Here is a 143,614-nt window from a genome sequence, read left to right on the forward strand (position 1 = left end):
CATCTCTTAAATTCTGGCTTCCTGCTGAGTGCTTTATTAAATAACCTAAAAAGCAACCCAAAAACCAGCTCCTGGCTTTCGAGCCAAGAGACTCCCTGAGCGTGGAAGATTTCACAGATAAAACAGAAGGTTACAAGGAAAACGACTTTCTCGACGTGGGGAGGCTGCAGAAGTGCTGCCACAACCCCCCTGCCTTTGCCAGGAACCCACTGCTGATCCCTCTTGAAGGCACCATGTCCAACTCTGGCCCCGGAATCCCAAGTTTCTCATGGCTCTGCAGGGTAGAAACAAAGAACAGGAGATCAGAGCCAGTTTAGAGACAGATATTTTTGTCTGTGTGAAACTTCTCCTTGCCCTGCAAGGTGAGCAGAGGCTCAGGAGTGGGGATGTCCCACCCTGTGGGGCAGTTCTATTTTATTCCATGCCATGGAACCAAGGTGGGGACAGCACAATTAAATCTGTCTCGGCCTGATCTCCAAACACCCACCTCCAGCTCGCCCTGAATACAGAGCTTGGCCTTTCCTGCTCTGGGTGGATCATCAGGATCAAACCTGCAGCAGCCTCGGTTGGTGTGGGCAGTTTTTCTCCCTCCCTGGAGCTGCATTTTCCCACCTGGCATTTCCCACCCACCCACCCAGCACAGCAGCTCGTCAGGGCCCTTGTCCCTGCCCAGGGTTACAGCCACAGCCTCTCATCCTGGCTCCTCTGATGCAGGTTTGCCTCCACTGAACTTGCCCAATAACCTCCCTGCAGGAGGATTTTTAGCTCCTTGGGGTGTTCAGGTCAACTCTTCCTGCATCCTGAACCTCTCTGCACTATTCCTCCCGTGAAAGGAGGGGGTGAGTGACTGGGGTGTGTCATCTAAAGCCTCTGTGCCACCTCTGTCTCACCTCTGATCCCACCTCCACCTCCAGGCTCATCCTCCAGGAGCTGTTCAATCCCCAAGCAAGGAATGTTGTGCTGTTCTCCCTGACTGCCTGCACGCTCAGGAGAGCTCCCAGACAGGATCACATCAATGTCTGGTCCCTCAAACCCTCCCTGCAAGCTCACCTTTTCCTGCAGCACCTGCAAAACCCCTCTGCCTCTGTTGGGTGGTCGATAGAGCTGCCCAGCCGTGGTGACTCGTGGTGGTTCATCACCTGATGAATGCCTTGGTCTCTCTGGGATGGGTTTTCTCTTCTATTTCAATTGCAAAAGCTTTGGTTCACCCTTCAGACACCATGGAATCACAGGCTGGGTTGGGTTGGAAGGGACATCGAAGATCATCTCATTCCATCTCCCTGCCGTGGCCAGGGACACCTTCCACTAGTCCAGGTTGCTCCAAGCCCCGTCCAACCTGGCCTTGGACACTTCCAGGGATCCAGGGGCAGCCACAGCTTCTCTGGGCAATCTGTGCCAGGGCCTCCCCACCCTCACAGCCAAAAAATTCCTTCCTGGTTTCTAATCTAAACCTCTCCACTTTTAGTCATCCAGCAAAAGAGTTGCTCAGCAAGGACAGTGACAACTTCCTGCATATCAGAGATCAAAGTCCACCCTCAGCTGGTTCCTTGGTGAGCATGGATGAGCCACATCATGGAATCACAGATTGTTTGGGTTGGAAAAGCCCTCTAAGCCCATCAACTCCAACCGTTCCCCCGGCACTGCCAAGGCCCCAAGTGCCACATCCACAGGGCTTTGAAATCCCTCCAGGGATGGGGACTCCACCCTTGCCCTGGGCAGCTGTGCCAGGGCTTGACAGCCCTTTCCATACAGACATTTTCCCTTATATCCAACCTAAACCTCCCCTGGTGCAGTTTGAACCTGTTTCCTCTTGTCCTTTCCTCTTGACCTTGACTCCAAAGCTGCCTCAGCCAGGGGAGTGTAAATCCCACCAGAGCCTTCTGCAGTGTTCCCAGAGCTCTCTGGGTTGGGCAGAGACCAACACAGGATCACTAATTCCAAACCAGACCCATTATTTGCCACAGATAACTGGAAACCTCTCTGGGCTGTGGAATCTCATTCTCTCTCTCCCCAAAATCCAGGCCCTTCCTTTGCCAACCTCCCGCTGCCAAAACCCGCTCGCTGTGAAAATTTCATTTTGAAACCATTTTCTGCAAATTAGAAAAGGTCTCAGAGCTGGTACCCTGATGACACAGCAGCTGCTAAATCCCAAAACAGAGCCAGCCCTGCACTGAGAGGGGTCAGAGAGACCCTGAAGGATCAGGAACCCGTGGATTCCAAACCCCAGGTAGAGGGAGTGACCCCTGGAGGGGTGAGATCTGGAGGGAGTTTAAATGAAATGTTTCTCTTCTTTCCCAAAGTAATCTTTTTCTTCTTTTTTTTTTTTTTCCCCCAGCCAAAAAAAAGTGGGAAAAAAATTCTTCCAAAAATACATTTCCCTTCAACTGGCAAATATTTTTCCTCCCTTATTATTTCCTGTCTGCTTGATAAAGAAAATTCTCAATATTTGGAGACAGAGTTAAGATGAGTGAACAGAAACAAGGGATATGATGCCACTTAGTGGATCACAGATAATAATAAAGAACAATATTCCAACATCCATGTTTCCAATTTTTTGGTCACCTCTGTGAGACAGTGTCCTTAATCCTGATGTGCAGGGGGGACTTCCCAGGGCGCCACCCCGAGTACAAGGGTTGCAAAGCAAAATAAAAGGGTTACAAATCCAGAATAAAAATTCTTCCAGTCCTACAGATGGAGGGAATTTTGCAGAAGAGTGGGAAAATTGGGGCTGCAGTGAGTTCAGGGTGGATGCAGATGGTTGCAAAGGTGTGAATTGCTCCACGAGCATCTCTCAAGACACTGAAGCGATGCTAAGGAGAGAGGGAAAAAGGACAACTCCACCAGCTTCTGGCTTTCCCCAGATCCCTATCAGAGCAAATCCAGGATGGTGACATTCAAATAACTGTAAGAAAGCAGTGAAAAGATGCCCAGAAATAAAACCAAGGCGGGAGATACCCAGGATCACCCAGAAAACACCCAAACCGGCTGCACTTCCCACCTTGAGCAGCTCCCCTGCCCAGAGAGGGGACAAGGACACGAGCCAGCCACGCTGCCCTGCCAAACCCTGGCCACTGGTAAGGGAAAGCCTCTTATCTCCCCCTCTATCCCTCCTGCAAACATTCCCTGAGCTCGGCAGCAGTGCCAGGGCTGCGGGGGCTCTGCTTGGCAGCGGCGCCGTTGGCACGTTCCTCGGTGCTCGGAGGTATTTTTAGCCCTCCTGGCATTTGCAGGGTGCAAAAAAAAAAAAAAGTAAGAAAAAAAAAAAGGAAGCCAGGCTTGGTTTGGCACGTGGATAAAAGGGACGAGGCTGGTGGGAGCCACCTGCCTCTTGCAGAAGTCGTGGAGCCGTGGCTGTGTCGGGAGCAGGGTGAGTAGGAACGTCCCCCTTTTCCAAAGGCTTTCCCGACTCGCTTTTAGCCCCACATGTGCTGCTCTGGATCTCTCCAGGGACTCCAGCCACCACGCAGACCCACTGGGGGTCTTCTCTCAGGGTTTTTTAATTTATTCTGCATTTATTAATTTTCTGCTTATTCTGCATTTCTTCGTTTATTCTGAGTTTCTTCATTTTTTTTCACTTAGCATTTATTCCCTTGGCTCCATCCCTGTACCACAGCAGGAAAATGTGCCACATCCCCATGTGGAATGGCCAGAGTCCAATGTGGCTCTGCTTTGGTGGCCTCTTTATCATGGAATCACAGAATGGTTTGGGTTGGAAGAGACCTTAAGGATCATCTCATTCCAACCCCTGCCGTGGGAGACTTCCCCCCGTCTCCTGACCATCTCCACCTTCCTCACCCCAAACCCTCTGCACCCCAACAGCCCTTTTAGGAGCTCAGCCTTTTCCAAGTCCTTTCCCTTCCCTTGCCAGGCTGGTTCCCACGACAGGGGCACTGCAGGGATATCAGATGGTCTCTTCCTGCTCATCTCATGGAGGGTTTTCCCCTGGATCCATTTTACCTCGGAGCTCCTGCCACTACAGCTCATAAAGGCGAAGCAATTCCTGGACTCCCAGAAAACTGCCAGAAATAATGTCGCCCAGGGTGCTTTAAAATAGTATTTATGGGCTCAGGGCAGAGCAAAATGCCTGTCTGGGAATGTGAGCCAAGAGCCTGCTGATGGCACAACTGTCCCTGGGATGGGACCCATCCTCTCCAAACATGGATTACATTTGTGGGGGAAGTAAGGAAGCAGCAGTGCCCTGTTATCCTCTTCTTCAACCCCTGGCAAGCAGGGATTTAGGGATTTCTCAGCTCGAGGTTGTGTATGAGGCATCATGTTAAGGCACGAGGATGGAAAGGGTTTAGGTTGATATCAAAGTGGTGCTTTTGCCTACATTTCTTTTGGAGCCATAAATACAGAAGCAACGTGGAACTGAATTAAAACACGAGATCAAACCCAACAAAAAGTGCTCAGAATAAAAGTGGGCAAGTGAGGATTTTCACATTTTCAGTCACCTGGAGAGAACACAGACGAGAGAGAGAGTTTTCCCAGTATTTCTGAGATGGGCTCAGTGCTGTGGGGGGATCTTCTGCCCTGGTCCCAAACTATTTCTCTCCCAAATGCCCCATGGGGAGCCAGGACAGGGACTTGTGCTCAGAAAGCACAGCTGGGGAAAAAATCAGGCTTAGATTCCCCCAAATTCCTCAAACACAGAGTACACTCTGCAGAAGCAAGTGGAGAAAGGTTGGGGCTCTGGGCTCTGTTTGGGGTTTTTGAGTTGCCAAGTCCCAGTTGAGGTCAGGGAATGACCATGAAGGATTCAGAAGTGGCCTCTTGTTGCTCACTCGGGTGAAATCCCTGTCAGCCTGTGACAGGGGTGTCTGAGCCCAGGAGCTGCCAGGAACAAGGACAACTTGGATGTGCCAACAGCTGGGCAGGAACAATTCGGCTCTTTGAGCTCAGATGTGGTCCAGGAGTAAATGGAGAACCTGAAACCCCCCCGTGGCACGTGGTTGGCTGGGCTTTGGTGTGACTGTCGCACAAAGAAAATCATCCTGTGCACTCAGGACGAACCCAGGGGACATGCCCCGTGTGGAATCAGAGAATCAGGTTGGAAAAGACTTCTGAGATCAAGTCCAACCTTCAACAAATCACCCCCATGCCCTCTAAACCCCACCCCAAAGTGAATCCGAGCATCCAGTGTGGATTGAATCCTCTCAGTGTTTGTGTGTGTGTGTGTGTATGTTAATAAGACAAAAAAATTGGCAAGTCTGGAGCGGTCCCAACCTCTTATCCCGCCTGGACAAGGCTGTTCTGCCTCTGGGATCCTCAATCCTGAAACCAAGAAGGACAGAAAACCAGGCTAGTGAAGAGAGGGATGGGTGACATCCAACGTTCCTGGAAGAGCCAGGCCAGTACCCCAGTGCAGCTGTTGAAATCCCAGCATGGGAGAGGCCGGATGAATACGGAGAGTGACATTTCTGGGCTGTGCTAAGTGGCTCACAGCAGGCTCTGCTGTTTGCATGGCACAAATAGTCATTTTATGATTAAAAACAACAACAGCAAATAGAAGCTAAACCAAGATAAAACCAGCGAGCGCCGTGCAGATGTCGAGGGAGCACAAGAGCTGCCTCTGCCCACAGCTTTAACCCCCCAAAACTCAGCCATTCCTGGACTGAACCTTTCCTTCTGCTTTTTTTTATCACATGTTTCCTCCTGCAAACTTCTCCCCCAGCACACCCACGTTTCAAGTGCGAAGCAATAACGCCAAAAAATGACTTTTTTTTTTTTTCCTGCAGAACCTGAAGGGGCAGAAGTGAATCTGAGCAAAACAAAAACGTACTGGGTGGGAGATGGGGGTGCTCCTGAAGGAAAGATTTTCGCAGAATCACAGAATCATTTGGTTTGGAAAAGACCTCCAGGGTCATCGAGTCCAAGCTTTGACTGATCCCCCAGCCCAGAGCACTGAGTACCACGTCCAGTCCTTCCTTGGACACCTCCAGGGATGGGGATCCACCCCCTCCCTGGGCAGCCCCTTCCAAGGCCTGACCACCCTTTCCATGATGAAATTCCTCCTGATGTCCAACCTGAACCTCCCCTGGCACAACTTGAGGCCGTTTCCTCTCGTCCTGTCATTTTCTGGCAGATTTACCTCTCGGGAGCACTGATTCTATTAATTCTACAAAGAACTAGTGTTCTAGGAGAATCCTTGAATCCTGGCTCTGGGGGCAAGGAGGAATATTCCATGATTAGTCTTAGTTTCATGTAGGGAAACTGAAGCACCCACTCATTCCCTGCACCCACCTGCAGGCCCTTCCAACACATGGAAATGCTTCTTGGAGAAGGGAATTACCCTGATTTTCCTGCTCCATCCAAGTGCAGAGGTGTAGCTGCCAATAGGCCACCATTGATTCTCCAACTGTCCTAAAACCAGAATTATTTGCACTTGGAGATAGGATTCTCCATGGCATTGTCATCCCACTCTACCTCTGGAATAGGGAAAACATCAGTACTTTCGGTTAAACCTGAATGACCAAATCCTGATTTGCTGTAATTAACCACAGGGACAGGCAGGCTCTGAAGCAATTGGTGTAGAGCACGTTTTTCCCTTGGAAAAAAAAGTGATCTGTCTGTCCATCCACAGATCTCTGGGGTTTCTTCACCCCCTTTCCCACTGCACGGAGGAAGGCCAGCTATGGCAGAGGCAACTCATCCAAATTCCACATTATCAAAGCAAATCAGAGGCTTCCCTTGTGTCACTCCAGCAATGACAACCACCTTGGAAAATAAACAAACCCAAGGATTCCCCCTCCAAGGTGGTTTTCACGTTTTGGGCCAACAAAGTTAACAACAGCAGCAAAACAAGTACCTTCCAAAGGCCACCTCAGAAGTCATCCGTGACCTTGGGAAGCTGCTCTCCAGCCCTCCCTCACCATGGAAGGACTTGGCAGTTTGGAAGAAGAGAAGCAGGCTAAAAATCCCTGAGAAAGACCAGGAGGGATTTCTTCTCTGACTTGAAGGTTTTCAGCCACAGGTCCTACCCAAGAGACAGAGGTGAGTCCTGAGGCACAGGTGGTGCCACCAGCAGATAGAGCCAGAGAATCATTAAAATTGGAAAAGTCCTCCAAGATCATCCAGTGCAACCATCCCCCAGCACTGCCAAGGCCACCACTAACCCATGTCCCCAAGTGCCACATCCATATGGCTTTGAAATCCCTCCAGGGGTGGAGACTCCACCACTGCCCTGGGCAGCTCCTTCCAATGCCTGACAACCCTTTCAGAGAAGAAACTTTCCCCAATATCCAATCTGACCCTCCCCTGGCACAGCTTGAGGCTGTTCCCTCTCCTCCTGTCCCTTGTTCCCTGGGAGCAGAGCCTGACCCCCCCAGCTCCCCCTTCCTGTCAGGGAGTTGCAGAGCCAGAAGGTCCCCCCTGAGCCTCCTTTTCTTCAGGCTGAGCCCCCCCCTCCCCGGTTCACATGGAGGGCTGGTTTCATCATGGGACAGGAATTTTTCAGGATCTCGAACAGGATTGCAGAGGGATCCTGGAAAACCTCCCAGAAAGGGTGTAAGGGGGAGAGGAAGTGTCTTGGAGCACAGGACACCCTGAGGCAGCACAGGCTGTGTTTGTCCTGGGAGCTGGTGATTCCAGTGTCCTTCCTGCATAAAAAACACATGGATCCAGCAACAGCCACAGTCTGACCATGTCCACCAACCCCTTCATACCTGTGGCAGCCCAAATCCTGCTTTTCCTCAGGCAGGAGGAATCAGCTGTGTCCTCCTTTCAGGCTGCCTGTCGTTATGTGATGCTCCCACTTTCCGCATCCTCTGGAGCCCAGAAGGACAGCATGGAATTTTGTAATTCCTCCCCATTCCCTCGGCCCTGATGGTGTAATTCCTCCCCCGGGGTCAGCACAGTTTCCTCAGCAGCAAATGCTGACCCAGTGCAGGGTCTGCAGCTCTCATGTGTCGAGAGCAAAGAGGCACAAGCAATAATTGTGCTCTCCGTTGTTGTTGAAACCCGTAATTTGTACCTGGCCTGGGGCTAATCTGCCTCAGGAAGAGGGATGCTTGAGGATTTCAGAGTCTACCTAGTCTATTAAAAAGAGAGGAGAGGAGGAGGGAGTTGGAAGGTAGGAATAAGAGGGTAACAAACAACCAAAAATACCTCCAAGGCAGTGGGGAGTCAGGGGAACAAGTTGTTTCCCTGTTTAGTCAAAGCTCCAGCTGCACTGAAACCCAGTGCACTCGGTCTCTTCCAAGAGGAAGGAATTACTGGTGCCAGGAGCAGCAGCAGAGCAGTTTGCTGACCACCTCTGAGCAGGGGTTTGCACCTCTGGGGGTGGCTGTGGAGCCGTGGGTGCAGGATTGTCCCCTTTCCCCGTGCACCAAGCCCTGCTGCCCTTCCCCAGGGAGGAGGAGGTGATGGGAGAGCCCCAGGAACTGCAGGTGCAAAGCTGGACCTGTTTCTTGGCCATTTAGGAGTAGCCTGAAGGTTGCTTGTGTCCATCCATCCATCCTTCCATCCATCCTTCCATCCTAACCACGGGAAAAAGTCCTGGCGGGATCATTCCCTGGGTGGTTTTAGGGAAAGCAGCTCCACCCTTCCACTCCGAACACTGGAACCGGCAACACAAGATGCTCTGAGCCATTTCCTCAGGGCCTTCAGGCACAGCCCACCTTGGAGTGGAAGGTGTCCCTGCCCCGGGCAGGGAGTTGGAACTGGATGGTCTTTAAGGTCCCTTCCAACCCAAACCATTCCGTGATTCCCTGATAGTCAAGACCAGGATTATTTGGGAACTTTGCAGCTCTCAGTCAGGACCTATTTCTTTCCATCTCTGAAACAAAGCACAGCACAGCCTTGGGAGGAATTGGAGTCGTTCAAACGGGTACTTAGATATTTGATGGGGGAGTATTTTTGGTTTTCCTTGGGAATAACTGATATTATTTTCCTGCCTTGCAGCTGCACACCCGGAACAGCCCCACGGCAGAGACGTGAGGGAGCAGCAGGAGCACCATCATTCAGACATAGGTGCTCTCCTGGCTGCATTATCCCTTTCCAAACCCACACCCCGAGGAAAATCTGCAGCCATTACAGCAGCAGCATCTCCCACAGGCAAAAAAAAGAGAGGAATTTCCATCTGTGTGAAACTGTCTCACAGATGGCTGAGGCAGGAAAGTCTTTGAGGAATAAAAGAGCAGGGGCAGGACACTGAGGGGAACGAGCTGGACTAAATTTAGCCAGGGAAAGAAAAGCCTGCTGCTCAAAATGCTCCTGCACAAAGGAGGGAAGAGCCCGGAAACGGGAATGTTTGAATGGGAGGAAGGGGCAGGAAGGGCTCAGGTGGGGATTTAAAAAGTGAAATTTTAGCGGTAGGGCAAAAAAAAACTTTCCACTCATTTTGGTGCCCGGGTTTGATGGAGCTTCACAGCACCTCGAGGGCCACGAGTCTGGTTTTATTCTGTGTAAACACACTGAGATGTGAACTGGGGCAGGACTGGAAACCTGCTGTCCACAGCTGAGTGTTGCAAAGTGGCACCACTGGAGAGACCCATCCCGGGGTCAGAGGACACGTTGAAGTGGACAGAGAGAGATCCCAAGAGCAAGGACACTTCACATCCCAACTGGCAGCTCCGAAGGAATGGGAAATTCCACCTTCCTTTCCTCCAGCCTGCAACTCCAGCCCTCAGGCTTTTACAGACCCGTGCCTAGGAAAATGGGGACAACACCTCGTTTTGCCACAAACAGTGTTTTTTTTCATTCTAAATTAGAAGTAGTGAGGGGGGGGCAAAAACACAGCTCTGGGGGGTTTTTGTGGTGCACATTTTCTTTCCAGCAAACCCAACATGTGGAGCACTCACCCACCCACCCAGTTCCCTTTAACTCATCCATCCTCTCCACCCCAGAGGAAGTCTGGGCATCCCAGGTTATCCATCCAGGCCATCCCCCCCCAGCCACTGCCAAAAATCCCACAGCAAGCTGGAGAAGGTGTGGGCAGTGTGGTTCTGGCTCTGCCACAACATCTGGAAGTCTGGTCCCGTGGTTTCAGAGACATGAAAAGCCCTCTGTTCATAAGCCACCTCCTGGATTCAGGCTCAGAATCATTCAGGTTGGAACAGACCTTTAAGATCAAGTCTAAACAGACAGAGCAGAACAGACTCCACAGTCCTGAACTGAAATGTCCCGCTCTGGAATTCAGGAAAGTGCCTGGAGTGGGGATTGATTCCCACCACCCTGGAAGTGACACCTGAACTCAGGTGAGCCCCAGAGACACCAGCAAAGCCCACCTGGCTCTGGTGCTCCAGCACATTGGAGGCTCTTTCCCTGACAGTGTGAATCCAATGGATCTGAGGAGTGCTGGGAGCGGTCGTCTGGGGACACGGGAATCCCAGCACAATGCAGTGGCTTCGTGGTCCTTTTCCCTACGACATCCATGTGTGTGAGACAATACCAGTGTCCCTGTACCTCGCCTGAGCGGGGCAGTGGCTGTTTCCACGCTCTGGGAATGGCCCCAGGGCCTTGGCAGTTCTTCCCTCGCATGGGGAACTGTCAAACTCCTGAATAAAGCTGGATAGAAGAGCTGTCGTGGCTTTCCAGGGTGGGTGGGCAGAGAAATTGGGCTGGGCAGGAGGAGGAATGGGGTCATTTTGGAAATAATAAGCCTTCATGTTCGCCTCACATTGCGTGGTATTTTCCCTTTCCTAGAACATGGTGTGGTTGGATTCTTGGGTCTCTCCCAGAAGATCCAGATGCCAGAGAAGGTCCTGGAAATGGGAAGAGCTGTGTGTTCTGGTTATGCCCATTTATGCCCGGAAAAGGGCAGGTAAAACTCACCTTGGGCCTTCTTCTTCTTCCCCCTTAAAGATCTGAGGTGGGGATGGACACCTGGCATGGGGTTTGCCACACAACCAGAGTCATTTACACTGCCAGAGGGCAGGGATAGATGGGATACTGGGAAGGAATTCCTGGCTGTGAGGGGGGTGAGGCCCTGGAACAGGTTGCCCAGAGAAGCTGTGGCTGCCCCATCCCTGGAAGTGTTCAAGGCCAGGTTGGAGCAACCTGGGCTAGTGGAAGGTGTCCCTGCCCAGGGCAGGGGGTGGAACTGGATGAGTTTTAAGGTCCTTTCCAATCCAAAGGTTTCTAAGATTCTGTGATTGTATGCACCCTCCCTGTCCCTGGGCACAGCAGTTGCCTCCCTCCTCCTCCTCCTCCTGTGCTTGGATGGAGGAGCATTTCTGGCTGTGCCAGATTAACCAGAACCAGGGATATGAGGGATGAGGGTTGGGAGCCGCTGTGGGGAAAGAAAGGAGCTGGAGAAAAGCTGAATTTGGCCAACAGTGGGGCCTGGCTTTGAGGAGAGGAGGTTGTACTTACCATGGAGGTTGGGTTGCTCTCCAGGACAGCAAGTCCAAAGCGGTGTTTGCTCTGCATTTCTCTCCCCTGCTGACTCTTCCCGGACTCTTCTTGGGCTGTGTGGGGATCCTGGGGTTTGGCTGGATCCCAGGCTCCAGCAGCAAAAACATGTGGAACACCACAGAGCTGGGAGGACAGTGGTGCCTCCTGGATGCTTGCTGGGGTGCAGGGAGTGGGTGCAGGGGGCAGGTTGTCCCTGTGCCCAGGTAAGACACATCCTCGTGTCCTGCAAGGAATCATTAGGGTTGGAAAAATACTTTGAGATGATCAAGTCCAAACACAAAGAGCAGAACAGAGGCTCCACAGTATTCCTGTGGCAATCCTGAATTGGAATGTGTCCCTCTTGAATTCAGGGGAGTGTCCCCCCTGCCATCACTGGTTCCCAAACACAAGGCTCATGCTGACTTTGGATACACCCCCAACCCTTCCAATGTGCTCCCAAAAGTCTGGGTTCACCAGGCCTGGAGCCCCTGTTTTCAGGCACATCCCCAGGAGCTGCTGGCAGAAGATCCATGGAATTATTCTGCTCACCCTCAGCCCTGGTGGGGGCTCAGGGATCCCAAGCAAACAGGGACCATCTCCATGTGAACATCCACATTATGTTCCTCATTCCCTGGGCTGGGGCAGGAACCTTCCAGACAATGACCTTCCCCTTGCAGCTTGTTTTGAATCTGCCATAAGTGTCACTTACAAAGTGACAAACCCTCCTTTTCACAGCAGCTCTGCTCTTATGTGGCTCCACATGTAATTACTTGGGATTTCTCAGCAAATAATGACTCTCATGAAAGTTATTTGTTGAACTCCATAATTTCCATTAACTGCATGATGGGATTGGGTTTTTAATTTTTTTTTTTAAGGTCTGTAATAATGCATAATGAAATAATTGTGGAATTTCTAGTAGGTAATTATCTTGCTGAGAACAGTTTAAAACACCAGTGAGTGCGGGTTGTTTTTAGCTGAGCATGGGGAAAAGAGGAGAATGAAACATCACCTGGAGCAAGAGGCAGGGATATGGGATGTCAGCTCCTTGTGGGGCCAACACACTGTCCTCAAACCTTCAGCTCAACAGGACTGCACAGGATGAATCACAGAGCTGTTAAGGGTGGAAAAGATCTCCAAGATCATCCAGTCCAACCTGTGCCCCATCCCCACCCTGTCCCCCAGCCCAGAGCACTGAGTGCCACATCCTGTCATTCCTTGGACACCTCCAGGGATGGGGACTCCAAACCACCCTGGCCAGCCTCTTCCAGTGCTTAACAACCCTTTCCAGGAAAAAATTCCTCCTGATGTTCAATTTGAACCTCCCCTGGCACAGCTGGAGGCCGTTCCCTCTCCTCCTGTCCTTTGTTCCCTGGGAGCAGGGCTCGACCCCCTCACTCCCCCCCTCCTGTCAGGGAGTTGCAGAGCCAAAAGGTTCCCCCCTGAGCCTCCTTTTCTCCAGGATGACCCCAATACATGTCAGGTTGACCCTCTCAGCAAACTCCTAAGCAGGGGTGATGTTGGAAAGTCCAGGTGGGCACAAACTGGAACCAAGAGGTGTTTCGTGCATTAAATCACACACAAACCCTTGGAAGAGCTTTTGAACCAAGATCAGGAGTCATATTGGAATGTATCCCCGAGTGACAGGCCTGGGTAGAGGATTCACGGGGTAAAATCATCTCTGCAGGTCACAGGGGCATTTGAACAGGTTTGCTGGGAGAGGTCTGTGGCAGGGCTGGGAGCTGCAGTTCCCAGCTGGGCACCTCTGCAGGAAAACCAGAGAGAAAAACGAGGGCAGGAGAAAATGAAAAGCCAAATGTGAGCTCAGTCCTCCCTTACTGAAGCTGGTGAAGCTCTGATGGTGTGGAGGAAGCTCCTTTCCCTTCTCATCCATCCCATCATGATCCTACAGCTTTCCTTGCTCTTCCCATGGTTCCTCTCCTCCCACCTTGCAGGCAGGAGGATGTTTTTTCTCCCTTACTGACCCTGAGCACTTCACTGAGACCCACTGGCCCAGAGAACCCCATGGGCAGCTCCTGCATCCCCTCCATCTGTCTGGAAGAGTAGAGAGTTTTTAAAACACCAGAGGTTTTTTTCCAGACTTCCCCCTCCTTTCTCTGAACCCTTCCCTCCTCAAAACAGGCAAATGCAAAGCGAGGGCTCAGTTTTGGTGATATAAAAGTCAGTTTTTGCTCTTAAGAAATTAAGTTTGGCTTGAGGAAAACATTCCCCCTTTCAAAATGGCCCATCTGTCTATTTTTATGCACACGTTTAACATCAAGCAGAGCAGAGGCACATATTTAAGCCATTTCTGAAATCAGGGCCCATTGTGTGATGCTGTGATTAGTAAACTGGGAATTAGGGCCCATAAATTACACTTAATTGAGCCAAATCACTTAAGCCCTTTTGTGCCTGACTTTTCCCATCCAAACTCACCAACAGTAGCAAAATAGCTCCGACATACCTGAGACACAATCCCCATTGTGTCCCTGAGCTGGGCAGGGAGACTCCCAGATAAACCCCCTGAAATGCTCATGCTCCAGTTTTTAAAAAAGAAGGGAGGGGGGATGGAGCTACTTTTCCTTGGCTGTGGTTTCATAATGATTTTTTTCAGAGGGAATGGACACAATATTCGTTTTCCCTGGACACCCCCTGTACACCCATTCTCCCGAGAGTAGATGGATTTTTTTCCTGCAGTTTATTTTAGTGAGAGATAAACTGGGAGACAAAGCAACCTCAGACTGGGGGGAGTCATCAGCCTCACAGAAAACGAGTGGGCAGCAGACAAAGCACCCTGGAAAGCTTTTGGCTGAGGGAGGTTATTACTTACCCAGAAATCAAACTCCTCCAGGGTTTCCAGGGTGCTTTGCTGAGGTGGGTTATCAAGGACCTTTGGAGCAGAGAGTGGCCTGTGCAAATCACAATAAATTGGGAAGAGATGAAAGGTTGATTCTGACTGAAATAAAGCTCCTGTGGTGCTTCTCCTCTGCAGAACCTCAGGGCATCCAGGGGAGGGAATTTTACCTCCACTCCAGGTCACACAACACCCATAGGGCAAAAGCAGGAGCCTTGGGAGAAACTCCTTCCTGGATTTCTCCTCTTGTGGAGGGAAAGAACCCTATTCCTGGGCTTGACCTGAACAGCTTAACCACTGCAAGGAGCCTCAACAGCCAGCCCTGTATCAAAAATGTGCTTTAAACACCACACTGGAAACCCAGATTGGGGAAAAAAGAATTCCCAGATGTCTAAACCAAAGCAGATCTTGATGCAAAATTGTGGATGTATCCATCCAGGCTGCTGGAAGCAAGACATCACCTCACAGGGCACATCTGAGGCAATCTCAGTTTGAAAATGCTCAAGGTCTCACTGCAAAATCAGTCTAATTTTCCTCTTTGACTCCTGTGGATCAGTTCCTGATCTGTCAAATCCGAGCAGCTCCCATTTCCCTCGAATGCTTCAAAACTTTTAGCCAAGATTCCTCCCACAGATCACTCTCTGATGAGAGCTGGAGGTGGGACACCTTGCAAAGGGACCTGATTTTCAGGGAATACCTGGCACCCATTCTCTGAACACCCAACCCTTTTAATTCCTAACATGGCCCAGGCCAGTAGGGTTGGGAAGGGCAGCAATGAGGGCATCACTCATGGAATTTAGGCTCTATAAAGCATTTTTTTTGTGTGTAGAAAGGCTGTCATCAATGTTGTGCTGTCCATACAATAGCTGGGAATGGGAAAAGGGAAGAGTTTAAACAAGGCTTTGAGAAATTAGAACCATGCCTGTGCTTTATGGTGGTTTTTCCCCCCAAAACAATTAATGCAACATCCACTTCCCCCCCTGCAGCCCTGAGCGTGCTGACATGGGAACACACCCCCCCAGCCCCACCTGGCCTGCCTGGAAACCAGGAATCTCCAAGGCACGGCTTGGGTTAACTCAATAAACCAAACAAATGTTTGTTTTAAACGCAGCAATTAATTATCTCCTCGGGTCTCCCTCCCCGAGCAAAAGGCATCGCTGGCTTCCCTCTCTCATCATCGCTGGCTCCGCTGCATGAAATGTTCTGTTCTTTCCTTTCTTCCTAAAGATCCCAACACGGCACATCCAGCCAGGCCAGCAGCTTCAGGAACCAGCCCAGAGCGAATTTAATCACAGGCAAACCTGCACTTAATAAAGTCTGTCATCAGCAATGTCTCCACTGAACACTTGCCAGGAGAGAATTGTTTGCACTTACTGTGTGAGCCAAGTCACAGCTTTAACAGGCGAGGCACAAATAGAACCCAGCCTTTCCCATGCTTTTCACATCTCTGTTTCAAACCTACCAACAGAAACTCCGGGGCAAACACAATGAAAAAAAATCCAGATTCGAACAGCAAAAAAAAAAAAAAAAAGAATCATGTGTCGTGTCTCTTCCCCCCGCCCCCCCAGCCCCCCATTATTCATTACATTATGAAACACATTTCATAATCTAATAATTAGCAAGGGGACAGTTTTGTTCAGCGTGACTCTGGAGTCCTTTGTCACTCCGTGTTAGCACCCCAAACAAATGGACATTGTGCGCGGCGGGTGCCGAGCCCAGCCCGCGGCTCCCGCGGCTCCGGCCGAGCCTCTCTCCAGCAAATCCGCGGTGAGGACGGGAGGATGCAGAGCAGCCACACGCTGGACGTGACACAACCCGTCCCTGGGCACTCGGGGAGCCCCGGGAATGAGGAGCAGCTTCGTTTGCACGGCCCTGGAGGGCGCTAGGTTGGAGCACGCACCTCACCCCTGTACCAGGGATGGGCTCTCTCGAGGGCAAAAGGACTCCAAGTCTTGCTCTCTGTGGCCGTTTTCCCCCGTGTTTTCATCTAAACCTGGAGAAAAAAAGGTAGAAAACATCATTAAATAGGTGTTTTCTAGCCGGGCTGCCCCATACTTGTATCTTCACGTGGGGCAACGATGAGTTTAGACAGTCCCATCTTCAGGGCTTGTAAAACCTTTCCCTGTCTCCACCGCAAAATCCAGCCATCCCCGCTGCCCAGGAGCAGGGGGAATTCCCTTGGGAAGCGCCAGGATCTGCTCCCTCGGGCTGCAGGGTGGATTTGCAGGGAGCAGGACGTGGAACGTGGAGGGTGGGGGTGAATCCAAGGCAAGCACGGCTCTTCCCTTCCTCGGTGACCTCCCTGGAGCTGCTCCATTCCCGGGAGTGAAGATGGATCCAGGTTGGCTTCAAAGCCTGGGGGAGAAGGTTTGGTGGCTGCTGGGGAGGCCTTGGGTGATCCATGGTGACCCTGAGCAGGAGGTTTCTTATGTCCATCCAAGGAACAAAAATCCTTGGGAAGGAGTCCCAGCACCTGTCCATCCCCAGCTACCCTTCCCAAAGGATGTCCTGCTCCTTGGTTAGCACACGCTTTGAGCCAGAAGCTTGTGAGCTGGGGAGGCAAAAATTTAGACAAAAATATTTTAATCATATTACTACTACTACTACTAATGGTAAAATTCAATTAATTCCTAAAATGTGTCAGTGATTTGGGATCTCCTGCAAGCCAGGCTGGGATATTTTGATCCTCCCAGTTTGTGTGTTGGTTTGACCCCACAGTATAAAACCTGCAGCTTCGAGGAATGACTCCAGCTCAAGAAGCCAGGCAAGAATTTCCCCATATGGGACATCATGAGCTTTGTTTTGGGTGTCTCAGGACCCAAAGGACAACTGTGCCTGTCCCCTTCATCTCCAGATCTAGTGATATCTTAATTCTCTTTCAAGAAGAGGAGGAAAAAGGTGAGGGGTGAAGAAGGGTCTCGCTAAGGTCCTTCAGCAGATTGAGGCCACTGAAGCCACAAAATGGAGAGAAACCACCCAAAAACCCCTTTAATTTTGGGGGTCTTCACCAAAAGGTGAGAGATTTTGGCGCCAAGGAGAGCAGCCATAAAGAGGAGCTGCTTGTGGCTCCACGGGGACCTTTGCTCCTGGCTCCCCAGAGACATCCCAACCCTTGCTGGCCACGTAGGAACAGGTTAATCAGGATTTAGAGCAAGAACCACCCAGCTGCTCCAGCTAAGGAGGGGACACTGAGCTGCCTCATGCTCTGCCCTTTCCAGGGTCACTACAGCTCTCTGTGTTTGTGGAGGATTTGGGAGGCATCCCACTCAGGAATGGGGCCAATTTCCTCATGGGTTGTTTGAGACCCATGAACCAGAATGAGCTTTTCCCCGCGGGGCTGAGCGGGAGCTGTGGGAGCGGGATCGGCTCCAGCGGCCACGGCCTCTCCGAGCCCAGACACTGCCCCCGGATCACCACCACGCTGGGGAAGGGCCACATCGCCTTCCACGCCTCTGCTGAGGCCGAGCAGGGCACCAGCTGGAGCAAGGACAAAGCCACCAGCACCAGGTACCCCCTGGAGAGAGCAAATCCTGGTGGTGGTTTGTGGGAGAAGGAAGGACCCGCAAGGAGTTCGTCCATATTTGTGACCACATTATCCGTGGCCTCTCAGATCCCGGATGGAATCCCTTCCCCATGATGTACAGCCCGTGGAGGAGAGGGGCTGTTCCAGGAGCGGAGCCCAGGATCAAAGAGCCAAAAGCTTTCCAAGCTGTCGCCCTTGGGAAAGAGAAGACAGTGCTGGAGCAGCTCCCAAAAATGGTCTGGGAAGGGGATGTGTTCACTGAGACTGCAGGGACACGGGTCAGACAGGCAGCTCAGCTCCTCCCTGGAATTCATCCTGGAGTCTGAGGTGGGGGTGGCTCACCTGCCTCCCTGGGCTGTTCCGGCTGAGCCTGGATGTGCCGGGAATGACCAAAAAACCCAGGGAAGGAAGCAAACGCTCTCAGAGCTCTGAGGATGTTGAGGAGACGTGGACAAAACTCCTAGAATTTTATGGCATGTCGAGACGAGTGTGGGTGTTCCCCACAGAGCTTTTCTTCCCTCAGGATATCCAGATACTCGCTGGGGCCTCCTGTCCCTCTCGGAGACGTTGCCGCCGCTCGAATCAGCACCAACACATGGAAGGCTCCTAATATTTTGCTTCTGTCAGAGGAAACCATTGTTCAGCTTCTCTACAGGAAGGATGTCTCACTGCTTATTACCAGCTTGAATAATTGCCTGGAATGTTTTATTTGACATTTATTCAAGGGCTTGGAAACCCCGCGTTGTTTCTTTCTCTCCAGAGGATAACGACAACAAAACAACAAACAGACAAAAAAATAAAATAAAAAAGAAAAAAAGACCCCAAGAAAGCCCAGACTGGAGCCAAGAGCTTCAGATGGCAGCAAGATTTTGAAAATGTAAATATATAGTAAAGCATGTAAGACCTCCTTGCAGAGAAACTCTGGGCTCAGGCACAGGAGAGGGGAAAGAAAGTAAAGAGCTGCTGTGTTTTGTCGTCTGTGTCTTTAAAATCTCTTCCAGGCCTTCATTATCAGGGAGGACACATAGATATCCACTTCAGAGGGTTGAGGGCTGGAAACAAGGAGAGGGAACAGGCAAGGAAGCAGCTCTGCAGCCAAAACATGTCATCACTGAGGAGAAAGCAGAGGCAGCTCCGCTCTTCAACTCTGGCACGGGCTGGAAGGCACCACAAACACCAAAAGCAAACTGAAATGCTGAAAGCAAACCCCTTGTTCATACCTAGGTGGGCTAAAAGAAAAATATGGAAATGATTCTCAATGCTGGCACCGGATTGATGCTTGAAAGGAGGATTCTGGTCCTCCTTTCCAGTAACTTTGGGTTATTTTTGGATGCTGCACAGAAGATGGTGGGGGAACACGGTTTGCTTTCTTCGGGTGTGGCAACTTAAATTTGACTTGTAGCAGAAGTTCAAGTGGGTTTGAACCTTTTCTGGGCTGAAAATCAGTCACTGCACATGATGTGTCAGGGTTCACAGTTCACACCAAGCTTGCTGGAGCCACACTTGGGTGTTGGAAGGTTCCCCTGAAGAATAAAGTAGAAGGGCTGCTCTGAACTAAGGGAATTGCTTGCAGTGATAGACACAGGCTGAACTCTTGCCTGTGGTGCCAGAGAAGAGTTTAAGAAGTACAGACCCTCAGATCTTCGTCTTCTGATCCAGGTTCTGGCCGGTCCATATTCCATCCACTCGGATGGATAAGGGAAAGAGGAGCACTGGGTGATTCCGAGTTCTTGTGTGTCTTTCAGAATTGTAGAAACACAGAATCACAGAATCATTTGGGTTGGAAAAGTCCTCTGAGATTGAGTCCAACCATCCCCCAGCACTACCAAGGCCACCACTGACCCCTGTCCCCAAGTGCCACATCCACAGGGATTTTAAATCCTTCCAGAGATGGGGACTCCAACACTGCCCTGGAGAGCTGTGCCAGGGCTGGACAGCCCTTTCCAAGAAGGAATTTTCCCCAATATCCAAACTAAATCTCCCCTGGCACAACTTGAGGCTGTTCCCTCTCCTCCTGTCCCTTGTTCCCTGGGAGCAGAGCCCGACCCCCCCCTCCCCCGGTCCCCCCCTCCTGTCAGGGAGTTCCAGAGCCAGAAGGTCCCCCCTGAGCCTCCTTTTCTCCAGGCTGAGCCCCCCCAGCTCCCTCAGCTGCTCCTGCTGCTCCAGCCCCTTCCCAGCTCCGTTCCCTTCCCTGCACATGCTCCAGCCCCTCCATGTCTCTCCTGTCTGAGGGTACCAGAAGTGCCCCCAGGGCTGGAGGTGCCCCAGCAGTTGCCAGCACAGGGACGGGCACTGCCCTGGGGCTGGGACACACCAGGGCTGGCACAGACCAGGGGCCATTGGTCTTCTTGGCACCCTTGGGCTCGTGTTGAGCCCCTGTCAACCAGCACCACCAGGTCCTTTCCCAGCTTTCCAGCCCCTCTGCCCCAGCCTGGAGCTGCAGGGGAATGTTGTGACCCAAGTTCAGGACCTGACGTGTGGCCCTGTTGGACGTCACACACCTGGCCATGGCTCAATAACCATGGAGAAATAACCACATACAAGATGGATAATTATAAAATTAAACAAAATAAAACCCCCCTCTGCTCCCCCATGAGACTGAGCAGACAATCCTGGGCCCAGCCCTAAAAGCCATAGCGTGGAAAACTGCTGGTAGTCACTGTTGTCCCCCAAGCTCCCCCCAGCAGCTGAGCACCAAAACTGGCTGGCAAGTGAAATGGCTGGCACAGGTTGGGCAGAGAAGCTGTGGCTGCCCCTGGATCCCTGGAAGAGTCCAAGGCCAGGTTGGAGCAACCTGGGCTAGTGGAAGGTGTCCCTGCCCATGGCAGGGGTTGGAATGAGATGGGCTTTAAGGTCCCTTCCCACCCAAACCACTCTGTGATTCTGGCATTCCATGACTCTTCGTTCCCAGTTCCATCCTCCTCTCCGTGTCCTTTTCCCTCCCAGTCAGTTTTGCTGTTAACTTTTGTGAGCTGTGCCCCCCAACCCCCTTGACCACCCTTGGTATCTGAGTGTTCACACCCGTTGTCAGCTGGAACTGTCCCATCCCTGCCCGAATTCCAGCAGGCAGGTCACGATCAGGAGCCTGCGGGGAAAACCCGGCTTCCAGCTCGGTGATTAATTCCTCCTTATCCATCATAACGAGCTCCAGATTAGAGTTACCTTGAACTGTGGTCCAAACAGCTTATGTCAGAATGTAATTACCTGGAGGTGCTGAGAACTTTAATGACACTCCCACGGGGGATTTTTCGCCTCAAGGCTCTGAAGTCAGCCCGCTCCTATTTCCTCCCCGCGTGCTCGGGTACAGCCCGTAACCTGTTTGAAATGTCATCCTTGTTTAGATTTACGTCCCTCAAATCCCGAGCCCAGGGCTCAAGGAGCCTCTGCAATAAACAGGAGCCCCGAGTCTCCAAAAATAACAGCCCTGGGGTGAGAATCACTCATGGAAAAACAACGATAAGCGAGAGGACAAACCCACGTGTCTCTCTCCTCCGCTTGCCCCCTCTGCCCAGCAGGATTAAATTAGGCAAAGCTGGATCACAGCACGTGCCTGCAGCTGGAAAACACACCTAGTTCGGAGCAAACTCGGGTCAGAAAGTCAGGAGGAGGATTCCAGGTGTGCAGGGGGCTGTGGATGGCCGGAATATGAACATGGGAGCGGGGTGGGGTGGCCCTGGATGGGCTCCCACTGTCCCTGCTGGGCTCAGCCTTGGCTCTGGCTTGGATGGCACTGGCTCCATGGACATGGGGGAGCATTCCAGCAGCTTCACAGAAGCCACCCATGCAGCCCATGGCTACACAAGGAGGCTGCACCCAATCCTAAAGTTCATCTCAGATGAGAGACTCCCTCACACCCAAAATCAAAGCAGGTGAGCCCGGGAAGGGCTGAACCAGATCCCTGCACACCACAAGCCTGTGCCTGGCCAAAGTCTGGCCAAAGAAGTGTCACCAACCTCTGATCTTCCTCCATGGATCCACAGGGGATGTCCAAAAATACTGAGCCCAAACACTCCTTGGATTTACACATTTCCCTCTGCTGGGCCTGCCTGTTTATCTTGCCTTTAGTGTAATTAATGTTAATTACACTAACGTGTAATTCATGTTAATTGCATTAAAATGTTAATTACATTAACGTGCTTAGGCTGAACTTATCCAGCGAGGCTGCACCACTGAGTTTACCATGGAAATTGTGTTTTCATCACCTTCTTGTTGTGCTTCTGCACTTCAGCGCTATCAAAACGTGAGATGCCCATCCTTTGCCACCTGTACTTGCACTTCCTTGAGCATCTTTGGTGGGAAATGAGGATGTTTGAGTTATCAGGAACAACCAGGACACCAGGACAGGAAGGCATGGAGTCAAGTCTTCCCACTGGGATGAACTTTAGGCTCAGAGTCCACATGGCAGGGCCAGGTTGGACTGGGCTTGGAGCAACCTTGGCTAGTGGAAGGTTGTCCCTGCCCATGGCAGGGGGTTGGAATGGGATGATCTTTAAGGTAGGATACAGCCAAACCCGTATCTGCCCTGGGGTAGGATTCATGACTTTAAAAGACCAAATAAATGCCTGCACATCATCAAATAAACCCCACAATGAGCATGAGAACAACACAAAACCTTTGGTCAGTCAGGGCAGAGAACACACCAGGAAAAACAGTTCTTACATGGCTCAAATTGCTACGAAATTTCGTACAAAATTTTGTACAAAATACAGAAAGATGTGACAAAAAAAATAGTCTACTTCAAGTTAAAACTCAAGTAGGTTTCGAACTTTCCCTCTCTGGCCTGACAGCTGGGATTTCATGCAAAAATGCCAGAAAAAAAAATGGGTACAGACAAGAAAAACACGTGTAAGGGGTTTATTTCTGCAGGCAGAGCTGTTTGGTGCAGTCACAGGAGACGTGTGAGTGAGAACAGACTTGTTCAGCAGGTCCCCGGGGATCTGGCTGGGAAGACAAGTGGGAGGGAGCAAGGGTTAAAAATATTTCTCAGGGAAAACTTGGCCGTGGGATGTGTCTCCAGAGGGGCTGGAGCACCAGAGGGACTGGAGATAAACAGACATCTGGAGGTACCATCCTCCTCTCCAGGCTGGAGACACAATATTGATAACACGGGGCCGGGAGGAAAAGATGAGCCCAGAAAATCCCCAGGGAGGAGCAGGAGGATGTAGCACAACTAAAACTGGTTGTGGAAGTCCCACTTTCCAGAGAAAAAAGGGAGGAGATGATAAGCACAGGCAGCAGAGACCTTCCAGAGCCAAGGGATGGTGGGAAAGCCTCAAAGGGCATTTCTATAACAACAGAACCCAGAGATTATGTCCTGGGTAGGCAAACACGCCTCCCAAATCCCCCATGATTAAGGGTTTGAGGTACAGTCCCCTTTCACCAGAGCTGCCCAACCATGGACACCCCATGAGGGGTTCCATGGCAGCAGCCAAGGATCTTTCATCCCCAGGAGCTGCAAAAACAAATCTCCACGGGATGTAAGTTGGGCGAGAACAAAAGAGAAGGAACAACTTCTCCCTGTGTCAGGGAGCAGAGTTCCTCAGGAGAGGCTTACCAAGAGCACTGGAGTGAGGAGAAACCTGTGGCATCACATTTACAGCGTTTTTGTTGCCTCACCAGAGCCCTCCTTGCCCTGGCTCTGGCTGTTTCCCATCCCTGGGGACACTGTGTGCTCCAAACATCCGTTAAAAAAAAAGGACTTCTGCTATCAGCCCCTCAGGAATAAAAGCCTGGTAGCCTGGGTGGCTCGGGTTCTGCTCCCGTGGGTTTTGTTCCCAGGGACAGCAACATCCCCCTTCCCTCTTTGGGTGGTGGCAGAATCTCCCTGGATGAAACAGGGCTCCTTCCTCTGTACGGAATCCTGAGGGCAGGAAGACAAGGCCACCCCAAAAACAGACCTTGCAGCCAAGAAATCACAGAGTCATGGAACGGTTGGGGTTGGAAGGGATCTAAAAGACCATCTCATTCCACCCTGTGCCATGAGCAGGGACACCTTCCACTAGCCCAAGTTGCTCCAAGCCCCATCCAGCCTGGCCTGGGACACTTCCAAGGATCCAGGGGCAGCCACGGCTTCTCTGGGAAACCTAAGCCAGGGCCTCCCCACCCTCACAGCCAGGAATTCCTTCCCAATATCCCATCTATCCCTGCCCTCTGGCACTGGGAAGCCATTCCCTGTGTCCTGTCCCTCCCTGCCTTGTCCCCAGTCCCTCTCCAGCTCTCCTGGAGCCCCTTCAGGCCCTGCCAGGGGCTCTCAGCTCTCCCTGGAGCCTTCTCTTCTCCAGGGGAACCCCCCCAGCTCTCCCAGCCGGTCTCCATCTTTCCTGAAGGATTTTCTTTTTTTAAAAGTGACTTTTGCTGCTTCTCCTGCCCCGGCACTGACGGATCCACGGCACTCCTGAGCCTCTGGATGAAGGAGAGCAGGTTGTGTTCTCATTTCTCAGCATGAGCACGAGCTGGGCTCTGCCCAGCCCAGCAACAACCAAACCCCTCTGACCCTCCTGGGCTCCACAGCTCAAGCAGCACCAGGGGAGCCAGTGGGGAACAAACCTCCTTGGGAGGCTCCTTAACCCTGATGGACTTTTCTAACCTCAGACTCCGAGCTGGTGTTTGGTTTTCCCTTTCCAAGAGATGAGAGAGGACATGAGGGAACATCCCACTTCTGTACCCAGACCTTTTTTTTCACCGGTGCTTTATAAACACAAAACAATGGATTTTTTTTTTTAGCTCTTTTTTTGGTTGTAGTTCTTTTTTGTTTAGTTAGATTTGGTTTTTTTTGTCTCCAGAAACGCTTCTTTCCTTGGAGAACTTGGTCTCCTGTAGTCAAGGCGGCACCACAAGGTGGGACAGCCAGGCTGGAAGGCTGTTTTCAGGTCATAATACATATAATAATAATAAATTATTATTATAAATATATATTATAATTTATATATAATATATTATATATATTATATATAATTTTCTATATTATATAATTATATATGATATAATTATATATTATATATATTTATTATTTTATTATTTATATTATATTATTTATTATGTATAATAGATATTATAGATAGTTAGATATAATTAGATATATAATTTCTATATATTATATGTAATATATATTATATAATTTTCTATATTATATAATTATATACATTATATATTTATTATTTTATTATTTATATTATATTATTTATTATTTATGATAGATATTATATATAGTTAGATATAATTGTATATATAATTTCTATATCTTATATGTAATATATATTATATAATTATATATATAATATATTTATATATTATGTAATTATATCTATTATATATTTATTATTTTATTATTTATATTTTATTGTTTATTATATAATATATGTATTATATATATTTATATATTATTTTATATATTATATAATATATATGTATTTATAATATATTATAAATATATAAAAATAATAAATATATAATTATATAATAAACATATATTTAATAATATATAAGTTCAGGTTTTGCTCCAGTATCTCTACTAGAAATGTGCTGAATCCCTTCTTTTTTTTTTTCTTCCCTAAGCCTTCCCCAGAGACATCCTGAATTGAACATTTCAGATGCCTCCAAATGGGGACAAAACACAGCTCAGATCCCAAAATATCCCCCATCAGAGGCACCACAGGACCAGCTGTGAGCTCAGTTTTCCTTCTCCAGCTCCTTTTCATCTCCACTGGGGAGGAGGACGGAGCAACCTCTGCTCCTTGCCTTGAAACATTCCCCTAATTTGGGGACCTTCAGACCTTCAGACCCACCCTGGGCTCTCCCAAGTGCTCTGACCTGGATTTTTCACCCGAATCAAAGGTTGTCCCCTCCTTACATCACCTGCAGGGTCAACTGGAAAGCAGGATCAGGCAGAAAGATTTTGGTGCTCTGAGTCTCCTTTAAGCTGAGCTTTTCCTCCCAAGCCAGAGAGGAGATTCACTCACTTTTCCCCGTTGTTTTGCTTTTTTTCCCCCCTGCTTTTCTGTTTGAAAACAGCACCGAGGCTGAGAGTGGGTTTAATACAGCAGGAGAATTCAAAAACACCTCTGTGGAAAGGAGGGGGAGTCTCCAAGTGCAAGGGGGAAGGAGGAACCCAGGGGTGCCAAGCAGGAGGGACAGAGCAGCAAAGAGCTGGGGCTGAAGCAAAGGCACAAATAACTCAGCACCAGGGCTGTGCTTTCCATCAGAAACCACCCTCTCACCCCCCAAACCCCAGCAGCTTTTCTTTCTGAACAGGCTTCCCCAGCTCCCTTTTCTTCCACTGGAAATGGAAGAGGAAATCTGGCTTCACGTGATACGGGAAGGACTGAAAGGCTCTGACACACAGGCAAAAGAAAGGGGAAAAAAAGAGAGAAAAAGAGGCAATTTAATTAAGTTACAAAAGTGAATCTGTCCTGGTTGACAGGTTGAGATCAGTTTTCCATAAACTTTAGGCTTGTACAGGTGTCAGAACTCTCCAAGGATGACTGACAGCCTCAAGGATGGCTCCAAACCTTTAAGGAATGCATTCCTGAGGAAAAGGTCAGAGCATCCTTTACCAAGCTTCCCTTTTGCCTTGGAATCCCCGAAAGATTTGGGTTGGAAGGGACTTTAAAGATCATCCAGTTCCACCCTCCTGCAAAGAGCAGGAATGTCTTCCACCATCCCAGGTTGCTCCAAGCCCTGTCCAACCTGGCCTTGGACACTTCCAGGGATGGCAACTTCCAGTAATGGCAATTTCCAGCATCCTCGTCCCCTCATGGCAGGGGACTTTGGGGAAAAAAAGGACAGAAAACATGGGTAGGGACAACATTGCATGGACAACTGCACACCCAGAGCAGCAAAACAGGGATTGAAGTTATTACAAAACCTCTTCCATGTCCAGATCCCAAAGAAAATGTTGATTTGTTCCTCACTGTCCTGTGGGTGGGATGGGAGTGTGGATTGCTGGCCTGGACAGGGACAGGGGAAGACCACGAGTCCCAAAAGCAGCATCTTCACAGCTCAGCTTCTGAAGCCTGTGTGCACCAGTGCACAGACTGTGCTGGAAGTGCTGGATGGGCAGGATTCCCAAAGGCAGGAAAGAGATGGGAACAACTCCTTGGAGAGCAGGAGATGCTTGACCACGGCAGAGTGGCTGCAGACAGTCAGGAATGTCCCCTCCCAACTAAAGAGTGACCCAGGACGGGGGGAAGCGCTTCCCTGGCCCATTCCAGCAGCTGCATTCCCTGTGGGAGGCTGTGCCAAAGGAATCCTCGGAGCTGCTCTTTGCACACATGAAACTTTGACTGGAAAGGATTGTTTTCCTCCCCTCCCTGGCTGCCAAGAGAGCGGCACACGGGCGAGCTCAGCACTGTTCCTGAGCCAGGGGCAGCGGGGAATCCCTGGGAAGTGACTGCTCCTGATCCCAGAGGGAATAGAGAGGGCAGGATAGAGTTTAATGGATCCTGGATGATCTTGTCCCTCCTCTGTCACCATGTCCCACAGCAGGGGGGAGTGGGGCTGCCTCTAGAACTGATATTGGGAAGGAATTCCTGGCTGTGAGGGTGGGGAGGCCCCGGCACAGGTTGGGCAGAGAAGCTGTGGCTGCCCCTGGATCCCTGGAAGTGTCCAAGGCCAGGTTGGATGGGGCTTGGAGCAACCTGGGCTAGTGGAAGGTGTCCCTGCCCATGGCAGGGGGTTGGAATGAGGTGATCCCTCACCTCCCTTCCAACCCAAACCATTCTGGGATTTGCTGATTACAACTGTAAGGAAGGAAACTTGTGGTTTGATCCGGGATGAAATGGGAAGAAAGAAACCCCATAAAAAGGTGTTCCCTCTGCTTCCCAGTGCCACAATCGCTCCCTGGATATGAACACCCTGGGCTGGGAGATCATCCAGCTTAAAGATCATCCAGTCCCACTTCCTGCCATGGGCAGGGACACCTTCCACTAGCCCAGGTTGCTCCAAGCCCGTCCAACTTGGCCTTGGACACTTCCAGGGATGGGGCAGCCACAGCCTCTCTCCCTCCCTTCTCCTCTCCCTCCACGCTGCTTTAAGCCCTGTAAGGATCACTTCCCTTGGGAGAAGAGGCTCAAAGGACTCAGGAGCCACAGTGATGCCCATCAGAGCCTGCAGGATGGATCAGAGACTGGCACAGCCAGGTTGGGGTGAGGGGCACCCCCCCCCTCTGTTTGTGCCCACTCCATCCCCCGCAGAGTCCCATCCCCTGCCTGGGGCCACTTTGTTCTCTCTCTCTGACCTTTCTGAGAGCCATCATGTTCCCAGGAAAGGTTATTATTAGAGCCTGCACCCACCTCACCTTCCCAAACAAACAGCCAGCGGAAGGGACACCCTTCCCAAACCAAACCCAGAACTTTTGTGTTTCGTTTGCTTTGCAGCCACGATTTTAATCTGCAGCACAAACCAAGCCCAGGCCTTGGCTTGGAGAAGTCTCTTATCAGCCCCACTGTGTCCTGACCACATCCCACTGCCAGGGAGCAGCTCCTGGGGCAGGGGGACAGCAGGGATTTGGAATTTATTTTAGGGGGGGAAAGAAAACATAATTCAAGGAAGTTTTTTAACCCCATCTCCAGAAGAAAGGAAGCTGCAGGGAATCACAGAATCACGGAATGGTTGTGGTTGGAAGGGACCTTAAAGATGACGTTTTTCCACCCCCTTGCCATGGGCAGGGACACCTTCCACTAGCCCAGGTTGCTCCAAGCCCCATCCAACCTGGCCTTGGACACTTCCAGGGATCCAGGGGCAGCCACAGCTTCTCTGTCCAACCTGTGCCAGGGCCTCCCCACCCTCCCAGCCAGGAATTCCTTCCCAATATCCCATCTAACCCTGCCCTCTGGTACTTTGAAGCCCTTCCCCCTTATCCTGTGATCCTGGCTGTCCGTTCAGGGTGGAACACACCGAGTGGGGCAGGTCAGCTCTGACAGCTCAAGTCATAAAAGAGGCACCACAATTTGTAATTCTGTCTCTGTGCTCTTCTTCGTGCCAGCACAGGCAGAAGGGCTGTGTCTGCTGCTACAGGATGAACTTCAGCCTTATCTCAAGAGGTTCCACAGGGAAATACAACAGAATTCCCTATTGTTGCACAGGAAACACGTCTTTCAACAGTCTTCGGTATCAAACCTGACTTTGGGACCTTCCCTGAGTGCTGGTGACATCCCTCCTGCCCTGGAGCAGGGCACTTCCTCCCCATTTCCCTGGGATGGGGCGAGGGCTGCAAAAACCTCGGAGCATGGGGAGGGCAGTGATCCCAATCCAGCACCTCAGATGGGAGGGTGAGTGAAACCTCCACAGCCTGGAGAAGAAAAGGCTGTGGAGAGACCCTGGAGCCCCTTGCAGGGCCTAAAGGGGCTCCAGGAGAGCTGGAGAGGACTTTGGACAAGGGCCTGGAGGGACAGGACACAGGGAATGGCTTCCCACTGCCAAAGGGCAGGGATAGATGGGATATTGGGAAGGAATTCCTGGCTGGGAGGGTGGGGAGGCCCTGGCACAGGGTGCCCAGAGAAGCCGTGGCTGCCCCATCCCTGGAAGTGTCCAAGGCCAGGTTGGGGCAATGTTGGATAGTGGAAAGTGTCCCTGCCCATGGCAAAGGGGTGGAATGAGGTGATCCCTCATCTCCCCTCCCACCCAAACCATTCCATGATTTTATGATCCCAAGCTGGGTTTTAGGAAAGAGGAGGTTGATGTAGAGGGTGAGCATATGGAACTAGGATCCACTTTTCCTTCCCGTGCTTGTTCATCCAAGCTCCAGCAGCAGGACACTGAGCTTGGAATCAGAGACAACCTGGACAAACCTACCCACTCGAGCACCTCAGATATTCCACAGCTCTCTCTCCTGAAGACCCTGTGACCCTTCCTTCCATCCCTGCCAGCTCCTCACTTATCCTTTCTCCAGGGCTCCAGGGAAGGAGGAGAGGAGAAGGAAAGCCCTTGGCCAAACCCTCGTCTGGGGCTGACAAGATAAAGAGTTAAAGCAGCGCAGCCAAAGCTTTGGGAGCAGCACAAGGGCTCGACAATAAATCAGATTTTTGGAGGCAGGAAGGTGAGTGTGTGGGGGAATCAAAGTCAGGAACAGGATGTATATAAAGCAAATATTGAACTAACTTTGATAAAGCAGAAAAATGGCAAGGTTTTGGTGGGGTTGAGCTCCATTGGAACTATTAGAAATTTCCTGTTTCGCTCGCGTGGGGCGGTTTTACACTGACCCACACAATGCATTGTGTGACTTCCTAGCCATGAATGGGGCACCCAGATTTTCCTTTCCATGCTTTTTTTTTTTTTTTCCCCTCTGTCTGTCCTGGAGCAATAAAGCCATTGAAACCCTCCAGGCCTTGCCCATTGGGTGTTTTCTTTCCTACCGAGACATCAAACTGCCCCGAAGGTTTATTTTAAGCCAATTCAATAGGAGGGATCACAGGAGCACCTTGTTGAACGTGGACAATGGGAGCCAAGCCCAGGGCTATTCAATTAACAAGTGCTCCATTTTCCAGGCAATTCCTGCTGGGAATTCATTCCTTTAATTAGGCTGCAGAATTATGAAGATTAAAGAGGAACCGTTTGTTGGCGGACACGTAGGCAGAGAAATTCCAGACGAATTCACAGGGAAGGCAGAGGAGCTCGTGGAAAGCCAAGCAGAGCTTGAAACCTCTCCAGATACAACCAGAGTCACCAAAATGAGACAACTGAGAGCAAGAAACAGGACTAAAACCCCTGACTCAAGGGATATGTTTGGATTCATCCAGGAAAATCAAGCTCATCGCTCTCAGGAAATCAAACTCTGGTAGTTTCCCGTTATCCCCATTATCCAGTCCCTCTCAGAGCATTTTAAACTTCATATTTCTCCATGGAAAGGGGTGTCCAGCCCTGGCACAGCTGCCCAGGGGTGGAGTCCCCATCCCTGGAGGGATTTAAAATCCCTGTGGATGTGGCACTTGGGGACATGGGTCAGTGGTGGCCTTGGCAGTGCTGGAATCCATGGTTGGATTCCATGATCTCAGAGGGCTTTTCCAACCCCAACATTCTCCGATTCTATGATTAGTTGAGGGGTTTGCTCTTCACTGACTCCTTTTTAAGGAGTTTCAAGAGAGCAGGATGCTCCCATCATTCCAGACCTGCCTCCCAGCATCCAAGCTGTGTTTATCTTTGGCCACTGCTCCAAAAACTTCGGGTTTGGAATGTTTCATACCCGAGCACAAGGGACCAGAAAAGCAAAGGTTATCCCAGTGACCCACAAGTGGGGCTTGGAGCAACCTGGGACAGTGGAAGGTGGCCCTGCCCATGGCAAGGGGTTGGAACAGGATGAGCTTTAAGGTCTTTTCCATCCCAAACAATTCCATGATTCTGTGATATTCCAACTTTCATTTCCCTAGAAAAGGAGTTATGGAAGGAGAAACTCCAGTTCACAGGGAACACTTTGGATGATAAGGGGGACAAACCAGCCAACCCCCTGAGGTGCTTCCCCACAGGGAGCTTTCCAGCTCCTAGGACACCCTTCCATCCGTGCTCCTTATTGTAGGCAATAAGAAGTTGTTTTGGATCAAAAAAGATCCAAACCCAGCTAAATTTTAAGATTTTTTTTTTCTTTTAAGGCAGAAAAGATCCCTGAGGATCTCAGCTTGTTCTTGCCTGACCTGTTGGAACAGAGACTTCACCTGTTCCGTTCCCCATGTCAGCACTGGAATGTGGGAATAGGACACAGCACACAAAGTAACCACTTAAAAAAAGGATGGACCTGTAGAGCCCCTCACAGGAGCTGGATCAAAAAGGAGACCTTCTGGGACCTTTATGGTTTGCTCCTGAAAGAGAAGATCACGGAAATGACAAGTTTTTAAACGTGCTCATGGTGTTTCAAACACGTCACACACACACAAAACTTCCCCCTCTGAGGTTTTGGCTGCTTTAAAAATAAATGGACACTTAACAGCCCCAGTCTGGAGGAGAGGGATGGAGGTCAGGGCCCCACACGAGGTCATGGGGTGAGCAGAGGGTGGAAACTGCAGCGGGTGAGATCCAGCCTTGAGGGGAACTGCCAGTTCCACCGGAGGATGGGCAAGGGTTTGAAACTGGGAGCAGATAAAACCACCACACCTTGGGTGTTCTACTCAGAGCTCCTGAATAGTCCCTCTGATCCTGCAACACAGGGATTGCCCCCAAACACTGTTTTCTTGAGGCCACCAAGAGCAGAGTCAACCTTGATCCCCTGTGAGGAAGCACTGCTGGTGGTTCAAAGCTTGCTGATTATCCCACTGCTCCGGGAAAGGTTTTGGTGTCCTTGGGATGGATCCTGTTTATTGATCCAATGCTGAAGCAATGACTGGTGGCTTCCATCCCCATGGAATCACAGCGTTGTCCAGGCTGGAAAAGCCCTCTGAGATCATCCAGTCCAACTGTTCCCTAGCACTGCCAAGGCCACCATTAATCCATGTCCCCAAGTGCCACATCCACAGGGATTTGAAATCCCCCCAGGGATGGGGACTCCACCCCTGCCCTGGGCAGCTGTGCCAGGGCTGGACAGCCCTTTCCAGGGAGAAATTTCCCCAATATCCATCCTAAACCTCCCCTGGCACAGCCTGAGGCCGTTCCCTCTCCTCCTGTCCCTTGTTCCCTGGGAGCAGAGCCTGACCCCACCCCTGCCTCTCCCCTCCTGTCAGGGAGTTGCAGAGCCAGAAGGTCCCCCCTGAGCCTCCTTTTCTCCAGGTTGAGCCCCCCCAGCTCCCTCAGCTGCTCCTGCTGCTCCAGACCCTTCCCAGCTCCGTTCCCTTCCCTGCACACGCTCCAGCCCCTCCATGTCTCTCCTGTCTGAGGGTCCCAGAGCTGCCCCCAGGGCTGGAGGTGCCCCAGCAGTGCCAGCACAGGGATGGGCACTGCCCTGGGGCTGGGACACAAATTCCTGATTTACAAGTGGAAGCTGCTTTCCCAACCCAGCTGCACAGCAAGGGACACTCCTGGACTGCAGGAATGCCCAAGAAGCTGCTGTTTCTTGTGTGCACACCTGGAACATGCAAACCAGGCTGGGTTTACATAAACCCTTCACAAAAATCAAACTGAGCACAAAACCTTCCTACAAGAAATCCAGAAGTGATGCCAAAGGAGACAGCAAATCACCTGCAGGTTGAATTTAATCAGCAGAACTGATCTGACTCAGCTCAGCCACCGAGGCAGGGAAAGGAGGGTAAGGTGGGATTGGCCTCTCTGTGGCAGCCTGATGTCAGATCCATGGGAGCTGAGCCTGGAGCTGCATCCTCATTTTCATCAGGCTGCCCCTGCATTTGTGTGTCTGCAGTGATCAACTCATGCTCATGTGCAGCTGTTGGAAGACAGAGACAGCAGCACAAAGCAGGTTAATAATCCTTCCTCCTACAATTACATTTAAATTTTACCCCCCTAAAAGCACAAGCAGGGAGGTCTAAACTAAAAGCAGCAGCTAAAAAACCCCATAGACCCTTACATCTTTGTATTTTAATTCAAATATAAACTACTCACCTTTCTGCCTGTTTCAAAAAAATGAACGAATTTTAACTGAAAGTTTAAAAATCCCAGTTTAGGAAGCAGTGAGTCAATCAAAGGAGTCAAGGCCAGGCACTGGATGGATACTGTTTATTGGTTCTTTCCATCACATCTGAGTTACAGGTGTAAAAGTCACACAAACTGCAAGGTATAAACATGTAAAACAATACAAAAATAAATGGAAAGGTCAAGTTTTATCTCTTACTGACTCGAAGTTGTGTAATAAATAGGAGAGGCAAAAAGCTTCAATCACACCATTCAGCTGAACTGAAGTTACAGTAGTGTTGGTAAAGAACACGTGGGGGTTTTTGTTTTTTTTTCTTTTTAACTTAAAATTGCAAAGATTAAAGCATTGAGAACTAGTATAAAAGTGAATTTTGGCACGTTGTCAAGTGAGAAGTGTTACATCTGAGTGCTGTGGAAAAAAACCAAAGAGCTTTCTGAGGTACATCTTGAACAATCTACGATTAGATCGACCACGTGGTTCTACCAACTCACAGTTTACACAATTCACTATACTAGCCACAACTTTTTTTTTTTTCTTTTCCCTTTTTCAGAAATACCAAAGTATTCCAGAGCTTAAATTTTCTGTGCAAATTCAGACAAGTTTTCCGTTAAAAAATAACGATAATTAAAAAAAAACCAAGCAAAACAAAACAAAACAAAAAAACAACTTATGAGGGAACTTAACACGCAACTCAACTCCCCCCTGCAACCCGTTGTGTTAATGCAAAGTGTAAAAAAAAGTGGATTAAATACCAAATTGCACGGATTAATATGGAATACTCCCGGATTGCAGAGCAGCTCAAGCTGCAAAGGTTCCTCTCCTAAGTTTCTCACATTTTTATTTATTTTTAGGTTTTTTTTTTTCTCCCTATAACTTCAGTAACTTCTGATCACACTCATTCCTGGTGAGGAGAAAGAAATAAAAAAACACCACCACAAGCTGCTCACGTGGAGATCAGCGAAGCGTGGAAACCCCTTGAGGACTCTCAGCACTTTTTTTTTTTTCCCCAGGATCACAAAAAAAATGCCTGGACACAAATTTTCCCGACACATTAAAAGAGAAAGGAAGTGTAATGGCACTTTTGCTGTATCCAAACATTGGTGGGTTCAAATGGTGCTTTTTTTGTTGTTGTTGTTTGGTTTTTTTAAGTCGTACAGTAGCTAAAAATATTCAAAAATTAGATCCTTGGGAGTTGCTCCATCCTCACCTCCACTTCCAGAGAGGGAGGAATCAGATTCCCCCTTGGCTGGGGGTCGATACAGTACAAACAGCTCTGACCAGAGTACAAAAGTTACACTTTTCTATAAAAAAAACACAAAAGCTCTGCTGATTGTTCAGAAATAACTCCCCAACAACCAGCAGCCGCTCTCAAATATCAGCAGCATCAGGCATTGACACATTTTTAGTCCTCAAAGAGTTTTCTTTTCAACAGTTTAACCAGTTGTGCTATATATCTGTCACTAGGTTAAATTGGTTAAGTCCTTTCACCAAAACTGTTTTTCCTTTAAAAAAAAAAATAGGGGGGGATTCGACCCCTTCCCCCCCCGACACTCATTTATTTGGGGAATAAATGGTGTCACTCCAAGGCACTACAACGTTTTTCAAGGATACCAACTGTCACAGTTTCACTATTTCGGTATTTTTTTTTTGTTTGTTTGAAATTCTGGTTGAAAAGTCACAGTTCAAAAATAAAATAAAAAGTAAAAATTGAGGTAATTTCTTTCAATACCAAAAATACAGGAATTGAGCCATTTCCCAGTCTGGTGAAAGGTCTTTTTTTTTTTTTTTTGTAAATACACAGCTATGACCATGAACATGCAGCACAGCAGAGAAGGATACTAGGCCTTTATTCCGAGCTCTCCTGCTCCAGTTTTTAAGGAACAGCTCAATTTGCACAGTAAAACCACCCAATTTTCAATATTTATTTCCTTTTCTTCTTTTTTTTTTTTGTTCACAGGGCTTTGGAATCCCAGCTTGGATCAGCCCCATCAGCATGGATTTGAGAGCTTGCACAAATTGGAGTTCTTAAAAAGAGTTCAGCAGAGCCCCAGCAGCTACAGCATCTTCATCTATTTTTCAAACAATTGCACTTAAATCTACTCTTTTTTTTTCACTCAGGAGTCGAGACAAAGCCTCCACCACAAAGTCCCAACCTCTGGAATTTCTTCTGACATTACACAGTCATCCCACTAACTCTAGAAATATGGCTTTGCAGATGAGACAACCGGGGCTGGAAAGGAGCAGGTCGATGAGTTTTATCGGCGACACAAACTCTTCATTTGATTTGGATTCCCTAATGCCCCCTTTTTTATTGCAGCCAGGACTGGATAACTCCAGGAATTCTGGAATCAGTCATTCCATCTGTTTTAGCTGTGAACACCTGCCAGCCTCCCCCCTCCCCCCCTAAATCCACTGCTTTGCTACCTTTGCTCTACAGGCACTACAGGATATTAAGACTATAAAGTTGAGCCATGCATAGATAAACTCACGAGCCTTCTCAGGATGCTCCACCCCTGGGATCCAGGGAATATCCCGGGAAGCCTAAAACACAAACTAATTGCTGGCTTTTACTGGCCTCTAACAGGACACAAGGAGTTTATATAAAGTCTCGTGGTGTGCAAAAAAAACCTTAAAATAATAAAGTCCTAAATTCGGCTTTTTAAATTTAGGGAGGGAAAACTGGGAATGAAACCTTAGCAACGTCTCCATCCCAGCCTGCAGCACCTGGAATTCCAGGGTGAAACCACCTAAAAGGGCTGAAACCACCTGAAAGGTGTTTCAGGTTATTGAAATTTCAGCCATCTCGTATTCCAAAGGTAAAAAAATCCATCTCCAGTTTATTCCAGGCATAAACTGGAATCAGCCTTAGGTTGGATGCTTAAATCTCATTTTCCTGCCACGGAACGAGATTGTGCAGACACTTTGTAAGTATTTTAAACACTTTAAGAGATTTTTTTCAGTCTGTTTCTCACTGTTTTACACAGATCTGACCGAAAAAAATAAAAGTTACAGTTGTATTAAAAGACTGAACTGTCCCTCAGGGGCAGGACTATGAAAATAAAAAACCCTTCCTGGGCTCTTCCCACCTAAATTCTGACCACACCATCTGCTTATTCCAATAAGCTCCACTAATTAATACCTGTAATTAAGTAGCTGCTGAGGTACTTTATAAACCTTCAGTCAGTGTTTTACAAAGGCCTGACTTAAAATTAAACTAAGTTAGGACAAGCTGCCAACATTCCTGTCGTAGCATTTAGGAACTATAAAACTTGATTTACATCAAATCCTTCTGGAAGCCCCACGAAAAACTTCCTCCCTGTTTCAAGTCCATCCTTTCCTATTTTTTACCTTTGGAAATCAGTGTTTTCCAGGAAAAGGAATCCTTCAGCTAAAGGATCTCCCTCTTCCCTCGCCTTGCTTATAAGGACTGGAATAAGCAACAGCGAGGTGTGGATGCAGCCCAGCCATGGAATATTTCCTGGAACCCCAAAAAGAGCACTGGGAAGAAATTGGGATTTCTCCACCCATTTCCCCCCTGAAATGTATAAAACCCTTTCCTTTAGAAAAGTCGGAATTTCGAGTGCAGATCAAACTGTGCAGAGGGTGAGACCTCCGAGGGCTGGGCAGGGCTGGAGTGTTCCTTCACTTCTCGCTTTGGGAACAACCTAAAAACTGTGGGACTGGGGGCTTTTCTGAGTGAGTGTTCCCCAGTCTCTCACTTTGGGAACATCCCCACAGCTGTAGGTTTAGGAATTTTTAAAATGTTCCCCCATTTCTCGCTTTGGGAACATCCTGACAGCTGTGGGATTGGGGACTCGTCTATATTTTTCCCAGTGTTCCCTCATTTCTTGTTTTGGGAACATCCCACAGCTGTGGGATTGGGGACTTTTCTGAGCAAGTGTTCCCCCATTTCTCGCTTTGGGAACATCCCAACAGCTGTAGGACTGGGGACTCAGCTGAGTAAGTGTTCACCCCACAGCTCTGGGATCAGGGACTCTTCTGGGTTTTTCCCACTGTTCCCCCATTTCTCATTTTGGGAACAACCTAAAAACCATGGGACTGGGGACTCTTCCGAGTTCTTCCCATTGTTCCCCTATTTCCTGCTTTGGGAACACCCTGACAGCTGTGGGATTGGGGACTCTTCCACGTTTTTCCCACTGTTCCCCCATTTCTCGCTTTGGGAACATCCCCACAGCTGTGGGATTAGGAATTCTGAGTTTTCAAATGTTCCCCCATCTCTCGCTTTGGGAACACCCCAACAGCTGTAGGCTTAGGAATTTTTAAAACATTCCCCCATTTCTCACTTTGGGAACACCCTGACAGCTGTGGGATTGGGGACTCTTCTGTCTTTTTCCCACTGTTCCCCCATTTCTAGCTTTGGGAACATCCTGACAGCTGTAGATTTAGGGTTTCTAAGTTTTTGAATCATTCCCCCATTTCTTGCTTTGGGAACATCCCACAGATGCAGATTTAGGGTTCCTAAGTTTTTGAATTGTTCCTTCATTTCTTGCTTTAGGAACAACCTAAAAACTGTGGGATTAGGGATTCTTCTGAGTAACTGTTCCCTCATTTCCCACTTTGGGAACACCCTGACAGCTGTGGGATTAGGAATTCTGAGGTTTTAAATGTTCCCCCATCTCTCACTTTGGGAACAACCCCAACAGCTGTGGGATTAGTTATTCTTCTAAATTTTTTAGTTATTCCCCCATTTCTCCCCCTGACAGCTGTGGGACTGGGGACTCTGCAGAGTCCTTCCCATTGTTCCCCCATTTCTCGCTTTGGGAACACCCCGACAGCTGCAGGTTTAGGGACTCTTTTATAGGAATGTTTCAACTGTTCCCCAATCTCTTGCTCTGGGAACACCCTGACACCTGTGGGATTAGGAATTCTGAGTTTTCAAACGTTCCCCCATTTCTCGCTTTGGGAACATCCTGCCAGCTGTGGGATTGGGGACTCTTCTGTGTCTTCCCACTGTTCCCCCATTTCTCACTTTGGGAACAACCTAAAAGCTGTGGGATCAGGGACTCTTCTGCATTTTTCCCATTGCTCTCCCATTTCTCATTTTGGGAACATTCCAATAGCTGTGGGATTGGGGACTCTTCAGAGTTCTTCCCCATGTTCCCCCATTTCTCGCTTTGGGAACACCCCACAGCTGTGGGACAAGGAGATCCTTCCAAGGAAGTGTTCCCCAATTTCCCACTTTGGGAACACCCTGACAGCTGTGGGACTGGGGACTCTTCTGTCTTTTTCCCACTGTTCCCCCATTTCTCACTTTGGGAACATCCCCACAGCTGCAGATTTAGGGAGTCCAAGTTTTTGAATCACTCCCCCATTTCTCGTTTTGGGAACACCCTAAAACCTGCAGGATTAGGGACTTTTTCAAGTAACTGTTCCCCCATTTCTCGCTTTGGGAACACCCTGACACACCTGCAGATTTAGGGATTCTAAATTTTTGACTTATTCCCCCATTTCTCGCTTTGGGAACACCCCAACAGCTGCAGGTTTAGGAATTCTGAGTTTTTGAAATGTTCCCCCATTTCTCGCTTTGGGAACACTCCAAGAGCAGTGGGATTGGGGACTCTTCAGAGTTCTTCCCATTGTTCCCCCATTTCTCACTTTGGGAACACTCAACAGCAGTGGGATTAGTTATTCTTCTAAATTCTTTAATTATTCCCCCATTTTTCCCTTTGGGAACACCCTGACAGCTGTGGGATTAGGGTCTTTTTTGAGTAACTGTTCCCTCTTTTCTCACTTTGGGAATATCCTGGCAGCTGCAGATTGACAGATCCTAAGTTTTTGAATCGTTCCCCCATTTCTCACTTTGGGAACATCCTAAAAGCTGTGGGACTGGGGACTCTTCAGAGTTCTTCCCAGTGTTCCCCCATTTCTCGCTTTGGGAACACCCCACAGCTGTGGGATTAGGGACTTTTCTGAGTAAATGTTCCCCCATTTCTGGCTTTGGGAACACCCCCAATCCCACATCCTGATATCCAGCACTGCTCATCGATGCTCCTGTGCCACAAATTCCAAGGGACACCCAGAGCAGTTTGATTCTCTGCACAAAGCCCAATTCCACGATTACATTCCCAACTACAGGAAATAAATAAAGTTTTGCTTCTTTTTCTTTTTCTTCTTCTTCTTCTTCTCGTTCTTCTTTTGAACAAGTCCCCACAACCCCCCCAGAGATTCCAGGTGATGCTTTGGACAGTCTGGAATTAAGGTGAAGTGGAAGCAAACCTGACAGGACACACAGCTAAGCAGATCCCGTGTTAAACGCCAACCTTACAGGAATGATCTCTTAGTTTGGAAAGGAGTGCTGAACAAACAGACAATTCCCTCAATTTCTAGTGACCCAGCAAGGACAAAAGAGCATTTTGGGTGGTTTGGAAACCCCCAGGACCCACGTGCTTTATGTCTTCTGCTCAAAGAGGTCGTGGTACTCCTGCTCCTCCAGCTCCCTGTTGTACTTCTCGATCTCCCTGTTGGCTTCCTCCAGGTAATCGTTCATGAACTGGTCCATTACTTGGGAAAAATTAAGGGAAAACATCAGTGCAAATGGCATTTAGTAAAAAAAACATCCAGGTTTGAAGGATGTGGCAGGTCAGGGATGCTCAGGGAAAGCAGGAATTCAATACATGACCTTCTGGAGTCGTGCAGTCAGAGCTGAGCACGACTACTGTGGGACCAGGGAAAAAAAAGGGGCTGCACAAGGGATACTTCCCAGGCAGGAGGAAGGATATAAGAACTACAGCAGAGTTAGATGGGATATTGGGAAGGAATTCCTGGCTGGGAGGGTGGGGAGGCCCTGGCACAGGTTTCCCAGAGAAGCTGTGGCTGCCCCTGGATCCCTGGAAGTGTCCAAGGCCAGGTTGGAGCAACCTGGGCTAGTGGAAGATGTCCCTGCTCCTGGCAGGGGGTGGGACTGGATGGTCCATAAAGTCCCTTCCAACCCAAACCACCCCATGACTCTGTGAATGTATTTACAGGTATTCTGGTGATACAGAAGTCCAAACATTTCTGCCTAAAATTCAAATCCCGCTGAAAGGATTGACCAGGGCCTGGAGCTTTCATTGCCAATCACCAAGGTGGAGGGGGAATAAAGAATCCCAGAATTCCAGAGTAGTTTGGGTTGGAAAGGACCTTAAAGATCATCCAGTTCCACCCCCTGCCAAGGGCAGGGACACCTTCCACTAGCCCAGGTTGCTCCAAGCCCTGTCCAACCTGGCCTTGGACACTTCCAGGAATAAACATCCCTAACTTTTCCAGTGAATCCTGAAGTCCAAGTCTGCTGTTTTAATTTTTTATGTTGTCCCATAGGACACAGAAAATAACTGTTTGCTCTTATTCCAAAGCAGCGTCACAGAAGCCACTTGGATTTTCCTGAACTTTGTTGAATTCTGGCGAAAAGTCAAGTTGGAATATAAAACCAAATGGGAAATTAGTAATAAAACAAAGACAAAAGCGATGAGAAGTGATGAAAACGAGAGAATCACAGAATCATTAAGGTTGGAAAAGCCCTCTAAGATCAAGTCCAACCATCAACCCAGCACTGCCAAGGCCACCACTGACCCACATCCCCCAGTGGAGAACAAGAACAGGAATACACTGGAACACTGGCAAGAAATGCCAGAGTAATAATATTAAAGACAAAAATACGATTGTTTTCAGTGGAGTGTGTGCACAGACAAAATTCCATTCTTTTGAAAGCTTTATCAATCATGCCCAGGCACTTAGGGATATTACAGCCCAATTTGGGTTGAAAAATATTCCTTTGACAAGCTGTGGCCCATAAATTATTCCCTGAGTGAGCTCATGAGCAGTTTGGGGATTGTTTCGTTGCTTCTATTCTGCTTCTTAGATCTTATCTCTGAAAAATTCAACCCTGAGCTTTAAGTGGCAAGGAACTGGCTCTTTCCCACGTGTGCTTTGACACTGCACAACTCAAAACCTTTCCCCAAACCCCCCGTTTTTGAAAGGATACAGGGATGAAAATCCATTTTGTCACCAAAGAAATTCACAAATTGAGTCCCGTTGTAAAAATAACCAGCTGGGAGCGGATCCAAGTGACGTTTCACCTGCATTGAGGGAATAAATACCACAAATGAAACATTTCCAACTGGGAATTGGGCAAACACAGCCCTTAAAAGATTGGATTAGGTAAAATTAAAATGGAAGGACTGTTACAGATGGCCAAGATTTTACAGCTCCTCCTGCTTTCCAGAGGAACTGGAAGCTCTAAGATTTATATCTCCAATCCAGTTGTGTTCCAAGGATCTCCAAAGACAGTAAGTGCTGTAATAATTCAGTGCTCAGCACACTTGTGGCAGGTGCTCTGTCATCCAGATGGATATTTAAGGAAATCAGCCAAAAAAAGGGGCTTGTAAGGAATTGCTTCTACTCACGTGAATGTTCTTTATTTCCTGAAGGGTCAACATTCCTCTGGTTTTCAGGGCTTTCCTCTGAGGTTTCTGTAGGAAGAATTAGACAGTTGCACAATTACTGAGTGACAATGTGACAGCACCAGTTTAGTTAGTTTAAAAAAAAAAAAAAATCCACAAAAAACCACCCCCAAAACCAACCCAAAATAGATCAAACATTAATTTCTAAAATTATATTGAGGTGCTCACAACTATGAAAGCAAAAGTAAAAATTCACTGATTTTACAAAAAGCACTTAGAAAAGAAAAATTCTGCATGTATTTTAAACAATGTAATTTAAATGCAGCTTTAGTGTAAGAAATGAAGAAAGCTGGCACAGGGACAGAAAAACAGCTTCATTTTGAGCCTGAGAAGTTCTACAATTCCTTTCTTTCATGCAGCACGTGGTAACTCTCAGAATTACCTAAAACCCTAAATTAGCCAGGACTAGGGGGATTGTAAAGACTATTTATTGTCTTGAACTGCTCAAAGAGGAAACACTTCACACTTGAGATAAGCATTTAAGTCCCAAGTTTTCCTAAAGTTAAGAGTGTTAAAGTTAAGAGTGGGAGAGCAATTCTTTCCATGTGGTCCCCCTGTGAGATGGGCAGAGCATGAGACAACCCCAAAAAATCCATGACTCCCCTGAAGGGACACGACCTGCCAGAACTGAGGTGAGAACCTGAGGATCCTTAAAAACTGCTCCAACAGTTTGCAGGAAACATTTTTCCTTCCCACACAAATTTTTAAAAATACTACACAAATCCTAAGGCAAAGAGAAGTAATCATGAGTATTTTAAATTAATAAATTTTCCAAAATTTGCCCTGGTATGGGTTGCCCAGAGAAGCTGTGGCTGCCTCATCCCTGGAAGTGTCCAAGGCCAGTCTGGACGGGGTTTGGAGCAACCTGGGCTAGTGGAAGGTGTGGGGGTTGGAATGAGCTGGTCTTTAAGGTCCCTTCCAACCCAACCATTCTGTAATTCTGTGAATTTAAGATTCTATCAATCACTGTGTGCAAACTGTGCCTTCTGGGCTCCTGCCAAGGTGCACATTCCCTGTTCCCTCCCCCAGCTCCTCCTGCAGCGGCACAGCAGCCGTGTAGAAACCCAGGGAGCCTTCCAGAGCTGCACACTTGGCTAATTGAGGGTGACAAAGTGAGCAGAACCCTCCATTCCAGTGGATTACTTCCAAGGAGGTTTGATTTAGTGAATCAAAACAAATGTTCTGCTTTGCAGCGTTCAGGTACTTGAAGGAGATTTATTTCACCCCACACTTGAGCTCTTGGCAATCACAGCTCAGCTACATCATCCTGTGTTTATCCTGGACAGAATCCATATTGCTCCAGCATTCAGGAGCACATCAAGCCATGAATGAGCTGCAGTAAGTCCTAAAACAATACAGCAATTACAGAAACTGGTAGTCCCCCTTTGTGAAATACATTTGCACCCTAGAATGGCAACGCCTTGGTAGAATTAAAAAGAGATTAAAAATACAAATGTTTTGTGGAGACACTCGGATTTCTTCAGCCAAACGCTGAAGCAAAAGGAAACCTGCCCACAAACCTGTTTTGCAGTTTCTCTGAGCCAATCTTTGATATCCTCTTCCTTCAGGGAGCAGCCAATGAACACAAGGAAGTATTCCTGTTGACTGCTGCAGTCTCTGGGATCATTTCTGGAGTCAGGAGGAGTTGGCCCCTCCTGGACAGGCACCAGGCTCAGGGAATTGGAGGAGGTGTTGTGACAGACCTCGATCACTTTGTCAGAGTCTAACAAGGAGAAGGCAGAAGGAAGAAATGCCCTGGTAATTGCTGATCTCATTTAACATCAACAGTCACAACCCAGCACAGAAATAAGTTCTTAAATGCATATAGTGAGACCCCAAAACAACCCTTCAGTAGTGATTTGCTCCTACCTGAAAACTTCACTTTGCCCATGATGTGATAAATGTTCCCAGAAAAGGGGCTTGGTTTGAGCAACGACTTAATGGCTGTTTGAAACAGAAGAAAAATACATTATCTCACTTATTTTTCCTTCTCCTTGGTGCAGCTTCTGCTCAGACCTCAGCTACTGATCCACACTCCAGTGCTTCCAAGGGAAAAGCTGCTGTGTCCCTTGAGTTCCACCATATAACATTTCTCTGTGTTCTCATTTCTCTGCTCTGGGGTTTGGGAAATATCACGTATTTGGCACAAGGAAGTGCTTTCAGTGTGTGTGGGAAGTAAAATGGTCCTCCTTAAACTGCTTGGCCGAGGAAAGGCATGATTATATATCTACCCTATCTGCCTAAAACAGAGCTCAGCCTAATTTCCAGTAGCTACAAAGAATTATTTGGCATAAAAAGCAGAAGCCGATGGTCACTTATAAACTGTATTTCAACACCACCAAATAAAATTAAACATAAAAAATAAATGGCAAATAAAAAAATTTTTTAAAAAAGCACAACTGTCTCAGTCCTAAAAACCAAAAGCTAAATTAGATTTTTATCTGAACGAAATCATGTGTCAGTTTTCCCGAGCAGACACCGAGGAACAGAATTTACTGTACTTTTAGGAAGGAAAGCTGAATTCTCAATTAAAGGTTGACTTGGGCAGTAAGTAAATAACTGTGTTAACGTCAGTGCCTTCCTTCCCCTCTGCTCCTCAGGATTTCAGGGCTGGATTTCAGTCAAGTGGGGCAAAGTTCAGCTCTACCTTTGCATTTGGTCACGAATCGGGTCTTCTCCAGGGGGCGGCTGAACCACACACAGATCTGCACCATGGGGGGGAACACGGGCCCGGCCCCGTATTTGCCTTCGTACCTGGGGCAGAAACAAACCCAGAAACAAAGAAAACACCTGAGCTGGTGCCTTTCAGCCACCAAACTGCTTTCAAAGGAACATCTGTTCCCTCCCACCCAGGGAGGAAAGCGCCGACCTTTCTTCTCCAAGACGTCGGTGAAAATGCGGCGTCAACAGTGTCAGGATGTTCCAAGTGCTCAGGGCTCCTTTTCATGGAAGAGCCAAGGAATGGTTTGGGTTGGAAGGGACCTTAAAGATCATTTCCAAGCCAGTGCCATGGGCAGGGACACCTTCCACTAGCCCAGGTTGCTCCAACCTGGCCTTGGACACTTCCAGGGATCCAGGGGCAGCCACAGCTTCTCTGAGCAACCCGGGCCAGGGCCTCACCACCCTCCCAGTCAGAAATTCCTTCCCAATATCCCATCTAAACCTCCTCTTTTACTTTAAAACCCTTCTCCCTCACCCTACCACCATCTACCCATGTAAAAAGTCACTCTTCCTCTCCTTCATGAGCCCAGTTGAAGTACTGGAAGGCTGCAAAAAGATCTCCCTGGATATTTTGATGCTCTTCCTGCTGCCTTTTCCTTTTCCTAACACACTACCCACATAATTCTTTCATACTGTCATCAAACAGATCAACAGCTGCCCAAAAGTTTTAAATAGAATCAGATTCTATGATTCTATGAAATACTTTTTTTGCCTGCTTTCTCTCCCTCTCCCTTTGACTCCACACAATCCACCAGCAGCTCCAACATCTCCCAAGCTTTGTGCCAGTTTTCTCCAGGAGCCTCCAATTTACAACCAGATTTATGAATCAAAAGACACACACACACAAATCCAGGCCTGGCAAGGTATGAGCAATAAATCATGTTCCCAGCACAGCCACCACTGGAGCCAGGAGTTATGAGGGCTGACAGGTTTATATTCCTGCCAAAAAAGGTGCAGCACAGATAACTGCAACAAGATGTGTAAAGAGCCCTGATCCATGAAAAATCTCCTTGGAGTTCAATGGCAATCTTGGTGCCACGTGGTTCTGTGCCCTCAGCCTGTGCCAAGGCTGTCACTGAGGTCCTGGCTTTTATGAATAATTGTTCTGTTAATGGCTCCACTGACAGAGCGGGTTCATTCCAGAAAGGCTGAAGAGCTGTCAGGGTGAAATTACTCCAGTCATTATTGACCTCACCCATCCCAAGCCTTCCCAGCTTATTCCCAGAGGGTTCTTTCCCATTCTTCTGGAAAGCAACAGTAATCTTGCCCTTGATTTAAATGGTGTCCAGAAAGGAGCCTTTTCCCCCATAAAAGGGTGGCAATCGTGTACCCACTAAGAAAACTCATCAGCTGCCTTAAAAATGATTTACAAAGCTGCTGCCTGTTCCAAGTGAGTAGTCTTGGGGAAAAAAAAAATAAGTATAAATGAAGCCAGTGAAACATTTGAATCTTCAAGTTAATTGGAAAAATAGTTTTCATGCTTCTCAGTCTAGATACTTGCCAGCCAGGGTACATTAAATATCGAGCTCTCATCATCTGAGGACTTGAAAAACTGCTTTCTGAGAGAATTAATTCAATATCCTCGTTCCTGTAAGGAGATAAAGATGAAGATTTTTAATTTTATAAGTTCCATAAAATAGCCACTACCTACTTACATAAAACATAATGTGTTACTGACACCAAAATTAAGAGTATTTTTCCTCTAGTGTGGCAGTTGCAGTAACATAAAACACACTCTGCAAACAAACCCCACTTCCTAATCCCTGTATTTATATGGCCATAAATGTAAAGGGAAAACCCCTTTTGGATGAGAAGCAATTAAGAAAAATCTGCATTTCCTTCCTATAAATCACCAGAATAAAACAGGAGAACACACATTTTTAAGAGCACATTTTTAAGTGCTCATGTCCCATCTGCCAGAAGTGATAAATTTTGGACAGGGATCATTGGTACCTTGTTACAATTCCATTCTCTGCCAGGATGAAGGAAACAGCAGGATTTGCTGCTCGGATCAGGCTCTGCAGCTGCACAAGGAGGGGATGTCTCTGCTCTGTAGCATGACTTGTGAAAACCACATTACTCACTAGTCCTGGGGAAGGAAATCAGAGCATAATTTACATGTAAGCAGCGATAAAGAAATGATTAAGTGATACATCAGCCATTCTTCTCTGATTTCCCTTCCCTCTCACTGCCTCCAGTTATTAAAGAGCAAAAAAAAGAACAAGAACAAAAAACCAAGCAAAGTACCTTTCATCTAACAGAGGCAATTCAGACTCAATCAAAAGACTCAATTAATTAAAATAACAAATTCATACAAGAATCAATTTGAGCAGGACTATGTTAATAGAAACCACGAACATGTAAAGCCCCTTGGTGAATTCAACGTGCAGTAAAGAGGCTAAACAGCTAAAAAGCAGTATTTTGGACTCTGACAGCTGCCACTTTGAAAAACAAGAGAAGGGTTTGGGGTTATTTCTTGTCTTTCAAGAAAGACCCCGAAATGGTGTTCACACAACACGTGTGAACCCACGAGGCATCAAAAAGATAACAGAGAAAAAATCCAATTAATTTCAGTGTTACAGGATCCCTGCTTCCCAATTATACATGATTTGAGCTTCAGCCCAGCTCCCTCACAGACATTGTAGTTCCAACAATTTGGGACTCCCCAGGATGTCAGGATGGTCCAGAACGTGGAAGGAATGGAGAGGAAACGTAAAGGAAACGGCCTCAAGTTGTGCCAGGGGAGGTCTGGATTAGATATTTGGAAACATTTCTTCATGGAAAGGGTTGTCAAGCACTGGAATTGGCTGCTGAGGGCAGCAGTGGAATCACCATCCCTGGAAGTGCTAAAAAAACTGTGGATGTGGCACTGAAGGACATGGGTTAGTGGTGACTGTGGTGGTGGTGCCTGATGGTTGGACCTGATGATCTCAGAGGGCTTTTCCAACCTAAATGATTCTCTGATTTCAGGGTGACTGTTATTTCTTTGCTCAAGGGGTGCAGCTCAGTTCAGACACTCTGCTGTAAAGCAGAACAGAAACTCTCCAGCATTAAGGAACAACCAAACCAGGATTTAATTCTCCTGCCCCCAGCTCATAACCATTTAAAGAAGATGTAATGAAGTTCACCCCATCATCTGCTGCCTGCAGCTATTCCTGGCCTTCACAGAAGTCCTGCAGAGGCTTCTTCACACAGAAATTCCTGCACCAAGTACTTCTGGGGCACTTATATTGCACCATATGCTCCCTATCGCTGCTCCTTCCATCACTGACCCTTTCAAACTCAAATTTTCATAACGCCCCAAACAAATCTCCATCATTGTATTTCTCCTTTTTTTAAACTCCCACAGAAGTCTCCACTCCAACTTCAGGAACATCCATGTCCTCTCCAATATCCAGATGCTTTTGAAGGAGGAAGAACAGCAAGTATGATTCAAAATTTAAGTTATGTGCAGGCTTGAAATGATATCAAGTTTGGGGATATTAATCATGCAATTAAAATGAAAAGTATGAATAAGCTGAAGTATGAATAAGATAAAGTATGAATCAGCTCATAATCCCATCCTGGAAGCATCCAAGACCAGTTGGACAGGGCTTGCAGCAATCTGGCAGAGTGGAAGGTGTCCCTGCCCATGGCAGGGGGTGGAATGGGATGGTCTTTGAGGTCCCTTCCAACCCAAACCATTCCTATTTAAACTGTCACTGCCATCCCTGTTTCTAAGAGATGCATTTTGGAGACCACCCAGTTTTGTTTGATTCTTTATACCCTGATCTAAAGAAAAAATTCCTTGCAGTCTGGGGAATAGCATGTTCAATAGGAGCAGGAAAGAAACAGGAGGGATGGATTAAAAATACATATGCTTTAGGAAAATAATGGAGCCTCTTTGCTCCCAAATGTACAATGGGCATATTTAACAATGGTGATGTCTTAATTTGAGTTGTATATGAAACTGTTTTACAAGAGATGCCAAAGTGCCCTTGGACTGGGAAGGTGTCACGTTACAGCTTCTGTGCAGGAAAGGAAAGAATTAAAAAAGGGAAGAAAGGAGAGATAAAAGGGAATTACAGCGCAGAGATGATGGCAGGATTTTTTTGGAAAAGGTGAAGCAAATGTGCACTGCAAAACTGCTCCTGTTGGTCACTCTGCTGGAGGCTTTGTCAGTCTGCCCCCATCCTCATCTGTCTCTGCTGCTCTCGGGGCTTTCTAAACAGGAATGTAACTCATGGAAAATGATGGCACATCAATAATGTGCACAGGGACCCCTTTGTTATAGAGAAAGCAACAGCAGAAGAGATCTGGAAAGCAGCACCACAAGGGAAACCCCACTCACCCCCAAATTTTCCAAGATACTTATGTGGACAAGGGAGGTATCCCTAAGGTCTGACTCATTCCTACTTGCCTATGCCCACACTTGGTTTTCCTTACACCTACAGGTTTCTGTTTTCAGATTTGTTCAATGCCCAACACTGCCTTGGCCCACTGGTGACACAGGAACACAAACAACAATATTGGGGTGCACAACACCCCAAGAATTTCCCCAGAGGGTGGCTGGGCACTGACCAGGCTCCCCAGGGAATACCCATGGCCCCAAGGCTGCCAGAGCTCCAGCAGGGTTTAGACAACCCTCTTAGGGACAGGGTGGGATTGTTGGGGTGTCCTGGGCAGGGCCAGGAGTTGGACTGGATGGTCCTTGTGGGTCCCTTCCAACTCACTCATGGAATATCCTATGGAAAAGTAGGACCAGTATCTCTCAAAGTGAATGTCTCAGTAAATCTCGCTATTGCTGCACCAGAATTAAATTCTCAATTATGTGCAATCACAACGAATTCTCTCTGTTGAGAGATATCTCAGATCACCCAGAGAAGCTGTGGCTGCCCCTGGATCCCTGGAAGTGTCTAAGGCCAGGTTGGACAGGGCTTGGAGCAACCTGGGCTAGTGGGAGGTGTCCCTGCCCATGGCAGGGGGTTGGAACTCTGTGATCCTTAAGGTTCCTTCCAGCCCAAACCAATCCACGGCTCTATAAATTATACAGAACTGAATTCCCTGCACCACCCACGACACAGTTCTGCATTAGTCTGGAAAGCTGGAGTGTCCCCCACCTCAGTTCCAAGCACACTTCTCCCCCTAAAACTTCCTGCACAAAAATTACCCCTATTTATGGGAAACAATTTCTTCACACGCGGGGCCCTCTGGGCCCTCCAGTGTCACATTCTGTACCTGGAAACTACAGGACAAAACTTTCTGGTGTGCACAAATAATTCCCTGCCAGTAGAATATTCCTCTAACCTCCAGCATTTGTAATTTTTTTCCAGCACTTTGATTGTAGGAAAATTAGCTGTGCCTGTCCCGGGCATTTTCTAGTTCCTCCTTCAACAAGGAGAAATTGTCCCTCAATTAGGTCTGTACAAATCACTTAAAAAAAAAAAAGATTGCTTTATTATTTTAATTTATTTTATTATTTTTATTTTTCTTTTTTATTCTGTCACTTTTAACTTCTCTGTAGTTACTGATAATTCTTTATATTCTTAATATTCTCCTTCCCTCTGCAAATCCCTCCATGGTTATAATCAGGACAGTTTCCCCCAATTTGCAGCACCAACATTTCCCTCCAAATAAAAATAAAATAATGATCTATATACAGCATCTATATACTTTCCAGCTGCAGTACAACAGTGACTTAAAAATACATATATACATATATATGTATATGTGTGTGTATACACACATATGTGTACATATGTATGTATGTATACATATATGTGAAAATATATATTATATATATTATATATTATATATTTATATATAATATATATAATATATATATTTACACATATATGTACACATATATGTTAATATACATATACATATATATGTATATATACATTTACATATATACACACATATATATGGAGATCCAAATCTAAACTTAAAAGCAGAGTTTCTTCTTCAGAAAATACAGTAAAATATGTAAACCTCTGCATATATTTGAGTTACCTGTGGACTTTTTTTTTAATTACTTTTAATAAATAATGTCATTTTGCTTCTATGTTGTTATTGGCTTGATCTCTCTCACCAGTCCAGCAGTGATATCTCATATTTTCATCCTGAAAATACGTGTTCTATGCTGAGAGGGAGAGAGAGCTGGTACCTTGAAAAGGAATGTTCTGTCCTGCCTTAATGTTGTGCATCAGCTGCACAAAAGAACAACTGTCAAATCTGCTTCTGTTCTTGACACTTAAACTTATTCAGAGAAGCAGGAATTCATGGAATGGTTTGGGTGGGAAGGGACCATGCACCAGAATCTTCCACCTTCTCCAGGTGCCTGTGATGTTTGATAGTTTAGGCAGAGATTGTCTGTTCTCCAAGAGTTTATCATGATCCTTTGGCTACGTGAATTTATAGCTAAATATGTAATATAAATGAATTCATTTGGCCACATGGCTCAGCTGCTTGTTCTGCAGAGCACCAAGTCAAGAAAAGTGACACCTACCTTGGGAACACTGGTCCAAGAACTTGGGAAAAAGAAGCCTAAAAAACCAAAAAGTTTCTATATCAAGGATGGATATTGTTATTTAAGCAAAACATGTACATTTGTTTGGACGCTGACAGCTACAATCTCACTAACCAAACCATTTTCATGCTTCCTTTCCTCACTCCACACAACTGGAACATCCCCACAGGTTGTGTCTCTCAGGACTTCTTCCCCAAGAACTAGTTTTGTAGCTGGTTTTAGTTCTCCAATGGATTTAAGAGTTAATTCCCAGCACACAATCCATTATGTATTCCAGAGAGTCAGAAAGGCTTCAACGTCCCCAGAATTCCTATTTAAACAACAGGAATTTTTTTATGCTTGTCTTCAAAAATTTTGCCTTCCAAGCATGGTGGGAATTCTTCATGGGAAGATTGTAATAATGATGCCAATTTCTGGTGCTGTGTCAGACAAGTGACAATTATTTTTATCATTATTTTTATAATTTAAAAGCTTTAGCATGCACACAAAGCTCTAGAGAGAGTCCCACTTCAACTCCCTCTCCCCCCTGCTCTGGTTTGCTATTCAAAGATAGTTTTAGGGAAAACTTTGAAGGGAAAAGCTCCATCCCAGGCTCATGGAAGAGCTGGATCTCTACAGGAATGAACTTTGAGGCAGGAAAGGGGTTTGATTTTCTCGACTGCAAAAGTTTCAAGCCAAACATTGAACCCACTCTTGTGCATTCCCACAGTGAAATCACCAAAGCTGCCCAACTGCAAGAGCTGCCATTGGCATTACTTGGTAAATTCTGATCAGAACAAACTTCAAAGCAAGACATAAACGACCCACAGCACAGGCTGAGCCTCTTCCTTCAACTGCTCCTGCACTGGAGGAGACAAAACTCTGCTGGTTAAAGCACTGCAGGCTGGGCTGCTCTAAATGCTACTCAGGACCAGGGCTAGTGACATGTTAGTGAGTTAAAACCAACAAGAAATGGAACTTGTCTTTCCTCCAGTTATGGAAAGCACAAGTTTAAGCAGCACTCCAGCACCAAATCCCCAGGAGTTCACGGGAGTTTTATTATTTCTTGACAACCTTTGTCACGGAGACAAGAAGAAGCAGCAAGATAAGGTCTATTTATTGACTACTGCAAAGCACAAGCAGCACAGTGGTTAGTGGTTAAGAACAGCCAGGAAATCTCAGGAATGCACTTTTATAAACTGCTCGGGCAGTTCAGCTCTAAGCTGTGGTGCACAGAGTTGGCTCACAAACAGAAGCAACACTAACAACTCCGAACACTCTAACTGCTTCGACTTACTTTGATCAACTCAGCTGCAAGGCATAATTAAAAAATGGGAGGGTTACAATTTCACAGATAAATCTAAGAGATGATTCCCACGTTTGCTGAAGTCTGGAGCACACACATCTAACTACGAACCAGCAACCAAGGCACACTGTTCTCAAATGTCACCGACTTGGCTTGGCGAGCGCTTCCTCCCCACCCCGGCCCTGCAGTGACCCAGGATATCGGGTTTTAACACTTGCAGTGCTTTGGCTTCCGTGCTTTGTCATTCCCTTCCACTGAATTTGGGATTGCTTCCCTTCAGTTCCACGTTTAAAGGCTGCAAAGTCTTTCTTTGAACGGCCCAAAGCAGTGACAGAATCAATAACCCAAACCCAGGCGAACGTCTCGATTTTCAGTCCAAATTCCAAAAAGGGTTGTAAGAAATAAAATGATTTAGGGGGACAGGGGGCTGTCCACATTATACAAAGTCCTTACCTAGACTTATGTATTTAAGCAGATTTAGTTTGTTCTTCCAGAAGCTAAACTTTCATTAATATAATATATAATTCTGTACCTTGTGGAAACCAAGTGCCATCCTGATAAATCAAAGAGCACTTCCAAGTTTTATGAGATTTAAGACACTTCACTGGCATTTAACCATCATATATCCCTAATTATTATAAAAGTGATCTTACAAACACACATATCTGCTTTTAAACTAGTAAATATATTTTAAAGCATACCTGTGCTCCATGTAGCAGCTCAGGGGCTCCACACAGGTGTTCACTGCTCCAATGAGGAAGGAAGATTTCACATCTGGGTCAGGGTGAGTCTGCAGAGCTTGTACAACATCAATAACATCAGTGTAGCTGTAAGAGAAGAGAATGAAATATGGTTTTAGAGAAACAGAAGGGCACATTCCACCATTTAGGAAGAAATCCATCACTAGCAAGAAGGTTGGATTCCTAAAAAAGTCCATTGAATAGTGAGAGAGCAGCTCAAAACTTGGCAAATCCGATTTAAGCCGATCCAGACAAATCGAGCTGATTGAGAGTTACCTTAAAAATAATTATTGACAACACACAGAGAAAAGCAGGATAAAAAGTCCAGCTTTCAGGAAGCACAAAAAGCATAATATAACAAAAATAAGTTATAAATGCCAAGCATATTAAACACAAGTCAAATTGAAAAAAAAAAAGAAATAAAGAAGCAACACCCTCTCACTTATCAGCATCCCAATTTAAATATGCTTCTGAAATTAATGTATTTATTAATTTTAATATAATCAATGAGTTTATTCTTACTCACTGCTCCAGGCACTGCTGGGTCCTATTTCTGTGTGATCACAAAGTTTAAGTGAACCTGAGTTTTAATTCCAGGTGTTTATTTCTCAGCCAGTCACAACCTTCTCTCAAAACTGTGCTGTCAGGTAGCAAGTTAATGGATTATTTAGAGAATTCCAGCTACTCTAGAGCTGTCTGTACCAATATCCAACTATCCAGAAAGGATGGAAAACTGCCAATTAGCTGTTCCTGAAGCCACTGCTGCTACAGAATACCAGTTATTTTGCACATTGCTGGACTTTACACCACTGCTGCTAACTCTGAGGAAAGGAAAAAAAATGTAAATGTGGCTCTAAATGGAAAAAAAATGATGATTTTTAGCACTATCAGAATGGTTTATAATGAAGAAAATGCTGAGCTCCATGTAGTGAAACAGATGAACACTTGAATCCTGGGAAGCAAAACCATTCCAGTCAGGTCAGGGTGTGTTGGTTAGTTTGTGTCACCTTATAATGACTCAGAAACAGAGGGGGGAAACTTGCTGCAGGTGATCCTGGTCCTCAAATGCTACCCTGGAGATGGAAATGTCAAACAGAGGTGGCTCAGAGTCTTCACCTTTATTCCACAAGAAAACTGGCATTTCTCAGAAACATGTTAATAAGTGTTACTCCAATATCACCTCTTTCATCAGGCAAAGAGTTCTGACAGCCCTGCTCTGTGCTGGCAGCTCCAGAGGGCACAGTCATGGAGTCATAGGAGGGTTTGGGTTGGGAGGGACCTTAAAGATCATCCAGTCCCACCCCCTGCCATGGGCAGGGACACCTTCCACTAGCATAGGTTGCTCCAACCTGACCTTGGACACTTCCAGGGATCCAGGGGCAGCCACAGCTTCTCTGCCCAATCTGTGCCAGGGCCTCCCCACCCTCACAGGCAGGAATTCCTTCCCAATATTCCATTCATCCCTGCCCTCTGGCACTGGGAACCCATTCCCCCTTGTGCTGTCCCTCCATGCCTTGTCCCCAGTCCCTCTCCAGCTCTCCTGGAGCCCCTTCAGGCCCTGCCAGGGGCTCTCAGCTCTCCCTGGAGCCTTCTCTTCTCCAGGGGAACCCCCCCAGCTCTCCCAGCCTGGCTCCAGAGCAGAGGGGCTCCAGCCCTGGCAGCAGCTCCGGGGCCTCCTCTGGACTCTCTCCAGCAGCTCCACATCCTTGTGCTGTTGTTCCCAGGGCTGGAGCAGCTCTGCAGGGGGGTCTCAGCTGAGACAGGGGCAGAGGGGCAGAATCCCCCCCTGCCCTCTGCCCATGCTGGGGGATCAGCCCAGGGCACAGGGGGGTCTGGGCTGTGAGTGCCCATTGCTTCCAAATGACTGAAGGAATCCCATGGACATTCCTTCCAAAGGAGCAACAACCAATAAAATCAAGAGGTGCAGAAAAGCTGAGTTTAGTACACACATAAAACAGAATTCCCAGAGTGCCACACTGGAGCTCAGGATCTTAAAGGGAAAGTTTAAAAACGCCTGGGAAATAGGAAGGGAATAGAAAAATCCCTTATTCTCTGCAACATTCCCACAGTTTCAAACACTTACCCCTGCAGGACCACCAGGAGCCTCTTGTTCTTTTTGGAGAACATGGACTGACGGCCCCTGAGGTTCTGCTGAGCCTCCAGGACCCCGGACAGGTACCTCTGGAAGTGGGTGGCACTGAAACATTCTGGACTATCCATGGTTTGCCTATAAACAATCCACCTAAACAACAGGAAACAAGGGAAGGGGTTCACGTTCTGTGACACAACATTTCTGTTCTCTTTTTATTTTGAACCAGCAGACTGAAAATAAATGTTGACAACCCCAAGATTCCACACCTCTCACCATCTCATCATCAGCTCATTCCACTTGACCACGTGGGAAAGGGGGATTGACTTGGCTTTCTGTCCTTTCCAGCACAGGCACATTCTTTACATTAGTGCCACAAGGTTTTTTTTTTTGTTTGGTTGTTTTTTTAATAAAACAATATTGAACAGCTTTTTTTCAAAGCTGTGCATCACAGCAGTAACTGTGATCACTGTCAGCGATGCAGTAAACATCAAAAATGATACGAATCCAATTCAAAAGATTCTGGGCATGAAAATATTTCACTGCAAAAATGGAAAACAGCACTGACATTTGCAGGAAACGTGATGAAAAGTATTATTACACAACCTTCAAAAGTCACCTTGCCCTATAACAGAACCAAAAAACTCCCCTGAATCAACTTGATAATATCAAGACGCTGAGTTAAAAGTGAAAAACATGCAGAACATGACTAAGATGAAATGCTGAGGTGTTTGGCTGCAAGATTTAAAAGGATAACAACTGTTTCTTTTGATTTTCCAGAAGCTCTATCAACAGAATGAAAAAATTCCTCCTGTAGATTTATCTTGTTGCCACACAACAATCTCCAGAATAGAAATCAGGTCACATTAAAAACAAGGAGTGCCAGGAGAGTCTTTTCCCCAAAAAAGGAAGCTCTTCACTCATTTCCTTCAATTTGTGGCACCTTCTATCCTTGCTTAAGGCAGGATTCATCTGGCCCTTCTGAGATTATTCCTGACTGTTGTAACCTCAGTGGAATTGGTACACGTGAGATCTGCAGGGATTCCTGTGCTTTTCCTACCATGGAACAGCAACAAAGAAACCTCCTGGGGTATTTTTTCTGTCTGAATATTTAAAATTTAAGGGCAAATCTACCTGGAAACACAGGTAAGTGAGATACCTGAAGTCATAAAAGTGAAGTAACAGACCCTCCAGGACCTCAAAAATGTTGACTGACTTTATTCTTATAACACTTCTCTTTGCAAATTAGAAACGAGGTTTAAAAATAACAATTAAACATCGATGATTTAATCATGTCAGGTTGTTTTTTGGTGATTAATATAACCAGGACTGTACAAACCTTCCATACTCCTTGGTAAAGGTGACGAGGAAAGCACAGAGATCACTGGAACGACACCCTGGGAGCCCAGTGAGGATGGTGATGATCACCTGGAAAACAGGGAAGAAGGGGCCAAGTCCAACATCAGCAATGAGCTACAACAATTAAACACCCCCAAGGCTTCTATTTTGATAAAATCTTAACTCCAAACACAAAATGAAGTGACAGTAACCACAGAAACACCGGAAAAGACACCAAATAGTTTGTTTCCGTGATGAAAAGGGCACATTCAAACACGTTTTTCTTTCTTTCTTAAACACACGCAGTTAAACCAACCTTAAAATCAGATTTAAAATCATTCCCAAGTGTTTATGAATTAAGTGTCAGTAGGGTCTCTGAAGCAGATCCCAGGAAATGAGTGCCACCACACTGCAATATTCCAAGGGAATTATATCCCTGCTGCTCTGACTTGGTTGCTTTCAGCAGGTTTCAAATGCTGGGAAGTTACAAGGAAATATTTTCTCTGAAAATGCTATTTAAAGCAGGCCTTAAGTTGACCAATTGTTACTGCCCCTATAGAGAAAGGAGTGTTCTACAGATAATATCAGCAAATGTTAAATATCATGTGCTCCCTCCATGCTATTTAAAGGACTTTTATGTTCCAGAGAACAATTCAGTTAAATTATGCAGCAATTCATAAAAACAAGTTGCTGCTTTAGGGCCAAATCTCTCTGGACAGAAGAGAAAACTTGAAGATTTACACCTCATTTTCTGCCTCTATTTCACCAGCCTGAAAAGCCATTTGTACTTCCAAAAGATTGTTTAAGTGGGAAAAAAAACTAAATATGTAACCAGGAAAATTATTCATATTCTAAGAATCCAGTTCAGTGGGAGCTGGTGGTGCTGGAGGAGGAGGCAGAGCATGGTTGGACATCCAGCAGTGCTTTTATTACACTAATGGCAACATTTATTAAATATTCTACACTAGGAATTACTGTTGAGTTCGTATTGAATTATTATTATTATTATTATTATTGTCCTCACCTTCTCACTCTCTGCTTTGCTCTCAGGAGTGGTTTCTGACTGTTGCAACAAAACAGGGAGATGTGCCCTCACCACTGGCTTGTTGCTGACGCTGCTGATGGTGAAATGTCTCAGAAACCTTGCGAAAATAAAAGGTTTTATTTTCTTTACAACCACGAGCAAAAGATTTCATTCGTAAAAATAGCCGGGAAATCGCCGAAATAAGATTATCCAAAGGTCAAACTAGAGAGGGAAGGATTCATCTCACAACAGAATGATTTAAGAATTATTTAATAAGCAATTTTTAGATGACTGCACGTACCAAAATAATTTGATATCGTTTCTGACAAAACTCAGCCCCTGAACACAAAAATAACTTCTCACCTCTCCAATTCTGGAAGGGCAGAGGATAATTTCAGCTCCCTGCATCTTTCCCCAGAAGGAAAAGACAAGGCATTAAAGAGCTTCTGAACACTGGAATGCCTAAAAGAAGCAAATTAATTAATGAATTAGTTAAAGGAGAAAGCTAAACACTGATGTTCTTTAAAGTACATCGTTACATATGAAATAGTACAATAAAAAAATAAAGTGAGTGTTGCACTAAGAAGGCAACGATTTCTTTTTTAATTTTTATCCAAATCAATGAGTAACAGCATTTTTCTGGCTGTAGCACACAGTTCATGTGGAATTGCACTGCACTGGCAGGAACTTACATTCTCTTTTGTTCCACAGACAGGAATTCTTCCTGGACAACCCTTAAAGATAATCCTGAGCTTGTCTGGTTTTGCCACGAGGAGAAAACCTGGAGCAAAGCAGAGCTGGGCATGAGCATCGTTATTGTCCCAAATTTGCTTTCCATTTGTTCAGGGATTGATTGGCCATTTGTTCAGCCATTTTCACTGGCCATCAAATGTTACACAGTACTGGGTTTGCTGCAAGAATTGCCCAGAGAAGCTGTGGCTGTCCCTGGATCCCTGGAAGTGTCCAAGGCCAGGCTGGATGGGGCTTGGAGCAACCTGGGCTAGTGGAAGGTGTCCCTGCCCTTGGCAGGGGGTGGAATGGGATGATCTTTAAGGTCTCTTCCAACCCAAACCATTCCATGAATTCAAATGATGGCAAAAGTCTCCACAGCTCAGATTTTGTGACCTCTGTGGCTGGGCTGGAAGTGCTTGAAGAAGTAACTTCACTGAAACGCTTTAGTTTTCCCTGATAAAAATGTAGGTGTTTATAACCCAAGTGCTGAACAGCAGGAATTGAATTAATTCAAGCCTCTTTTAAGTCCTATTATCATTTTCATGAGGTAAGACTGCAGCAAACATTTTTGGACATTGAAGAAAAACTCTGCTCCTTCCCAAAAGCAAAAGGGAGCCCTTCATTCCTCCAGGGAGTGATGTTTTGGCTCCCACCCCATTGCTCCAGCCAAGGCACATTAATCTGACTGGCACTGTGAACCTAGAAATCAGATTCAGATGAATCACACAGTCAGGGCTCGGTATTTCCCTTCTTTTCCTAAGGAAAAGGCAACAGCCATTGTCATTTCTCACAATAACTTTCTGCGAGACAAAACAACTTGGAGGGGAGACAACTGCTTCCCATTAACAAATCAGCATCCCAAACACCAGGGTAGGAGATAAAAAACCAGCAGAATAAAAGATCTTTCTGATCTTAACAAAGGCAATATTGCCTGTGCAGAAAGATCCAGGCAACCAAAAAAAAAAAAACAGCCACTTCAAAAGATGTAGGAGAGACTAAAAGAAATGCCTCCAAGGGATGGGAAGAAGGGGAAATTGTATTCTGGAGGAGGAAAAGGGCTGGGGATGAAGTGAAAACACAGGTCAGGCAAAAGAGCTGCTGTGGCTTTAGAGAAGGTGGAGAAAACAAGGGAAATCAACACATCCCAAAGCCTGAACAAATCTTTCTCCCTTACCCATGAGAGGAGGATGTGAAAGGTTTTGTCCCATTTTCACAGGATTTGTAAAACCAGATTTCAGCTCTGTGTGCTCAAAATCCTGCCACCACCTCAGTTTTTAACAAACCCAGGTCTGCAGGAACAGGTAACTGCCATTCCCTGTTTCCAGGAAGCTTGGAATAATCCAAGCACAGGTCCAGTAAGTGAGGTATGATGATTTAGAAGAGTAAAACCAGCACCTCCATCTTAGTGAATCCTTGTGATCTGTGAGACTTCAAGGGCACGTGGATTTACAGAAAGAATTTTTGTGCAAATCAATAAATACCTGAAGGTAAAAACTGACAAACCACAATAACAAGTTTCCAAGGCTCACACAGTCGGGGGCACTCCACCTGATGGAGAGTTTTTATTCAGGAGGGAACATCTTTAAGACAAAAGGATTTGTTTTATTGACTCGAATTTTAGCAAAGCGACTTGGTGTGGGGCCAGATGGGAAACTTCAACTGCAGAAACTGAATCCCTGTGTGGCAAAAAGTGAATTCAAAGGAGGACAGGGATAAATAGCTCTGAGAAAAAGCAGCAGAGGCAAGTCCAGCAGCAGAGTTGTTCAGGGAATGCCCTGGGATATCCTTTGCAATGAACTTGGGAGGCTGAAGTGAACTGACAGCATTTTGGGGAGCTAAGCTGGGAGATGCCTCATGGAAAAGTAAATTTAAGAATGCTAGAAACATTCTGGGAGGAAATGGAAGGAAAAATAAGAGGAAGGTAAGCATGAAAGGAAGAGATGTTTCTAAAATCAGCTGGAACATCAATGTGCAAGAGAGGAAGGACCTGAAGGTCTGTGAATCTGTGAATCCAAGGCAGCAGTGAAAAGTAAAAGCAAACCAAGGGGATCTCAGAACATTTTCAGAGCAGGGAATTGTTAATGCCTCTGCACAGGAAACAAACCCCCTCATCTATGATTCTATGATCTCAGACACTGCACACAGTTTGGATGCCTACAGCCAAAAAAAAAGATCAAAAGAAAAGCACTACAACATTCAGAAGAAAAGAGAACTTTTTATAGGCACAGATTACAAAGGATCTGGTTTTATTTTATTAGGCCAAATAAGGCAGAAAGAATAGGTCTGAAATTTCTGGATATCTCAAGGGTGTGTGCTGGGAGAGGAGAGAAAAATAAAACAGATATAAAAGTAGAACTCATAAAATAGGCTGAAAATCCCAAACCAAACAAACAGATTCCCAGCCATTCACAGAGTGGAACAGTGGGAAGAATTTAAACACTTAAGATAAAAGGAGGGGACATTTTATGGTGCCATTAATACTTCCAGTGGGGACTACTCACTGAGCTAGGTGGTCTTTCCCAGTCCAGTGTGATGATCACATCCTAAAAAGCCCTTGTGAAGTCCTAAAATCTCCAGGCTCGTTTCCTCAAAAGCACCATTGTTCCCAAGCTGGGTTTATTAAAAGCCTCTGCAGCACTCTGAACGAGGCCAATGCATTTAGGGAATAACACAATGCCATATGGGAGACTTAAAGCCTTCCACAGAACTTCCCTAAGAACCGGGATCCCAACGTGTCTGACCACAAAAAAACCCCACACAATAGAACCTCTGCCAGTCCATGGAACTGCTGCAGCCAAGGACACACATGGAAATGCAGCTCCCAGGAAAGGAGCTCTTGGAGCAGGCAAAGGGAAGCACATGGGGAGCATTAAACTGCACAAACACCACCCCACCCTAGAAATTCAGACAGAAATTCAGGCTTCTCACACATGCAAGTTCCTGAGATCAGGAGCAATAACACTCCTGGGATGGTCTAGCCCTTGATAAGCTTGAGTTTGCAAGGCAGATGCCACAGGTCACACAAAGAATCAGAGTTCCCAGTTGGAAGAGAGACCCTGGAGATCCCAAAGCAGCAGATTTTATATTGATTCTACATTGAAAAGGTTTTTGTTTTGTTGTTTGTGAAGACTGATGAAAGAATTTTAACTCTTCCTGTATTTACTCATCAGGCAACAAGCTTTAGTGGCTCAATTTATGTGAGACATAAACCCCTTCTCTCCAAACTTAGTTAATACAGGCACCAAACTCACCCTTGTGTCTCATCTTAAACACAGGAATTACGGGGTTCCCCATAATTTATATATTATTTTATATATCATTATGATTGCATTTGGCTTCATTTTACCCCCTGGTGCCTCTTTAGCATAAATATTCTGAGGTGGTTTTTTTTTTTTAAAAGCTAAAAAAATTTCATCCCGTTGAATTTCAAACTTCCAGAAATATAAGACTGACAACACAAGAACTTAAGGAAAGCTTACCAATCTTTTTTTTTCCTTTACCTGTGAGTAAAAAGCTTTGTAAATCTTTCTTTTGGGGAAAAGTGCAATCATCAGAAAGTTGTTCTGGGTATGGAATTCAACTGGGAGGTGAGGAAGCAGGGAACTTTTGAAGTCTATGAAGAGAGCAGCAACAACACTGTTCGAATCCTAGAAATGGGGAAAACAGGACAAGTTATCATTAACAGCTCTTGAAAGTGAAAAAAAGGCTTCAGGCATTAAACAGCAGAGATGAGAAAAAAACTGTTACAGTCACCCCCAGGCACAAAGAGCTGGGCATTCCTGAGTTTCCATGGCACAGGGATGGAGCACAAGGGTCAACTGAAGCCACTTACAGCCCTCTCCTGAATTCCTACTCTGCAGCTCCTGGAGATATCAGAAGCTTAAAATAAAGGATTTGAGATGCTTCTAAACACCTAAGTTTTGTCTTGTCTTGAAAAGAAAAGCTTGCTTTTTAATATCTACTCTTTTCCCCACCAAAAAAAAATAGACTTTTCTTCTGTTAATGCTTCCCAACAAACTCTTCTTCATCCACACCCACACGCCTCTGACACAGACACCACATGGAGAATGAATGAAATGCCACCTAAAAGGACTTAAATGCTTCAAAATAACTAAAAAGATTGGAAGTTTGGTGCTATTGCAAACTTTCTGCACCATGCTCTTCAGCTTCTGACCTGACAGGGGCCGTTCTGGCACAAGACACAACTCTCAGGCCTGTCATTCAAAGTGCAGCTCACTTGCATGTTGGAAGTGCCCCTTTTCTCTCAGATTCTTCACTGAGCACAAGTTCTACTAAATTTCTTGCTTTTTTATCTGAATTGTCTTCACCAACAGGACCCTGAAGCCCACAAGTTGTGTCTCCCTCAGAAACACTGAACTCAGGTTGTCTGATTTTTGTTCTATAAAACACTGACCCTTGGTCTTTTGGGGGTTGTTTTTTTGTTTGTTTTTCCCAGATTAGATGCTCCATCCCTGGAAGTGTCCAAGGTCAGGTTGGAGAGGGCTTGGAGCAACCTGGGATAGTGGAAGGTGTCCCTGCCCATGGCAAGAGGTTGGAACTGGATGAGCTTTAAGGTCCCTTCCAACCCAAACCATTTCCACGATTCTGTGATTCTGGATTTCAAGGCAGGCTCAAGCTTTGACCTGGAACTCTTTTCACACCAAAGTATTAGAAAATCAGGACAATTTGCCATCATGAAACATCCCTGGGAAACAGGGATTCCATGCCTTAGGGTTCAAACCAGAAAGTGAATGTCATCCACCTCCCTGTCAAAAGAACTGGGCAAGGAACTCAATGTACTAATTCTTGAGAAGAAAAAGCTCAAGTTGGGGAACTGTTACATAAGAACTGCTTTTAATTCAGAGACATTTGCAAACAGAATCTTCATCCTTTGCTGACTGAGGGATTAATTATAAAAATAATCCTCTCAAAGTCACTGAGGTGAGTGAGGAACACACAAAAAATATTCTCCTACGAGAGAACAATTTCTCTTAAAAGAAAATGGTTTTTGGGACTAAGAACCCACAGATCCTGGATTCTGCAGGATGGCCCAGAGATTTCCTGGGATATGGCTGAAAGGCCAACTCATACACCTGTGAAGTGTCCAACAAATGTGCTCCTTCTCCTGGAAAACATTTGGGGTTCCACCAAATTGAAAAAAGCCAAAAAGCAGCAGCAATAATCCCCACGGACACAATGTTAAAAGGAGCCGGTTCCAAGTTTTACAAGATGTTAACGGTGTGAAATCTAAATATTACTTGGTAATATTTGTGGATGAATGGCCAAAATCCACTCTGTCTCCATGTCCACGAGCCTCAAGGCTTTCAGGAGCTCAGGAGCAGCTCTGTGCCCAGTTTCTCCATGTTGAAGCAAAAGCGCAGATATTTTCAAGTTAAAAAGCAGAACATGGTGACAGAGCTGCTAAAAACCTGCACTTTGCATCACTTCAAGCCTTTGTATCTTTTGTTTGAATCCCAGCATTAAATTAACCTTTCTTTTTCCATGAATACTGTTGCAGTAACTCTTGGAAAAGAGGAAGGAACAATTCCCCTGCTTCTCCTGTCGCTTCTGAGCAGTTCAAACCCTCCACCCTTGCATTATGCCAAGTCAGTAGAACAATAATATTCTCTCTGTCAAGGCCTGGCCTCACACAAAAATCTGGCACCAGTTCAGCAGGGATGGCCAGGTCCCAGAAATAGGAAGCTTTCTGAAAGTGAGTGTCTTGACTCAAACAATAGAAGGAAGGTCAGTGTTAAAATAGCTTCTTAAACTCCAAGGGGCAGCCCGTGATGTCCAAGGAAAGGCAGCTCAGGTGAGATTCCCTGGGCTGGAATGTGTTTGGATCACACACTGGGGTCGTGTTTCACTGCTTTCCTGGATCAGAGGATGAAATCATACATGGAGGTACCTGAACAAAAGAGCAACTAAAGGAAATTGGGATTTTCCCCACTTTAGGAAAACAGCAGCCAACCCAAATAATCTCTTTTGCACTCTGAAGGAGTGATAGTTAAACCCAGAGTGTCTGCCTTGAGCAGGAAAAATCAGCTGAGCTGCCACCACGGGCCTCTCGGTTCCCACTGAGCCACAACAAGTGATATTCAAATATAATGGGAATAAAAGGCAGCATTTCACCCTCCCAAACACCACCTGACACCAGAACACCTCGACCTTTCCTTCAATCAAAAGCAATTTTCACACTATTAACACCAAACTGCTCACCCAGATTAATACAAAATTCCCTCCTCTTTACTCACTGATGACTGATTTGTTAAGTCAATCAGCACCAAAAGTGAGGAGATTTGCACCAGTTATTACAGTTGTACAGACACAGGTAAAAACTGAAATAAGAAATGGGGCTGAAATGGAGATTTTGCACCAGAATTATTGTTAAAGATTGATAAAGAGCTGATGGCAGTAAAACCAGAGCAAACACTCACCCCATCATAGAGGGAGATGGAACTCATGTGGTTCTTGGAGATGGAAATGCTGCCGTGGTGGGGATGAGCAAAGAGGATGCCATCAGAAAAGAAGTGCAGTTTACCTACAATTTGAGAGGGAAAGGATTTATATTAGTTATATATCAATATTTCAGCACTTTGTGATGAATGTCATTCCTTTCTGAGGAAAAAAAAATCCATGTTCCTGCAGGATTTTGGTACTTATATATCACTGCCATTGCATTTGGCTTCATTTTACCCCCTGGAGCCTCTTTAGCATAAATATTCTGAGGTGGTTTTTTTTTTTCTTTAAAAGCTAAAAAAATTTCATCCCATTGAATTTCAAACTTCCAGAAATATAAGACTGACAATCCAAGAATTTAAGAAAAGCTTACATCCCAAATGACTCGAAATTTAAACGTTGAACAAACAGTTTAAGTGGCAAAATCAAACACTGTTAAAGTTTGATTCAGAGGGGGAAAATTAACTAAAAAATTAAGTTTTAAATTAAAAATTAACCTGGAATTTAAACTGAAAAGTTAACTTTAAAATTGAAACAATGTTTAAATATTCCACTTCGACATTTATAACATTTAAATTTTGGTTCTTAACAAACCTGCATGAAGGAGAGCAGCTGGAAATGAGAAACAGCAAGGCTGGGTGGGATAATGGCTAAAAGAAAATTCCATCAAAGTGTTAGAAAGTGGTATCAGCAAACAGCTGATTTCTGACAGGCTTCAGAAAGCCACCAACAAATGTCTGAGCAGGGGCTGCCAGCTGGCTCTCTGCATTTAAAAGCAGCATCACATCCCACACGGGGAAGTTTGTGAGTCAGCAAAAGGGAAAAGTTAAATATTTTCTTTTAAGAAAAAAAGAAGACAATAAACAAGTTTTACTCGGTTACATTTCAAAAAAAAATCAAAGTAACTAAAATATATGGCTGCAAGTGCCTGCCCAGCTCCCTGAACAAGGTTGGGAGGAAATAATAAAGAGTCGAAGATGTTTTCCACTTGGAATGGCAGCTTGGGATGAGATCTTCAAACTTGTTCAGTATTAAGGTTTTGTTTTAATGAAAATGGCCTTAAGCTGAAGGAGAGCAGGGTTAGATGAGATATTGGGAAGGAATTGTTGGCAGGAAGGGTGGGGAGGCCCTGGCCCAGGTTGGGCAGAGAAGCTGTGGCTGCCCCTGGATCCCTGGAAGTGTCCAAGGCCAGGTTGGAGCAACCTGGGCTAGTGGAAGGTGTCCCTGCCCATGGCAGGGGGTGCAATCAGCAGGACTGACAGTCCCAACTCAAACCATTCCATGATTCTGGAGCCCCTCTGCTCTGGAGCCAGGCTGGGAGAGCTGGGGGGGTTCCCCTGGAGAAGAGAAGGCTCCAGGGAGAGCTGAGAGCCCCTGGCAGGGCCTAAAGGGGCTCCAGGAGAGCTGGAGAGGGACTGGGGACAAGGCAGGGAGGGACAGCACACAGGGAATGGTTTCCCACTGGAAAAGTGAAGATTTAGGTTGGATATTGGAAAGAAATCCTTCCCTGTGAGGGTGGTAAGAAACTGGAATAAATTTCCCAGAGAAGCTGTGGCTGCCCCTGGATCCCTGGAAGATTCCAAGGCCAGGCTGGAGCAAGCTGGGCTAGTGGAAGGTGTCCCTGCTCATGGCAGGGGGTGGGACTGGGTGGGCTTTAAGGCCCCTTCCCACCCAAACCATTCCATGATTTTATGCACCTTTTGCACCCAAAAGTGCCTGACTACAGAGCTGCAACCTCAGCAGAGCCCAAATTTGAGCACAACAAAAAGGGAACGAGCTCAACTTCATTTTCACTTGAGAGCCAAGAAAATCCCTCACCCACTGACACAACCCCTCACTCACAATGGTCCTGATACCCCCTATTGCAACTCTCCAACCCAAAAGTTATCAAGACATTTAACTCCAGAAATCTTTCCCCCCCCCCCCCCCCCAAAAAAAAAAGGGAATAAGTAAATTGCTCCACTGGGGCACAAACAGCAAATTTTAACAGAGCCAAAAAAATGCCACCGTTCTCTCATTATTTACTGAGTGAACATGTGCCCACAGCAGAACAGCTAAATATCATATTCTGCATGAAGATTTTTGCTTTAAAATCTGGTCAGTTGGAGCAAAAGCAGATTCCTCTAAGTGACAGTTGCTTTTTAATTGCCTTGTACCTCATTATTTATCCTGGACACCACATGGCAGAACTACAAAGCTGAAAATTCTCCTCTGAAGATCATCAGCTCGTGCTGAGAACTTCATGTCAGATATTCATCATCTCTCTTGTACATCAGCACTGACACAACTGCACATTCTCTGTACATTGGAATATCAAATATCAGGCCTTAAAAATATCTATTGGTTCAAGGCACGAGGGAGTGAGGGAAGTGAGGGAAAATCTTCCCAACAATCCAAATTGTCTTTAGTTGTATTATTGGGATATTCACATTCCCTTAATTTCTTGAAGGAAAAGGTGCCAAAAGAGGAGGAATAATCCAAGATTCCTGTGAGTAATTTTGTGTCAGAAAGCAGTAACTGGATTGAATCTGAGAAGAACCAAGATCAAGCATCTTCCTGTAGCACAGTGAGAACCTGTGCTGGGAAACACTGAATTCCTGAGTGAAAACAGAAACGGAAAAAAGTGGGAACAGCACATCAGCTCTGGGAAGAGCTTTTTGTAGAGGCAAATATAAGGCTGTAAATGAGTTTATAACATCCCTTCCTACATCAGAGGCAGTGCAGAGGTCCATATTTGCCTTCACTTCCTGAGCTGGAAGGACTGTAATGCCCAATCTTTCCAACCTCATGTTCATATAGAGACAGAAAAGGCAGGAACTATCTGGCACATCATCTATTAAAGACAGAAACAGCCATTTTGGGCATGTTTTGAAAAAAGGCATCTCCCAGGTCTGCAAAGCCTCACTGTCCATCCAAAGCAAGCCTAGAGGAATCCTCCTTCCAGGATTAGGAGTTTCAAGCAGAGGTTGGGGAGAAACAGAACAACAGATGGAATTTAAGAGCAGAAAGATGGAAAGGCAAATGGAAAGAAAGCTTAAGGTGATGGTGTAGTTTGGCTCACCAGAAAATGTGTCTCTTTTGTTTAAAAAACTAAAAAAAAAAACCTAAAAAAAAAGAAAACAAACAAACAAACAAAAAAAAACCCCACCCAAGCACATCTCACCTTCTGCAGGCATGGCCTGTGGATTGCTGGAACAAAGATACACTCCATCCCCTCCAGTGAGTAAAGTGCCCAGGAAAGATTTATCCTCCTGAACAGGAACAAACAAACAGTAACATCACAGGCTGGATCAAGGACCAGGACATTTTCTCATGTGTTTGCTCCAAGAGAGAAGGTTTTTTCTTTTAAACAGCATCCATCAGAAGTTTATGAAATGAAGAGTTTCATCCTGGATCCAGCAGGGCCAGTGGCAGGATGGTTTGGAAGAGCCTTCCCCCCACTTTGGCTTTGCCAGCAGCTGTGAAGTTCCAAGTCATTGTCACAACCACAGGGCAGAGCTTTTTTTGTTTGCAGTTTGTCAGTCCCCTGAGCTAAAAGGACAGGGCAGGAAAATGAATCTACTTATAATGAACATTCCAGGGAACCGCAAAGTCAACCACAAATGTGAAACTCATGTGATTTAAGATGTTCCCAGATTCCAAAGGCCTTTTTCTTTCCGGAGTGTTTTCCTTTAGACATTTAGCAGGCTAATTAAGTTAAAAGAAAGTTTGTATGTAGAGTGGCATTGAGTTGTGGGGGTTTTTGGGAACACACGAGCTCCAGGAGTAATGTTGAGTGAGACTTCCATGAATTTGTAGCTTTATTAGAGCTCTTTTTTGCCCGTGGGGTTTGTCATTCTCTGACAGAAAGAAATTCAAACTTTTACATACAATGTACTTTTTATAGGTCAGAGTTTCAAAGAACAGGCAAGCCTTGTAGGAGAGAAATAACACACAAAATAAAAGACAGTTTGGAAGGAGCTCAGGTTTTTTGCACAGTGGTTTATGAAAGTGGAACTTCTTTGGTTTAACAAAAATGTTTCATTTTACCTTCAACGCCTGCTGTGCCTTTTCAGAGAGTTTCACATCACTGTCTTCAACCTGGAGCCAGAAAGAGTTTCCATTTGTGGTGTTATTTACATCACAGATAAAGCAAGTCTAATGTCAAGTAAAACAAGTTAAATAAAGGCAGTCTAATGCTAAATAAAAAGCATTAAGGAAGTTTTGAGGCAAACAAGAACCTCAGGTACCAGAGGCAGACAAGCCCAAAGGCAGTTTTGTGCTCTTAATACTGTGTTATTATGGGACCAAAACAGTTCCTTGCATGAAATTAAATGCATAACATTCTCCCCAATAAATGCTTTTACAGGCTAAAATACTATTGTATGGACAGAAAGCAGTGTATCCCATCCAGTCTTACTTTATACCACTGGTAAATTATGGGTTGCCAAAGGCAGAATGTTGCTCAGCTTTATTAAATTCACTGGAATTCTGCCTCTAACACAGGGTAGCACATTAGGGGGCTGGAATCAGACCTTGCTTCCTGTTGGGGTGATCTAGAGTGCCTCACAATAAGCAGAATTTGCCAGAAGTTACCCTCTGTTATACTTGTAACAGTTAAAAATGATTTCAAACTTGTGTTAAGAACAGATCCAGAGCCTGTTTCCACCCATTAGTGTTTCACTCCGTGTCTAAATTCAAAAATCAAAATAGATTCACATATTAACATTCTGCTTCAATGCCCAAGTTCAGTATTTTCCCTCATCCATCCCTCCTTCCCTAACAAGTGTTCCCTGGTGTACAAAGCCAGGTGAGTGTGTGTGGACTCACCAGCCAGGATGTGAACCTCGGGATTCCTGCAGTCAGGACAACGTGGCTGGTTTCTGGAGTAATGCTGCCATCTGCAGGGAAAATCGGGGAAGTAAAGCAGGATAATCATGGAAAAGACCTCCAAGTTCATCAAATCCAGCCTCAGACCTAAAGCCACCATGCCCACCAAACCATAATTCCACCCACGTACCTCAGACTGCCCAATAAGTCGCTTTTAAGAGCTGAAATTTCTTCAGGAAATACGAAAATGTTCTCATTGCTTTAAGGATTTATGAGTGTTTAAGTGAAGTCACAACAGCCTAACTCCCAGTGTTCTTGTGCTCTGACAGACACAGGGCTGCTGGACAATTCCAGAGAAAGCCTCATTTATTCTGGTGTTTATGTGGCTTCTTCCTTTGCTCTCCTTCCCACCAAAAGTGCTCCAAACCCATCAGGGGAACAGCAACAACATCCCCTGGGATCCCTTGTGCTCTTCCAGCACAGCCAAGCCAAGAGAATGACACTCAGAATTTCAGATATTCACCTTTTTCTTTGACTTGTATCTGTGATGTCAGAAAGGACTCTGAAAACACAACAGATCCCAAACATCCTCTTCCCGTGAGCAAGTCGGGAATGTCAAACACCATCATGGAGGCCTGCAGCAATCCCAGGGGGGGAGGGAAGGGAAGGGAAAGCAGAACTTGAAATATTTCAAGTGAAACAGAGAAATCTGTGTGTTTTAAGCACCCCAAACACCCACTTCTCCACAGTGGTGGAAAGTCTGAGATCATCAATCTTAATTAACGTCAATGTTTTATTTCAATTTCCACGGTCTGACTTAATATTAAATCTGTTGCAGCTTCTGAGATCTCTCTTATATCTCCTCCTACAGAGATAAAGATCTCAATACGCCCCAGAAAACCTGCCACTTGAGCTCTATTTTCTAATAAAATCATACAAATAAAATAAAAACAATAATAATAAATAATGAAGGGCTTACTCACCGTTTTGATCAAACTCAGGCTGTCCTCGTTATCTAACGGGGTAATTCTAGAACAATGACAATTAAATATTTAGAAGTTAGATCACTTTTAGGGGCTCCAAAGCAGCCAAAAAAAAAGCTATTTTATTTTAATTTAAAATAAGCTCTTATTTGTGGAGGCCATTTCAATCAGACAGCGTGGGGGTTAAGAAGCACAAGCTTGTGATATCAACCAAGTTAAAAGCAAATTTTAAAAGGGAACTCTTAATGAGCTCATGCTGCTTCTACTCATTAACAGTTAATAAAACTGCTCTGCCCAATTGCTTCTTATTTTTTTTAATGATTTTAGGATTCCACAGAATTACAGATATGAAATCATTCAACCATCTCATGCACAAAAGCCCTTTGCACATCTCGTGTGAAATAATCGAGTGCAACGTTTTCTCAAAGAAGTTCCAAGAGAAGAAAAATAAATTTATCATGGTATTAAAAGCACTAATTGATAACAAGAAGTCTAAGGCAGTGATACAAACCTTCCATGATTGTTCACAGCCTGAATCTGAAAAGCAATTTTGGAGCTGCAGGAAGAGAAATTGCACTGGTGAAACACGTTGTTCAGAATTCTTCTACACGTGAAAAATTAACAGGAGTAGATTTGAAGCAAAATAACTGAAGTGATAAAAAAAAGCAGGCAAATGGGACAACTATAATTATTTTAAAAGCCTGAATGCATCGTGAAGTGTTTGGTAGCCAGTTTAAAATCAATATTTGGTATATTTTTCCCCAATATATTTGATATATTTGATATTTTTCCCCACGGAAACAAGAGCTCGATCAGTAACTGCAGGAAATACCCACCGTAAAGCAGATTTGAGCTGTGTCAAGCAAAGGGTGTCTAACACAGCCATGAGCACCTGCTCTGCCACCTCCTTTGCCTGCAAAAGAAAAAGGAGATGGAGGATGAAACCCCCTTTTCCCCACCCATCCTTTTCCAAATCCCAGCAACCACAGGAGACAACCCGTGAGAGAAACGAGACACTGAACAGGAACACACTGATGCACCAGGCTAAAATTTGTTCTTTCACAGGAAAATTCATGAAAGATGGCAAAATATTGTAGGTGGGTAACAGGAACACTCTGAAAGGTGTTTTTTTTAAGCAGAATTCAGGGAGTGGTTGGAGGCCACGGGCTGAGCTTTGCGTTACACAGACAGACCACGACATTAATTTGGGGTTTAAGGGTTTCTTCTCAGGGTTTAATTTGGGTTTGCATGTCATGGCCCAGCGTGAGCAATCCAAATGAACAACGAGAGAGAGAAGGGGGGGCTTCATTTACCTTGGATTCAGTGGAAGTTTTAGCATAGCACTCAATGCCAGCAAGCACAGCCTCTACAACAGCAGAATAGATTTGCGACAACAGAGCACTGAAGAGAGAATCAAACACACACATTTACTACACACGGAGAGTTTTCTTCCTCCTCTGCCTAAAGGGGCAGTTCCTCCTCTCATTGCACAAATCTCTTAATAAAAAAAGGGGTCCTGGCTCAAATGAGTGCAGAAGTAGGTTTATAATTAAGCTTTTGGCTTGAGAAAATTAAATTAGAGCGAGGGAGTTGCTCGAGTTACAGAATATTTTGGGGAGGTAACTCCTGAGACAAATGCAGCCCTGCTCAGGCAAGAGTAAAAACATGTTTTCCTGTTGACTTTCACTGCAGTTTTGTTGAGAATCACATCCCATTGTTTTAGGGAGCTCCATTTCAATGCAATCAGTCTCCTTGGAATCAGCCTTGGAAAAGCAGCACACCCGGAGTCCTCCAGATAATCTGGGTCACTGATTGTTTGTCCAAGGGAGGCAACTTCTGAAGGCCATGAAAGGAGCAACAACCTGGCACAGCCAGGCTGGGAGAGCTGGGGGGGTTCCCCTGGAGAAGAGAAGGCTCCAGGGAGAGCTGAGAGCCCCTGGCAGGGCCTGAAGGGGCTCCAGGAGAGCTGGAGAGGGACTGGGGACAAGGCAGGGAGGGACAGGACACAGGGAATGGCTTCCCACTGCCAGAGGGCAGGGCTAGATGGGATATTGGGAAGGAATTGTTGGCTGGGAGGGTGGGGAGGCCCTGGCCCAGATTGGGCAGAGAAGCTGTGGCTGCCCCTGGATCCCTGGAAGTGTCCAAGGCCAGGTTGGAGCACCCTGGGCTAGTGGAAGGTGTCCCTGCCCATGGCAAGAGCTTGGAATACAATCACCTTTAAGGTCCTTTCCAACCCAAACCATTCCAGGATTCCAAGACATCCACACCACAGCTTAGTCCTGTTCCCTTCTTAAAAGGGAATTGAAAAACTTGCCCAGAAATGAACCAGAGTTGGTGAAGCCAAGAGTGACTTTCAGCCATTACACATTTGCACCTCCAAACAACTGGGAAAAAAAAACCCCACCTGTGCCCAACCAAGAAACATCAGTTCAAAATTCCTGCTGAATTGCAACTAAAAGATGTGTAAAATGACCAGAAAGTCCTACTTGCCCAAATTTTAACTCCTCTCATTACTCCTCTGCCACTGCTTGGTATCAAGGGAGGGGAGAGGGGCAAGGAAAGAGGAGGATCCAGCACTGAAGCCAAATGCAAACATCCCTGAGGGATGGGAGAAGAGCACCTGAAGCTCCCAAATGTGGAGGGACCTCAAAATGCACCAAAGCCTGACTTTGATCATCCCCAGTACCACCAAGTGATTTTAAAATTCAAACTTCCTACCACTTTTTCAGGTTTCTTCCATGTAATTCCATGGACTAAACATGCAGTCAATGTATTTTCAGTGCATCTGGTATGGGAAACGTGTCTAATTGTTCCTAACTCTGTGACCATTCCTCTTTTCCCTCAAATTCACATAAATATTTGCAAGGAAACACCTCAGTGGGCTGTGCTTTCCATCAATCATCAACAGTTAATATCAGTGTATCAGTATAAATACTCTACTCTTCTTCCCACCTTAAAATTTTAACACTGACAATGCAAAACACAGAATGGCATTTTCTGAAAAAAAATATAAAACTACAAAGTTTACCCCAGTTTATCCTCAGAGGTACAGTCAGTTTATGCATTCCAGCCAAGCTGCAGCCCTGCTTCCTAAATACAGCCAAATTTGGGCTGAATGTTGCTTATGGAAATATTGACAAATATAAGAACCAGTTACAGGACTCAGCTGCAAAAAAAGCCCAAAATCATGAGATCAGGTTTGCCAAAAAAAGCTATTTATGCTGCTGTTGTTGATTATTTCATCCAACACAGGCATGCTTCCAAGAAAAAAGGTATTCTTATACAAACACTGACTTTATCAACTGCTTTGTTTACAGCTCCTCTACTCATCTCAGCTAGAAATGTATTTAAAGTCTTTTAGAGGTGGGACAAGTAATGTTTGAGCAGAAAAATTACCTGTTGGAGTTTTTACTAAAAAAAAGGACAAATCTGCTGCTCAGGGCAGTAATTCCACTTTTATGTCTTTGAGAACAATATTAAATTATATCAAAATCAATAGTAGTTCAGTATTAAAGTACTGACACATCTTTAATCTCTTGCTAACAGGTCAGGCAGGTTTGCAGAAGCAAATCCAGGCTCCTGAAATGATCCCAACTACCAAGGAGGACAAAATCCCTAAGGAAAGGTCTGGTTTGTCAAGAGAGAGAGAGAGAGAGCAGGACCAAAGCAGATTTTCTATGTTCCTAAAGCTGGACAGGATCTACCAACATGCAGGACATGGACATGGATAAACACACTTGGATTTGGAGAAGGTTAAAATGCTTTGCAGCTTCCCAACTGAAAAATTAACTTTTATCTGCCTTTCCATAGTGAATTCCTTTGCAAGTTTGAGTGTTCCCTGTTGGCATTTCACTATAAATCTTACACTTAATGAAACTGGTCTGAAAACTACTTTTCCTTCTGTCTGTGGATGATGCTCCCATTCAGTTTGAGATACTTTCCCCCTTGGTATATAAGCAGCACCTTTAAAAATTATTCAAGTAACTAAAAACAATTTTTTAATTAAAATTTAGCAATATTTACTAATATTTCCTTTCCTACTTTGCTGCACAGCAGAAGGGATGGTCACAGCAAATTCCTAATTTGCCCACTGAAACCCTCCACGAGCACTTTGCCTTTGGAACCCTCTCACAATCACATTATTCTGAATAAAAATGTGTCTCTGCAAATGCCAACAGCCACTAGAAGCAGGTTTGACCAACTGCCACGAGGCAAAAAGAGAGAAGAGTTAAGGAATAATATAAAAAGCTTACACTTGATCAGCTTCCTTGTGCACCTCGTTGTCGTTTCCTGGGTGAAAACAAAAAAAAAAAGGGTTGGTTGAAGCACTTTGGGGACATTTCTGCTGCACATTTCACGTGGGATTATCCAGGATTTTATGCTGCTGCAGTTGGATTGCAGGTTTAGAGCAGAGCAAAGCACAACTTGTGTCAGGGCAGCCAAGACTGAGCCCCCTAAAATCAGCTGCAGGGGGTCAGAACAAGGAGCCCTCTCCCCCCATATCCTGTATCCCAATGTGGCCATTCCTGGGTGCCCAGGAAAAAGCACAATCCATCCTTAATTCCAATGCTCCAAACATCCTCTCTTTTTTCTAAGATGTTTTCTAAGCTGGTTATGGTTTCAAGATACACAGCAACCCTAAGGACTGACTTTATCCAAGGATTCTTACAGCCATTTAAAACAGGGAAGAAAATGGGCTTTAAAAATTCCACATGGCTTGTTTTTATTTGGGAAAACAGCTGTTTGTAACCCACTATGTTGGGCCCAAGCCAGAGGATAAGGGAAATTTAAACAAAAAAAATTTAAATAAAATTTAAAAAATTAAAAACAGGGTGAAAGAATTTCCTCTGTTCTTTTAAAAATCCTCAGTTATCTGAGGATAATAAATAGTTTGAATTACTATATTTTTGGAGAGTTTTTTTCTATCAAACTGTAAGGAACATTGACTTAAATATTTGTCTAGTGCTTGGGAAAGGCCTGCACAGTCAGATCTGACAGATTTTCTGTGGAACACTCACCTCTTGACACATTTTACCCCTGAAATCTGCTATGATCCCATGCCCTGGTTACAGAACTACACAACACCTACCACTCCTAAGGCTCAGAAAGGGATCAGAGCCAGCTTTTAACTGCTGCAAATTTAAAAATAATTAAAGAGAGTATCTGCCTCGGCATTTTTTAATGTACTCACCCAGGAAAGGAACGTGACTGGTCCCAAAAAAATAGGTCCTTGAACAAGCCAGAGGTCCCTTGGGAGACACACACTGCACTACCTGGTAGTCAGTATTAATGAGACACAAAGAGACATTAGTAAAGCAAATTGGTGCAATAATGGCCAATAAACTAAGCTCCCCTTAAGTCCTCTAAGCACTGACAAACTACAGGAAGTTTACGACACACACGGAACTGGAGGTGGAAAAAGCAAACTTACGTTTTCAAAGGTCTAGTTCACTTTGGACTCGACCTGAATGGCTGAAAGACTTTGGGAAGGAGATGAGCTCTGACTTGGGTTCTCAATTTCCTATGCCAACTGCTCTTTTCATGGAGAGGAAAGTGGGTCAGGTTCCCATAACTATGCTGGTCTTATTTACTATTTTCATGACACCCTATTACAACAGTCTCACCTGTACCTGTAAATAAACCACCTTTTTTAAGAACAGCATCAGAATCTGAGGAACAGATGGAGCAAGTACATCAGAATAAAACTGTACTCGCACTCGGAAAGGCAGCAAATGGTCTCAATGTTATCAGGGGAAGAAAAGACAAAAGTTGAAAGTGTTTTCAGAGAGAGAGTGTGTTAGAGCAGCAGATGGAGGATGAGGTTTCAGCAGGATGCTACAAAACAATCCTTTCTCAGGCTTTTGATGTGTCCAGAACACCCACGTCCATCCATCCCTGAGGAAAGTGCCCATGGAATGTTGTCACGGACTCATCCCCTCACTCATCCGTCCACTCCACGATGACCTGGACTCAACCACATCCATCTGGACTCGCACCACTGTCGGACACTCCCGGAGCCCCTGGAGGGAGCAGGGAGGTGTCCACACTCTACCTCTCCTCCTTCGCTGCCCGTTGCCTTCTGGAGCCAGGAGGCCCCTCCAGCCAGAGGATCCCAACTGCCGGGGGTGGCTCCCCCGGTCACGGCCCCTGCGCCGCCTTCGACCTCATCAAATGTTTACCAACTAAGCTTTTACTTGAAAATGGAAACAAGTTAATCTTTACAACTTCATGGCAACATTCTTGGAACACCACAGATTCATTGGAACATTCTTGGAACACCACAGAGAGTTTCGGTTTCATCGACACTCGCTGGGTTTTGTTTCATCGACGCGAGCTGGAATTTGGATACACATAAAAATCTCCTGTCTACTCACAAAATTCTGTTCTAATATCAAAAAAAAAAGGTGTCTTTTCACTTCTTTCTTAAGGAATCTGATTACAATCATATCTGTGTGTCAGGATTAAACACATCATAGAAGGGTTTCACTTCATGACCAGGACAAACGTCCTCACAAACAGAATTTCCCTCTCCCCCACCCCACATACAACTGTTTAAAAAGCTGTATTTTTACAGGAAATAAATCATTCATCAGTTCCTGATTAAGCATCCAGTCTTATAACTTGGAAGAAGAAAGAAAAAGAAAATTTCTTCCTTAAACTAATTGTTAAACTAACGTGTTCTTACATTAAGAAGAATTAGGTGTTTAACTCATGGAAGGTAAGCACAAAAAACACACAAAGAAAAAGAGAAAATCTGCCAAAAAAAAAGCTCCAAAATCTCAGGTAACTACTCCAAAGCCTTACCATGTGCTTGGCAGTGCTCCCACCAAGGCCAGTGTTTCGAACAAGGTGTCCTTCTGATGGAAAATTAAAGTTACCAGAGTTCAGGTTTTCCTTGGTGGAGTGGCTGCCAAACAGGACGAAGGGCTGCCGGCTGGGGCTGGGGAGGAAACAGGGGATCACCACCAAAACACTTGGCAGGGAACTTAAAAACAAATGAAATTAAAGCTTTCAAGCCTGAGGGACCAAGTAGTGAATTTTACCAAGGCTCACAAAGCTTCCCATTGTAAAGACCAAGTTCCAAAAGAAAAAGCTGCTTGCAATGACAAGGTGATAATTTCTGTCAGGCACAAGAACAAATCTCAAGGCTGTTCCCAAATGATATCAGAAGGGTTTTTTCCCCCCCCCCTTTTTAAAAGTAAACTGAAAAGTGATTATGTTTAAACTTTACCATCTTGAAAACCCCTGAAATGGTTGTATTGGAATGAAACAAAACTATTTTGAGTTTAGTTCTGGCTTTGGGCCCAAGACTCAGCTGGAGAGGTCAAGGTTTGTCTTTTCATTATTTCAGGGATGCTGCAAACAGTGAGGGACACTGGTTTATTCCAAATAAAGAGGAAGCTGCAGAGACATTGAAGTAGCTAAAAACCCTTGATTTGACTCAAAACAGCAGAACTTTGGTTTTGAAACAGAAGACAAACAACCTTCCTCTTTCAATGAAAACTGTGATTCAATGTCATGGACTCACAGGATGGTTTGGGCTGGAAGGGACCTTAAAGCCCATCCAGTGCCACCCCCTGCCATGGGCAGGGACACCTTCCACCAGCCCAGGTTGCTCCAAGCCCCCTCCAACCTGGCCTTGGACACTTCCAGGGATGGAACAGGGAAGAAATGGATCATATCAAATGCACAAGGTGGAGAGTTTCAAACATAATCACATTGTATGTTTAAGAACTACAGCGTTAAATCCCCTGAAAATTCAGTTTTAGCCTTCCAGGAAGTGCCTTTGCATGTTGCTTTTATTTCATATGAGATGTGATAATACTGAGATGGACCCAAAAGGAATTATAACTGATGCATTCTGGTATCAGGGATATGGGAATAACATACTGAGGTACTAATTCCCAGGGAAAAATGAGTAATACCTGTTATCTGTTATGTGGCTTGAGATCATGCCATGGCTGAAATAACTTCTGAAGGGCTGTGGAGAATTAAAAAAGAAAAAAAAATCACCAAAATTATTATTTTTGTTTAAAAATTAAAATTAAATATTAAAATTATTATTACAAAAATTTAACAAGTAACAGGACAGAACAGAAAGCATGATATATCCTCACTATGATTAAGAACAAACCTGAATTATCTTTCTCAGAGAAAACCCCTGAACCTCCCAAAACTACTTTCAACCTCTGTAAAAAATCACCATAAAATCACAGAGTGATTTGGGTTGGAAAGGACCTTAAAACCCTTCCAGTTCCAACCCCCTGCCTTGGGCAGGGACATCTTCCACTAGTCCAGGTTGCTCAAAAAAAGCAACAAAATGTTTCAAAAGCACCCGTCCTGTGGTTTTTTCACCCAGGTTTGTGTTCCCCTCTGTTATATTTGAGATTTTGATACGTGCAACTCTGAATTGTTAAGCCCTGCACATACCAGAGTCCAGCAAACCCAAAGTTAATCTACCCACAAATATCTGCTCTGCAGGTATAAATCAGCTAAATCGAATTATCAGTGAGCAAACACTCCACTGAATCACCCCAGCAATCCTAAATCACCATTCCAGGGATTTTTAAGGTGGGTGGTGACTGAAAAAAACCCAAACCACAGGTTTTCATAGAATCACAGAATCATAGAATCAGCTGGGTTGGAAGGGACCTCTGAGATCATCAAGTCCAACCCTTGATCCAACCCCGCTGTGGTTCCCAGCCCATGGCACTGATGCCACATCCAGTCTGTCCTAAAACACCTCCAGGGATGGAGAATCCACCCCTTCCCTGGGCAGCCCATTCCAATGGCTGAGCACCCTCTCTGCAAAGAAATTCTTTCTAATCTCCAACCTAAACCTCCCCTGGCACAGCTCAAGACCCAGCCCTCTTGTCTTGCTGATGGTTGCCTGGGAAAAGAGCCCAACCCCCAGCTGGCTCCCCCCTCCTGTCAGGGAGTTGCAGAGAGTGAGGAGGTCTCCCCTGAGCCTCCTCTTCTCCAGGCTGAGCCCCCCCAGCTCCCTCAGCCTCTCCTCACAGCACTTGTGCTCCAGTCCCTTCCCCAGCCTCGTTGCTTTCCTCTGGACCTGCTCCAGGACCTCAATGTCCTTCCTGAGCTGAGGGCCCAGAACTGGACACAGCACTCCAGGGGTGGCCTCACCAGCGCTGAGTCCAGGGGCAGAATCACTTCCCTGGCCCTGTTGGCCACCCTGTTCCTGCTCCAGGCCAGGATCCATTGGCCCTCTTGTCCCCCTGGGCACACTCTGGCTCCTGTTCAGCTCCCTGTCCATCCCCACTCCCAGCTCCCTTCCTGCCTGGCTGCTCTCCAGCCCCTCTGGCCCAGCCTGGGGTTGTTGTGGCCAAAGTGCAGGACCCGGCCCTTGGCCTGGTTGAACCTCATCCCGTTGGAATCAGCCCATGGATCCAGCCTGGCCAGGTCCCTCTGCAGAGCCCTCAAAGGTGAGATGTGGCAGGAAAAAAAAAAAAATAACCCTAATGCTGAATCCTTCTTCCTTCTGCACGGCTGAGAGCAGGATTTCCAAGGATTCCTGAAGCAGACCTACCTCCCCTGCCTGGGATTCCGAGAGCTCCAGAATGAAGGGAATTTCCGTGTCAAAATTAGCAAAAAAGTTGGTCCACTGGCGTTCAAAAATCATTAAATCCTGCAAGGAAAACGTTCAATATTCAGTTTCCAGAGAAAGGGAGTCAAAGGTTGATATTTGGCTGGGCAGTACAGAACACAAACTGCCCAGTGAAACAAGAAATACAAGAAAACAAAGGTATTTTAAAAGATAAGGACTTTGTTGCTCTTTTTTTGTGGGGTTTTTTTTTGTGTGTTTGTTTGGGTTTGGATTTTTTTGGAGAGGGCAAAGGCAGGAGAGGGAGAAGGAGCACAGCCCTGCACCACCTGCTTTTAACCCAAGGAATTACAGTGCTCTGAGAGAATTCAAAGCCCAGATCTCATATTTTCCACAAAACTTCCCCTTGGAGAGATTTAAATTGCAATTTGAAATCAGTCTATGGTTCTGCAGTAATTTCTATCTGACACTAAGGAAGCTCATGGACAGAAAGTGAGGAACAGGGTGAGGAATTTGGGAAGCACAGTCATTTCTGTCCCTGCATTTGTAAAAACAACTGGGGAGTGAAAAAAGGAAATATCAGTAACACCTCACTAAAGCAGAATAAAAAAGGTAATTTGTTGCATTCAAATTAATTTAAAAAAATCAGAGGATCAATAAAAGCAAATGAGTGTGCAATGCTGATAAAGGAGCCTTTAAAATTTTCAATTTTAAAGTGGTCTCAAGAAAAATTTCAGTCCCTTGTCACCTCCTGACTTGGAAGATGAGACACATCCTGGTTTCAGCAGGTGAACCAAAAAAAAATTATAAACACAGAGGAGCTTCAGATGCTCTTTGAGATCACCTGGCTTCACCCTCCCTGAGAAAATTAAGCATTTCTAAAATCACCCACTTCTGGGAAATTAAAGTTGTATGAAAAGCCCATTCGTGAATTGATGTTTCCAGAAAATCTGAAGTCCTTTTAACAGCAACTTTTGGGTTTAAAACGTTAAAATAGGATAAATAAGCCTGGTTCAGGGTAGACTTAGGAGGTGTAGGAAAAGTCCCAAATATTTATCTCACTTTCACACAGGAAAGAGGAGGTGAAATATCAGAGAGTGATTACTCAGACTGAGAGCCCTGTAAGCTCTGTGATATTTTAATTTTCATTACAGCAGTTGATTAAACAACCAAATGGGTGTAAACTACCAATATTCTATTAATAAGGGATAATTACTGCTGAACTTGCTGCATTTTAAAAGCCTGATTTGCTGCCAAGCTGAAAACTGCTAAAAAATTAACACCAGAATAATATATCCTAATACTCATCAAATATCTACATGAATAAATTATAAATACAAGGCCTCACCCACTGCTTTCTCCTCCAGCCCTGAGCATGGCATTAACACCAGGAATCACTTCCCAGTGTCTGGATTTCCCAAAGCACCAGGGCAGCCACTGAGTGTCACTGTTACCCACTTAAAGGAGTTATAAAGCATCCTGAAAAGGGCTTTTTTTTTTTTTCCCTTCAAGAATGGCTCTGTGTTAAAGTGGATTTTTCTTCCCACTCCTTGCTGCAAAAGGAGGATTAACAGACACAAACACCCCGACTTCCTGTACTTTGGACAGGAAGGTCACATGTTAGGAAGGTTTTTTAGGAGGATTTCAGGCAAAATAAGAAATTCAAGGAATCCAAGGAAAGTTCTTTTAGTGTTTTGCAGAGTTTGTGGTAGATTTGAGGGGAGGACAAGGAAAAGGAGGAAGAGGAGGAGATAAAGGAGGAAAAGGAGGAGGAAGAGGGGGAGAAAAAGGAGGAGGAAAAGGAGGGAAAGGAGGAAGAAAAGGAGGAGGAAAAGGAGGAGGAAAAGGAGGAAGAAAAGGAGGAAGAAAAGGAGGAGGAAAAGGAGGAAGAAAAGGAGGAGGAAAAGGAGGAGAAAAAGGAGGAAGAAAAGGAGGAGGAAAAGGAGGAGGAAAAGAAGGAGATGGAAAGGGAGAAGGAAAGGGAAAAGAAGGAAAGAGATAATGAAAAGGAGAAGGAGGAAAAGGAGAAGGAGGAAAAGGAGAAGGAAAAAGAGAAGGAGGAAAGGGAGAAGGAAAAGAAGAAGGAGGAAAGGAAGGAGGGAAAAGAGAAGGAAGAAAGGGAGAAGGAAAAGGAGAAGGAGGAAAAGGAGAAGGAAAGAGGAGGAGGAAACGGAGAAGGAGGAAAAGGAGAAGGAGGAAAAGGACCCTGTAGATTAAGTCCATAAACATTACTAAAACCAAACAAAATCACAACAATTTTGCTCCACCTCTGAGTTGATTCAGAACATTTCACTGTCTTTACCTCAAAGAGCAAATCCTCCAAGGAAACAGGATCCATTTTGCTGTAGGTCTTCCACAAATCAACGCTGACATCCATCAACTGCAAGAGATTTTAAACACCTTGAAAGATTTGAAACACATTTCTGTGAAAAACATCTCAAAGAAGGGCACAGGTTTGGGTTTAAGCTGCAGTGAGACAGCCTTGGAGCTGCCCTGAGAGCCCTCCTGAACTCTGAATTTAGAAATGTTTTCACACCACTGGTTACTAAAGAACAGAGCAGATAAAAGTGTTGTGGATCCTGTGACCCCTCATCTCCAGCGAGGGTTTGAAGCCAAGTTTTCTTTGCATCTTTCAAACAGATCATTTCATCAAGTTTTTCAAACTGAGTTAATTGCAAAGAACTGCCTTAGAAAGAACCAAATTTCAAGGTTCCTCATGTTCTTGCTCTAAAGTAATGATAATTTAGGCTAAGCATGTTCAACTTAGCAACAGCTTCTTCCAAGTAGTAGGATGATGAATATGAGAACAATATTCAAAAATACACCCTGAAGGGACACTTGTATCTGAATTATTTCTGCATTTACAGGTTTGCCCACTACCCACTTAATTCAAAATGCAGCACCAACTGAGATTTTATTAACCCACTGCTTTACAGCTACTCCAGTTACTTGTATAATTAGGTTTGTTAATGATGATTTCCCAGGCATCACCTCCATTCACCCATCAGCAAATTACAGCGTCCTGAGCAACTCTGACTTGTGTAGAAAGGGAGAAAAAGTCCTTAAAATCCTAGAAAAAAAATCCTGAACTATCATCCTTACATTATATTCAAATCTAACAGAACACACAACAGAGGGAAAGTCAGCTTGAGGAGCCAAAAATGCACCAAAACACCCCCCTTTTAATAATGGCAGAAGTATTAATTCATAGATAATTTATAGTATTTCCTGCCTTAGACTGGTTTCCTTCCCCAGCAGTGACACAGAGCAGCTGCCTGACAGAGGACCTCACACAAACACTGAGCTAAAGAGTCAGGAATGGCATTTCCCACTTCAAATCCCCTTTAAGGAGGAAGAAAACAAGAACTGGCTGAACTGCCAGAGCTTCCAGGATTGCTCTTAAAACAGGAGGCCAAGAATTTTCCCTGCTCCTTTTTAAGTGCTTTAAGGACAGAATCGACTCCCTGGATGAAAGAGGAGAGGTTCTGGCTGGGCCACACCCACGTCTGCACATTCTTCCAAAGCCTCCAAGGATTTGTGAAATAAATTGGGGTAATTAAAGGGCAATTAAAGAGCCAAACAACTCCTGAATGGACAGACAAATTGTCAGGGAGTGATCTCACACGTCAACAAGGGTTGTTGATACTCCTCCACAAGGATGCTCCCCTGTTTGCACTCTGCATTTCATGGTTTTGGGCAGGTTCACACGAGGTTTTACAGCACCTCGGTGGAAATAGGAAAAAAAACCTGAGGAAAGGTATCAGTGGGAAGAGAAAAGTGCTCAGAAAGACACAGACTCACAGAGCAGATTTCTGAGCAAGTGGGTACAGTTCTCCATGTGATGGGACTTTTAACAATGTACTGTTAATTCTTTAGGGGTTTTCCAGCTGTCACAAGTCAGACAAAGCCCATTCTGGCTGTAAAAAAGGAGGAGTGACAAGAAAAGTAGGACATCTGCATTGCTGTGGCACAGGCTCAAGAAAAGGAAATAAAAGGCATTTCAAATAAGCCCAGAAATGCAAAGCTGTTCTCTGAAGACGATATGCTGGAGTAGAATTAATAAATGGGCAAATCAAATGGCACCAGTTGCTCAGAGTGGAGCAGCAAATCATTATTAAATCCAGGAGCAAAATGATTTTGAGTGCTGCCCTTGTTCAGTGAGCTCTGCTGAGCCAGGAAGAGATAATGGCAGGGAGGGAAGCAGATTCATCTCTTGTGTCATAACCAATGGCCCAAGAAATAAGAGTCACTTCTTATTTCCTCAGCTCATCTGAAGGTGTTGGTCACTAACCAGCTCCTCCTGCTCTGAAGATCTAGAACCCATCTAGGAAGACCTAGGACCCATCTGGGAAGATCCAGAACCCATCTAGGACCCATCTGGGAAGATCTAGAACAAATTTGTGACTGTCAGTATCTGGTTTAGGACAATCTAGATCCCATTTAGGAATATCTATATTCCATTTAGGACTATCTAGAACCCATCCAGGAAGACCTATAACTCATCTAGGAAGATCTAGGACCCATCTGGGAAGACCTAGAACCCATCTAGTAAGATCTAGAACAAATCTGTGGCTGTCTGGATCTGGTTTAGGACAATCTACATCCCATTTAGAAAGATCCAGAACCCATTTAGGAATACCTAGAACCTGTTTAGGAAGACCTATAACCCATTTGGGAAGATCTATAACACATCTAGGAAGATTTATAACCCATGCAGGAATATCTAGAACCTGTGTAAGATGTAAAACCCATCTAGGAAGATCTATAACCCATCCAAGAAGATCTAAAACCCATTTAAGAAGATCTAGAAAAAAAATTGTGAATGTCTGGATCTGGTTTAGTACAGTCTAGACCCCATTTAGGAAGATCTAGAACCCATTTAGGGAGATCTATGACACATCCAGGAAGATCTATAACCCATGCAGGAAGATCTAGAACCCATCCAGGAAGACCTATAATCCATCCAGGAAGATCTATAACACATCCAGGAAGATCTATAACACATCCAGGAAGATCTATAACACATCCAGGAAGATCTAGAACCTGTGTGAGATCTAAAACCCATCTAGGAAGGTCTGTAACCCATCCAGGAAGATCTAAAATCCATGTAAGATCTAAAACCCACCTAGGAAGGTCTGTAACCCACCTAGCAGAGCCAAAAAAACTGGGTTATTGGCAATGTTGACTCTAGAAGGAAAGGAAAACAGTTCTAAATCACAATAAGGGGTTAGAGAGGGTGACCAAATAATCCTGGTTTATCCAGGACAGGGTGTTGTGGAGCTCAGAACAGTCTCCCACCAAGACTGTGGTGTTTTCTTCCAGGCACATTCAAAACTCAGCTTCACAACATCCCGAAAAACTTCAGCCAATTTGGAACCTCCCCTGAGCTGTGAGTCAGGACCAGACGATCACAAAAGGTACTTTCCAAGTGAGATAATCCCATGATTAACTCCTGCCTCAGAAAGGAAGTGAAAATGGAGGCGCTCACCTCGTATTTCATGGTGAAGAAGCCGTCGCCCCCGATCCCCTCCAGAGCAAAGGCCTGAACGATCGGCCACTTCTCCACGATGAACATGTCAAATATCTGCAGGTGACCTGCAAAGGACAGGGAGCACAGGGACATCCCCTCACAAATCCTGGCAGTTTAACTTTCTGGGAGGTCTCCCAGTTGGCCTGAATTCGCAGAGGATCTCGATTAACCTGCCTTTGTACAACTGGAAATATTTAAGTGAAAAGTGGGTTTGATTCTTGAGTAAAACACTGTCACAGAATAACAGAATGGTTTGGGTTGGAAGGGACATTAAAGATCAGTCCTACCCCCTGCCATGGGCAGGGACAGTTTCCACTAGCCCCATCCAACCTGGCCTTGGACACATCCAGGGATCCAGGGGCAGCCACAGCTTCTCTGCCCAACCTGGGACAGGGCCTCATCAACTTCACAGCCAAGAATTTCTTCCATCATCCCCATTTAATTATAATTTTAAGTCAGGGGAGAGAAAAATTATTCATCCTGCACTCCTTGGAGCAGCTGTAAACCACATGAAGTGTGACTGCCACCCTTAAGCTCCACACCTTCTTCAGATCCTGCCTAACACAGAACCCTCGTCCTTCCCCCCTGCCCTGAACCATTAATGACCTTCCAGGCAGTCAGAGCTTATCACCCCTTCCTCAAAGGAAGTAATTGGGAATTAGGAATAAAAAAGGAATGTGAGATTACAGTGCTGAGGCTGCAAGGCTGGCTCCAGAGCCCAACAGGAAGCCGTGCTGGGCAGCTCTTTCAGCGCTAAAAAGGGAAACTTGCACAACGAAACGTTTATTCTTCCCTTAAATAAAGGAGGATTTCTCTGGAGCTTCCATGGGAACAGAGAACTTCTGTAGCAGCACAACACACTTCTCTGAATGCAAATCATTCCTCTGCCTCACACTGTGAGTGTTCCCTCCTCGGATCCAGTCCGGGGGCTTCCACTCCTCAGACATGGAATTCGGCAGAAAAAAAATCCACCTTTGAAGGAAAAAGAGGCTGAAAGGAACCTACTGACACACTTCATAATGCTTATTTCTTCCCAAAGGCAAGGAAATCTCCATTCCCTGAACTTGGATGTTCAAAACACTTCAGCTCTGAGGATACACCAACCCAACCTACCCTGGCAGCTGTAGGGAATCCCGATCCGGCTGCAGTCCCGGACCATGTCCACGAAGCTGGAGATCTTGAATTCCTCCGCGGCTTCTTCGTCTTCATACTGAAAGAAGCCATTTAAAAATCAAGCTGGATTAGGCAAGCCCTGATTTGTTTGGTAGGCAAGTGAATATGTAGCATGTAAACCACTAAAATATCACCTACAAATTCCAGGAGCTAATTTACTCCCTGCGTTAGAAATTCCAGCACGGCAGCGACGGCACTGAAGCCAACGGAAATCATCTTTTTGGAAACAGTTCTTTTGAAAAAAAAAAACAACTTGAGAGAAAGTTTTTTAATACTGGTAGATGAAGGTATAATTATATACTTTATTTTCAGCTCTCAGCAAAGATTTTCAGTATCATCCACTACATTTAAAAAATTAAAGGTATTTTTAGAATGCCGACCCACGTGCCACAAATAAAATGTGCCACAAAAAACATGGCCCTGAGGAAAAATGATCAGGGCACAGAATAAGGAATAGCTGTGGGAAGGAGAGGTGGATTGTAGGAAAAGGAGAAGGAAAGGAGACACCACCATGCAGCACCATGTTGCTGCTTCATGACTGAAGTCACTGAAGGCTTCAGCAGACTGAAGAACAAATGTTGTGGGTTAGAAAAGCATAAAAACTACACTGAAGAGACAAATCACATTAAAATCATGCTTATAACAGGAAAAAAATAAACCTGGAAACACACTGTTTTTTATCTGAAAAGGTAACAGTTCAGCAGCAAATCTGGAACCAACTCCTTCAAGAGTCACTTGTTTTCTGGAGCAAGATCAGAAGGCGGTGGTGGTTTGCCTATTTTGTTTTATTTATATTTTTATATACAGTGCTCTGAACTTCTTATCAAGGCAAATGACATGATTATGAACTTGTTGTGTACAGCTCCTGTGAGCTCCAGGGTACACCCAACTCATTTATTTTAAGAACAAGTTCTTTTAAGCCCAGCCTGAATTTGAGATGCAGCCCCAGTTCCTCCATGTTCCTTCTTCAATCCCAGGAAATCAGATCAAAGTCCCAGCTCAAAGCCAAGCCCCAAACAACTGCCAGTTTCTCAAGGCTCAAAAATGCCACTGGAATAAAAACTTGGGAGTTTGGCAGGGTGCTAAAGGCTTGCTCCCAGGCTGCTCTTGCAGGAATAAATTCAGCCAGTTCCATGAAAGGTAAGGCCAAGACACCCCAAAATTTACTGCATCAAATTTCACCACTTTATCCTATTTGGCCATTTTGAAAATGGGCATTTTTTAAAAATATGAGGATTTTTTTTTCTCCCTTTAAGGATATTCCCCTAAATTCCTGTAGTCTAGTTAAAAGCAAGTAGGAAGAAAGGAAGGAGATGCTGCAGGTTTTGTCAGAGCCAGGTAAAGCACTGCTTTATTTATTCCTAAAACCTTTGTGCTTTTTCGGTTCCATGTTTTTAAAAGCAAGTAAAAGTTATTCCTACTATTAAAAAAAAAAAAAAAGGGCTTAAAAGCCACAATCCTCCTATAAACAGGATGTACTTAAAGCCTGACACAGCAAGGTTTTGTTTCCCTCTCAGCAGTAATCAGGGAAACAGGCACTCCACATACATTGGGAACGTGGCTGGAACTGCTCAGCAGTGAAGCAAAACTGCATTTTCAGCTTCAAAAAAAAAAAACCAAAATCAAACCTTTGCCTTCATTCCCACAAATAACAAGGCCCATGGATCACCTTTGTGGTTACATCATTCTTTCCAGGCAGCACTGTGTGATTAAGGTTAGGACTTACCAAGATAAATCATATCAGAGCCCGGCAGCAGATGGAGCTTAAAATGCAATAGCTGAGATTGCAGCTGCACTGGCAACAGGCTGGTGGGAGCTGCTCCACTCCTGAGTCCAAAATACATGTGTTTTACACCAGCAGATTTGCCCTCCCTGCAGGGGTTTTGGCAGCAGGAAAGCCTTACAAGGCCAGGCTTTAGGTTTTGCCACAGCAGGTTTGAACCTGTAGCTCGGTTGTTTGTGTCTTTATCAAGAATTCTCCCTGTCTGAAGCACTGATGGGACTGGGTTGAAGAACAGGCAGCCAGTTTTGGGATCAGAAAAACATGGGCAAACTGGAGTAAGGGCAGTGGAAGGACACCATGATGATGGAGCCTTTGTTCCAAAAGCTGAGACCTCAGAGTTTCTGTCCCACACCCACCAAAATATCCTTGAGATGGTGAAGCCAAGCTCTCCACAGTGGTCATGACAAAGGGATGACTCAAAACAAGAGAGGTTCAGATTTGGCAAAAGGAAACCCTGTTTCACTGTGAGGGCAGTCAGGAAATGGAGCAGACAGCCAAGAGAAGCTCTGCAGGCATCATCCTTGGATGTTTTCAACATCCAGCTGCAAGAAAACCTTGAGTAACCTGATCTGATCTCATCACCCACCCTGCCTTAGGCAAGAGGTTGGACAAGGTGGTGTCTTATAACCAGAATTATTTCCTAATTCTGTGATTAAACCATCAGCCAGCCACAAGAAAACACAATTAATTTGTCAGAAGCCCCATCACCTTCAAGCTGGAAGCTCAAGGGAGCAAAAGGTTTCTCTCCTTGATCTTCCTGTTCATTCTTGCACCAGCTTCACCCTCTGACACTGCAGCTCCAAACCCACTCCCTGGGGATCTCAGTGTCATTCTAACTCAGAAAAGGAGTTACACAATTAAGGAAGAAGCATTTCCACTCCCAACTGGAATGTAAAGGTCCTTATTCTACACCTAGACAGGCAGTATTTTTGTTTTTAACTCCTCTAACAGTACTTCAATAAACTCAGTTTTTCTAGAAAACACCTTCATTTTTAAATGCAAGAAGAAACTTGTGGTGCAAGAATCACCATGTGGTGCAGTTACTAGTTCTTGAAAGAAAGATTAGAGAGTTGAAATGAAAATACATAATAAAATTTCTACATTTTTTAATTGCTTTCTAAGCTGATCTTTTCTAATATTAAACTACTGGCAACCAATGAATTCAAACAGTGCCCTGGCAGCAAAAAGGGCTATTGCTGGAAATCTCAGTGTTGACTGTGGTGCTTGATTCAGATTTTGCATTTCTCACAGCCCACATGTTTTTCCTCATTAAAAGATCACTGACTCATGTCAAAACAATAGTAATTAGTGGGAGAGGGGAGCCATTTGTCTTCACAAAAAGTATTGACATCATATTCTTCTTGCAAATGATTAATCCCCACTCAGACACCCAGATCACTCCCCTGCTGAGGAGGAAAAGGAAGAAAGGCTTCTGGGAGGGATGTCAAAGAAAGTTCCACTTTAAATATCAGTTCATTAACAAGTTCATTAGCGAGCCTTGTCTGCACTCATTTGTCACTCACCTCATTTTCAGTGAGACAGTGAAAATGCAGGTTCCTCCAGTGAGCCACGTAGGGCAGGAGCTGGTTATAATTCACAGGGTTGCAGTACAGATGAACACTGTCAGGTTTGATTAATATGATTATATCTGCAAGGAGCAGAAGAAAGATTATTGCAGCCCCAGGAGTCCCCACACAGAACGATAAGGGCATAAAAAACTGGAGAGAAAACACTTTTGTATCATGAACCTCATGAAAAGAAAACTGTTGAACTGTGTGAGTGCACAGGAACTCCTGATTTGTTTGCAGCAAGAAAAGGAAGCAGTTTGGCTCTGATACCACAGCACTTGTTACAGTTCCAGACAACTGTGGCTTATTCCAAGCTCTTGCACAGCACTTGCATCAGCCTGTCCTTGGAGCAGCCAGGAGGGTTGGGATGAGCCTTCCCAGAGCTCTGAACTCCAGCTGCTCCTGCCTGATGTCACATCAGCAAGTGGCTCCAGCTCCAAGAGGCCAGCACAGCCCAGGGGGTGGAGATCCAAAGTTTCATGCAAATAAGGGAATAATAATCCACCAGCACGGTGGACTGGCCACCTTCCAAATGTCACAAAGGTGAGCTGGGGAAGTGAAAAAGAGCTCCAGTGTTTTAGAGCTGCAGAGGTGTGATCAAAGTAATTCATGATGTGTGCACACACACCAGGACTGAACTGAGGGATTCTGTTAAAGTTCACAACATTTGAGGGACTTGTGGAGTGTAAAACACACGAAATATATCTTCTAATGCCCAAAAATGAGTTAATCATTGGTGTGTTTAAGAACCATTTTCAGGTGTGCAAACACACCTTGAGATTTAAAGACTGGTTTTGTTTTCTATCCCACTTTTTTCTGCTCCATTTCCCTCCAGGAAGGTTAAAGAGCAGGTAAAAACATTGAGCAGGTTCCTCACCATCAAGCACCTCCTCAGGAAAGCCTGTCCTCTCCAAGTCACTCAACTAATGGCCTCTGGTTAAGTTTATAACATTTGAGGGACTTGTGGAGCATAAAACACATGAAATATGTCTTTTAAATTTAAAAATGAGTTACTCATTGGTGTCTTTAAGAGCTGTTTTCAGGAGTACAAACACAATTTGAGATTTAATGAATTTTTTTGTTTTCTATCCCACTTTTTCTGCTCCATTTCCCTCCAGGAAGGTTAAAGAGCAGGTAAAAATGTTGAGCAGGTTCCTCACCATCAAGCACCTCCTCAGGAAAGCCTGTCCTCTCAAAGTCATTGTTGCTCTGGTTGTACAAGCCAAAGAGAAGGTAGTTTGCCAGCTCCCTGCAGCCTTCATTGTATCGACTGTCTATCCCTGCAAGACCAAAACCACAGGTCAAATGTTGTGTGAAATAACACTGCACACCTCAAAAAGCTGTTTTCTTCCCCAATAAGAAGCCCCCAAAGCAGGAATATTAATTAACTCAGCTCCTTCACACAGGGAGCACTTACTCCTGTTGAACACACTGGGAGAACAGGGTAGGGAAAAGGAGATTTTACAAGTTCAGTGTCACATTCTGACGTGGAATTTTGACCTAAATCCATGGATATTGCTTAAAAAAATTTTAAAAATCCGGTTTTCTGCAGTCACATGTCAATGTTGTGTGAACTAACACTGCACACCTCAAAAGGTTGTTTTCTCCCCCAGTAAGAAGCCCCCAAAGCAGGAATATTAATTAACTCCTTCACACAGTCAGGGAGCACTTATTCCTGTTGAACCCACTGGGAGAAGAGTAGGAAAAAAGGAATTTTTGCAAGTTCACTGCCACGTGTTCACATCCCACTTTTGACCTAAATCCACAGGTTTTGCTTAAAAAAAAAAATGAAATAAATCTATTTTTTTGCAGCGCTCTGCACCAGAAGTTCCATTTTATCCAGTAATTCAAACATCTGCCTGGATGCAGGATGCATTCTAATTAATATGTTCTTGATTGAAGCTTCCTAACAAACTAATCCCGTGACCCAAATCTCCTGCTTTGGAATACATGATTAAACATTATCTTATCAGTGTTATGGTGCAATCCCTGAGTCACCAGAGCCAGCCCAGACTTCTGGCACATCATGGAAAAATGTCCTGACAAGACACAGGGAGTATAAAGAGCTTCCAAAGGAAAAGCCTTTCCTGGTCCTTGGGAAAAATCCAGTGAAAACAACTGAAGATGTGGAGCATGAAGAGATAAAAGATAAACACAAAGGAAGGGAAGAAATGCAGATTTATAAAGTATTTCCATCTCTCTGCGTGACAGTCACAGCCATAATTCCTAATTCTACTGTAATAATCCAGTTTGCTCCACAAATGGATGAACAGCAGCCTTGACATCCACATTTCAGAGGTCACTTGACTGCCACAAAATTCCTCTAAAGTCAACTTTTCCCACCAAGTCACATTAGGATAGAGTTGGATGGTTGCCAGCAAATCAGGATTTGTTCCCACTGTCCAGAGGAAAGATGAGGACACTGAGAATGTCACAACATGGCCTGGATGTGTCGGGGTTTCAGGACCTGAATGGGAAGTCAAAAGTCACCTGAACTTACCAGAAATTGGGATAAATCTCAGGTTTTCCTAAGGATGCTCCATTTTTTATGTTATGTTTCAGCTTTAAAGTGCTACCAAGATGTTGTGTCTGCATCAAGCTACTGAATCCCAGCTCTTAATTTTCCCTGTTTGTTCATTAACTGGCCTTTGGACAGTTCTTGTGTATTCCAAAATATCTGGTATCCGGTGTAAGGCTGTGGAACAGGCAAATGCAATCCCTTCAAATTCCCAAATTACACCACTGCACTCCTTGGACTTGTCCAGAGGTGCTCTGAATTCCCCATCCCTGGAGATGTTCAGGGGAATTGGTACAGGGAATATCAAGATCCAGGAATATCACTCTAACTCAGGTCATGGCATGGATAAGACTCAGCTAAAGGATGCTCAGACCCACCCACTCATTTCTCCCCTCCTGCAATGTTGGCTTTGCTGTGCCAATAATTTTCTCCATAACCAGATTTCCCTGGATTTGGGAAGTCACAGAGAGGGCACAAAAGAGAGAGGAGAGGCAGGACACATTGTCCCTCTATTTTATGGACATTTGCAGCCCCAGGAAAGCAGGCCCAATGTAATCTGGAATTCAGTGGGACTCAGCACACTGATACTGCTGCCAAAGTCCAGGTGGGACTTCAGTCACAACCAAGTGTGGAGATTCCCTTCATCCAGGAAACAACTGTCCCATTGTTTTAGGGAGCTACATTTCAATGGAATCAGTCTCCTTGGAATCAGCCTTGGAAAGGCAGCACACACAATGTCCTGGGGATTGATTATCTGTGTCACTGATTATTTGTCCAACTGAGGCAACTCCTGAAGGCCCTCAGAGGAGCAATAATGGCACAGCCAGGCTGGGAGAGCTGGGGGGGTTCCCCTGGACAAGAGAAGGCTCCAGGGAGAGCTGAGAGCCCCTGGCAGGGCCTAAAGGGGCTCCAGGAGAGCTGGAGAGGGACTGGGGACAAGGGATGGAGGGACAGGACACAGGGAATGGCTTCCCAATGCCAGAGGGCAGGGATAGATGGGATATTGGGAAGGAATTGCTGCCTGTGAGAGTGGGGAGGCCCTGGCACAGGTTGCCCAGAGAAGCTGTGGCTGCCCCTGGATCCCTGGAAGTGTCCAAGGCCAGGTTGGAGCAACCTGGGCTGGTGGAAGGTGTCCCTGCCCATGGCAGGGGGCTGGAACTCGATCACCTTTAAGGTCCTTTCCAACCCAAACCATCCCAGGATTCCATTGTTATAATTTCTGGAAGATCAGAAGAAAAATGAGGAACTGTCCTCATTTAAAAAAAAAAAAAAACTAGTGATGATGTCACCACCACTTGAAGAGTTTGAGGTTTTATCTGGGTGCACCAGCCCAACAGGCTTCAAGCAGAGAAGATCTCCCAAGCTCAACACCAAAGCCCTGCTTCTTTCAGTTAATGACAGAAGGAGGGGGAGAGAAAACAAAAAGATGTTAAAGGAGGGGGGCAGCTGATAAGATTAACTCCTGTCAGGACACGGGTGAATTTATTCAGGCCCGAGGGGGGGGAAGGCACTGCTTTCCTATAAAACCATTCACTCTGCAGAATATTTGGGGTTTTAAGCGCCCGGGGCAGGCGGGAGCTCTCCCAGCGAGGTTTAGCGTTACTCTCCAGAAACACCGGGAGTTAAAGACCAGATACATTAGCGGAAAACAAACAGGAAATGGAACAATGCCAGCGATAAGATACCCCGGAGAGCAGATCAGGAGCCCTCCCAGAACAATGGCAAGGCCATTAATTAGGAAAGCCCGACGCCTGTCTCCAGCTGAGCCGGGAGTTCAGTCACTCCCCCGCCCGTTCCCAGCTCGGCACAGGGGTGTCGTTAGACAATGGCTCAATCCCAGCTCCCAGGAGCTGCTCCTGCTCCTTGGCCTGCAGTCAGAGCGCGTTAAATTTGCTAAATTGGCAGAAAAGAGTCTGGCTAAACACGGGGAGAGAAAAAAAATCTGCCTGCTCGGGAAGATGAAGTGGGGGCAGGACACCAAAGCAGCAGCGCTGGTGCAAAATCCACAGAGGAGGGAGCAGGAAGGTGAGGCTGGAAAAGGGGGCCAGGTCACCTCCAGGGATGTGCCCCAAACCAACCCACTCCCAGCAGAAGAGGCACAATAATCCTTAAAACAGTCTCTGTTTAAAAAAGCAACGGGATGAACAGTTGGTACAATGAACTAAATGCTCTGGGGATGTGGGAGAAACCTCAGCAAGGAAGAGCTTTGTGTGGGATGGATATAATGGAGAAAAAAAATAATCATCTAAAAAAGTAGTAACACTTGAGCAGATGGATACAATGGAGAAAAAATAATCTAAAAGGGTAGCAGGACTTGAACAGAATCAAGATGAGACAAAATAAAACTCAAAGATCTGCTGGCACAGCCTGTAAAGTCCCCCAAGCTCTCTGGGGAGGATAAAAAGCAAATGCCAACCTCCCAGTTCCTTTTTCCTGTCAGTTGTGATGTCTTTTCTCCCCAGCAAAGAATGTAGGAATGCTACCAGGCAACCACTTCAAAATCAGATTAGGGCATTCTTTTAGGAAAAAAAAAACAAATCAGCTGTAAGTACATTTAAAGACTTGTATCAATACTGGGTCAGTTCTCACCCAATGCTGGGTTTAATTTCAGTACAAATATTAATGAACTTGAAGCAAAGCTGTGAAAGTTGATATTGGTTTTAACTCACAGCCCAGTATGAAACTAAAGCTGGGCTGAGGGAAGTGCATAACTCAGGTCATTAAAGGCAGCCAAGTGAAATAAAACATGCACTGACTGTAAAAAAACCATAGTCAGGAGTATCTGCTTTCCACACAAGCCAACAGGACTCAGGATGTAAAACTACATGGGTTTTTTTTTTTTTGTCAGCTGAAGCTTGTATTTGATGACAGATTTAATGCATTTATAGCAGTGACATGGAAGCTCTGGCAGAAATCCTGCAGGCTCCACGAGCACACAAGAGCCCCATTGTGGGTGCTGAGGGACCAGGGCAAAGCCCAAACCTGCCCCCAGCACACAGTTCCTATATTTCCACCCCACAAGGGCTTAGTTATTAAGAGGGACGGTCCCATGAATGGAATAAACCCTCCATGTGACCCTGAGGATTACACAGAGCAGTTCCTTTTGCCTGGGACACTTTCCCTGGAGCTGTGGAATGTTTGGAGTGGTTGTTCTTTGCTTGGGACTTCCAGCTCTGAGCCACCAACAGCCCACAAACACTCTGGTGTCAGTGCTGAGATGGCCCAGCCTGGTTTATGACACTAAATGAGCAGCAAAACCAAATTCCAAGGAGTTTATCCTGCATGAAGAAGTCCCACTGGAAGGCTGACACAGTGACCTTACAGACCTTCTGACTGTCCAGTTGCTGCTCAGCCAAAGACTTAAAGCCTGACCCTGGGAAATGTGGGATGGGAACAAGCACGTGGTACAGTTTGCACGGGCCAAAGGACAACCTGGTTATGCACATTTACAACTTTTTTGTGGGTGTTTCAGTAAATGAGCTCCAAATTTGCTTGCTAAAATAAAATACAATAAAAAAACAGGCTGCTATATCATTTCTCACACAGAGCTTCTTCAGGGCTACACTTCTCCATCCTTAACTGTGATACACTGTTCAAACAATCATTCCTCAGTCCTTTTCTCTAAAGAATTTCAATTATCATTTCTGAATTCTTCCTTTAATATCTTGACACTGATTGTATAAAAAGAAACCAGAGTCAATATTACATTATATCAATTATAATAAAGCAGCACAAAGCCCTGTTGCTTTCCCAGAGCACACTTGCAAATGCTCCTTTATTTCCTACTTTCCCTTTTCTCCCAGTTCCAGAAGGAATAAAGCACTGAAACCACTGAGGTTGTTTATGTGCCAGCAGTTAAATCCTAACTGCTCCTGGGTTTCTCAGGCAACTCCTTGAAGTTCTTTGCCTTATTAAATTAGTAAATGGGCTGAAGAATTTAGGGAGAAAAGAGAGCAACAATCAGCTGTTCCTTCCCTGAGAAACCAGGCTGGGGCTTGGGGCAGGAAAACAACCTTCATCCTTCTGAAATTTGTGGTGTCTTTTTGAGTGTAGTGAGAATAAAAGGGGGAAAATGTCAAACTAACCTAAAATGCAGAGGATTCCATCAGGCTGGGATTTGCTGCTCTGTGTCAGGATACTCTGAATGTTTCGGAGGCGGCTGCAGCTGCAAAAGAAAAGAGAATTTGTCCTCGAGGTCACTGTTGTGAAATGTCAGGTTTGGAGGCTCAAGAGCTGACTGAGCTTTTTCCTTTATTATATGAACTTCAACTTGGGTATTTTGTGCTTGAAACACATTCAGGTCTCATATCAAAGCATTCTGGGTTCTTTTTGCCCACTAAAAGCTGAAATGCAGAGCCCTGAAAAGACTGGAACCTGGAACTGTCCCTTCCAACCACGTGCTCTGTTAATCCCTAATCTCCTGCAAAAATTGCTGGGCAGGTTTGCTCTCACCAGGGCACCAGGAATTCCTTTGCCTGCAACCATGGGGTGGGTGATGCCCACACAGAAAGGTGACACTGGGACTGCAGGAGCACCCACAGCCCAACAGGAGTTTGGGGAAGATGAGTTTCAGCACCTCCAGGGCACTTCCACCCTGAAAATCCAGGCACATCCCAGACCTCTGGCAAGTGCAATCCTAAAAGCAGGAATTTTCCCCCTCTATGCCCAAGGAATTATTTCCATAAACCACGAAAATAAACAGTTAGAAAACACTATAAACCTCTAACATATCTTTGATAATCTACATCAGAATTGTTAAGTTTGGAATAAAACCTCCAAGACCATCGAGCCCACCATTACAAAGAAATGAAATGATGCCAAGTCTCGCCCAGATTTTTCATTATCAAAGTGAACAGTTCACGATGTAAATTTTAATTCAGTTGTTCAAGATCCATCTTCAAACCAGGGAAAAATTCCATCCACGACAGGCAGGCAGACAGAGAGCAAAGCCATTTGTGCTTCCAGGCAACGTTCTTGTTTAAAAACAGACAAAAGACAAGAAACTTCACTGTTGATATTCCTGAATGTGTTTTCTTGTTTATAGAACTGTTCAGCTCCAGGAAACAAATGCCTCTCACAGAAACACTCCAACCGAGCTAAATTTATGAGCAGTTCAAACAACCCGACAACAGTCGGGTCAAATATTTCTGTTTTCATCAGAAAAAGCAAATAGATCTTTTCAGCAACGCCACAATTATCGTGCTCTACTTTCTCTGAAGGACAAAAAGGTTTCCATTATGGCCAATCCCAGGGAAACCCAACATCCACAGGGAAGGACAGACAATATCTGGAATATTGTCACAGAAAAAAAAAATCAGTGCAAACCACTCCAGCTTTAATTCTGCCCCTTTTCAGGTCACCCTCAATGATTCTTTTTGCCTCAAACTTCCTGATTCCTGTGACACACACCAGGCTGGATGCATGAATGGACAGTCTGATGTTAAATATGGAAACAGGAATTAAAGCCAGTGATGACAGCAAAGAGACACTTAATCAGGTGCTATCAGATGTTTGCCCACGTAGGGGGTGCCAGGAAAAGAATGCAAACAACACTGAACTTTAGGCTGCACATTTTAGCAACTTCTAATTATTCATTCTCCAAAACCTAACCTAAAACTATCCAAAATTAAGGGGGTTTATCTTATTCTGGGAGATTTTTGGCCCATCCTCAAGCAGGACCCCAGATGAGCTGGGTGAGAGGATCCACTGTGACAAACTGTGCTTGGATATTTTTGTTTAGTGCTCATATTTTTATACTTCCCATGTCACAAGACCAAGAGCAGAAAAACCTCCCTGTGGGCACAAATTGGACTTATTTCATTTGTTGGTATGGAAACAAGCCCACAGCTATTTCAGGACCAGCTGCAGGGAAGCAGAACTGCTAAAGCCTCTGTTAAAAACCAACAAGAAAATGAAATAACTTCATGTACAAAGCTGCACATCAGAGAAATGCTTCTCAAAATGCTTCTCAGCTGTCTGCAATTCCAGGATTCCCAGAGGAACTGAAGGACAGGTTGGAAGGACCATGGGAAAGCCTGGCCAAGGACTTCTGCAGGGACACAGCAAGCAGACTTTCATTAAAACATTCACCAGTTGTGAGGAGAGAAACTGTCCTCAGAAGGAATGTTATAATGTTGCTATCTGAGGGCACAAGGGGGAGATTTTTCACTCAGCTCCTCAGAAAGGAGATGCAATAATCCCTCTGCTACCTGTGCTCAGCTCTGAAGGCAAATTTAAGGACTTCTCCAGCCAAACACAGCTTTTTCTGGAGAGTGAAACATTTTTGAAACCTCTTGTGCATTATAAACACAGCAGGAATACAGAAGTTGAGTTTGCTTTAATATTTCCCCCCACACTGATCCCTTTTATAAAAAAAAAGAATGATTAGAACCCAGTTTGACAAAGAACAAGGTCAAAAACTCACAGGGAAAGATATTTTCATTTATTAAAAACCATTATCATTATGTATATTTTATATATATATGGGATACAAGGTAACCTGTTCCTAAGATCTTTACATCTTAATTTCAGTGTCTTCCCCAAAAGGGTGACCCAAACACATTTATCTTTTAAAGTAAAAAGTAATTTTAAGAGCCTGTGCAAGGAGACCAGAGCAGAGAAAAACAAAAAATACACCTATTTTGTTGTCTTCCTGAGCTCTGTGAAAGTTATTTTCTGGTCTGTCCAAGCCAACTGCAGTGGGAGGAAAAAAGGGAAGAGGAACTGGGGGAGGAAAGTACCTGCATGTTTGTTCTGGGGTGGGTATTTCTTTCCTTCCTTAAAAATATATGAAGTTCTCAGATTAAGCTGCTAAAATACTTCTGCCAGGTAAATCTGGGTGGCAGGAGACAGTCCTGACACAAAAGGGCAAATTACAAGTTCATGACTTCATGATGAGATGCAATGGCCAGAGAGATGTTTTTATTTCACTCTTAACACTGAACAACCTTCAGCAGAATATTTTTGCTTTCTCCTCCTTTAAAGAAGTGGTTTCTGTGAGAGAATCCTTGGAAAAAGCTCCTTCCCAGAAATATTCCCAACGTCATCTCCAGTGTGGATAAAGCATCACATTCAAAGGCTGACAATAAACACAGCAGACTTGTGTGTCTGGAGAAAGATGCCTTTGAGAGACAGGGAAGGGAATAATTAGAATTCTTATGACATGCTTTTAAACAATACAGGCTAAACTGGGTATAAAGTCGGGGCAGGGGGGGGAAAAAGGCATTTTCTTGCATTTCACATTAACCAGCCATCTGACAAAAACAAAGGGACTGTCCTGGGAACAAAAATCCACGGCTTTTCCTGACTCCAGAGCAAGCTCCCTGCAAGGGCACTGACTTTGACTCCTCTGCATTTCACCACAGCCACACAATTTCAAACAGAAACCACCAAGAAGGACAGAACAAATGACAGGTTTCCACACCACGGCACAACACTCTGGGATTTGGGCTTCTTCCCTGGGAGATGTGGCTCTGGATCCCCCATATCCATTAACCACAATTAAATGGACAGTCATTTGTTCCATCAGGTGTGTTTGGAAGCACAACTTCATGAAGCCTTTCCTAAGGAAGCCCCGAAATCCTTCAATGAGATTTTTCCATTGAACTCATTTCTCCATTTCCATGAGTTTGGACAAGAGCTGGAAGCTGCTTATGATTCCATATCCTACAAAGCAACTTCAGGAATGGCCAAGAACTTGCAGGGGAGGGGAAGTAGGAATTTTCCCAGCACTTTTTGGCCAGAAGATGTGATTTCTGCACGGTTTGGAGGCGGGATAAGATGCTCCAAGGGGCGGCCTCGCCCTTCCCGCTGCCTTTGTGTCTGCACTAACGATCCCGCAGCCATGTGTCAGGTCGGATCAGCTTACGGATCCAAACAACCTCCGGGCCGGGAATTAGAAGGAAAACGACGCTTTCCAAGAGCGGCAAAGCTGAGCTGACTGCTGATGAAGGCAGGTCAAAAGGCAAAGCCAGCGTTTGGGGTGACATCTGGCAATAAAAAGGGTGTTTGGGCCAATTAAGGAACTATACCTTGAGGTACTCGATTTTCTGCTGATCTTGGACCAGATCCAAAGGGAAAAAAAAGGCGGGTGGGGGTGGAAGATAATTGACAATCATTAACTTCTAAGAATTAGTGCTCATCTGTTCACGTCTTCACACTAATTATGCAAAGCACCTCGCCTTCCAACAGCCGGGCTGTCACAGCTCGGGGACAGACACGGCGCTGCGAGGCACCGGCTGTTGGCAAATAAAGGGAATATTAACAGCTCGGCCTTTCTCCAGCACAAAGAACGAACGCGTTTCGTCGCCGCCCGATTTTCCATTGAATCCCGGTTATTTTTCCCCACAACGCGCCGCTTTTCCCCCGCTGCCGGCTGGATTTAGGCGCTGCGGGCGAGCTCTTCCTTCCCCTGCCGTGGGAATCCAGCGATATTTCCATGGATCCCGGGCCGATTCCCGATGGATCCCCTTCCCACGGGCCGGTTCACACCCGGCCGGCTGCCAGAGGGGGGGATTTCTCTGTGTCGTGGCAGATGTTCCGCTGCTCCTCCCCCACAAAGGCTCCCAAAAAACCCGCACGTGGCCGAGCTTTGATGGATGGCAGCGAACAAGGGGGAAATCTGCTCTCCCTGGCGAGCGTGGGAGAATCCTCCCATATCCGGGGAGATCTGCAGGGAAGGACTCGGACAGATTCCTGCTCTTACCTCAGACAACGCTTTGAACAGGAACTGCTCCATTTAACATCACTAAATAAACAGGAAAGTTATTTTTTTTTCCCAAATCTCATTTCTTATTAACTTGCTGTCGCTACCATCTGTTTCCACTCTGCCCCCCCCCCCCCAAAAATCAAGTTTGTTTTCTATGGGTCTTTTGTTGATCTCACAATTTCTACCAGAAACATTATTATTATTATTATTATTGTCTATCAGAGTCCAGGATTTCCCTGGATTTCCCCCACTCTGACATTATCACCACCTCACTGGAGCTAGGAAAACAGAAACCAGAAGTCAGACCGTGTTAAAGACTCTCAGAATTCCATTAATGTCAAAAGCAGATTATTTGAAATTTAATATTTAGCTTGAACAGTGACATGCTTTCTCAGTTTTTTTGTTTTGTTATTTTTTTTCATAGCCCACTAAAATAACTTATAATAACTTTTACTGCTTGGCATTCACAAAAGACAACGGCATTCACCCACCTTAAAGTACATTTTTATGTAATGTAATTCAATGTATTTTAATATGTATTTTTACATATATAACATACAAAACTTTCCAGCTATTTCCCAAATTTCTCTAAAATGAACCTGGAGGTCTTGACTGCAAATAGATCCAACAACTATTTAGGAACAGTAAGTAGCAAATATCAAAACTGGACACAAAGAAATTTCACCTCTGTGGGCATTCCCAGGACCAAATTCCTCACTTCTTGACTTCAAATGGTCAGGAACATTTAATATTCATTTTTTTTTCTGCATTTCAGAGACCTTCAAAGCACAAAGGAGCAAACCTGAATCTCTCCTTCCTAAACCTCTGGAACTGCCTGATGATGTTGGCACATTAGAGGCTACAACTGTTCCCCCTCCAAAAACATTATCACTGAAAAAAAGGCAATAATTGAAGAAGCAGCAGCCCCAGGGTGATTGTTCTGCCTCTGCTTAGAAGGACAAGGCACTGTTTGGCACCTCAAAACTCAGAAGTGAAGCTGCTGTGCCTCAAATTTCCCATTCCTGGAGCACGAGCTCTGCAGCCACGTGGCCACAAAGCTCCAAGATGCTTTTCCATCAGCTCAACCCAAACAATTGCAAAGGGGGAACCTGAGCTGGAGCTCCACAGGTGGATGAGTGGATGGGACAGCCCTGCTCCTCTCCTTGGCCCATTTTCCTTCTACCTCTCTATTCCCATCACTATTTGATTCCCATCCCTCTCAACTTCGGCTGCAGTCACGCACAGACCTTGAGCCACCTTCCTTCCCGTGGCAGAAAACCATCCATATGCAAGGAATGGGGTTTGCTTCCCTTTTTTTTCCCTCTTGTACTTCAGCAAGTCAAATCACCTCTGCCTTTACATTGCTAAAATCCAGAGCACTCCTTAAAAACAATCCAGTGAGACCCTGCTGTTACAAAATCCCTGAACCTCAGCATAATTCCACCAGGAACACTCGGGTACAGACTTCATCTTTCCACACAAGGTCCCCCCCCCCGTTAAAACTGGTTGGGAAACCACCACAACAACTTGTTTCCAGCACCACTGTGCTCCCAAACACCCCTGCAAGGGATCCTCTGGAGCCACAGGGAAAAAGCCACATCCTTAACCAGGCTGTGATTAAGGACAGAGCAGTTGAAAGGATGAGAATGTTGAGCACAGGGGAAGAGACAACAGGAAAATGAACCCAAGGACTCGTTTTGCATTTCCTCACGTGGTGAGAATTCTGGGTTCTGTTACCAGCAGGGGTAAGGAATGAGGAGGATTTGCCTGCTCTGTTTTACAGACAGGGAATTCAAACTGGGAGGGTGCAGAGCCCTCCCAAACACACCAAACCCACATTCATTTTCAGGGGGGATACTTAAAGCAACCATTTAATAGACATTTTGCTCAGAAATGAAGGCAAACACTCATTCACCACTGAACACAGACACAGGAAGGATGACATCACCCTCCAAAAAAACATCCCCTTTTTTGGGCAGTTTTCCTCCCTTAGTCAAGGGATTTTTCATTTCTATTTCCAAACCCACTCTTTGCTTGCTGGGGTTGCTCCCCACATGGCACAGCAAAACTCCAAAGTCTGTGGAAGAACTCCAAGAATTCCCTCTGGCCCTTACTCCAGTCTTTATATAGTCTGAAGAATTTTTCCATTCCTGTTTGGGACTCAGGGGCAGGGCGAGGGAGGGTCACAGATTGCTTTGTTTCAAGTTATTTTTATGAAGTGCCTGCTATCTGCTGACTGCTTGGGAAATTTATTGCAAACACTGGCCTCCATCTGGGCTGAAAATAAAAAAAAAAAAAAAAAAAAGAAAAAAAAGAGAACACAAGAACAAGAAATGTTGAGGAGGAAAAAAATTAACGGTCGACATGGCTCCTCTAAAGTGCCAAATTCCAGATGCTGGCTGGAGCTCCTAGTGCAGCTCAAAAGCTTGCAGATGTTCCCAGAGCCCGAATGTTCTCATGACAACTCTAAAACAGGGTCTCAGATTACAAAAATCACTCAGGAAGAGAGAGGCTTGAGTGGAAACCATTTTCTCCTGCAGCACTTTTTTTGTTCCCATCCCGGCGTTCTGCTGCGGATCGTGAGGTTTTGGATGCTCTAAAGAAACACTGAGCTCTTCCTGAACAATTAAGATTCATTTATTCCATGAAAATATTACTTGAAAAGGTCACTTTTGCTTCTCTCTCATGAGCAATGCCACTTCTAAGTGCAGGCAGGGAGGGAACACAACCAGCACGGCACAGCCACGTTCACGTGTCACCAGCAGAACAACCTCCATTTCTCTCCCTCGGAGCAGAATTCCTCATTGTCCAAAAAAGTGAAAATGCTTTTGTTCCCTTCTTGTACTAAACATAAAAAGCTGTTTGGTTTTTTTAGGAGGGTGTTTTTGTTTTGTTTTAATTGAAAACCTCCAGCAAACACAGCCCCCAGGTTGCTGGGCCAAGTGTTTGTCTGCGATTCACGTGCAACGTCCCTGTTTCCCTATTATCTGCCTTTCCACTGGTGAATACTTCCATGTATTGTGCTGGAACTATTGAAAGCACCAAGCACTTCAGTTCCTGGGCTGTTCTTTGTGGCGTTAAGGGACAGAATCATGGGATCATGAAGGTTGGAAAAGCCCTCTGAGACCGTCCAGCCTCACCCCAGCACTGCCAAGGCCACCACAAAACCACTTCCCCAAGTGCCACAGAAATGTCTTTTAAATACCTTTTAAATACCTGGCGACTCCACCCCTGCCCTGGGCAGCTGTTCCAGCTCTTGACAACCCTTCCAGTAGAGAAATTTTCCCTGCTGTCCAACCTAAACCTCCCCTGGCACAACTTGAGGCCGTGTCCTCCATTCAAACCCTTCAGGCTGCTCCTGAAGTCTCAGGGAAACGGAGCCCTGGCAACCCCAGGACACCTGAGCTGACACCCGAGCTCCCAGAGCCCAGGCCACCATCTCACATGTCCCCACACCCCACCTCCTCCAAGGCCTATCCCACGTATTCCAGAACCTCAGGGAGTGTTATTTATTCCCTTTGTACCCTCCTCAACCACCCAGCAGGTGCCCACACAAATGCACCACCTCCTTCCTCTCCGTAATCCCTCAACCCCCTCCCAAACTTCGGCTACCCCTGCCCTAATTCCCCTTTCCTACCTTTTCCCAAGCCCTTTTTCCCTGTCTCCAAGGCAGTCCACACCATCCCCTCCCAAACCAGAGCCAGGTTTAGCTCCCCACAGGAACAGGACCCCAAGCCCACTCCCTCCACACCAGCCCCCCTCCAAACTCCCCTTGTTGTCCCCCTGTCCCTCATCCATCCCGGCCTCCCACACACTCTGCTCCAGCAGGATTCCAGCTTTTCCAATCCCCACATCCACAAGGTCTTGTCAGGCCCCTGCCTGGCCTCTTGTCAGGGCCACCAACACCTCCCTCTTGGTAGCCAAACCTGCCAAATTTGCCTGTCCCTGTTGTGCTACTCCCTTTCCTCCTGTTCCCAGCCCCTCACACGCTGCTCCCACTGCTCCAGCCCCACCAAAACCTCCTTAGTGACCCCAAACCTCCCCTGCAACACCCCCCAAAACACCTCAACACCCCCTGCACGCCAGAAAATCCCTCCTTAATGCCCCAACACCTCTGTCCCACCCCCTGCACCCCCATTCCTCAACCCACCCCAACGCCCCCAAATAGGTGTCAAACCCTATTTTCTCCACAATCAGCACTATCAGCTCTCTGAGCACCCCAGTTTGGGCCACATCGAACCCCTTAACACCTCCTCATCTCCCTTAAAACCCCTCCTTAATGCCCCAACCCCTCTATCCCACCCCGTCGTTCCCACCCAAACACCCTCAAACAGGCGTTAAAACCTATTTTATCCCCAGTCGGCGTCACAGCTCTGTGAAAACCTCACCTTCTCCCACACCGACCCCCTTAATGCCCCCTCCTATCCCCTAAAACCTCCCCTTAATACCCCAACCCCTCCACCTCAGCATCCCCAGAGCCCTGCGCCGCCCGCCCTTCCCATTCCATCGCCCTCAAAGCGCCGTTAAACCCGGTTTTCTCAACAATCGGCATAGTCAACCCTCTGATCACCCCAGTTTCTTCCACATCAAACCCTTTACGGCCCCATCACCTCCCTTAAAACCCCTCCCTAATGCCCGTTTGTCCCAGCCCACCTCAGCACCCCCAGAGCCCCGCACCCCCCACTCCTCCCCATCCTCCCCATCCCAACGCCCTCAGACGGGCGTTAAACCCTATTTTTCTCCGCAATCAGCACAGCCAACCCCCCGAACACCCCACTTTGGGCCATAAAAAAAACCCTTATCGCCCCATCATCTCCCTTAATACCCCTCCTTAACGCAGCTAATGCACCTCCTCTATCCCCCCCCCAAAGCCCTGCACACCCCCATCCCTCCCATCCCAACGACCTCAAACTGCCATTAAACCCTATTTTCTCCACCATCAGCACTGCCAGCTCTCCGAACACCCCAGTCTGGGCCACATCAAACCCTTTATCGCCTCCCCATCTCCCTCGACAGCCCCGCATCGCCCCATCCCCCTTCCTCCTCACGCCCCCTCAGCGCAGCCCTCCCGCCGGCTGTCACCCGCTCTCCCCTCCCTCCCCGGTGTGCCCGGCGGTACCTGACGGAGGCGGCGGGGTTGCGGGGCCGGGCGCGGTGGCGCGGGGGCGGCGGGAGGAGCGCGGAGCGGCCGCACAGCGCCATGGCGACCGCGATGCGCCTCAGGGACGGGGCGGCCCCGCCGCGGCCGCGCTGCGCCCCGCCCCGCGCCGCGCGCACCACTCCGCGCCGGCGGGCGGGGGGGAAACGGACGGAGCCGAGCGACACCCGCGCTGCTTTCCTTGCTCCGCGCCTTTCTGCCCGCGCAGCGTCCATCTTCGAATTTTTTTACTCGTCTCGCAGCGAGTGGCGTCGGGAATTCGTGGACAAGCCACAGGTTCTGGGAGCGAACATAGCGACGCGGTGCGGGCGGCCACCCCTCCGGCGGGAATGGGCTCGCCCAACTCCAGCCCCCGGCGCGCACACCCCCGGTGCCATCACACACGCCCACACCCCCCCCCCCCCCGCCCGCTCATGGGCGCGTCCAGCTCCCACCGCTGTCGTCCCCCCCCCCCGTGATGGGGCGTGGGCTCGTCCGAGCCGCCGGAACCCCCCGGGAATGGGGATAAGGAGACCCCAAAAAACCCCGGGAAAGGGGACGGGGAGGACACCGGAGCCTCTGGAAGCCCCGGGGAAGGGGTGACACAGAGCCCCGAGGAGCAGGGTGACACGGAGACCCTCGGAGCGCTCCGGGAAGGGGGGACAAGGAAACCTCCGGGACCCCCTGGAAACCCCAGGGAAGGGTTGGCACGGAGACCCCCGGAGCCACCGGGAAGGGGGGACAAGGAGACCCCCGGGGAGGGATGACACGGAGCCCCCTGGAACGCCCTGGAACCTCCCGGAGTGGGGAGATACAGAGACACCCAGAGACCCCCGGGGTGGGGGGACACAGAGACCCCCCCGGAGCCCCCAGGAGCGAAGGGACACGGAGCCCCTCGAATCCCCCCGGAGCCCCAAAGACCAGCGGGACACGGACCCTCCCGGAGCTCCCCACTTGCCCCTGGGGTGGGGTGACACGGACCCCTCGAGGTCCCACGGAGGGAACCCCACGGAGCCCCGAGGGATGGGGTGTCCTGGATCCCGGTCTGGAACCCCGAGGGATGGTGTGTCCCGAATCCCCCGGAGCCCCACGAGGCCGTGTGACACAGACCTCCCCCCCCTGGAGCATCCCAAAGCTCCTGGAGCATCCCAAAGCCCCCGGAGCATCCCAAAGCTCCTGGAGCAGCATGTCACACACCCCCACAGACCCACCCGGAGCTCCCTGGGGTGATGTGCCCTGACCTCTGCGAAACACTGCCCCCAAAAAACCCTGCAGCACATGAACATCCCCCGGCCCCCCGTGTGCCCCCAGCATTGCACCCCCCCTGTCACCCCTCCTCAGTTACCCTTCCCCACCCCACTTGCCCCAAAACTGCCACAGCCCCATCTGGGCACCTCTTTCACCAGAATGGTTTGGGTTGGAAGGGATCTTAAAAATCATGTTTTTTCAACGCCCTGCCATGGGCAGGGACACCTCCCACTAGCCCAGGTTGCTCCAAGCCCCGTCCAACCTGGCCTTGGACACTTCCAGGGATGGGGTGAGCCCCAGCACCCCACTGTCTCCCATGGTTCCTCTCTTGTTACCCCCCCAAAACCAACCTCCCTTTCCACCCAGCCCCCATCTGTGCTGGCCATGTCCTGGTACCAGCACCACCATCACACGGATTATTCATTTTACACCACAAATTTTGGGTATTTTGCCTCCTCTGTCCTGCCCTGTCCTGCCCAGCCCAGAGATTCCAGCCTTGCCACGTTCTCTGAGCTTTGACACCCCATTCCCAGTCTTCCCAGACTTTCCCATTTTACTGTTATTGCATTTTTCCACCATCCCCTCTGTGCCTGTGTGTTGCACCGTTGCCAAAAAACTGAGCCAGCACCCCCAGCTTCCAGGGAATGGGATTTTTGGTCCCCCACACAAAACCTCCAAGGATCTGTAATTAAATGACTGAGATCTATACCATGCAGGGAAGGATCTGGAGCCAGGATTTAACGAACTGTGAGGGACACATGGCTTGGAACCCATTAATCACACATCCCCCAGTGACAGGGGACACATTCTGCTCCTGCTGCATCCTCGTCTTCAAGCCCCAGGGGAAGGGAAAGCTGCCCCATGGAATGAAGGGGTTGAGAGAGCACTGAGGAAAACCAAATTTGCTGTGGAGACTCTCATCCTCCACGTGGTCCTTTCCCCCCCCAGAAAGTTAATCCCCCTCCCCCAGTGTTAATCTGTGAGGAGCTCCCTCCCTCGTGCCCATCCCTGTTAATCACCCCTGCTCCTCATCCCTGGAGGAGAGCAGGATAAGACCCCTTGTCTGCATCTTGTTTTAATTACACCAAGAGCAGCATAAAGCCCTGAATCTGCAGCTCTGGGGCAGGGGCTGCTCAGAGCAAACTCCTTTTTCCTTCCCAAAGGAAAGGGGAGCGCACGGGGAGGGCTCGAGGGCTCTCACACCCACCTCCCCTTGAACCTGGCACAGGTGGGAACACATTCCAAAGTGCTCTTCCTTTTTGTCCCCCAAAAAACCAAACAGACAAGATAAATATGCTGGGCCATGCCCCAGCTGCCCCGTGGCCACTGGGAAGTGTTTTAGCTGGATAAAGCTTGGATGGGATCCGTGTACAGACGTCCCCACGGCACAGGTCACACCATCCGGCCCCATCCCTGGGCTGGCAGGGAGTTGGCACCATCTCAATCCCAGCCTCTCCTTATTTTTGGAGCCCCTGGACACACTTTGAGGTTGCTAAGGCAACGTCACCAGTGAGAGCTGAAGCTCTGAAGGGAAAAGAGGACACCTTTGGGATTCAGCACTGCTAAAAACCTTTGGCTTCCCTCCACAAGGCTCCTAAAACACATCCCTAAAAACCCTTGGCTTCCCTCCAGAAGGCTCCTAAAACACATCCCTCCTGCCTCTCTTGTTGTGTGCTGAGTGGGACAGTCTCCTGCTGGTTGTCCCCATCCCAGTCCATGGACCACCAGCCTCCAAAAGGCTTTCCCGTGCTCCCTCCACATCCAACACTCATGGAAGGAAGGATACATGTCCTGACAGCGCCTCCTTTCCCTGCAACAGCCCCATCCTTAACATTGGGGTGCTGTGTTGGCTCCTTCCATCCCCTCCTTGACCTGCACCCAAGTCCCTGCTGGCCATGGATCCATCACAGGGGCATCCACGTGCCTGCCCAGGGGTGTGCAGAGCTCCAAAGCCCCAGCAGGGCTATGGTGGGATCAGAGAGGGAAAAGGGATCTCTCCAGGATGGGATTTAGGGCCATTTCTTACCTCCAAGACTCTTTCAGCCAACAAGGGAAGACATTTCACACCACTGGTGCATCTCACCAGGCTGTGACCTGCAGCCTTGGGTTTCCCTTGGGATGTAAAAGCGGATCAACAGCCTGGAAAACACCCAACAGAGAGGTCAGGCTTCCTGGAGAAGGAGGGATGTGGAAGGGGAAAGGACACAACACCAACCATTGTTCCTGCTCCCCAGCTTCCCGAGCTTCCCCATCCCACTATTGTTCCATGTTTTCAGGGCTGCAACAGCTGAATGAAATCCACAACAATTCCCAAAGAAAAGAAGAGGAAAGCAGAGTGATTTGGAAAAGGGGGAAAGCCAGGGATGGTGTGTTCCTTGGTGGGTCCTCCTGACCTAGACCTGGTCCAACATTAACCACCAAATCTGGGTTAAATCTCTGCTCCCATGACCTGGTGGGGCTGCTTCTTGCTGTGTTTTCAGCTTGGGCACCTCCACATTGGCACCTGCCCATGGGAGCAGCTGCCTTCACACCTTCTTCCCTGGATACCTGTTTATTTTTAGTAAATCCCTGCTGCATCCATGGAGAAAACAATGTGGATACACAGGGGCCAAAAATAGCTGTGGTTCGCCCTGAGATGTGCACCTGGAGAGGTCCCTCATTTCCCCACCCACGAGGAATTTCTAAACTTCTCACCCTGGGCTGATGGTTGCTCAGAGAGGCTGAACTTTATTAAAAATTCAATTAATTTTATTAAAAAAAAAAAAATCAGTGGATACATCCCGTGCCACTGGCATGTGCCCAGCCTTTCCCCATGGAAAACATTGGCTGCTGGGCTTGTCGGCTGTGGGAGGGCTTTGAGGTCCTGGTGCCACCCATGAGCCATCCTGCAGGACTTCCCAGGATGTTGGGACTCCTGGAAGACCTGTCTCCATCCCTGGTGTTCAACTGGGCCACGATGCAGCTGGTAACTGGTACCAGTGGCAGCACAAGGGCTCCCAGTAAAACCCAACACAGAAGCTTCGTGGCTCACACAAATCCCACTGTCAGACTCCTGAGATCCACCCATCCTTTGGGGCTTCCAATTCACTTTTTCCTTATCCCTACAAAGCCATTTTCCCACCCTAACAGCGCTTTTAAGGGAATAATTCAGATTTCTTGGAGAGCAAACACAAAGTACACTGTGCTTGTGGGGTAAACAAACAAGGTGATCCCCTGCTGTGCTTCCTAAGAATTGTTTTTCCTCCTTTTTGTTCAGATTTATGGGATCCTGTTGCATTTATGGGATCCCATAAATGTTTCAGAGGAGTCCACCCTCCAGGCAGTGGATGTTCATGCCAAGAATAAACTTGCTGCCCACGGAGCTCTTAATGAAATATTTATGGATGGCACCAGAAAGGGATAAAACCAGGCTGCAAGAAAAGTCTCCCACTTTTACCTGAGGAGGGGAAATTAAATAATAGATGATGGTGGTGATAAAAAAACCTCCTACTCCATTTATCCAAGTCCTTCAGGCTAAAAGATCTTAACTCTTCTCAAGTGCTATTTTGGGAGGAGGGATATTAAAATTTCCTCTGCCCTTAAATGATTGTTTCGTTTTCGCTGCAAAAAGCAGCCCCCGGGTCAAAGGAAATGAAAAAGGGGAGTTAGTTCTCCAACAAGCTGAGATCTGCACGTTTATACCACCGTGGATCTGGCCACACGTGCCCATCAAACACAGGGTGGAGGGAGACACAACCCCCCAGGATCCTGCAGGCACAGGAAACCTGTCACAAAACCAGCGGTGCTGACCCCGGGTCACCCCGAGCTGTTTTGTTACAGCCACTGCTCCTTGGGGATGGGAGAGTTTGGCTGAAGGAGACACAGGGCTGAGGGTGACCAAGAGCCAGGAGGGGGTTGTGAGATGCTGTGGTTTTGTTTGCAAAGCTGATTCCATGAAAGGAGGGAATTTGGTGCTGTTGGAAGTTGCCGAAGTTGCCTTTGGCTTCTCCAACAGCGGTTGGAGCAGAGAGATGTTTAATTCAGTGTCGTGGCTTCTTTATCCCAGTGGGGCCTGGGACATCTCCAGGTGCTATAGGATCATAGAGCCAAAAAATTGGATTGGAAGAGACCTTAAAGAGCATGCAATTCCAACCCCTGACATGGGCAGGGACACCTTCCACTAGCCCAGGTTGCTCCAACCTGGCCTTGGACACTTCCAGGGATCCAGGGGCAGCCACAGCTTCTCTGCCCAACCTGGGCCAGGGCCTCACCACCCTCACAGGGAAGAATTTCTTCCCAATATCCCATCTAACCCTGCCCTCTGGCAGTGGGAAGCCATTCCCCCTTGTCCTGTCACTCCAGGCCCTTGTCAATAATCTCTCTCCATCTTTCTTTTTGGCTCCTTCAAGCACTGCAAGGCCACAGTTAGGTCACCCCAGGGCCTTCCCTTCTCCAGGCTGAACAATCCCAACTCTCCCAGCCTTTCCTCCCAGCAGAGCTGTTCCACCCCTCCGATGATCTTGGTGCCTCCTCTGGTCTCACTCCAACAGCTCCACATCCTTCCTGTGCTGGGACCCCAGAGCTGGAGGCAGCTCTGCAGGGGAGATCTCACCTGAGCAGGGCAGAGAGGCAAAAAAAGAAGTATTATTGTTTTCCAAATCTCTGCCAACCATCATTTCCACGGAATTATTCTGCCTGGCTCTGTGGGGTCAAGCTCAGTTCTCCTCTGCCCACCCCCCCATGTAACTCTGGAGGTTCAAGGCAGCATTTTCCAAAGCTGTTTGGCCGTGTCAGATTTACCAGTGTGGGACTTGTCAGGAAATTCCTGTCTGGAGTGGTGTTCTGGCTTCTCTTCCCCAACACCCTGGATGCTCTGGAAAGGCTCTGCAAAGGAGGAACAGTCTGGATATGTCTTGGGATCGTGGGGAAATTTGGGTTGGAAGGGATCTCAGGATGTCTCTAGTCCAACCTGCTGCTCAAAGCAGGGTCACCCATGAGGGCAGACCAGGCTGTGTTGAGTTTGCTCCTGGAAATCCTCAAGGATGGAGACAGTGCAGCCTCCCTGGGATCCTGTGCCTCCCTGGGTGCCTCCCTGGTACCCCAAACCTTAAAGATTTCCCTAGGACCTGCTCCTCTTTCACTGCTTTTCCACAGCCACCACCTACCCCACCTCAGCTGTGCTCGAGGTGTGTGGCCACCAGCTCTTGGATCCAACCAGCCCTACACTCATCCTTTTGTTCCCCTTTTTTTTGAGCCTCAGCTGAAGGGAGGAAGGCAGGACCCACAGAACTTGCTGTGTGGCCTCTCCTACACCTCGTTATCTCCAGGAACAGCTTCCCACCTCTCCCATCCCACTTCCTCCGGGGCTCAAATCCCTCCCCTCCTCGTGTTTCGCCCTTCCAGGATCCTCCTCTCAACACTGCCTGGAGATAATCGCTGCTTAAAACCTGATTTAAGCCCAGAGCATCTGATTTTACAGCTCTCAAGTCTCTGCCTGTTGGCCTTGGGTTGGGAGAGGCTGCGACTTCAGGCACAGCAGCTTCTTCAAAGGCTGGATGTGCGAGGGAAGAGCATCTCCACGTTGGGCAGAGCTCCTCAGCTGGTGGTCCTGGAGAGCTCTGGGCTCCTCCTGAGGGGCCCACTGAAGGTGATTAAGAAAATTAATTCATGTGTCTCCATGGCATGACACTGGAAAACTGTTAGGGGATGTAGGAAGATATGGATGATAGAATCCCTGAATGGTTTGGGTTGGAAGGGACCTTAAAGATCACCCAGTTCCACCCCCTGCCATGGGCAGGGACACCTCCCACTAGCCCAGGTTGCTCCAAGCCCCGTCCAACCTGGCCTTGGACACTTCCAGGGATCCAGGGGCAGCCACAGCTTCTCTGCCCAACCTGTGCCAGGGCCTCACCACCCTCCCAGCCAGGAATTCCTTCCCAATACCCCATCTATCCCTCCCCTCTGGCACTGGGAAGCAACTCCCTCTTGTCCTATCACTCCATCCCTTGTAATAATGAGCCACGAGTGATCCATGCTGTGCTGGTGCACCTTTCCTCTTGGTTTTCCTCTCCCAAACACATCCCCAGAAGCTCTTTCTCTCTCTCTCTCTGAGACCATTTTCCTCCATCTTTCACCCACCCCCTTTCCCAGAAAACAGCCAGAATTCCTCCTTGCTGGGAGTTTCCCACTCCTGCTCTCCCTGTCTCCAGCTTGCGACGGTTTCTGGCTCAGAAATGTTGTGAGCTGCGAAGGCCAGGGACGTCAGGGAGGGGAAACCCACCTAAGCTTTTCATCTCCTTTTGCCAATGTTTAATTTAAATAAGATTTTCACGCTGCTGATGCATCTTTAACATGCTCAGTCCATGTCCTGTCCCTCTGCTTTGCAGGAGGAGGGAATCACCAGCCGTGCAGTGGGAATTCAACTCCTCTGGACCGTTTCTCTTCATTTTCTCCAAAGGGCATTTATACCCTTGGATTCCATCCCTAATTCCCATCCTGCAGAATCACTGCTGCCTTTCAGTCTCCTTTGGAGCCTCTTCCATGGCAAAAAGCAGCCCCTGGGCAGGTTCCCTGCGGCGTTTCCCGGATATCCGATGGAGTGGTGCCTCACTGGCCACTTCACTGAGCACTTTGTTGGCTCCAGGGGGAAGGAAACAACAATGAGATCACTTGGAAAGCTGGGATTTTTTTTTTCCAGATTTGTCTTGCCCAGAGGAAATCCGGGAGCCTGGCAAATACTGAGCACCTTCGCTCTCCGTGGAAATCGAAATTAAACTCGTTTTCCCTCATCCGTGAAAACAAGCTGATGATAAATTCTGACCAGCAGCACTCCATCCTTTTCCAGAGGGAGGAAGGCTGAGCTCCCAGCCTGGTGGAGGGGCTGTGGGAACCAGCAGGAGCAGAGCTGGGACAAAGCCAGGAGCTGGAGCACCACGCCAGGCTCAGCTCCCGGGTTTTGTTCAGTGATGGATGGGGACGAACACATCGTGTCCCCCTGAGCCATTTAATCATGGATTTGATGGATCCTGGAGCTCTGCTGGAGGCAGACTGGGATGTGCTCCTTAAGCACCTCAGTGTGGCAGCATTCCAGCTGCCACACCCCTCCAAAACCAGGACAAATTAGAGGAACACGGCTCATTTTAGGACTTGCTCCAAGCAGGTCAAACTTTGAGGCCGCTGCAAAAAGATCCTTTGCAAATCAAACACGTGAATATGGAGATTTGGAAGGGAAAATTGGGGAAATTGTGGTGTTTGGTCAATTTGCCACCCTTGGGCCCAGGGCTTTTTTGCAGCTGCAAGGCAGAAAAACAGAACCAGTCATTTAATGAAACAATAACCAGAGCCTAAAACCCAGCCTTGGGAAGGAAAGCTGTGCAGAGCTTCCCCCTTCCCATTTATTCTCAGGAAATAGGCAGCTTGGGAAAGCACAAGGCTGTAAATCTTGGGTTGCTAATAAAGTCTTCTCTCCCAATCCAGGACAGCTGGAAAGGGAAATGCTCCGAGCCTTTCTTAACATGCCAGGGAAATTGCCAGTGGAAAGGAGGGTTGGGGACTCCACCACTGCCCTGGGCAGCTGTGCCAGGGCTGGACAACCCTTTCCATGAAGAGATTTTCCCAATATCCAACCTAAACCTCCCCTGGCACAACTCGAGGCTGTTTCCTCTTGTCCTGTCTCTTATTACCTGGAAGATTTCAGATTAATTCACCAACCTCACCGTGTTGTCACACACACCACGAGCCAAGTTCAAAGCTCAAACCCGAGTTTTCCACCAGAAAAAAAAAAAAAAATCCTGATTCCATAAGGACGAGCATCCCTGATTTCTCATCCCTGAGACTGAGTCACTCCAACCCGCAGCACAAAAGCCTTCGTGGGCTCTTTATCCCTCGCACTGAACCAGCACCAGCCTCTACAAGACCGTGATTTACAACTCTCCATCTCCCCCGGGGGCTGTCCCAGCCGGCACGGCAGCAATTCCAGCGGGAATGGCTTTCCCAGCGGGGGTGGGGGGGTGTAAAGTGGTTGTCGCAACGGGGCGATCTCTCAGCGGGGAATCCCACAGCCCTTAATTTATTGATTACCATCAGCAGCAATGATACCAATACAGCGGCAGCGATTAAAATGCTCGGTGCGCGGGCACGGGGAGATTCCCAGAGCTCTGGACCAGCTGGGAAAAGCCGGAGGGAAGCGGGGAATTGCTGGGAATTGGTGCCACGGCGATGCCTTTTTTTGTGTTTCAGCCCCAAGACAGGATCCGTCGCAGGGATTGTCGCTGTCACCCGAGGTCACTCGGTGGGACGGGTTTCCCCCCCGTTCCCTGAGAAACGCAGCGCCCGAACCAGCTGGGCAGCCCCTTCCCCAGGGGTTTTCCCAAGCCCTGCCGGCTTTCCTTGGGGAAGGGGCATTGTGAGCCCTTTGCCGGGAGTCGCGTGTGACGCCCGGCGGCGGCAGCTGGGCTGTTTGTGCCAACAACAATGCACAAAGTGGGCTCCGAGCACTCGAGCAATCACAGCTCTCATGGAAGCAAAGGCTCTCTGAGTGTCTCCGAGTACCAGGAGGAGAGAGAGAAAAAAAAAAACAACCAGAAACAACCAAACAAAACCCTCTTTAAATAAATTACACGCTTTTCTCCCCGGCTCCTTATGAACCTCCTCGAATGGGAGAGTGCAGCGAGTCAGCTGAGGCTGTTGGAATCTTTCCTCACATAAAAACACTCGTTCCTGCAGATGTTTAAAATGAAAACACAAAATTAATGCACCAGTCTTTTCTTCCCCACCATCCAGCGCAGCTGTATCTGATGTGCAACTGGCCACTGTGTGTCCACCTCCTAAAGTCATCCCAAGACAGGGAATACAGCATTTATTAGTTGTTTTAGGATGGGAGCTGCCTGTGCAGCTGTACTGAACATGTCAGGGAGATCTGTGGTGTCAAAGCATCAGAAAAGCTGTGGCTGCCCCATCCTTGGGAGTGTCCAAGGCCAGGTTGGACAGGGCTTGGAGCAACCTGAGATAGTGGAAGTTGTCCCTGCCCATGGCAAGGGGGTGGAATAGATGGTCCAGGGTGCCAGGGCCTCACCACCCTCACCCTTCCCAATATCCCACCTATCCCTGCCCTCTGGCACTGGGAAGCCATTCCCTGTGTGCTGTCCCTCCCTGCCTTGTCCCCAGTCCCTCTCCAGCTCTCCTGGAGCCCCTTCAGGCCCTGCCAGGGGCTCTCAGCTCTCCCTGGAGCCTTCTCTTCTCCAGGGGAACCCCCCCAGCTCTCCCAGCCTGGCTCCAGAGCAGAGGGGCTCCAGCCCTGGCAGCAGCTCCGGGGCCTCCTCTGGACTCTCTGCAGCAGCTCCACGTCCTTGTGCTGTTGTTCCCAGGGCTGGAGCAGCTCTGCAGGGGGGTCTCAGCTGAGACAGGGGCAGAGGGGCAGAATCCCCCCCTACCCTGCTGTGGGATCAGCCCAGGGCAGGGGGGGTTCCGGTGCCAGCACACGTGGTCGGGGCATTTCCAACCCAAAGGTCTCGTGTTTGGCTTTCCCAAGGAACCAGTTGTCCATCTTGACTTTTCCCAGCCTCGTGGTGGCACCCACAAGTCCCAGGAGAGCTGTGGGTCCTGGCTGGCTGGGTAAATACCTGTGCAGCCCTCAGCAGGTGTGAGGACACTGCTCCCACATCCCCAGCAGCGATGGGGCTCAGCCCGGCTGGGACTGCCCTTCTGAAGGCAGGATCTGGGGAACAGGGAGGTGATTTGGGACAGAGCAGTGGCAGAGCCCTGAAAAAGGACTGAATTTGCACAAACCGATGCCCAGGTCCCGTTCTGACCTCCCGTGACCCCCCTGCGAGCGGCACAGGCTGCCCGACCCATCTGGGGACCGAAAGGCACCTCCCCAGTGTCGTTAAGTGGGAAATAAATCCCCGGTGGGTGTCTCGCCTCCGCCGTCCGGGTTTATCTCTGGAACTAATTCCGTCGTCATTCCGATGAGTGACGAGATAATCGCTGCAGCTGGGCTATTCAGCCGCCTCCAAAGATCCCCTTTTCCCATTAATTCAGGCAGTGATTACACACTCCCGGCCAAATTTCTGCTGCGTGTAACCCCATTAAGGCAGCGCCTCTCCCTTGGGGGTGGGCTCGGCCCTCGCTGTTTAAACAGTGCGTTCGCCTTTCTTTGTTCTACGGGAGACAAAGGAGAAGATTTTTTTTTCCTATATTAAAAAAAAAAAAAAAATTAGGAAAATCCGATGTCTCCCTGCGCAAAAAACGGACACTTAAGCTGCAATCACAGATAATTGAAAAGGATCCCAGAGCGAGTTAGAAAAAGGGCTAAATTGCCGCCTGCAAAATACCTCTGAAATATTCCGTGTTCTTTGGAGAGCGTTGGGTGAGGGGGGGAAGAGGAGGAGGAGGGAGATGCTCGCCTGGCACGGCAGCGACGCTGCCTCCGAGTGACAGAGCTGGGGACAATGACCACAAACTGTCCCCAGACCAGCTGGGAGAGGTTTGGTGCCGAGGAATGGCTTTATGCAGAGGAGGGCGTCGAACAAAAGCGGGACAAGAGCTAAAAAGGAGGAGGGGGCGAGGCTGCCCGGGGGAATCGCTGCGATGGCATCTGCAGGAACGGCCACAGAGCCCTTCGTGTGGATGCTCCGTGGGGTTTTTTTCTGCTCCCCCGTGCTGGGCTGGCAACGTAATAAAACAAGGGAAAGTCTGAGGTCTGGGCTAAAAAATGTCATTTTATTGACGCTGGTTTTCCTACCTGTAAAATAACAACGTGAGGAAGAAGGGTCCTACATCAGATTGAAAGTATCTCCAGTGGGGTTTGTGTGAGTGTAATTCTTACTTAACCAGCGCGACATTCCCTGTTTACAAGCTAAAGGGAAGCGAAAATTAGGATATAAAAGTGTCCTCCGCCGAGAGAACAGAAATAAATCGCCCTATTGTCAAGAGAAGGGCGTGGGGAATCTCCCGTCTCCGACCTTGGCTTTGACCTTGTCCTCCTCCTCCCCAGTGTCATCCCGAGCTTTTCATCCCGCGCTTCACCTTGCGCGCTCCCTGAACGGGGAACAATGGGAGCGGAGCTGTCGAGTTAAATGGCAATTTAGAGCCGAAACAAAGGGGTTGGGGTTTTACACCGCGGCCTCGGGCAGCCCATTAAATGAAAACGAACCGCTGAGCTCATTAGCGAAGGGCCCGGCGGCTCCCGGCGTTCCGCCGCTCTCCAACGATAGGGAATCTCGGGAAGGAAATACAGGAAATATCCTATTTGTTTATTTATTTATTTATTTATTTATTTATGTATTTATTTTTTATCAAAAGTTGCGTTTTTATAATCAGACCACGGAGTTCAGAGAATCACAGAATGGTTTGTGTCGGAAGAGACATTAAAGAGCATCCAGTCCCAGCCTTCATTGCGTTGTCTGCGTATATTTATTCCTTGCCGAAATAAAAAGCCCCTTCTGAAATGAGAAATGAAAAGGCTTCACTCCTGAACGTTAAAATGTTTTGGTTTGATACCTTTAAAACAGTTGTGAGCCCTTTAGGTTCTTTTTCGAGCTGTGTTTTAATTAAATCTTCAGTCTCAGGGAGGGTCAACTCTTTGATTTGCCTCAGCAAAGAGAATTGTAGAAACATGGAATGATTTGGGTAGGAAGGGACATTAAAGACCATCCAGTTCCACCCCCTGCCATGGGCAGGGGCACCTTCCACTAGCCCAGCTTGCTCCAGCCTGGCCTTGGACACTTCCAGGGATCCAGGGGCAGCCACAGCTTCTCTGCCCAACCTGTGCCAGGGCCTCACCACTCTTATAATACAAAATATTTTTCCTTACACGTGTTTCTAGTTTCACGTTGGAAGATTTTGCTGCTCAAGAGCTCAGGCAGAGGAATGGGGTGGAAGGGATGGGATTTCACTCCTGCCATCTCATTTTAGGGAAGAAGTAATGAAATCACCACACCTGGCTTATCCCATCACAAAATGCAAAGAAGACACATCAGCCTTTTTTTTTAAGATCTCGATGCAGGTGAGTTGAAGCTCTTCAAGGGCACGTTGATTGTGTTGCAATTGCAGTGTTAGACCTTCCTGCAATCAAACAGCCACAAGGAGCATCACCCAGTTCCTCCAGGTATTCAAAAGCAGTTTGAAAACTCTCATTGAATTTAAAAAAAAATTAATTAAAAAAAAAGGAAAAATTACGTCCGAGAAATGCACACAAATGTCAAGCACAACCCCCACCCTGCTGGGGGATGCACCTTTCAAATATCAGGAGTTTTAGAGCTGGTGGCTGGTCAGTTCTTGACCACGTTTATGATCCAAAGAAGATGCAGCCAAAGCACAGGAAAGGGCAGAAGACAAGTCAGCAGAATGAGACTTCACTTCAGCAAAACCTTCGCTTGAGCTGGGTCTATTTTCTCCCTACATGGTCTACAAAAGGCTTCTGGAATTAACATCCTTGAGGAAACGGCTGGAGCTGTGCCAGGGCAGGGTCAGGTTGGATCTCAGGAAAAGGTTCTTCCCCCAGAAGGTGGCTGGGCACTGCCCAGGCTCCCCAGGGTGGTGGGCACAGCCCCAAGGCTGCCAGAGCTCCAGGAGGGTTTGGACAACGCTCTGAGGGACAGGGTGGGATTGTTGGGGTGTCTGGGCAGGGCAGGGGTTGGACTGGATGATCCTGGTGGGTCCCTTCCAACTCGAGGTATTCCCTGATTAAATATATCACGTTGTTATTAGCTTAAGTAACACTCAGGAATATTTACACCCCTGACAAAACTTTGCTTGCACAGGAAACTCTCCGCCCCAGGAAAGTTTTTACCTCCCACCGTCTGAATTTATTAAAAAAATCCTTTCTCCACCGGTGCACCCCGATGTGCTTTACAAGAGCATCGACAACGGATGTCCCAGATTTGCTGTCGAGCAACAAAATATTTAAAGCTGTGTGTGTTTTGGGTCGTGAGCTGATTTTTCCACCCCTCGAGCCTTTGCTCCTGCACGGAGCTGAGCTCTCCAGCTCCTGCTCTGCCGGCACCAGGAGGCAGCAAATCCACAACAAAGGTGCAAAGCCAGGCATGGAAACACATCCTGGCTGTTGCTTTGCCTCCTGTGGCTGTCGCTGGGCGGGGGGAAGTAGCAAATATTGCCATCGTGTTCCCGGTTTTAATTGCAGCAGATTCCTCCTCTGGGTCTGCGAGGCTTTGCCGGCTCCCGCTGTCCCCTCTCCTTTGCCTCCAGGCAAAACCTGGAATTTGCTGTCACCCGCAGCAGGAGATGCAGAAAGGAGCCCTGTGTCCTGCTGTTGGGGAGCTGGAAGCTCTGCAGGAATGGAATGTCCCTCCTGGAAATTCCGTGGACACGGAGCTTGCTACTGGAGGAGGGAGGTGCAGTGGCTGTCGTGTCGCTCGGTGCCTTAAATTTGGGGAATTTGGGAATTTGGTGTGTGATTTACTCCTAGGAATGCAAGAACAGCTGCACTGGAAGGACAGACACCTCTGTGGCCTCCTCTGGATCAGCTCCAGCAGCTCCATGTCCTTCTGATGTTGGGGATTCCAGAGGTGGAGGCAGCTCTACAGGGAGGGTCTGACCAGAGAAAAGGATTCTTTCCCTTATGGAAGGGCCATACAGTGATGCCTCAGCCCTGCAACAGGAATTCTCACACTCCAGGGGTGGTGCCAGGATCTCTGGGAGCACAACATTTGGGACAGGACTCTCCAGCTGCATGAAAACTGCAGAAAAAATGGCATTTCTGACCAAAAATGTGGAGTCACAAACCTGGAGGAGAAGCTTTAAGTGCAGTGTCTGGTGAGAAGGAACCACTGCTCCATCCTGGCCCATGGGATTGCTCCTTCCCCCAGCTCTCAGCACCACCATCAGTGGTTTATTTTGCCTCCAGGAGGCCCTTGCTCAGGTCCCTTTTGAAAATCACAGGGCTGCCCCTGGATCCCTGGAAGTGTCCAAGGCCAGGTTGGAGCAACCTGGGCTGGTGGAAGGTATCCCTGCCCATGGCAGGGGCTGGAAAAATATGATCTTTAGGGTCCCTTCCTACCCAAACCATTCTGGGGTTCTATGGAAACACTCACCTGAGCTCTCTGGGGGTCTGCAGAGGTTTGCTCTGAGCTCTTTCTCCACCTCCCTCCCTCAGGAGGTACCTTAAAAACTATCAGCTCAGCAAAGCACAAAATGAACTCCCCAGCAGTGCTGTGGCATAAAGAGGCTTCTTCTTGTATTTAGGTTTGGTCTCACTGGGGACCTTGAGTGATTCCAACTGCAAACAGAGGATTGGAACAACGTGTGCTCGCTCCCAGAGCTCCTGCAGCTCCCTGAGGAGCCAATCCTGTTTTTATCCTAATTTATATTAGGAAAAACTACTATTCTCTCCCCCCCATGAAGATTATTATCCTCCAGCTCAGCTCTAGGGATCCCATCAGGATGGCTGAGCCCGTGGCCTGAGTTAAGTGGGATGGAAATGCAGGAACTCTTTAGGATTCTGCCCAAATTCTCCCACCGTGTAATTCAGGCTGTCAGCACAGGATAAAACGAGCTCCACTAACTTGATGAATGTCTCAGATCATCTGCAGCCTAAACAGATGCTGTGCTGAATAAATACACCTGCAGCTTATGCATTTCTGAGTGCTGAGTGACATCCTCAGGGCAGCCAGGCAGGAGGGAAGTGGAGAGTCAATAGAAGAGCTGCTTGGAGAGGAATGGCCTGGTATTGGTGCTGGATAGTGTGGGGAGAAAACAGTTATAATAATAGAATCATGGAATGGTTTGGGTGGGAAAGGACCTTGAAGACCTTCTTGTTCCACCTCCTGCTGTGGGCAGGGACACCTTCCACTAGCCCAGGGTGCTCCAGCCTGGCCTTGGACACTTCCAGGGATCCAGGGGCAGCCACAGCTTCTCTGCCCAACCTGGGACAGGACCTCAACACCCTCACAGGGAAGAATTCCTTCCCAATATCCCATCTAACCCTGCCCTGGGCAACCTGTGCCAGGGCCTCCCCACCCTCCCAGCCAGGAATTCCTTCCCAATATCCCATCTATCCCTGCCCTCTGGCACTGGGAAGCCATTCCCCTTTGTCCTGTCCCTCCCTGCCTTGTCCCCAGTCCCTCTCCAGCTCTCCTGGAGCCCCTTTAGGCCCTGCCAGGGGCTCTCAGCTCTCCCTGGAGCCTTCTCTTCTCCAGGGGAACCCCCCCAGCTCTCCCAGCCTGGCTCCAGAGCAGAGGGGCTCCAGCCCTGGCAGCATCTGCGGGGCCTCCTCTGGACTCTCTCCAGCAGCTCCACGTCCTTGTGCTGTTGTTCCCAGGGCTGGAGCAGCTCTGCAGGGGGGGTCTCAGCTGAGACAGGGCCAGAGGGGCAGAATCCCCCCCTCCCCTGCTGCCCACACTGGGGGATGCAGTAAATGTGCCCCTAAGCTTTTAAGCCCATTACTTTATTTTTATTTTTTTTTGAGTATTTCAGCCTTATTTCCAAAGTACAGCTGTGCTGGAACGAAGCAGTACAGGGGGAGGAACTGAAAACTAAAGGTGCAGTGAAAAGCAATGAGTATTCATGACTCTTTCTGGTATTGCTGAGGTCCTGGCAGTGGATTTATCTTCCCAACACAGACGTGGTACAGATTCTCACACCCCACCTTACAGAGCTGACCTGAAGGTGTTCCAAACAAACACCATGTTTGTTTAAGCTTCAGTTTCTCCTGGATTCACTTAGAAATGAAGGAAATGCACCCTTAGAAATGTACCCAAATGCTTTAAAGGATTAGTGCTGAGTGAGACCTGCTGCAGCTGGGGGGGCACTGAGCTCTCTTTGCTGGAGTAGTTGGAGGCTAAAATCATCAGTGCTGGGGTCATACCTCTGCAGGAGCTTTGCAGGGATTGAAAATCCAATTTCGAGTCATTCAACCAGTGTAAAGTCTGTAATGCTTGCAAAATCCAAGGTTAAAAGGGAAAAAAAAAAGCGAAGAAAGAAAGAAAAAGAAACAAGGACAACACGGCGGCAGCTTCTCCACTGGTGTAGTGGGATAAAGAAATCCAGCAGGGGAGAGCATTGGGTGTGTGTCTGACAGGGCTCAGGGCTGCTGGTTTTCCAAGGGAGAGGACTCACAGAACCCCAGTGTCACAGGATCACTAAGGTTGGAAAAGACTTCCAGGACCATCCAGTCCCCCCTGTGCCCGATCCCACCTTGTCCCCCAGCCCAGAGCACTGAGTGCCACATCCCGTCCTTCCTGGGACACCTCAAGGGGTGGGGACTCCCAACCTCCCTGGGCAGCCCCTTCCAAGCCCTGACCACCCTTTCCATGAGGAAATTCCTCCTGATATCCAACCTGACCCTCCCCTGGCACAGCTGGAGGCCGTTCCCTCTCCTCCTGTCCCTGGTTCCCTGGGAGCAGAGCCCGACCCATCCTGGCTCTCCCCTCCTGTCAGGGAGTTTAGGGAAGCACAAACACCTGAGCAGCAAACAATCCACCACTGCATGGCCAAAACTGGGTTCTTCAGCCTGATTTTGGGTACCTGCAGGTAGAAACCCCCCAAATCCCCTCAGTGCAACACAATATCCCCTGATCCCACCTTGCTCCGCCGTGAGCCAGGTCCATGTCTCAGCCTGTGAGTCTGATTTAGGCTCCTCAGGGTGGTTATTGAGCACGACCATCCTCCTCTGTTGCCTCTTGCCTCCTCCTCAGGCACCTCTGATCCCTATCTCACCTCCTGGGAGCTTGGCAATTCCTCATGTGCTCTCTAAAAGTTCATGGTTGGCTCGTGCCAAAATCTTCAGCTTCTGCCGGTGACACCTGGATCCTGAGGGAAGGTTTGGTTTCTTCTGGACCCACAGAGAAGGGATTCACGGGGAACAGCTTCCTCCTGCAGGCTCAGACAGTTTTTCTGCTTGGTTTTTGTCACCTGTCCATGCATTTCCCTTCTCCTCTGCTGCCAGGCCCTGCACACCAATTACCCCCAGGCTGCTGCAGGCAGGGACCACAGCTGCCAAAACCAACTCTAGGAAAACAAAAGTCATTAAAATTAATAATTTTAGTGCCAAGAACTCAGCGAATGCAGCATTTAAATACAGTGAATCAGCATTTAAGCCCAGACCTACAGCCTGGCCTTGTAGGGCTTGGGAGCCGGAGGAAACAAGTTTCAAGTAATTGTGTGTTCGTGCTTGGATTTTAATTAGATCCACAGGCAGACACCATCTGACATTTTATAGCATTGCTCTTAAAGGCATGAGTGTGGGATAACCACAAGAGCCAGGGGAGGCAGTGAGTGAATCCACCCATCCATCCATCCGTGAATTAGGTTTGAATGTGATTCCAAGACCCTCTGTCTCGTTATTAGTCCCAGCCCAGCCCAGCCTAGTAAATCCTGTGTAAAGGCAGTGGGAATTAAGCCAGCCCTGAACTGCAGGGGCTGTGAGGAGCTCCCAGGCGGCTGCTCTGTAAATCAGGGACCTGCCTGGTCCCATAAATCACGACCCCAGCGGGGCTCAGAGGCTGCACGTGCTGCACAAAGCCCTGCCCAGCACTCTGGGATCACCAGGCTCTCGTGGGAGCGAAGCCAGAGTTTCTCTCCACGGCAAATTGCAAATTACTGGAGTGTGCAAAGTCCTCGGCTCCGAGGAGCCCGGCACTGAACGAGATAAATCCTGGTCTTTTAGGGATTCTGCTCTCACCTGGGTGTCTGTCTCTGGGGGAGGGAGCAGAGCAGTTGTGGCTGCCAGAGTTAATATCTTGTAAAGCCTCCACTTGGAAGCCGCTCAGGGCTTTGCAGCGGAACAAGGAACGCCGCTGGAGAGGGATTAGCAGGCGGAGTGCAGGTGGAGGGGGGTCAGCCATGCAACAGAGAAGCAGTTTATCCAATTTCTGAGGCCCAGTGGATACCCAGGGCCATAAACCAGGACAGCTTCCACGCCAGGGTCACTCTCAGCAAGTCACCCACACGTGTCCCCTCGGTCTGTCAGGCGAAAATCCCTCAGTTTGTTTGAAGCCAAGGAAATGGGAATAGCAGAGGATTAAGCCAACTTCAGTCACCTGCTCATCAAACACCAACATGGCTTTGTTTCCACATCGCTGTTTCTCCATAAGGCACCAAACACATCCATCCCCCAGCAGAAGGCAGGGGGACACAGACACCCAGGGATGCTGGTATTCCAGTGGGAAAGGGAACATGTGGTTTATTTGCTCTGGCACAGGTTATACATTCTGGTTGTATTCATCTGCAGGTTATCATCCTTGAGCCAGGCCAAACGTGCTGCCTGGGAACCAGAAGTGCGCTGCCTGCTTAATATCTTTATTTTCCTGTTTGTTTTCTTCTTTATTTTCTTGTTCCTCTCCCAGGGAGAGCTGGAATTCCCAGCATTTAATGCAGGGCAGGTAACATCCCGTGGTGTAATTCCATTAGCCTCTCCAGGTACGTGGAGCATGAAGTTGATGGGTTCAGAGCTGCTCTGTGTCAGCCAAGCACGAAAACAAGGAGGGAAAAATCGATCCAGAAAGGTGAATTCACTGTGGCTGAACACAAACAGCCTCTTAATTAGCTACAGGGATAATGAAATAACTTGGGCATGGAAGCATGAACATGTACACACACACAGATATAGCACAAAATCCCAGAATGGTTTGGGTGGAAAGGATTTTAAAGCTCATCCAGTTCCAACCCCCTGCCATGGGCAGGGACACCTTCCACTAGCCCAGGTTGCTCCAAGCCCTGTCCAGCCTGGCCTTGGACACTTCCAGGGATCCAGGGGCAGCCACAGCTTCTCTGGGAAACCTGTGCCAGGGCTCACCATGCTCACAGGGAAGAATTCCTTCCTAATATATACACAGTTTTTCTTTGGGAAGCTCTGCCCAGGGCCACCAGTGGAAAACATGTGGTATCCTACAGTTATGCCCTGTGGGGGACTAATAATTTAGGAGGAAGAAAGGGCCCCCAGGTGGGGTTTAACCCCTTCCAGTGCTTTCCAGGAGCAGTGACTGGTGCTCTGGTCTTCACTGACCACGTGAGACCAAACCAGAGCTTTGCAGAGAGCTGAGAGCAGCAGGAACCTCATCCAGAGTATCAGGATTCCTTGCTTCAATGATTCCCTCCCTCCCTGGGATTTCATTTTCTCTTCAGGTTGTACTTCAGGATCTGCAGCCTCACCAGACAGAGCTGTATCCCTGCACATCTGAGCTGTCACCTGGTCCCATTGTGCCATCTGTCCCCTCCCAGCATTCCCAGTGCCCCCCAGCCATTCCCACCTGGCACCAGTGTCAGCTGGGAGCTGGTGGAGGCAGCTCTGCCCCATCCCCCTCCAGCAGCTCCTCACCAGCTTTCAGATTGACACACAAGACAATTTACTTACAATCCAACCCTAAAATGAAAGTCAAAATCCCCTAAAAATGAAAGTCAAAATCCCCTACAACTGCTTGGGTCCATCCCACAGCTCCTCTGGGGATGGAATCCCACCCCAGGTCCTGCTTCCACAGAGCTTGGGATGAACAGCTCGTGGGTCTGATGCTTGTGGGAGGCCACTGAACCCTGCAAATGTAAGCAGGGTCCTGGGGAACAAGCAGAAATTCCCGATGTTTTTCCATGGAAAAAATATAGATTCATTTTCTAATTAAAATTAAGCACTGGAAAAATGGACTCGTGGTTGGAGAGTGAGGTTTTATGGAGGAGAATAGTGATAGGATGGGGGAATAGTTTTAAACTGAAAGAGGGGAGATTTAGATGGGATATTAGGAAGCAATTCTTCCCTGTGAGGGGGACGAGGCCCTGGCAGCTCCATTTTGCCACTTCAGAGCTCACTGGTGAGAAAATGAGAAAAGCACTGGTTGCACAGAGATAAAAAAAGTGTTACACAGTCATTCGTGGTCACAGTGAAGAGGACTGGGCCCAGATGAAGCCAAAAATGTGATTTATATCAAAGGTTTTCGGGATTCAAAGTCTAAATTTAACATCTTAAACCAACAAATTGGAGGCCCTGTGGTTTTCCAGGCTGAGAGCTGAGATTTGTCCCCAACCTCAGCCAGACTCAGGTTATCCCAAGGTGGACAGAGCTGATGATGAGGGCTGGGGTGCAGGGGGTGAGAGGAGGAGGAGGAGGAGGAGGGTGGTCCACAGGCTGCTTCCCGAGAGGATGATGGAAATACCAGCACAAATGTTGGTAGAACTGCACAACAGGAAAAAAAATCAGCCTAAATCAGTCATTTTTAAGGAGAAAGAGAAGGCTCTGGGGTGACCTAATTGTGGCCTGAAGGCAGGAGACAAGAAACATGGAGAGAGACAAGAAACATGGACAAGGGATGGAGGGACAAGACAAAGGAGAATGGCTTCCCACTGCCAAAGGGCAGGGTTAGATGGGATATTGGGAAGGAATTCCTGACTGGGAGGGTGGGGGAGGCCCTGGCACAAGTTGGGCAGAGAAGCTGTGGCTGCCCCTGGATCTCTGGAAGTGTCCAAGGCCAGGTTGGAGCACACTGGGCTAGTGGAAGGTGTCCCTGCCCATGGCAGGGGGTGGAAGATCTTTAAAGTTCCTTCCAACCCAAACCATTCCATGGATCTATAATTCTGTTAAAAACATCACTAGTCCCCAAGGTTTCAGGTCATGGGATCCCTTCAGATCCTGCTGATATTCCTCAGAGCCCAGACTTTGGCATTCCACAGCTCCTTGCTTCTTTAGGCAGAAAGAAGCCTCTACTGGGCTGCACTGCCCGTGGGATCAGTTGTTGGATCCAGTCTGAGAGGGGATGGAGGAGGAAAACAGAAGAGGGAGGGATTTTTGGAGCAACTGCGTCTTTTGCCACAGAATCATGGAATCACTGAGGTTGGAAAAGCCCCCCAAGACCATCCAGTCCCCCCTGTGCCCACCTTGTCCCCCAGCCCAGAGCACTGAGTGCCACGTCCTGTCATTCCTTGGACACCTCCAGGGGTGGGGACTCCACCACCTCCCTGGGCAGCCCCATTCCAATATCACCTTTTCTGGGAAGAATTCCTTCCTAACGCCAAAAGCACCACAAGAGACACAAAACCCATCAAATCTCCCATTCCAAGGCTGGTGATTTTGGAAAACCCGTTGTTTGGGGAGGGGAAAACCACGGATTGTCCGGTTTGAGTCCCTCCAGGACCATCTGGGACCTGCTCCACCACCCCTCTCCCACCTCCAGCGCCTCCGGCCGCGTGAGACGCTCCGGTGACTCCGGAGACAGGTTGTTCCCGTGGGGATGAAAGCACTGGGACAGCAGCCGAGCAGCCTGTGCTTCTGAGGGGAAAATAACCTCAAACAGTCCTGACGGGGGACGAGAGAGGGAAAGGAGAAGGAAAACTGGCTTTCCCAGGCACCCAGAGCTGGATTTGCAGCGCCGTGGCCAAGGAGGTTTGAGTGAGGGGGAAGTGCTGGGCAGGTTTAGTGAGGAGCAGAGGAGCAGCTATTCCTCACTGTCCTGGCCACATTCAGTGAGGAGCAGCTATTCCTCACTGTCCTGGCCACATTTAGTGAGGAGCACCTATTCCTCACTGTCCTGGCCAGATTTAGTGAGGAGCAGCTATTCCTCGCTGTCCTGGCCACATTTAGTGAGGAGCAGCTATTCCTCACTGTCCTGGCCACATTCAGTGAGGAGCAGCTATTCCTCACTGTCCTGGCCACATTCAGTGAGGAGCAGCTATTCCTCACTGTCCTGGCCCTCAGGGAACGTGGACAAATCCACCCTCCAGTCAGGTTTATTCCTGGCCTTTTACATCCCCGTATTTTGGCGGGAACAAGAACAATCTTGAGGAAGCATCAAATAAGGAATTGCCCTAAATGACAGCCCTAATGACTAGAAATCCTGCCGTTTGTCATTCAAAGAGCAGCGACACAGGGTTTGCTCCTCGCTCTTTTGAACACACGTCAGCAAAACATCTGGAAGTTGAAGTCAGTGATTAAACAAACCCCCTGCATCTTTTAGGGCGATGGGTTTAGAGAGTTACTGCCTCGGTAAATAACCCACAGAGACAAAATAATGTGACATAAATAAAGGTATTTAATCTTTTTTTTATGGTTACGGATAATTTGAGAAATGGTATTTATGGTTAAATTTATTTTTTGGCTTTGTGTTTATTTCTATGTGGTATTTTGGTTTTGATGATTTGAAGTATTATGGGTTTATTGAGTCAGGAATGACTTCTTTTTGTTGTTAGTTTAGGTTTATTTGTGATATCTTGATCTTGTGTAGTTTGGTGTGTTTGTTTGTTATTAGTATGTTTTTTGTTAGTTTGACTTTTGGGTATATGAGTATTTATATGGTGAACTTTTATATTCAATTTTTTTATTTTGGTAGTGATGTTTCGTTATAAATTAGTAGTTTAGATTTTTTTTAACGTTTTTAATTTTTTTTTATTGGTTTAGTTATTTTTATAGGGTATTGGTTATTATTTATGAATCGGTGTAGAGATAGAGTTTTGGTTATTTTTTTTTCTGTGCTGTTTAGGGTTAATTGGATAGTTTTGAGTTCTGGGTTTTTTTCTCTGTCTCCTCACTAGGTGGCATCTGCAAAAACAAAAGGGCAAATTTTTATTTTTTTTTTTTTTTGTATTCTCCCATTAATAACAGAGCATAAAACACAAAGGGGAAAATCATTCCAGTACCAGCTGGGTACGGAGGGACCAATGCCAGGGTGGAATCTGGGTCGATTTACACGTACTGAGATTTTCAAGTGACAGATTAATTGGCTTGGTGATAATTCACTGAAAGCAGAGAGAGCTGGAGATGTCACATTCCCCATAATCTCATACACATGAGAGCCAAGGGCTCAGATATTCCTGGGGTTGTCCCACCAGCTTTGGGGAAATCAGGGATTTTCACATCACCTGAGCACAGCCCACCTGGTTTTTCTCCCCACAACAGAAAGAATAATTCCAAATTACACAGAATAAACACTGGTTGCAATCATAAAAAAATATATATTAAAAAATACAAGGAATCAGTGAAGAAACTGTGAAATTAAAATCAATTTGGGTTTTTTTTTTTGGTTTTTTTTTGATTTACATTTGCAGAGGCCAAAACTAAATTCGTGTCTGGTGAAGAAGATCCATCACAGAGCTGCTGTCACCAAATGGTGACGTTGAAATGCAGGTCAGAGGGTGACAGCAGCAGGATAAAGGGGACATAAATAATGCTGTGCCCTATAAATAATCCACAGGAAGGCTGGCTTCCCTCCCCTCCATGGGAGGTGCAGGAGATCAGCCCTGGAAGCATCAATCAAACCAAAATTCCAGGGAAACAGGTTCTGGCTGGTGGAGACAACGGCTTGTGGTCCAGCAGATGCCAACCCTGGGCATCATCCCAGGTAGATGTGGGTGCCAGGTGGATTTGGGGGTACAGGGGTGAGGCCTGCAGCCCCCACAGCTCCTATTCCCCCTCCTGGGAAATCCTGGGAGTGTCCCTTGAGGACAGTCTGGTGGCTCTTGTGGAAAACAACTCCCCAGTGCGGCGTCACTTCCAACCACATCGATGGGAACGACGGGAAAAACAGAACAAAGGAGGAGTCTGTGGAATTCCAAGTTGATGTCTGGGATGTTCAGTTATTGGAATGGGTTTCAATGGAAATCCCTTAGTTTTGGGTGGGTCTCTAAATCATTTTTTGCTGGATTATTACACATTTACCTTCTGCTTCCCGGGGGTGCTGCAGGACAGGGGAGGCTGGGCTGGTCCCAGCAGAGTGTCCTGGAGAGCCCTTCCCTGGGACCTCCAAGGTGGGAAGCAGAAAGTGCACAAACATCTCTGCTGCAGCTCCTGTAGAGGCTGGGAGAGCTGGGGGGGTTCTCCTGGAGAAGAGAAGGCTCCAGGGAGAGCTGAGAGCCCCTGGCAGGGCCTGAAGGGGCTCCAGGAGAGCTGGAGAGGGACTGGGGACAAGGCAGGGAGGGGCAGCACACAGGGAATGGCTTCCCAATGCCAGAGGGCAGGGTTAGATGGGATATTGCGAAGGAATTTTTGGCTGTGAGGGTGGGGAGGCCCTGCCCCAGGTTGGGCAGAGAAGCTGTGGCTGCCCCTGGATCCCTGGAAGTGTCCAAGGCCAGATTGGAGCAACCTGGGCTAGTGGAAGGTGTCCCTGCCCATGGCAGGGGGTGGAACAAGATGATCTTTAAGGTCCTTCCCAACCCAAACAATTTATGATGCCATGTTATCAGCCCTTGGGCACCACTTGGCTGAATTTTTCCAGCCTTTATTGCATTGTCTGCAGGCATTTATTCCTTACATGTTTCTTTTTCCATTTCATTCTTTAACCTTTAAATCCCGGAGATCCCCGACCACCTTCCCAGCCCCGTTTCTCAGGTTCCTCCCCACAAATCCTTTCCCCACCACCATCATGATGCAAGATCCCTGCCATTCTTCCCTGAGCCTCCCAAAAAAAAAAATTAATCCATCCTTTTCCTTCCCTTTGGTGTCACTCCACACATTCCCTTTCTCCGGGAGATCAATATCCAAAGGTCTGTGTGATTATTGCGGCTCCGTGAGTCCGGAGGTCACCTCCAGCCCTGTTCATAAATAAATCATAAAATGTTATTATTTATATAGTGTCGACAGCGTGAGAAGTGCAACACGAGGCAAAGTCACTGCAGCAGCCAAATTCCAATCTGGTTTTTTTTTCCCTGCTGCTGATTTGGGATCCCGGGAACGCGGAGCTCTCCCTGCATTCCCTCAGCTCCTCTGGGAAGGGAGATTTAACCCCTTGCAGCAACTGGGGTCTTGCTGTTGATTTGCAGCCCGTCCAAGATTCACCCCTTGTGTCTCCCCTCCCATGGGAATGGGCTGGGAGCACCTCTGCCATCCCATTTTCCCCCTTCCAGCCCGAATCCTGCTGCCCCCAGTTGATTTTCCCGGCTCACAGACCACCCTGCTGCAGCCACGAGGATGTGTCAGGGATGGGAATGAGGGCTGGAAATACCTTCAGACAGGGATAGTTTTCTTGTTTCTTGCCAGTCTGCCAAGAAATGCAGGCTTCAGGCAGCTCCTTGCCTCCAGCACTGGCTGGGAATGCCCAAACCCTCCGGAGCAGCCCTGGAGAGCCAAAGTTCAGGAGAGCATTTTGCTCCCACTGCATCCCAGATGTCAGTGCAAACACAGACTCCAATTAGGCAGAGCCTCAGCTGGCCAATTAGACACTTCCAAGGAGTTTTTCCTCCTGGATAAGTCCTTTCCATTGCTGGACAGCCTCCTGTGAGAGGCCAGGGCAGCAGATTGCTTTTTTTAATTGCTTCATTTGGCCTCTGCAAATATTATCAGCAAGTGACCTTTAGCACTGACCAGCACGGGATGAAATCCTTCCCTGCCCCAAAAAGCTGTTTCCCAGAGCCTCTGAACCACTCACCTTATATTTAACTCATCCAGGAGGTGTTTCAGTCCCAAAGGGCAAACTGGGAACTTGGGAATAACTCATGAACCAAACATGGGATTTAGAGGAGAGGGGGCCAAGCTTCTCCCCCAGGAGAAAGGATGAACCCAAAGAGCAGCTGCAGCCCCAATTTCATGACTTCATTGCCTCCTCCAGGGCCTAAAGGGCCTCCAAGAGGCTGGAGAGGGACTTGGGACAAGGGATGGAGGGATAGGACAAAGGGGAATGGCTTCCCACTGCCAGAGGGCAGGAATAGATGGGATATTGGGAAGGAATTCCTGGCTGGGAGGGTGGGGAGGCCCCAACACAGGTTGGGCAGAGAAGCTGTGGCTGCCCCTGGATCCCTGGAAGTGTCCAAGGCCAGGTTGGAGCACCCTGGGCTAGTGGAAGGTGTCCCTGCCCATGGCAGGGGATGAAACTGGATGGTGTTTAATGTCCCTTCCAACCCAAACCATTCTCTGTTTCTATAATTCTCTTTGCTGAGGCAAATCAAAGAGTTGACCCTCCCTGAGACTGAAGATTTAATTAAAACACAGCTCGAAAAAGAATCTAAAGGGCTCACAACTGTTTTAAAAGTATCAAACCAAAATATTTTAACATTCAGGAGCGAAGCCTTTTCATTTCTCATTTCAGAAGGGGCTTTTTATTTCGGTCTCTTACGTACTGGAAAAGAAAACAGTCAAAATAGAAACAGAACATTTTGATTGACCAGAAGGTTTGGGGGATTTTCAGTGGTTCTCTCCAGGAGAGGTTGCAATGTTTTCTCTGACTCAGAGCAAGGACCTGATTTGGAATTGTGGTGTATTTTCATGCTGAAATTGTGCCCTCCCCGCAGCCCACCAGTGATTAGAGATGATTTGACGTGGTGGAGGAACAACACTCAGTCATTTAAGGCAGGAAACTGAGAATATTTTATCTCTTCTCTGTGGGGACCAGGGACAGGACCCAGGGAATGGCTGGAGCTGTGTCAGGGCAGGGTTAGGCTGGATTTTAAGAACACCTTCTTCCCCCAGAGGCTGGTTGGGCACTGCCCAGGCTCCCCAGGGCACTGGGCACAGCCCCAAGGCTGCCAGAGCTCCAGGAGGGTTTGGATGATCCTCCAGGGCACAGGGTGGGATTGTTGGGGTGTCTGTGCAGGGTCAGGAGTTGGATTGGATGGTCCTTGTGGGTCTCTTCTAACTGGGTAATCTGTGACTCTATGGCTTATGATTCTATGATTGATTTTATCTAAACAAGACAAAAAATGTGGCTGGAAAATTTGGCTTCTCATGTCCAGCTTTCAGAAACAATGTGGGGATCTGTCAGCACTGTCCAACCATCAGAGAAACAGAGACTGGTTTGGTTTAGAAGGGACTTGAAAGCCCATTCAGTGCCACCCCCTGCCATGGGCAGGGACACCTTCCACCATCCCAGGTTGCTCCAAGCCCCGTCCAACCTGGCCTTGGACAATTCCAGGGATCCAGGGGCAGCCACAGCTTCTCTGGGCAACCTGTGCCAGGGCCTGCCCACCCTCCCAGCCAGGAATTCCTTCCCAATATCCCATCTAACCCTGCCCTCTGTCAATTTAAGCCCAGCTTTAAACTGAAGGTTCAAACTGAGCCCTCAGAAGAAGCCGAGCAGCCCACAACGACCCCTGACAAAATGCTGAAGGGATGAACCTGGATGAGCTCAGGGGGTCACAGTTTCTTCAGTTTGGTGTCCCAGACTTGGTTCATGGGACAGCAAATTTCCTCCCCTTTTCTCCCCACTGACTCTCTCCTCAGGCTGTTGGCCATGGTGTGGTCCTCATGCATTTTCTTCTTGTTAAGATCGAGCTGGGAAGAAAAACAATCCTACAGATCTGATTTTCTTTTTTTTTTTTTTTCTTTTGGACAAGCTCAGTCCCCCCTGCATTGCAGTTCTGTAAATTAATCCTGTGGATGCTCCTGCACACGTAGACTCGGTATCATCACAGGAACACCAGCCCAGAGCAGACAGGAGGGAGCTCAGGGGGGGAAACACAGCCAGAGATCAATTGGCTCGAGCTGGTGGATGAAAAAGCACTGGAGAGAATCCCATCAATAAGGAATGAACCACAGAACACCTCTGGCTCCCTCCCTCCTCAAACATTTGATCAGGGAATACAAAATACACAAAGGTCACGGGAAGAAAAGCAGCTCCACAAAGCTGGTTGGTAAACTGGGAAGAGAAGCAGCTATGGGGGAAGAAAACAGGGATATCAAAGGAAATTCGGAGAGAATCTTGGAATTGTTTGGGTTGGAAAAGGCCTGTAAGGTCTTTGGGTCCAGCACTGCCAAGGCCACCCCTGCCCCATGTCCCCAGGTGCCACATCCACAGGGATTTGAAATCCCTCCAGGGATGGGGATCCACCACTGCCCTGGGCAGCTGTGCCAGGGCTGGACAACCCTTTCCAGGAAGGAATTTTCTGATAACCAACCTTGTACAACTTGAGGCCATTTCCTCCAGAGAGGATAAAAGAGAACCTCCTCAGCATCCCGAATAACGAAGGTTTAATGTTCACACAATGGATGTGAGCAGGCACCTCCACCACTCCTGCTCCAGCTTTGTGCCTCCTGGAAACCAGGAAAACGACCTTTCCAAACTGTGGGGGGTCACAAAGAAGCCACAAACGTGGGGGATGTGAAGTGCAGGGTGGGCAGAGAAGGAAAAAGCTGAAGGGCAGCAGAGGAGAATTATTCCCACCTCCTCATCTCAACCACCACCCAACAGAGGGTGGCTGGGTTGAAACCAGGGGAATCTGAAACCTGGGGAATTTGAAACCTGGGGAATTTGCCTGTGGAGCTGATTACAGCCAATGTGAATTAAAATCCAATTACTTTCCACTGTGGATGGTGGTCCCAGGATAAACAGACCTTTGAGCCTTGTTGCCTCTCCATCAGCACTTGCAGGAGGATTTGAGCACGGACACAACTCCTTGGATGAGGTTTAACGTGGAGAAACAGCCCTTGGATGCCACAAACAATATTCACATCAAGCAGGACTGGGAAAGGGATGATCTGAGGAGCGACAGGAGGCAAAGAATGAGGAAGAAATAACAAAAGTGATAAACAAAGAAGGAAAAGCTGACGAGCCTGGTGACATATTTGGGTGAAAACCACAGCAACAATCCCCTGCCTGCACGTCAGACACTTCCTAGGTGAGAAAAAAGGGATGGAAATGGAACCTGAACCAAGTAATTGCATATTTTATCTCTCATTTTCACCCTTGTTAGCTCAAAAAAGAAAAAAAAACAACCAAACAAAAAAAAGTACCTAAAAGCAACAGCAACCTCCTTTGTCTTACCCTGCTACATATTCTGCCCTCACAAATCAATGAAAAGAAAATTCCTTCCTCTCCCTCAGTTCTCTACCAGGTATTTTGTCCTCTGGGCAGGAGAGGGCTGCTGGAGCAATTATCACTTCACAGGTCTGGGAGATGGGAAAATTGGCCTGGGAAGTGAAAAAAAAAAAAAAAAAAGGAGATGAAGAAAAAGAGATCTGTGTCTTCGAGGCAGCTGGGTGATGGCTCTCCACGGACATGGAATCAAGGTTCCCTGGATTTCAGCTCTACCCTCCACACCCCTCCAGAGGCGAGGGAGAAGATCAGAGCAGGGAAATTCAGTGCACACTCGGGGTTGTCCAGCTGGGGTTTTGTGTCTCTTGGGGGCTTGGGACTGGGGGATTTTCCTGCTCAGGTGGTTAAAGCAGAGTGTCTCAGGTTTGGCTGTGCTTTATATAAAGGTGTCTTGTATCTGTGGTGACCTGCTCTTCTTCCCACCGGGCTCCAGGAGAGCTGGAGAGGGACTGGGGACAAGGGATCGAGGGACAGCACACAGGGAATGGCTTCCCAGTGCCAGAGGGCAGGGATAGATGGGATATTGGGAAGGAATTATTGGCTGTGAGGGTGGGGAGGCCCTGGCCCAGGTTGGGCAGAGAAGCTGTGGCTGTTCCTGGATCCCTGGAAGTGTCCAAGGCCAGGTTGGAGCAAGCTGGGCTAGTGGAAATTGTCCCTGCCCATGGCATGGGGTGGAACTGGATGGTCTTTTAAGATGATCATTATTCTAAACCAGATAATTTTGGGATTCTGTGACCAAGGGCATCACCAGGTGGAACATGTATTTTTGCAAGATCCCTGTTCATTTTCTGCTCATCTTTTTTTCTTTTCTTTTTTTTTTTTAATTTATTTATTTATTTATTTATTTATTTATTTTTGTTTTTGTTTTTATTTTGTTGTTGTCAGGTCTTTTCTTGGTTTTTTTGGCTTTTTTTTTCCTCATTAACTTAGGGGAGCTGTATGAGGTGAGAAGAGCCCACCGCCTTCCTGCAGCCCCTGATGTCTGCAGGCTGCCTGGTTCCTTCATGGTGGGGCCAAGGCTTGCCCAGGAGGAGGATCCCTGCTCCACCTGAGATGCTCCTCTTCCCCCCCAAAGGCTGCACAAAGGCAGCACAGATGCCTTTCCCATCCCCTCTGGGGGGGAATTTGGCAGCCTGGGCAGGATCTGTCACTCACTGACTCACTGTTTCCATCTCTTAAAAGGCAATAAAGCTCCTACAGGGAGGGAAAACCACCCCACTCACTGTCAGTGCCACCTGGCTCCTCAGCCACATCTTGAGGGTGCATCCCTGCTCCAGGACTGTGGTCAGAGGAGCAGGGAGGCCACAGGGACCTTGTCCTGCCCCCCTGTCCCCTCTCCATCCCTTCTCCTCCTTGGCTCAGCAGAGCTTTGTCCATGACCAGTGGCCCTGAGATGTTCCAGCACCTCCTCACGTCCTTGCTGGGTGAGGGTTCAGCTCTCAACCTGCACTAGGGGGTTTTTCAGGAGAGGAAAATCAGGGAAATAACCAAAAAAACCAAATGAAAATAAGCAAACAAATGTATTTTTTTACCTTTCCTGTCCCAGCATAGGTAATGCTGAGGGAGTTTGCAGGTCTGGACTGCAAAAAAAGAGGGAGCTTTAAAGAAAAACTGAGCAGGAACAGCCTCTGTTTTAATGATTAGGCTTCAGAGGCGCTGCAAAATCAGACTAATTAATCAAAGTAATTAAATGACTGCAAGATAGACACGGCTTGGTGAAATGAAGGGGAAGGGTAGAGGCTGGAAATTGTGTGTCCTCTCTCCAGAAAGATGCTGAATTTTGTTTCCCAGGCAGGTTTTAGCTGCAACCTGCTCAGAAATCCTTGTTGTTGTACAGACAGAGCAGCCTCTCTTTATTCACCCTGGAATTCCAAACTCTTTGGGGCAAACCCTTCCTTAGGATTTAAGCTGTGTTTTTAATGGGTGTTGGAATGGGAGGCATCACCCTGATTTCGCCTTCCCTCATGGAAACAAGCAGGGCAGTGTGTCATAAATTAGTTAATCTCCCTTCACAAAGGGGACATTTACTATTTACTGTCCCTGTTAACATCTTGCACTGCCTGGTGATGAAATATTTAATGCCAAGGTCTTTATGCCACCCTCTGACATGCCAAGACCACGAGGGTGTGAATGAGGGTATTAATTACAGCAGAAGAAAGGAAAGGCCTGGAGAGAGGTCAGGGAAGTGTCTCTGGAGGAGCCCAGGAGCAGCAACAGCAAAACATTTGTGATGAACACGTTATTTCCATGGAAATGAGGCAGCTCAGCAGAGCAGGGAGCACTTTCACAGCCTGGATTTCAGTGGCAAGGACTGGCCTTCCTGGGGAAAAGGGATGTGCTGAGAATCACTGAATGGTTTGGGTTGGAAGAGACCTTAAAGATCATCTTGTTCTTGTTCTTGGCTTGGACAAGGCTGCGCTTCAGGAGCAAAGCCCAAGGATTATCCTTCCTAGGGGTTTCTGCCCATGGAAGGAATGGTCTTTATTTTTTTTCCATTGGTCTAATCCATCTGCTTTTCCTCTCAATCAGCTGAGCTCCTGAGCCATGGCCAACAAGTCCAGCTTCAAAATGGACATGACCTGATTCTCCTCCCAGACACTCCAACCTCCCATCACTAAGAGGATCCCTGCTCTCTGCCTCTTCCACTGTCAGGGGGGATTGAGGGGGGAAAAAAATCATCTTCCCTCTGTGTCCTGTCTAGTTCTATAAATTATTCATATAATTCCTGGCTCCTCTGAGCTGAGCAGGCTCAGTTTAAAGCAGTTTTTATCCTCCGTGGGCCAGATCTGCCACAGATAAAAGGACAGGCCTTGTTCACTTTATTCCCAGATTTTGAGGCTGAAAGGGATCATTGTGTTTGTGGAATTGGCCCCCCAGAAGAACTCAGGGGTTTGGCAGAATGGATTTGCATTTCAAACGGGGAGGTTTCAGAATGGAGGATCCTGCAGATGATCAGTCCTGGATCCCAGCTGGCCCTGGACAACGGCAAATCCCAGACACTTCCCACCATTCAGCTCTCCAGGGATCACCAGATCCCTCCTCTGTGCTGGTTTGGAACCAGTCAGCTTAGAATCCCAGATGATCCCAAATGGCTGCACCACGACACTGTTGCCTGCCCCTTTTTGGGAACACAATCCTTAGGGACAAAAACCTCCAGTCTTGACTTTGACCTTGGGAGAATTCATCACAACTATGTTAGGAAGTATTTACAGAGTATATATGTGTTTTATATATAGATAGATATATATAAATAGTATATATGTATTATATGCTATAAATTATATAGTATAATATATAATATATAGTGTATATAATATATACTGTAGTATAGAGTATATATTATATAAAGTATATATAATTTATAGAGTTTATATATTATATTAATATAAATATAATATATAATTATATATTATATTATATATTAATATTTATATAATATAATATATATTTGTATATAATATATTTATATAATATAAATATAAATATTATGTATTATATAAATATAAATATATAATTATATAAATATTATATATATTATATATAATACTGTATTATATTATAATGTATATCTATATATTATAGATAAATATTATATATGTTATAGATAACATATAGTATATATAATATAATAACATATAGATTATATATATTAAAGATAACATATGGTATATATAATATAATATAATAACACATAGTATATATTGTATATATTATATGTAATATAATAGATAGAATTTATTATCTATATTATATGTAATATATTGTATATAATATATATTATCTATATATTATATATTTCTATTTGGGGTTAAAACTAGATGATCATTAAGGTCCCTCCCAACCTAAACCATTCTGGTATTTTACAGCTGGTGGTGGGAGGACACAGGTTCTTCCTCTCCACTGCAAACCTGGATCCATGAACCTCCCCCCAGCCCAAATCCTGAGCCAGGATAACCACTCACACCAGGCACATTCCAGCCAAACCCATTCCTTCACAGCCATATCCTGCTCTCCACTTCTCCACCAGGATCATATTTTTGAAGGAAATGCCTCTAAATATAATAAACTACAAAAAAAATTCAGAAATTAGGGTGCTCCAGGCTTGTTCTTGGGTCACTTCTCTTTGTCTCCCCACCTTTTCAACACAATATTTTCCCTTCCCACTCCTCCATCCTTCTGGGAAAAATTTTCTTGTCTCTTTTGACCTCCATCCTTCTAGGAAAGTTTTCCTTTTCTCCTTCTGGCTGATCATGAGTTTTATGGCCAGAATTGAATGGGATCATATGGAAGAAACCAACCATCCCATTGCAGGAATCCAGAGGGATTCCCAGACAGCTCTTCCCTCTTCCCGGTGCCAAAGGATGTGGAGCTCTGCAGCAGAGTCCTGCAATGCTGCATTTTGGGTTGTATTTCAGGAAATCCCTTAGGTTTATACTTAATTTTAAGGACAGGCTTAACTCCCTCCCCTGGGCAGCTTTTCTTTCTCCGGTGGGAGCTGAGGAAAATCTTCGATTTCCAGGTTATCCGTCCGGAATTTTTCATGAGCCCTGAACTCAGTAGAAGTGCTTTTAATTTCTTACCAGCCAACAAGTTTTCTGTGGTTAATAAAACATGACTCCACCTAGAAAGAGCCAAGGCATCCTTTGATTCATGCTCCTGGAGCAGGAATTGAGCTGCCCTGGGTCGTCCTTGAGGAGGAGCGGTGGAAGAGGACAAAATAACTTCATGCAGCTGCTGGCAATAAATTATTAAAACCTTGATGAATGCAACATATTATCTGTCCCAGTGCCTTCAGGCATTTTCTGTTCCTTTTGTGCTTTCAAAGCAATTAATCTTGCAAGTGCTCTTCACTTCCAGAGCCAGTCTTACAAGTCTGGGGGATGTGTGAAAATCGGAGAAATTGGAGCGAGCCCGGAGTGGAGGAGCTGAGGATCCCCAAAGTGGGGGCTTGCAGGATGGGACCATCCCCAGCAGGATGTTTTTATGGAGTTTTCTACAGGAAACTGCAAGTTCCCCATGCTGGGACTCTCATCTTTTTCTTGGAAAGCCGCTCCTGGCTGCTAAAAATGCGTCTTCCTCGCCAGCCTGTTCCTCCTCACATTAATCCCGTCACTCCCAGCTCTCTCATCTGTGCCACCCCTGAATCACTTATTTCCTGCTCTCACTCCTTGCCTACTTCCCAAGTGCCAAGCAGACAACTGTGCTTTTTCCTTTCTTGTCACAACCACAAAAAAACCAATCGAAATCTTCATTTATTTTGGCGCTTGACAGAAATGTCTCAGTTGACGTGAAGCCACATGGGCCCCTGTAAAGCACAGAAAAAGCTCAGCTCTTTGTAGCTTCCTGATTATTAATCTCCCAGCAGGAGACATGGATCAGGATGCTGCCCTAGAGCCCTGTCCAGGGAGATCCCAAACTCCCAGGCAGAGGATGGAGCTGGGGAATGCTCTTCTCCATCTCTCCGCTGACACCAGGGCAGCTTTGTGTGAGTAATGAAAGAGAAAAGAGCAGGATGCTCCGATTTTTTCCCCTTTCTGGGAGAATGTTCTGCTCCATCAGCTCAGGCTGTTCCCAGCATCATTTTGGTGAAGACTTAAGTGCTTCACACTTGAACAGCTTGATCAGGACGGACCATGAGGGAGCCCTGGTCCGTGTCCAGATCCAGCCACCCTTGTTGCCATGGCAAGGGAGAAGGGGTGGAAATTTAAACAGTGATTTTAGGGACCCTCAGATTGCCCTAGTAGGCCTCAGTGTGGGATTGAAGGGTTCCTATGGATCCACAGGGTCAGTTTGGTGCAGCCATCTCTGACACTCCCGGTAAAACAAGGCTTCACCAGTTCCCCCAACAATCCCTCTGCCTTTGCCTGCCAAAAGTAATTTGGCTTGAATTTGTAAATAGTCTGAGATCTTAATTTTGGCTTTTCTCCTTGCTGAAAAAGCTCCTCCTGGCTCCAGCGCAGCCTGGGGGAGCTGGGCCGCTCCAAAAGCTGGGATGGTGGGCTCCAAAGTGTCCTCTGAGCAGCCCAGGAGAACCCATGGCTTGGGAAGAGCTTCTCCCCACGGGGAGGTTGGAGCCATCAGTCAAATTCCTTGGGGAGATGAAGTTCTGCTCAGCTGGAAGGTGCAGATCCAACCTGAGGAGTGATGTGTGGAGTGTCCCAGCTCTGAAGGGAAGGTCAGGAGGGGATGAGATGGAGACACCAAGAAGGCCAATGGCCCCTGGTCTGTGCCAGCCCTGGTGTGTCCCAGCCCCAGGGCAGGGATTGTCACCCTGTGCTGGCACTGCTGAGGCACCTCCAGCCCTGGGGACACTTCTGGGACCCTCAGACAGGAGAGACATGGAGGGGCTGGAGCGTGTGCAGGGAAGGGAACGGAGCTGGGAAGGGTCTGGAGCAGCAGGAGCAGCTGAGGGAGCTGGGGGGGCTCAGCCTGGAGAAAAGGAGGCTCAGGGGGGACCTTCTGGCTCTGCAACTCCCTGACAGGAGGGGGGAGCCGGGGAGGGGTCGGGCTCTGCTCCCAGGGAACAAGGGACAGGAGCAGAGGGAATAGCCTTAAACTGCACCAGAAGAGGTTTAGTTTGGATATTGGGGAAAATTTCTCCATGGAAAGGGTTGTCCAGCCCTGGCACAGCTGCCCAGGGCAGTGGTGGAGTCCCCATCTCTGGAAGGATTTAAAATCCCTGTGGATGTGGCACTTGGGGACAGGGGTCAGTGGTGGCCTTGGCAGTGCCGGGGGAATGGTTGGACTGATGATCTCAGAGGGCTTTTCCAACCTGAAAGACTCTGTGATTCCCTGGCTTGTGACAGGAGCACATCCTGGGGAAACCCCGGGCAGTTGGGATGTGGTTCCACAGCTCTTTAGGAGAAGGACAGGCTGCATGGGAGGTGTCTGGGAGGGAGCAGAGGTGGTGGTGGTGGCAGTGCCAGCCCGGCTGGCGCTGTCCCGGCTGGAAACCAGCCCGAGCAGAGCAGCAGGGCCGGGGCACTGGGGTTTGCAGAGCAGCCAGGAGGTGGAGCCCACATCCAAGGCATCACAGCTTCCACCCCCTGCCATGGCCAGGGACACCTTCCACTAGACCAGGTGGCTCCAACCTGGCTTTGGACACTTCCAGGGATCCAGGGGCAGCCACAGCTTCTCTGCCCAACCTGGGCCAGGGCCTCCCCACCCTCCCAGCCAACAATTCCTTCCCAATATCCCATCTATCACTGCCCTCTGGCAGTGGGAAGCCATTCCCTGTGTCCTATCCCTCCATCCCCTGTCCCAAATCCCTCTCCAGCTCTCTTGTAATCTCTGGAGTAAAGGGACAGATGTGCAGCTCTTGTGTCCAAATAGAGGGTCCCCCACTGTGGGGTCACATCCCACCTGTGCTGTGACAG

The 143,614-nt window shown here is 47.1% G+C and overlaps 1 protein-coding gene across 2 annotated transcripts; it reads right to left on the reverse strand.

Moving 5' to 3' along the window:
• Positions 1-33,282: 33,282 nt before the first annotated feature.
• DNAAF9 (dynein axonemal assembly factor 9) lies at positions 33,283-106,589 on the reverse strand. 2 transcript variants are annotated; one of them, XM_064653587.1, is made up of 37 exons: positions 106,321-106,589; positions 96,580-96,659; positions 91,137-91,256; positions 89,932-90,056; positions 86,566-86,662; positions 85,411-85,517; positions 82,225-82,302; positions 79,908-80,006; positions 78,289-78,344; positions 77,168-77,303; positions 75,555-75,636; positions 74,617-74,653; positions 71,677-71,764; positions 71,200-71,276; positions 70,875-70,919; positions 70,364-70,409; positions 69,904-70,015; positions 69,381-69,451; positions 68,601-68,651; positions 67,735-67,822; positions 64,550-64,653; positions 61,613-61,759; positions 58,073-58,161; positions 57,744-57,842; positions 57,381-57,498; positions 56,358-56,446; positions 55,013-55,171; positions 52,891-53,016; positions 50,884-50,921; positions 46,347-46,482; positions 45,895-45,981; positions 44,320-44,426; positions 43,542-43,616; positions 43,193-43,395; positions 41,616-41,681; positions 41,195-41,288; positions 33,283-39,735 (listed from the first exon to the last, which is right to left on the reverse strand). In XM_064653587.1, exons 1-37 carry the CDS (start codon positions 106,572-106,574, stop codon positions 39,623-39,625), a joined length of 3,699 nt encoding a protein of 1,232 aa, XP_064509657.1. In that variant the 5' UTR covers positions 106,575-106,589; the 3' UTR covers positions 33,283-39,622. The 2 variants fall into 2 exon arrangements, with proteins under 2 accessions (XP_064509657.1, XP_064509658.1); XM_064653588.1 differs by lacking the exons at positions 91,137-91,256; positions 96,580-96,659; positions 106,321-106,589 and adding an exon at positions 90,854-90,914.
• Positions 106,590-143,614: the final 37,025 nt, after the last annotated feature.

This window comes from Pseudopipra pipra, chromosome 4 (genome assembly GCF_036250125.1).
Source record: "Pseudopipra pipra isolate bDixPip1 chromosome 4, bDixPip1.hap1, whole genome shotgun sequence".
Lineage (NCBI taxonomy): Eukaryota > Metazoa > Chordata > Aves > Passeriformes > Pipridae > Pseudopipra > Pseudopipra pipra.

Coding starts and splice junctions, on each gene's coding strand:
- DNAAF9 (XM_064653587.1), bottom strand. CDS start 106,574: ATGGACGCTGCGCGGGCAGAAAGGCGCGGAGCAAGGAAAGCAGCGCGG. Junction 91,257..96,579: donor TGGAATCCTCTGCATTTTAG/GTTAGTTTGACA, acceptor TTGGTCTTGCAG/GGATAGACAGTCGATACAAT. Junction 74,654..75,554: donor CAGTCACGTTCCTTTCCTGG/GTGAGTACATTA, acceptor GTTTTCACCCAG/GAAACGACAACGAGGTGCAC.